Source organism: Rhamphochromis sp. 'chilingali', assembly GCF_963969265.1.
Source record: "Rhamphochromis sp. 'chilingali' genome assembly, chromosome: 17".
Taxonomy (NCBI): Eukaryota; Metazoa; Chordata; class Actinopteri; order Cichliformes; family Cichlidae; genus Rhamphochromis; species Rhamphochromis sp. 'chilingali'.
The window spans coordinates 16,697,782-16,803,200 of record NC_137944.1 but is presented as its reverse complement, the minus strand read 5'-3'; the positions used below and the strand labels follow the sequence as shown (position 1 = coordinate 16,803,200).

The 105,419-nt window shown below is 40.9% G+C and overlaps 7 protein-coding genes across 7 annotated transcripts; 4 read left to right on the top strand and 3 right to left on the bottom strand.

Annotated features, from left to right (window-relative positions):
- Positions 1–15,802: 15,802 nt before the first annotated feature.
- Positions 15,803–35,466, bottom strand: LOC308385120 (lactose-binding lectin l-2-like; the record flags this gene model as incomplete). Its single annotated transcript, XM_080863892.1, has 2 exons — positions 15,803–16,236; positions 35,379–35,466. 2 exons carry the CDS (start codon positions 35,464–35,466, stop codon positions 15,803–15,805), a joined length of 522 nt encoding a protein of 173 aa, XP_080720018.1.
- Positions 20,306–21,186, top strand: LOC308385119 (galactose-specific lectin nattectin-like; the record flags this gene model as incomplete). The annotated part of the gene is made up of 2 exons (XM_080863891.1): positions 20,306–20,411; positions 20,753–21,186. The coding sequence occupies exons 1-2, from the start codon at positions 20,324–20,326 to the stop codon at positions 21,184–21,186; spliced, it is 522 nt and encodes a 173-aa protein (XP_080720017.1). The 5' UTR covers positions 20,306–20,323.
- A 1,906-nt stretch (positions 35,467–37,372) lies between the features above and the next one.
- LOC308385075 (galactose-specific lectin nattectin-like) lies at positions 37,373–56,623 on the bottom strand (the record flags this gene model as incomplete). The annotated part of the gene is made up of 2 exons (XM_080863810.1): positions 37,373–37,806; positions 56,536–56,623. The coding sequence occupies 2 exons, from the start codon at positions 56,621–56,623 to the stop codon at positions 37,373–37,375; spliced, it is 522 nt and encodes a 173-aa protein (XP_080719936.1).
- On the top strand, positions 41,441–42,335 carry LOC308385074 (lactose-binding lectin l-2-like; the record flags this gene model as incomplete). The annotated part of the gene is made up of 2 exons (XM_080863809.1): positions 41,441–41,560; positions 41,902–42,335. Exons 1-2 carry the CDS (start codon positions 41,473–41,475, stop codon positions 42,333–42,335), a joined length of 522 nt encoding a protein of 173 aa, XP_080719935.1. The 5' UTR covers positions 41,441–41,472.
- Positions 56,624–58,542: 1,919 nt separating the features above from the next.
- Positions 58,543–77,812, bottom strand: LOC308384941 (lactose-binding lectin l-2-like; the record flags this gene model as incomplete). The annotated part of the gene is made up of 2 exons (XM_080863617.1): positions 58,543–58,976; positions 77,725–77,812. The coding sequence occupies 2 exons, from the start codon at positions 77,810–77,812 to the stop codon at positions 58,543–58,545; spliced, it is 522 nt and encodes a 173-aa protein (XP_080719743.1).
- Positions 62,618–63,538, top strand: LOC308384940 (lactose-binding lectin l-2-like). Its single transcript, XM_080863616.1, has 2 exons — positions 62,618–62,737; positions 63,079–63,538. The coding sequence occupies exons 1-2, from the start codon at positions 62,650–62,652 to the stop codon at positions 63,510–63,512; spliced, it is 522 nt and encodes a 173-aa protein (XP_080719742.1). The 5' UTR covers positions 62,618–62,649; the 3' UTR covers positions 63,513–63,538.
- A 5,983-nt stretch (positions 77,813–83,795) lies between the features above and the next one.
- LOC308384552 (lactose-binding lectin l-2-like) lies at positions 83,796–84,700 on the top strand. The gene is made up of 2 exons (XM_080863079.1): positions 83,796–83,915; positions 84,258–84,700. The coding sequence occupies exons 1-2, from the start codon at positions 83,828–83,830 to the stop codon at positions 84,689–84,691; spliced, it is 522 nt and encodes a 173-aa protein (XP_080719205.1). The 5' UTR covers positions 83,796–83,827; the 3' UTR covers positions 84,692–84,700.
- Positions 84,701–105,419: the final 20,719 nt, after the last annotated feature.

Genomic DNA, 105,419 nt, shown 5'->3' with positions numbered 1-105,419 from the left:
GTAATACCTGTGTCTCAATCTAACGGTCCACGTCACCCCTATTTGCAGCCCATATAATGACGTGAAGAAGTGTTTTAAAAAATTATTCAAAAAATTATTTAATAAGAAGGCAACAGGCAGAGTGTTACAGGCATCGCCCTAAAGAATGTAGCCTCACGGGCAGTGTAGTTCGTGCTGCAGGGAGAATGGACTGCCATACCTGTTATGTGTCTGTGAGCGCCAGGAGGGAGAAAAAGGAGAGTTGAAAAGTATGAGTTGTCACCGACCAGAAACGGGAGCTGGAAGCATGTAAATATAATAATAACCACTGCAGCCAAAAACAGTGCCTGATGAGCCCAGTTGTAAGTAAGCTATTAAGACTGTACACTGTGTTCGTGTTTTTCTCCCAAACAATAAGTTCTGTTGGAGCAGCCTTTCAACGGCTCTCTCTGTCTCTCGCTAGAAAAGTTGACCCAGACAACAAAGTAAAGCTAGTTTTCAGCTACCAGTGTTGGGACTAGAGATGGCACGATACCACTTTTTTATGTCCGATACCGATACCGATATCATAAATTTGGATATCTGCCGATACCGATATGAATCCGATATAGTGTTTTTTAATCAACAAAACTGTTTTTTAAATATTTTGCTGCATTTTGTATAAGTTCATACTCAAGTTTAAAACAACAACTACACTAAAGCTATTCTGTTATACCTGTATGCAAAAAAAAAAAATTTCATAGTACAGCAATACTGATCAATCTAATAAACTTAAACCTACACCATCCTCCCTATTCTGGTATTTTAAAGAGTACTTAGCATAAATATTAAGCAACCTAACTAATAGGGTTCCAACTCCCAGCAACAACAAAAATAAATAAATAAAAAATAGGGAACCACCCCTCACGCTCCACCTCATGATGCTTAATCGACGTAATCAACCTTAATTTGATGCAGTGTGAAAAAAAAATGCACAGAAATCAATTATTTTTCAAGAAATATTAAATAGATTCAACATCTTTCTTCAACAAAATTGCAGACTGCACAGATGGTACCTTCCCAAAGGAAAAAGTACTATAGCTTACTAGGGTATATATATTAGACTTAATAGTTACTATATACAGTAATGGACTTCTATACATTTTACATCAAATTAAAACTTTGGGTGTCAGATAATTATTTATTAAAAGCTAGACATTTTAAATGAGAATAAGAAAGAAAAGTATGTCTTTGTGCCCCATTTTCCCCGTTCATGCCTTATCGGCCCCCCTGGCTAAACTTTGCTAGATCCGCCCCTGCACAGTTACCAGCGTCAGCTACGTAGAAAAAGATCCTCGAGTAGAAAGTAATATTAAATAAATTCTAACAACAGCTGATCAAGCTTAAACGTGCTGCTGTTGTTTAGCCGCTGGTTTCCTCTTTCTGGTGCAACGTGGGCCAAAAGCAAACAAGAGACACGGACTCGCGACAGAAAAGCCGATCAGCTGATCATTAAGCAGTTTCATGATTGAAGTAGCAGCAAGAAGAGGCAGTCGCTTGTTAAGCTTAACGCAGGAATGCTTTACAAACATTCAGAGATGGACTTACACACTTGCTTTACTTCTCTCGGGATAACTTTGTCGGAGATGAAATGCTGGGTTGCTAGTGAAGCTCCACATGCTATCCAGACCACCGACAGGTCCCGCATGCCACAGCCGCTCTATCACGTGATGCATACTGCTCCGACGTGCTAACGTTCTGAGGTGAGTTATGGTGTGTTGCAAGTTTTGTGAGGTGCTTTCGTGATATTTAATGGATCGGATTACATTTTTTATTTTTCTCCGATATCCGATCCAGTAATTTAGGTCAGTATCGGACCAATACCGATACGTAATATCGGATCGGTCCATCTCTAGTTGGGACTAATGCGTTATTAAGTAACGCGTTACAGTAACTACGTTATTATTGTGGTAACGAGCACGGTAACTAGTTATTATGCCAAAACCAGGAACGCGTTACTCGTTACTGGGATTTAGATAGGCTCGTTATTCGTTACTTCGTGTGGTGGCTATCGCGGAGCTTCCACAGATTCAATAACATTAGCAAGTGGTGGAAGCCAGCAGGTGGAGGATGGAAAAGGGAGGCAAGAGGAGAGACCCGAAGCAGCCGCCGGTCTGAGTATCAGGTGAACTGAACTTCAGGTAAGAAGTTATGACCTGCAGTGTATCTGAGTCACATATAAACCAAGTTTAGGTGGAGTTTATTTTCGTTATGCTGACTTTTTCGTACTGAGTACTAGCTAGCATGACGGGGTTTCTATACAGCTGGGTGGGTGCTATGTTACTGATGTTGAACTTTATATTGTTCATAGGTTAATTATTAGAGTTTCCAACCGTCCCGTAAAAAACAGAATCGTCTCGTATTCAGAGAAAATATTACGGGTTTCGTATTGAGGTGAAAAGGAACATTTTGTCCCGGACTTCAGCTACAATGAAAAAGACACAACGCTGGAGTTATTCTGTGTTTACGCTGCACAGCTGCCTCTTCTTCTCTCATTCTCTCCCCCTCCCTCTCCTGTTTCTACTTCAATCATGAAACTGATCAATGATCAGCTGATCGGCTCTCTTGTTTGTTTATCGTCCACTTTGCGCCAGAAAGAGGAAACCAGCGGATGTCGCGCTAAACAACAGCAGCACGTTTAAGCTTAATCAGCTGTTGTTAGAATTTATTTAATATTACTTTCTACTATCAGCTGATGTTTGCTGGAGCCACAGCTGTAAAGCTGCTGGTCATGATATGGTTTGGTTATCTGGTGAGAGGGAAACATGAAGATGAAACCAGGAGATGTCCTTACTGAATCATCAGAGCTGAACAGGTGATGGAGAAACAGGTTTACCTTTTAGGTGACATGAACGAGTTGAAGGGAAGTTATGAACTGTTTCTGAGAGACAAATAACACCAGGATCCTTTTTTTTACTTAGCTGACAGCTGGTAACTGTGCAGGGGCGGGTCTAGCAAAGTGTTGCCAGGGGGCCAGGTAGGACATTAACAGGGAGAGGGGGGCACAAAGAAATACTTTTCTTTCTTATTCTCATTTAAAATGTCTCGCTTTTAAAAAAATAATTATCTGAGTCTTACAACAAACGATTGATAGATTGATGCATATATACCATCAGAACAGTGTACATCACTGTCACAACAGCGTTTGTTTTCATTCAAAGGCTTTATGATTTTTCCTATAATGGTGGGCCAGTTTCTAGTCAAAATGCCCGGGACGATTTTTTTTTTTTGTCCCAGTCCAGCCCTGTAAGCAGCTCATCTGCAGTCTGGTGTTACCTACATCTTCCTATTCGGAAGGCAGAATTTCCGAGTTCTGAGTACAATCGAAAGCACCACGACTGCAGTTTTTGTGTTGGATGTAAAAAGCAGGCTAGAATCATGTGGCGGTCAACGACGGTCCAGGCGTGGGATTTGTCTTATGGAAATGTGCACATTATTTTTTCCTTTCTATTGGTAGGTGGCACAGTGCACTTGTGGCAAGTAAGCAAGCTAGAAGACTGGCAAACTTGCTGGGTATCCAGTTACGGAAGCAACACATTAACAAGAGAATTCTGAGTAAAACCAAAGTTACTTTCCCTAGTAACTAGTTACTCTGAAAGTAATGAGTAACTTGAAGTAACTGAGTTACTTTTGATAGAAGTAACTAGTAATGTAACTAAGTTACTAATTTAAAGTAACTTACCCAACACTGTCAGCTACGAGCGCGACACAGAACCCGACTATTAGCCAGAGGTCCCTTTACTACGGTTCAGTGCCGCAGACATGTTTTATATACGTGCAGAATAGTTTTTTTTACAAGATCGCTGCAAAAAGTGCAGCCTTACCTAATGTCCACCCTACTGTTACTCATTTTATATTAAGATTTAAAAATCTAGTTGGTGTTGGTATGGCGAGTAGCCTTTAGTAATAGTAATAAATCACACAGCAATAGTACATTCATGTAGTTGTAAAAAGCATCCAAAGTATTCAGAATACGTTACTCTCGTTGAGTAACGTGACAAAATACGTTACAAACTACATTTTGGGGCATGTATTCTGTAATCTGTAGTGGAATACATTTTAAAAGTAACCCAACACTGCTCACAACTAACGTTAATATATTTTTAAATGACCTACAGCAGACCAGACGAAGTTTGCATGAACATGCTTTTCAGCATCACCTTTATTAACTGCTTTTCTTCCACACGTGGCTGCAGCTCTGCAGCTGCCAGCCACTCACATCATCATCAACAACAACAGCAGACAGAGCACAGATTTTAAGCCGGCGAAGCGTGATTGCAGATGCCGTGCAGGTGCTTCCATCATCCCTGCAGCGCCACCACAGACCACACCCTGCCACAATATTGAAGCAGGAGTAAAAAACACCCAACATCTATACTGAACTTTTTTTGTTTAATTGTTTTGCTGAAAAAGCCTTTTTAAAATAAAATACAATCAAATAAATTACCAAAGAAACCAGCTCCTGGTACAGCTACAGCGACCGCTGCTATATGCACAATGCCATAGCTATGACCTGGGCTGATGCAGAGCCACACCGTGTGTCAGAGGGAACCAACCTTGTGTCAACCCACAGTCTTGGAGAGGCATAATTTTATCAAAACCTTGAGTAAGACCTGAAAGTGGTTAAAATGTCTTCACCAGGATCGGACTCAGTGACATCATCATCATCATCATTGTTTATTTATATAGCACTTTAGAAACACACAAGGCTGACCAAAGTGCTGAACAATAGAAACATAATAGATACCATAAGAATAATAAATACGATAAAATAATAAACATAGCGAAAACAATAAAATACAAGTCAGTCAACCACTGAGTCAAAAGCCAGTGAATAAAAATGCGTTTTCAATCTGGATTTAAAAACCAGAACTGATGTCGATTGCCTAATGTGAAGAGGAAGATTATTCCAAAGCTTAGGACATTCACAAAGAAGGCAGATGGATGTGGTCTGATGTGGGTCTCAAATCAGCTTTGAATTTTGGGGTTAAGGAGAGCCAAACAACGCTGAAGGAAAGGAGAACTGTGCACGTGGAATGAGCTTGAGTGTTCAAAAACAATTTCCTTTTTATGTGCAACTCGCACTGTTTGTCGTTAGGAATTTAGAAGAAAAGATGTCTGATATAACTTACTAACTATGAACTATATACTATATATAAACTGGTTAAAGCACATTAAGAATGAGATTCATGTTGTTATGATATCATGATCCATGATCAGATATCATTTTTGTTTACATGTGTGGCTCCTTCCATTAGAGCAGGTGTGTGCAGCTCTCTCCTCTCTGCTCCAGCTGAAAGCCACCTCGGCCCTCGCGCTGCCTCCTCTCAAAGTTCTTATTATTAGGAATGTAAGAAATTTCAATTTTTATAGGTAACTGGAAAAATACCTTTGACTTTCCTCTGTGAAGCACAGAAAAAATTTAGATTCGATAGACTTGGAGGAAAGGTCATTTGAAGATTGAAGTGCTAATATTTAACACCCACGAATACTGAGTCTGTTTGATGATATTGTTGTCGTGTCTTGACTTGCAACACCCTTTTGAATATCAGATGCACGATTTACATTGCGTAATATGTTAGATATTGTTCAATATTGTAAATCTTCCTTGACCCATTAAGACATTTCATTCTGATGTCATCTAACTCCTGGGCTTATGTTGTGTTGATTTTATATCAGGTGAAGCACTTTGTGATTTGTATCTTGAAAAACAATAAATAAATTTATTTTACTTGCATATTTGCTTAACATTGCTGTGCTGAGGACTGAGAACAGTGCCTTTATGGTGAAATGCTGTCCGCTATTTCCACAACTTAAAGCTGCATAGTTTAGTCTTTGATTCCAAGCCTCCCCCACCCCATCAAATAGTAAACTGCACTTTGTTCACTGCTGTGATGCAATACAACATATTTACGCAGTAAAACAAACACAGCTTTCTGGAACATGTTGAAATTTAACAAATGTCAAAAGAACAAGGAAAAGTCCTATTGTTAGTTATGTGAGATTTTTGTGGAAATATTGGTGTATGGGTGAGTTCAAAGGGGTTTTGTTGTTTTCTCAACAGCCCCCAGAATGGATATATCTGTATGCCGAACAGTTAGTTTGCTAACTGGTGACTTGTCTGTAGCAGCATTTTAGCTTGTATTTAAATCAATAATTAGCTAAATGTTAAACAGTAAATTAAAATTTCTACATCAAAAGCGTATAGTCTAGGATATTTAAAGCTTTCTTTTAATCTGAATGTTCATTTATGTTCAATTAAAGTAAAGAATACACTGTAAAAAACAATCGATAGATCTAACCAGTAAATTTGTAACAATTTGCATTGATTTTGTTTAGGCAAATTTTATTACATAGTTTTAGTAAATAGTCCCTTATATTAGAGGCTATAAAATACTAAAATAAATAAGGTGAAGTCTACCCAATACTTCTCAGTACATTACATAACTAATTACTGATAGAAACTGAATCATTCTAACTTCCAAGATTCCAAGATGGTGGCGCGTGAACAACGTGAGGCTCAGTGTCTCTCCAGAATCTGCTATTTAGCGTTTTTTTTTATCTACTTTTAACCGGATTATTCGTCCAGAATTGCTGTGCGTTGCTGACCTACAGCAGACAAGACCTTCTGGACATCTGGACTCACAACTCCAACAGTTTTATCGCCGATCTCCGACTCATCCCAGAGATCTCCAGAACACCGGAGGCTGCCCACTCTCCCCGGCCGGGCGGAAGTGCACGCAGACGGCGCCGAGATCGTAAACAAAGGCGAGGTAGGCGCGGAGGGCTACGGGCTAAGCTAAAGCTAACACCACACCGGCTGCCTTTACCCAGTATTTTTCTCGCCAATGTCCGTTCTCTGGCAAACAAAATGGATGAGATACGGCTCTCCATCACTAACAACAGACGGATTATGGACTCAAATGTCATGTTTTTCACCGAAACATGGTTGAACAACAGCTGCCCGGACAATGCTATCGAGTTAGCAGGACGCCACACACACCGAGCCGACAGGCTAGCAGATGACTCCGGCAAGACCAGAGGTGGAGGTTTGTGCATTTATATGAACAATGCTTGGTGCATGAACTCCACTACTACTGAGAGTCACTGCTCACCTAATGCGGAGTTTTTAATGGTCAAATGCAGACCTTATTATCTCCCCAGAGAACTCACTTCGATCATACTCACTGCCGTGTATATACCCCCCGACGTTAATGCTCGGTTGGCCATGAAAGAACTTTCTGCAGCCATTAACAAACACCAGAATAAACACCCCGAGGCTGCTTTTATTGTTGCTGGCGACTTCAACCACACCAACTTAAAGACAGTCCTCCCCAGATTCCACCAACATGTCTCCTGCCACACCAGAGGAGACAAGACTTTAGACCATGTGTATTCCAACCTGGCTGGAGCCTACAAAGCCACACCCCTCCCCCACATTGGACAATCGGACCATCTCTCCCTGTTCCTCACACCTAGGTATTCACCACTCATCCAACGTGTGAAACCTGCTGTGAGGACAATTAAAGTGTGGCCAGAGGGGACAGACGCAGTGCTCCAGGACAGATTTAAAAACACAGACTGGAATATGTTCACCCACACAGACCTGGACCAGTACGCCTCATCTGTACTGGATTACATCTCCGAAACCACAGACAGTGTCACCACCCAGAAACGGATCACCATGTACCCCAACCAGAAGCCTTGGATGAACCGGGATGTTCGTCTCCTCCTGAAGGCCCGCAACACCGCCTTTAGGTCAGGAGATGCACACGCCTACAGTACAGCCAGGGCTAATCTAAAGAAGGGCATCAAAAAAGCCAAACACCATTACAAAAAGAAGGTAGAAGAACACTTCTCCAACTCCAACCCCCGACGCATGTGGCAAGGACTCCAGACCATTACAGACTACAGGACCACCAAACCCTCCCCCGCATCCTCTGATGTCTCCTTCCTCAACGAGCTCAACAACTTTTATGCTCGTTTTGAGCGAGGGAACCCCACAACCAAGATGAATCAAGATGGCGGCGCGCACAGACGCAGCGGCCCGGAGCTCCTACACTTTTGCACTTTTGGTGGTACTGTGTATTATTTCACACAGTCTGGTGTTACTTCAATACAACAGAGATGATCTACTACAACTAAGCCGTGGAGATCTTCAACTAACATCCGAGTATCTCATCCCCCCGGAGATCGTTAAGCAACCCCCGGGGCTACCCGCAACAGCAAGCCGCAGGAGGAGACGTTGCGAGCGGAGGCAGAAGAGAGGCAAGCGGGGAGGCCTGTGGGCACGGCTAAAGACTAGTCCGTTTAAACCACCACTCCCGATCATATTCCTCTCCAACGCCCGTTCAATCCGTTACAAACTGGATGAAATACGACTGCAGATCGCCACTCGACGGACTTTTAATAACTGTTCGTGCATGATTTTCACTGAAACCTGGCTGGACAGCGCCATTCCCGATGCGGCTATCAATCTAGCAGGCCGCACCGCCTATCGAGCCGACAGGTCTGCGGACTCGGGTAAGAAGACTGGCGGGGGGCTGTGCATCTATATTAACAACCTTTGGTGCACGAACGTCACGGTAACGGAAAAACTGTGCAGTACAGAGGTAGAACTGTTGGTGTTAAAGTGCCGTCCATTCTATCTCCCTCGGGAATTTTCTGCCGTTTACATCTGCGCTGTTTACATTCCACCAGATGCTAATGCTAAGCTAGCGTTAGCACAATTGAGCAGCAGCATCAATAACAGCCTGGTAGCACACCCGGACAGTGTCTTTATTGCGGCTGGGGATTTTAACCACGCGGACCTGAAATCTGTACTTCACAATTTCCACCGTAATGTGAAGTGTGCTACCAGAGGAGATAGAACGTTGGACCAGGTGTACACCAACATGGCGAATGCGTACAGAGCTCAGGCTTATCCCCACCTGGGTCTGTCAGACCATCTCTCCCTTCTGCTACACCCAATATACACACAAAAGATCAAGAGCACTGGGATTACAACCAAAACCGTGAGAACATGGCCGCAGGATGCTATTCCGATGCTTCAGGACTGTTTCCACTGCACAGACTGGGATGTATTCAAGGTGCAGGACACTGACAATCGTGTCGCATTGGATAGTTACACCTCCACTGTCTTGGACTACATCTGTTTCTGTGTGGACAATGTAACAACTTGGAAACGATTCCGTGTGTTCCCTAATAATCCACCCTGGATGACACACGGAGTTCAACAACTTATTCGAACAAGGAACAACGCTTTCAAATCCGGGGACCAGGAGGCATACAGTGCTGCCAGGGCCAACCTGAGAAGAGGCATCAAGACTGCCAAGCAGCAGCACAGGAGGCGTATCGAGGCCAGGTTTGAGAACAACACAAACCCAAGGCAGGTCTGGGAGGGCATCAGGGCTATCACGGACTACAAAAGAAGAACACCATCACCCTCAGCCGACAGTTCTACTCTGGCTGAGGATCTAAATCTCTTTTATGCCCGTTTTGACAGGGAGAACACCGACCCTGTCCTGTCCCCTCTCCCCTCAACCGACCCTGCTCCGGTCCTGAGCACTCATGAGCTGAGGCGTGTGTTCCGGAGCATTAACACCAGGAAGGCGGCCGGGCCGGATGGAGTGCTGGGCCGGGTGCTAAAAGACTGTGCTGCGGACCTGGCGGACGTCTTCACCTCTATATATAACACCTCGTTGTCCTGTTCACTGGTACCATCCTGTTTCAAAGCAGCAACCATCGTTCCCATCCCAAAACAGTCAAATGTCACATGTCTGAATGATTTCAGACCTGTGGCACTCACCCCCATTCCCGCCAAATACCTGGAGAGACTGGTCATTAAACACATCAGAGCTGCTTTTCCACCATCCCTGGACTCGCACCAGTTTGCATACAGGGAGAACCGGTCAACCGAGGATGCGATCGCCACAGTGCTGCACACATTACTGAAGCACTTGGAACACAGGAACACCTATGCACGGCTCCTCTTTGTAGACTACAGCTCGGCTTTTAATACCATCCGGCCATACAAACTCCGTCCCAAACTCCACCAACTGGGACTTAACTCCTCTCTGTGCAACTGGATTGTGGACTTCCTCACTAACCGTAGACAGAGTGTCAGAGTGGGTAAGAACACCTCTTCCACCCTTGTGGTCAACACCGGTGCCCCTCAGGGGTGTGTTCTGAGCCCTCTGCTATACACTCTCTTCACCCATGACTGTATTTCCTCCTGCGCGTCCAATCTCATTGTTAAGTTTGCAGATGACACTACAGTGCTCGGACTTATATCCAACAATGATGAGACAAACTATAGGACAGAGGTGCAACAACTAGAGTCATGGTGCCACGACAATAACTTGGTCTTAAACACCAAAAAGACCAAGGAGATCATTGTAGATTTCCGGAAGAGGGGTCATAACAACCATCTGCCTCTCTTCATTGGCAGTGAGGCGGTGGAGAGGGTGAGCAGTTTTAAATTCTTGGGGGTAACTGTGACCGAGGACCTGTCCTGGGGCAACCATATCACCTCAGTTGTACGGAAGGCCCAACAGCGCCTCTACTACCTGAGGAGACTGCGGAGCGCACACATTCCCAGATCTCTGATGTTGAACTTCTACAACTGTGCCATCAGCAGCGTTCTGACGTATGGATTTCTAGTGTGGTTCCCCAGCTGCACCAAGGCCGATCAGCAAGCACTCCAGCGGGTGGTGAAAGAAGCTGGCAGAATTATTGGAACAAGTCTGCCAGAGATCAGTAATATCTTCCCCACTCGCTGTCTGAGGAGGGTGCACAGTATCCTGCGGGACCAACATCACCCTGCGCGCCACCTTTTCCATCTGCTGCCCTCAGGGAGAAGGTACAGGTCTATACAGGCCAGAACATCCAGACTGGCCAACAGCCTGTATCCACAGGCTGTGAGGCTCCTGAACTCTCTGCCCCCCTCTCACGGACAATAACCATATCCAACTTCTTAATAGCAATGAACTGGTCTGCATTGGTGCATCATATCTTTATTCTCTTCCCCCTCCTGCCCCCCCCTCTTTCTTAAATAGATAACTATCATATCTGATATCATATCTCACAGTACAATAATATTGAATGGGTTGCATTGTTGTATTTTGTCATGTTTCTCAGGTCTTTGTCTGAATTTCTACGAACATTATTGCTAAGGATTGTCTTATTGCATTGGAGTCACACTGGGTTAAATATGTACACTTGGGTTTTAAGGGGTATTTATTATTTTCTTCTTTTTTTTGGGTTGTATGGAAGCCCCAAACGCAATTTCATTGTTCTTGACAATGACAATAAATAAATAAATACTAAATACTAAACCACAACCAAAGCAGACGTGACGCCAGACCACCAACCTCTGCCTCTCTCCCCCACCGATGTAGGAGCGGTGCTGAGCAGGATCAATGTCCACAAGGCTGCAGGCCCTGATGGCATCCCCGGGCGTGTTCTCAGAGCGTGTTCTGGGGAGCTTGCAGGAGTGCTCACAGACATATTCAATCTGTCCTTGGCCCACGCTGTGGTACCGGCCTGCTTCAAATCCACCTCCATCGTCCCGATACCCAAAAACTCCAACCCATCTTGCCTCAGTAATTACCGCCCAGTAGCACTCACCCCCATCATCACTAAGTGCTTAGAGCAGCTGGTCCTAGCACACTTCAAATCCTGTCTCCCCCCCACCCTGGACCCCCACCAATTCGCATACCGCCAGAACAGGAGCACAGAGGATGCAGTCTCCATCGCACTGCACTCTGTCCTCTCACACCTGGACAACAACAACACCTACGCCAGAATGCTGTTTATAGACTTCAGTTCAGCATTCAATACAATCCACCCCTCACAACTCATCAGGAAACTGACAGACCTGGGCATCAGTTCCCTCATCTGCAAATGGTTACTGGACTTCCTGACCAACCGCCCCCAACATGTCCGGCTGGATAACCGCTGCTCATCTACAATCACGATGAACACTGGTGTACCACAAGGCTGTGTGATGAGCCCTTTCCTCTACTCCCTCTTCACCCACGACTGCAGACCTGCTGATGGTTCCAACACCATCATTAAGTTTGCAGATGACACCACGGTGATTGGCCTCATCAGTGACAACGATGAGGCCGCCTACAGGGAGGAGGTGGATCGTCTGGCTGAGTGGTGCGACAGAAACAACCTGCTGCTTAACACCGAGAAGACCAAGGAGCTCATCGTGGACTACAGGAGGAATGCTGACCCACATCCACCCATCCACATTAAGGGGATGGCTGTGGAGCGAGTGAGCAGCTTCAAGTTCCTGGGAATCCACATCTCCGAGGATCTCACCTGGACGACCAACTGCTCCAAGCTGGTCAAGAAGGCTCACCAGCGCCTCTTCTTCTTGAGGACTCTGAGGAAGAACCACCTGTCCTCAGACATCCTGGTGAACTTCTATCGTTGCACCATCGAGAGCATCCTGACCAACTGTAAAACAGTCTGGTACGGGAACTGCTCTGCCTCGGACCGGAAGGCGTTGCAGAGGGTCGTGAAAACTGCCCAGCGCATCGCGGAGCACCACTTCCTGCCATAAAAGACATCTACAGGAAGCGGTGTCTGAAAAGGGCTGGGAAAATCATCAAAGACCCCAGTCACCCATCACATGGACTCTTCACCCTCCTGCCCTCTGGGAGGCGCCACAGGAGCCTCCGGACTAAGACCACCAGGTACCGGAACAGCTACTTCCCCCCAGCTGTCAGACTCCTGAACTCTGCCTCCTGACATCTGACCCACGTTAACACATGGACTGAACATACACACACCCACAATGGACAACTGTACCCTCAAACACACAATAATAACATGGACTGAACCACCACTCACAACCACTAGCACTTTATATAGCCTCTGTAGAAACTATCTACACCCTCACTTATCTTAACTGCACTACTGTATAGCTCTGTGTAAATAATCATTCTATACATTTGATAATCTTTAATCCTACAACTGTTTACAACTTGCATAGTTCCCATTTCTGTATAGCTGTATATCTCAGATTCTGTAAAGTTATTTATTTCATATTCTGTATAGTTTTTCATATTTATATCCTGTTCATAGCCTGTACACAGCTTGTACTCACTACAGCCTGTACATACTTATAGTTATAGAATATTCACAACATACTTCATACCATGTACATTATAACATACCATAATAGACCCATTTCTGTAATATACTCACATATCTATATTATTGCTAATATATATTGTAATATATCTATATCACTAAAGCACTTCTGGATGGATGCAAACTGCATTTCGTTGCCCTGTACCTGTGCATGTGCAATGACAATAAAGTTGAATTCTATTCTATTCTATTATGTTTGTGAGTAGATAATTGTTAATCTACTTAATAATACTGACTGATTTAATTCGTTAACCCTCACTTATTCAGGGAAGTTTAGTTTTATCCCAGAACATAGTTTCAGAAACAAGAGGTGATGATTATGTCAATACTTTTAATCAATAATCCATGAGAAGCAAAACTACTTAGTTTTTCTAAGTTAAGAAAACTCAAATAAATTGAGTTTATCAGCGTTTTTGCATAAAAAGTACTGGTAACTTATTTAAATCTAGTTCTAATAACAAATTGATAAAAAAATTGCCTATCAGCCTATTTAACATTTTTAATTAAACACAATATTAGATTTTACAGTGCACTAGAGTAAAAAGTACTCATAGCCATCTCATAGACATTTATTTATTATTATATTATATTATATTATTTAGACTCTTTTCTTCAGTTACAAAGTTGTTGCTTCGCTTCATTGTCATCAGCTGGAGACTCGAGAGGAACACCCAGAGACGGGCCGAATAAAAAGAGGAGCAAGATCATGTTGAAGTTTTTTGAAGCCAGACTGACCAACATGGGCACCACATGGATTTACTACAAGAAAGACCACGACTCATTGCCCCGCACATGGATCCTGGAATGCCTAGAACTATACAAGATCAACAGGACCCTAAGAGCCTTCATCAGGAATCTGATATTCAGTTTCAAGTAAATAATAAATATAGCAATTTCCTTATGTGTTAACAGTATTTGAAAATTAGTCTACAAGCCTTAACACACACACAACTGTAACAATGGCTACTGCTGAAACTGGCTTGTGTTGATTTTCTCCATTACAGAATTGGAGTTTAGGTTGATCCTCATCACGTCAACTGGCTAAAAAACATGGCTACATCTTAATTGTGCGTATGTGTGTTTTAATGTCTGTGTCATGCACGAGTTGATATTTAAAATCACAACTGATATGTACACAGCCTTGTCTCGTCTTGGTGAACCAGCTAATGTTAGCCGTCTTTAGTTAAATATATCTGTATGCCGAACAGTCAGTTTGCTAACTGGTGACTTGTCTGTAGCAGCATTTTAGCTTGGATTGAAATCAATAATTAGCTAAATGTTAAACAGTAAATTAAAATTACATCAAAAGCATGTAGTCTCTGAGGAGACCCTGAGGAGTAATTACAATTTATATCCTGTTAATCTGATCATCCTGTGCTCTAAACACATTCTTACTTCAAACTGGGAAGTATAAATGACAACAAAGAGTAAGTGTGTTTTTAGAAGTGAGTGATTTCATGCACAGATGATAACTGTGTGCTCCTTTTTATTTTTATGTGCAGCTCTTTATCATAACTCTACAGCAGATCTAACAGAACTCAGCTGGAACATCTGAAAAAGTGCATTTTAATGCAAACGTTAGAAACATGTGCACTTGGAGTGTTTAGACTTCAAACATCAACATTAATACAAATCCATTATTTATAAAAAGGCTTCAGCATGTAACAAAAACACAACTGCTCTGCTTTGAACAGAGTGAGCAGAGACATGTGCTTCGCTGGTGTTTCCATCTTGTACACGTAACACCTATAATTATACCTTCAGTTACACTCAATACATCTTTTTCCTATGACTGTCTCACTCAGGTGAAAATTAAAGTAAACAAATTGTGAAAACGTGAGATAGAAAATAACATGGAATCAAATCTGCTCTGGTTCTGAGTGAATTATGTACTTTAAATGCATTTATTGTGTGTGTAATACAGCTCCTACTTTACATGTAAAACACAAAAGGGAAATTCAGTAATTGGCCTCCAATTAGTTATTAATTATTATTACATTAGTTATTAATTTAATTGATAACATTTTGGAAAGAGTAATAAGAGTAATATAATATTACAACTAAGTAGCAGCCGCCATTGTTCGAAACTGGAATTGGCTGGGCTGCGCTCTGAATTCTGGGATATGGTGGGCCATGAAGGACACACCTGACCTATCCTTCAAATTTGGGGAAATAAAGGCCGCATTTATTGGCCGCATTTGGAGCAGCCTTTAAATTGGGACAACCGTGACAGAAGCCACATCTCTTATTTAGACTGGCTGAAGTCTTTGGTGCTTTCTGGTTAGAGTCACTGCATAAATACTTTATTGTTAGTTTGATTGTATTTTATTTTAAAACAACTTTATCACCAAAACAATGACAAAGAAAATTTAGCACCGATGTTCAATGTTTCTTTCCTCCTTCCTCATTATATTAACATTAGCTGTGAGATTAAAACAATGAGTAAATATTCCCTGTGATCCACCATCAGAGCTACCAGTGGATGATTCTGTATTCATGAAAATCAAGGTGAGTGAAATTTAATGACTTTTGCACAGACACACAAAAGACAGGTTACAGTGTGCATTCACATCTTTATTGTAGCATTGTACTAGCAGGAACAGAAGGTTCAGTGCTTCTAAGGACAGGTAATGCGTGTTGCACAAACATAAGGTAAATTGGTAGCACACGTGTAGTCATTCCATTTCTTATCTGATACTACATTGGTGTGAACACAGTGTTCATTTCCTCCCTGATTATTAGGTTGTGTTGGACTCCAGTAGACAAAACGCAGTGGACAACCATCGGACCACATCCAGGTGCCTTCTTTATGTTTGTCACTGAGTCCAATCCAGGTGAGTCCCTCTGCGTGGTCAAAGTTCTGGATCAGGTTTTTCACAAAACTCTGTTCCTCTGTATTGTGGATGGACACCAGGTTGGCTCCCTGTGACAAACAGTAGACCTCTGCATCAGCCCAGGCCATGCGGGTGGCGACATATTTGTAGCAGCGGTCATTGAAGCTCCACCAGAACATGGGACAGGCTCCACGTTGCAGTTTAAATTTCCGTTCACCTGAAAGGAAAACAGAGTTCAGGGCTGGATGAAACTGTTAAAAAGTTGAAGAGATTTTTTTTCTCAGAGTCACAGAAACAGAGGTGAAAATGCTCTGCACATTTGAAATAATGCCACTGGTCAAATGCATTCGGCAAAAGCTTTTCCCTCATTCACAGTTCCAAAGAAGAGGAGCATAAGTCTTTGTGACTCTTTATTTTATGTAGTTATATATTTATTGCATGGTAAAAAGCCTTATCAAGGTCATGAGTAATTAAACAGGACAGGTCAGAGCTACGAAAGGAAAAGTAAAACAGATGAGTTAATCTAACATAAAGAGAACAACTTTCCTCCACACAAAAGGATCATCTCTTTCATGTTGGCAGGACAAATAAGTAAATAAACTATTAGGACATTAAAACGTGTTTGTTTTTTGTTGGCTTGCATATTTTTCATTATTTTATGTTCATAGTTTGAGCACCCTAGATTATTACGATTTATTTCTTTTCTTTTAAAATGAACTTCTTTGTAACTCAACTGAGGAAAATTTGTTCTCTTTTCTGCTTGCTGTCCTCGGTTTTAGGGCTTCTCCACTACTAATTATTTCATTGTCAAACTCAGTTTTGTCCTTATCATGTGATCCGGTCATTTATCTTATCCATTTTTTCTCACTGTGCTTTAAATATCAGCATTATTCTGTCATTATGCTTTTCAGTCTCTGTGAAGAATTACAACATGAGGACCCAAATGCAGACACCGAGCAAGAATGAGCAACAAAACAAGAGGCCTTATTATGGCTGATTTATAAAAACATACAAAACTCAGCAGACAGAAAGCACCAGAATCCAAAGTAGGCTGGTAATACACACACACACACACACACACACACACACACACACACACACACACACACACACACACACACACACACACACACACACACACAGCAAAATCTCCAGTGTTAAATTAACACTTTTGACAGTGTTATATGTTTAAAAGTAACCTAGTCAGTTTTGAAGATTAACAATGGCTAACACTGAGCAGTGCTGATTTTCTAACACTGGAATATTTCTAACATTTTGAGTTATTTTCCAGTGTTAGAAAATCAGCACTGCTCAGTGTTAGTCTTTGTTAATCTTCAAAACTGACTAGGTTACTTTTAAACATATAACACTGTCAAAAGTGTTAATTTAACACTCAACAGTGTTGTATTTAACACTCAGAGGTGTGGACCCATATAGACACTCTCCAGTGTTAATTTAACACTAGATATTTTGCTGCACACACACACACACACACACACACACACACACACACACACACACACACACACACACACACACACACACACACACACACACACACACAGCTGAGAAAACAGGTAAAACTGATCAGTGAGATAGAAGAACATAAAACCAATAAAATATAATTGCACAAGTTAAAACTTGCTGAACTCTGGCACTTTCACATTTTAGTGTTTTCTTTGTCTGAGCAATTGCCACTTTATCATGTCATTAAAACATCTTATCAACAAGAAGATAATAAAAATTATACCAGGAAATCAAACTCTGTGTTTCTGTAAACAACGATTAAAAAACTCCTCTAAAGTCTACACTCACTGTTATAAAAAAAACATTTATGTTGGGATTTTCAGATTCTTTTATGTTGTATCATTTGGGATATTTACAGTGTATTTCCCTTCCTGCCCTAAAATATAACAGTTTTTTAATTGCATTTCTGACAGTGAGAAAGGATATTTAGAAGTGCATTTTTGTCCTTTAATAACCTCCCAGTGGTTTGGATAGACAGAGGTCTTTAGTGACTCTAAGAAGACCTTCTATTATTGATTGATTCATTCACTAAATACCCCAAAATATTTGCTTGTCTTACACATATGACATCCCATTCTTAAGCTAAAGGGTTTAATATAATAAAAGCCCGACTTACAGTCTCTGCTCTAATTCATCCCAAAGTTATTCTGTCTGATTGAGGTCAGGAGTTTGTGCAGGCCAAATAAATTCTTCAACAAATTTGCTCATCAGTGCCTTTACAGAGCGTTCTCACTCCCGAGGCGTAACATGTGGACGTTTTGTCACGTCCCGCGGCGTTCCTGAGGAACGCGAAAGGAGACCTTCGGCGTTCTTATGGTACGCGGCGGGTTATGGCTGGAATCCAGTGCAATGACGCTCCCGCGGTAGTAGACGTTCCAGACCTGTATTCCAGCCCTAAACCTAACCTTATCCCTAGCCCTGACCATAACCTTATTCCTGACCTTAACCAGGACTTTAATGATGTTAAATAGCGTGTTTCTAAGCGATTTGAAGAAAAAGAGCGAACATGTGTAGGTTCAGTCCAGACGGTTCTCATATTTCCTCTTTTTCCGAGGTCGTCATTTAGGAACGTGGTGGGTAGCCGAAAACGTAATATGGTGACGATTTGTCACCTAGCGTAAAATGTTACGCTTTGGGAGTGAGAACGGGTTGGCCTTTATGGGCCTTTCTTTGTGCAGCGGTACAAAGTCATATTGGAAATGATTTCCTGGTATCATTTTGATTATCATAATGTTGATAAGATGTTTTAATGACATGATAAAGGGACAATTGCTCCGACAAAGAAAAATAAAGAAGAAGAAAATCCCAACATAAAGTCTATAAATTTTACACCTGTGAATATAGTCTTGGATTTTAATGACCCCAAACAGGCCTGCCACAGTTCATTGTGTTTTGTGTTCACTGTTATAAAAAAACAGTTGAAAGGTTTTTTTTTTTATCTTTGTTTACAGAAACGCTCACAAAGTTTGATTTCCTGGTACCATTTTCATTATCATCTTGTTGATAATATGTTTTAATGACATGATAAAGCAAAAATTGCTCAGACAAAGAAAGCGCTAACATGTGAAAGTGCCAGAGTTTAACAAGTTTTAAGTTCTGGGATTATTTTTTATTATTGCCACGTGACCAAGTGAGACTGTCACAGCCAGTGTGCCCATGTGCGCTATATGAAAGCATTTGTTTAGTATCTCTTGTAACTGAAACTAGCAACCACCCTTTAGAACCCCTGAGACATATATTTTAGTTTTATTTAGTTTTATGTTCTTCTGTCTTACTGATCAGTTTTACCTGTTTTCTCAGCTGTGTGTGTGTGTGTGTGTGTGTGTGTGTGTGTGTGTGTGTGTGTGTGTGTGTATTACCAGCCTACTTTGGATTCTGGTGCTTTCTGTCTGCTGAGTTTTGTATGTTTTTATAAATCAGCCATAATAAGGCCTCTTGTTTTGTCGCTCATTCTTGCTCGGTGTCTGCATTTGGGTCCTCATGTTGTAATTCTTCACAGAGACTGAAAAGCATAATGACAGAATAATGCTGATATTTAATTAAAGCACAGTGAGAAAAAATGGATAAGATAAATGACCGGATCACATGATAAGGAAGAAAAACTAAGTTTGGCAATGTAATAATTAGTAGTGGAGAAGCCCTAAAACCGAGGACAGCAAGCGGAAAAGAGAACAAATTTTCCTCAGTTGAGTTACAAAGAAGTTAATTTTAAAAGAAAAGAAATAAATCGTAATAATCTAGGGTGCTCAAACTATGAACATAAAAGAATGAAAAATATGCAAGCCAACAAAAAACAAACACATTTACGAATAAACAAGTTTTAATGTCTTAATAGTTTATTTACTTATTTGTCCTGCCAAAATGAAAGAGATGATCCTTCTGTGTGGAAGGACTTTGTTCTCTTTATGTTAGATTAACTCATCTGTTTTACTTTTCCTTTCGTAGCTCTGACCTGTCCTGTTTAATTGTTCATGACCTTGATAAGGCTTTTTACCATGCAATAAATATATAACTACATAAAATAAAGAGTCACATTCTCCTGAATGTGCCAAGAGGAAATGACTGTTCAACAGTTAAACAATCATGAATTTCTTTGGAATTTGATTTTTTCAGGCTTATATTTAATGTTATTGTTTATGGTGGAGAGTTTTGGTCTATTTGACCAATGATATCACACCAGCAGTAAAAACACCCACTCAGGCAGCTATAAAAGAAACCATCCTGTACAAAGAAGCTGCAGCAGCTCCTCATCATACTGTGAGACTTAAAGCTTCAACATGATCTTGCTCCTCTTCTTATTTGGTCTGGCTCTGGGTGCTCCTTCTGAGTCTCCCTCTGATGACAATGAAGTGAAGCAACAACCTGGTAACCGTCTCATTTTCTAGCTCTTATTTTCCCTTATTTACTTTTACCTTTATTTGTGGTTATTATGTTAGCAAAAGATCATTTTATGTGGATATTTGTTATCTCATGCTCCTCTTCTTTGGAACTGTGAATGAGGGAAAAGCTTTTGCTGAATGCATTTGACCAGTGGCATTATTTCAACTGTGCAGCCATGATTCTCTGCAGCGCTTAAATTAAAGCAGTTACTTGTTTCAATACCAGCAGAGCATTTTCACCTCTGTTTCTGTGACTCTGAGAAAAAAATCTCTTTTTCTCAACTTTTTAACAGTTTCATCCAGCCCTGAATTCTGTTTTCCTTTCAGGTGAACGGAAATTTAAACTGCAACGTGGAGCCTGTCCCATGTTCTGGTGGAGCTTCAATGACCGCTGCTACAAATATGTCGCCACCCGCATGACCTGGGCTGATGCAGAGGTCTACTGTTTGTCACAGGGAGCCAACCTGGTGTCCATCCACAATACAGAGGAACAGAGTTTTGTGAAAAACCTGATCCAGAACTTTGACCACGCAGAGGGACTCACCTGGATTGGACTCAGTGACAAGCATAAAGAAGGCACCTGGATGTGGTCCAATGGTTGTCCACTGCGTTTTGTCTACTGGAGTCCAGCACAACCAGATAATGAGGGAGGAAATGAACACTGTGTTCACACCAATGTAGTATCAGATAAGAAATGGAATGACTACACGTGTGCTACCAATTTACCTTATGTTTGTGCAACACGCATTACCTGTCCTTAGAAGCACCGAACCTTCTGTTCCTGCTAGTACAATGCTACAATAAAGATGTGAATGCACACTGTAACCTGTCTTTTGTGTGTCTGTGCAAAAGTCATTAAATTTCACTCACCTTGATTTTCATGAATACAGAATCATCCACTGGTAGCGCTGATGGTGGATCACAGGGAATATTTACTCATTGTTTTAATCTCACAGCCAGTGTTGGGGACTAACGGAATACATGTACCGCCGTTACACATTTAAAATACAAAATATGAGTAACTGTATTCCGCTACAGTTACCGTTTATATGGGTTGGTACTTTACTTTGTTGAAATAAATGGATTACATAGCGGTCTTTTCCTGTTTCATATGTTAGGCTATGCCCTCTCTATTTTTGGTAATTCCACGCTGGTGTAAAACCAGACAAAACACACATTAAGAGGTAGTAATACCTGTGTCTCAATCTAACGGTCCACATCACCCCTATTTGCAGCCCATATAATGACGCGAAGAAGTGTTTTAAAAAATTATTCAAAAAATTATTTAATAAGAAGGCAACAGGCAGAGTGTTACAGGCATCGCCCTAAAGAATGTAGCCTCACGGGCAGTGTAGTTCGTGCTGCAGGGAGAATGGACTGCCATACCTGTTATGTGTCTGTGAGCGCCAGGAGGGAGAAAAAGGAGAGTTGAAAAGTATGAGTTGTCACCGACCAGAAACGGGAGCTGGAAGCATGTAAATATAATAATAACCACTGCAGCCAAAAACAGTGCCTGATGAGCCCAGTTGTAAGTAAGCTATTAAGACTGTACACTGTGTTCGTGTTTTTCTCCCAAACAATAAGTTCTGTTGGAGCAGCCTTTCAACGGCTCTCTCTGTCTCTCGCTAGAAAAGTTGACCCAGACAACAAAGTAAAGCTAGTTTTCAGCTACCAGTGTTGGGACTAGAGATGGCACGATACCACTTTTTTATGTCCGATACCGATACCGATATCATAAATTTGGATATCTGCCGATACCGATATGAATCCGATATAGTGTTTTTTAATCAACAAAACTGTTTTTTAAATATTTTGCTGCATTTTGTATAAGTTCATACTCAAGTTTAAAACAACAACTACACTAAAGCTATTCTGTTATACCTGTATGCAAAAAAAAATATTTCATAGTACAGCAATACTGATCAATCTAATAAACTTAAACCTACACCATCCTCCCTATTCTGGTATTTTAAAGAGTACTTAGCATAAATATTAAGCAACCTAACTAATAGGGTTCCAACTCCCAGCAACAACAAAAATAAATAAATAAAAAATAGGGAACCACCCCTCACGCTCCACCTCATGATGCTTAATCGACGTAATCAACCTTAATTTGATGCAGTGTGAAAAAAAAATGCACAGAAATCAATTATTTTTCAAGAAATATTAAATAGATTCAACATCTTTCTTCAACAAAATTGCAGACTGCACAGATGGTACCTTCCCAAAGGAAAAAGTACTATAGCTTACTAGGGTATATATATTAGACTTAATAGTTACTATATACAGTAATGGACTTCTATACATTTTACATCAAATTAAAACTTTGGGTGTCAGATAATTATTTATTAAAAGCTAGACATTTTAAATGAGAATAAGAAAGAAAAGTATGTCTTTGTGCCCCATTTTCCCCGTTCATGCCTTATCGGCCCCCCTGGCTAAACTTTGCTAGATCCGCCCCTGCACAGTTACCAGCGTCAGCTACGTAGAAAAAGATCCTCGAGTAGAAAGTAATATTAAATAAATTCTAACAACAGCTGATCAAGCTTAAACGTGCTGCTGTTGTTTAGCCGCTGGTTTCCTCTTTCTGGTGCAACGTGGGCCAAAAGCAAACAAGAGACACGGACTCGCGACAGAAAAGCCGATCAGCTGATCATTAAGCAGTTTCATGATTGAAGTAGCAGCAAGAAGAGGCAGTCGCTTGTTAAGCTTAACGCAGGAATGCTTTACAAACATTCAGAGATGGACTTACACACTTGCTTTACTTCTCTCGGGATAACTTTGTCGGAGATGAAATGCTGGGTTGCTAGTGAAGCTCCACATGCTATCCAGACCACCGACAGGTCCCGCATGCCACAGCCGCTCTATCACGTGATGCATACTGCTCCGACGTGCTAACGTTCTGAGGTGAGTTATGGTGTGTTGCAAGTTTTGTGAGATGCTTTCGTGATATTTAATGGATCGGATTACATTTTTTATTTTTCTCCGATATCCGATCCAGTAATTTAGGTCAGTATCGGACCGATACCGATACGTAATATCGGATCGGTCCATCTCTAGTTGGGACTAACGCGTTATTAAGTAACGCGTTACAGTAACTACGTTATTATTGTGGTAACGAGCACGGTAACTAGTTATTATGCCAAAACCAGGAACGCGTTACTCGTTACTGGGATTTAGATAGGCTCGTTATTCGTTACTTCGTGTGGTGGCTATCGCGGAGCTTCCACAGATTCAATAACATTAGCAAGTGGTGGAAGCCAGCAGGTGGAGGATGGAAAAGGGAGGCAAGAGGAGAGACCCGAAGCAGCCGCCGGTCTGAGTATCAGGTGAACTGAACTTCAGGTAAGAAGTTATGACCTGCAGTGTATCTGAGTCACATATAAACCAAGTTTAGGTGGAGTTTATTTTCGTTATGCTGACTTTTTCGTACTGAGTACTAGCTAGCATGACGGGGTTTCTATACAGCTGGGTGGGTGCTATGTTACTGATGTTGAACTTTATATTGTTCATAGGTTAATTATTAGAGTTTCCAACCGTCCCGTAAAAAACAGAATCGTCTCGTATTCAGAGAAAATATTACGGGTTTCGTATTGAGGTGAAAAGGAACATTTTGTCCCGGACTTCAGCTACAATGAAAAAGACACAACGCTGGAGTTATTCTGTGTTTACGCTGCACAGCTGCCTCTTCTTCTCTCATTCTCTCCCCCTCCCTCTCCTGTTTCTACTTCAATCATGAAACTGATCAATGATCAGCTGATCGGCTCTCTTGTTTGTTTATCGTCCACTTTGCGCCAGAAAGAGGAAACCAGCGGATGTCGCGCTAAACAACAGCAGCACATTTAAGCTTGATCAGCTGTTGTTAGAATTTATTTAATATTACTTTCTACTATCAGCTGATGTTTGCTGGAGCCACAGCTGTAAAGCTGCTGGTCATGATATGGTTTGGTTATCTGGTGAGAGGGAAACATGAAGATGAAACCAGGAGATGTCCTTACTGGATCATCAGAGCTGAACAGGTGATGGAGAAACAGGTTTACCTTTTAGGTGACATGAACGAGTTGAAGGGAAGTTATGAACTGTTTCTGAGAGACAAATAACACCAGGATCCTTTTTTTTACTTAGCTGACAGCTGGTAACTGTGCAGGGGCGGGTCTAGCAAAGTGTTGCCAGGGGGCCAGGTAGGACATTAACAGGGAAAGGGGGGCACAAAGAAATACTTTTCTTTCTTATTCTCATTTAAAATGTCTCGCTTTTAAAAAAATAATTATCTGAGTCTTACAACAAACGATTGATAGATTGATGCATATATACCATCAGAACAGTGTACATCACTGTCACAACAGCGTTTGTTTTCATTCAAAGGCTTTATGATTTTTCCTATAATGGTGGGCCAGTTTCTAGTCAAAATGCCCGGGACGATTTTTTTTTTTTGTCCCAGTCCAGCCCTGTAAGCAGCTCATCTGCAGTCTGGTGTTACCTACATCTTCCTATTCGGAAGGCAGAATTTCCGAGTTCTGAGTACAATCGAAAGCACCACAACTGCAGTTTTTGTGTTGGATGTAAAAAGCAGGCTAGAATCATGTGGCGGTCAACGACGGTCCAGGCGTGGGATTTGTCTTGTGGAAATGTGCACATTATTTTTTCCTTTCTATTGGTAGGTGGCACAGTGCACTTGTGGCAAGTAAGCAAGCTAGAAGACTTGCAAACTTGCTGGGTATCCAGTTACGGAAGCAACACATTAACAAGAGAATTCTGAGTAAAACCAAAGTTACTTTCCCTAGTAACTAGTTACTCTGAAAGTAATGAGTAACTTGAAGTAACTGAGTTACTTTTGATAGAAGTAACTAGTAATGTAACTAAGTTACTAATTTAAAGTAACTTACCCAACACTGTCAGCTACGAGCGCGACACAGAACCCGACTATTAGCCAGAGGTCCCTTTACTACGGTTCAGTGCCGCAGACATGTTTTATATACGTGCAGAATAGTTTTTTTTACAAGATCGCTGCAAAAAGTGCAGCCTTACCTAATGTCCACCCTACTGTTACTCATTTTATATTAAGATTTAAAAATCTAGTTGGTGTTGGTATGGCGAGTAGCCTTTAGTAATAGTAATAAATCACACAGCAATAGTACATTCATGTAGTTGTAAAAAGCATCCAAAGTATTCAGAATACGTTACTCTCGTTGAGTAACGTGACAAAATACGTTACAAACTACATTTTGGGGCATGTATTCTGTAATCTGTAGTGGAATACATTTTAAAAGTAACCCAACACTGCTCACAACTAACGTTAATATATTTTTAAATGACCTACAGCAGACCAGACGAAGTTTGCATGAACATGCTTTTCAGCATCACCTTTATTAACTGCTTTTCTTCCACACGTGGCTGCAGCTCTGCAGCTGCCAGCCACTCACATCATCATCAACAACAACAGCAGACAGAGCACAGATTTTAAGCCGGCGAAGCGTGATTGCAGATGCCGTGCAGGTGCTTCCATCATCCCTGCAGCGCCACCACAGACCACACCCTGCCACAATATTGAAGCAGGAGTAAAAAACACCCAACATCTATACTGAACTTTTTTTGTTTAATTGTTTTGCTGAAAAAGCCTTTTTAAAATAAAATACAATCAAATAAATTACCAAAGAAACCAGCTCCTGGTACAGCTACAGCGACCGCTGCTATATGCACAATGCCATAGCTATGACCTGGGCTGATGCAGAGCCACACCGTGTGTCAGAGGGAACCAACCTTGTGTCAACCCACAGTCTTGGAGAGGCATAATTTTATCAAAACCTTGAGTAAGACCTGAAAGTGGTTAAAATGTCTTCACCAGGATCGGACTCAGTGACATCATCATCATCATCATTGTTTATTTATATAGCACTTTAGAAACACACAAGGCTGACCAAAGTGCTGAACAATAGAAACATAATAGATACCATAAGAATAATAAATACGATAAAATAATAAACATAGCGAAAACAATAAAATACAAGTCAGTCAACCACTGAGTCAAAAGCCAGTGAATAAAAATGCGTTTTCAATCTGGATTTAAAAACCAGAACTGATGTCGATTGCCTAATGTGAAGAGGAAGATTATTCCAAAGCTTAGGACATTCACAAAGAAGGCAGATGGATGTGGTCTGATGTGGGTCTCAAATCAGCTTTGAATTTTGGGGTTAAGGAGAGCCAAACAACGCTGAAGGAAAGGAGAACTGTGCACGTGGAATGAGCTTGAGTGTTCAAAAACAATTTCCTTTTTATGTGCAACTCGCACTGTTTGTCGTTAGGAATTTAGAAGAAAAGATGTCTGATATAACTTACTAACTATGAACTATATACTATATATAAACTGGTTAAAGCACATTAAGAATGAGATTCATGTTGTTATGATATCATGATCCATGATCAGATATCATTTTTGTTTACATGTGTGGCTCCTTCCATTAGAGCAGGTGTGTGCAGCTCTCTCCTCTCTGCTCCAGCTGAAAGCCACCTCGGCCCTCGCGCTGCCTCCTCTCAAAGTTCTTATTATTAGGAATGTAAGAAATTTCAATTTTTATAGGTAACTGGAAAAATACCTTTGACTTTCCTCTGTGAAGCACAGAAAAAATTTAGATTCGATAGACTTGGAGGAAAGGTCATTTGAAGATTGAAGTGCTAATATTTAACACCCACGAATACTGAGTCTGTTTGATGATATTGTTGTCGTGTCTTGACTTGCAACACCCTTTTGAATATCAGATGCACGATTTACATTGCGTAATATGTTAGATATTGTTCAATATTGTAAATCTTCCTTGACCCATTAAGACATTTCATTCTGATGTCATCTAACTCCTGGGCTTATGTTGTGTTGATTTTATATCAGGTGAAGCACTTTGTGATTTGTATCTTGAAAAACAATAAATACATTTATTTTACTTGCATATTTGCTTAACATTGCTGTGCTGAGGACTGAGAACAGTGCCTTTATGGTGAAATGCTGTCCGCTATTTCCACAACTTAAAGCTGCATAGTTTAGTCTTTGATTCCAAGCCTCCCCCACCCCATCAAATAGTAAACTGCACTTTGTTCACTGCTGTGATGCAATACAACATATTTACGCAGTAAAACAAACACAGCTTTCTGGAACATGTTGAAATTTAACAAATGTCAAAAGAACAAGGAAAAGTCCTATTGTTAGTTATGTGAGATTTTTGTGGAAATATTGGTGTATGGGTGAGTTCAAAGGGGTTTTGTTGTTTTCTCAACAGCCCCCAGAATGGATATATCTGTATGCCGAACAGTTAGTTTGCTAACTGGTGACTTGTCTGTAGCAGCATTTTAGCTTGTATTTAAATCAATAATTAGCTAAATGTTAAACAGTAAATTAAAATTTCTACATCAAAAGCGTATAGTCTAGGATATTTAAAGCTTTCTTTTAATCTGAATGTTCATTTATGTTCAATTAAAGTAAAGAATACACTGTAAAAAACAATCGATAGATCTAACCAGTAAATTTGTAACAATTTGCATTGATTTTGTTTAGGCAAATTTTATTACATAGTTTTAGTAAATAGTCCCTTATATTAGAGGCTATAAAATACTAAAATAAATAAGGTGAAGTCTACCCAATACTTCTCAGTACATTACATAACTAATTACTGATAGAAACTGAATCATTCTAACTTCCAAGATTCCAAGATGGTGGCGCGTGAACAACGTGAGGCTCAGTGTCTCTCCAGAATCTGCTATTTAGCGTTTTTTTTTATCTACTTTTAACCGGATTATTCGTCCAGAATTGCTGTGCGTTGCTGACCTACAGCAGACAAGACCTTCTGGACATCTGGACTCACAACTCCAACAGTTTTATCGCCGATCTCCGACTCATCCCAGAGATCTCCAGAACACCGGAGGCTGCCCACTCTCCCCAGCCGGGCGGAAGTGCACGCAGACGGCGCCGAGATCGTAAACAAAGGCGAGGTAGGCGCGGAGGGCTACGGGCTAAGCTAAAGCTAACACCACACCGGCTGCCTTTACCCAGTATTTTTCTCGCCAATGTCCGCTCTCTGGCAAACAAAATGGATGAGATACGGCTCTCCATCACTAACAACAGACGGATTATGGACTCAAATGTCATGTTTTTCACCGAAACATGGTTGAACAACAGCTGCCCGGACAATGCTATCGAGTTAGCAGGACGCCACACACACCGAGCCGACAGGCTAGCAGATGACTCCGGCAAGACCAGAGGTGGAGGTTTGTGCATTTATATGAACAATGCTTGGTGCATGAACTCCACTACTACTGAGAGTCACTGCTCACCTAATGCGGAGTTTTTAATGGTCAAATGCAGACCTTATTATCTCCCCAGAGAACTCACTTCGATCATACTCACTGCCGTGTATATACCCCCCGACGTTAATGCTCGGTTGGCCATGAAAGAACTTTCTGCAGCCATTAACAAACACCAGAATAAACACCCCGAGGCTGCTTTTATTGTTGCTGGCGACTTCAACCACACCAACTTAAAGACAGTCCTCCCCAGATTCCACCAACATGTCTCCTGCCACACCAGAGGAGACAAGACTTTAGACCATGTGTATTCCAACCTGGCTGGAGCCTACAAAGCCACACCCCTCCCCCACATTGGACAATCGGACCATCTCTCCCTGTTCCTCACACCTAGGTATTCACCACTCATCCAACGTGTGAAACCTGCTGTGAGGACAATTAAAGTGTGGCCAGAGGGGACAGACGCAGTGCTCCAGGACAGATTTAAAAACACAGACTGGAATATGTTCACCCACACAGACCTGGACCAGTACGCCTCATCTGTACTGGATTACATCTCCGAAACCACAGACAGTGTCACCACCCAGAAACGGATCACCATGTACCCCAACCAGAAGCCTTGGATGAACCGGGATGTTCGTCTCCTCCTGAAGGCCCGCAACACCGCCTTTAGGTCAGGAGATGCACACGCCTACAGTACAGCCAGGGCTAATCTAAAGAAGGGCATCAAAAAAGCCAAACACCATTACAAAAAGAAGGTAGAAGAACACTTCTCCAACTCCAACCCCCGACGCATGTGGCAAGGACTCCAGACCATTACAGACTACAGGACCACCAAACCCTCCCCCGCATCCTCTGATGTCTCCTTCCTCAACGAGCTCAACAACTTTTATGCTCGTTTTGAGCGAGGGAACCCCACAACCAAGATGAATCAAGATGGCGGCGCGCACAGACGCAGCGGCCCGGAGCTCCTACACTTTTGCACTTTTGGTGGTACTGTGTATTATTTCACACAGTCTGGTGTTACTTCAATACAACAGAGATGATCTACTACAACTAAGCCGTGGAGATCTTCAACTAACATCCGAGTATCTCATCCCCCCGGAGATCGTTAAGCAACCCCCGGGGCTACCCGCAACAGCAAGCCGCAGGAGGAGACGTTGCGAGCGGAGGCAGAAGAGAGGCAAGCGGGGAGGCCTGTGGGCACGGCTAAAGACTAGTCCGTTTAAACCACCACTCCCGATCATATTCCTCTCCAACGCCCGTTCAATCCGTTACAAACTGGATGAAATACGACTGCAGATCGCCACTCGACGGACTTTTAATAACTGTTCGTGCATGATTTTCACTGAAACCTGGCTGGACAGCGCCATTCCCGATGCGGCTATCAATCTAGCAGGCCGCACCGCCTATCGAGCCGACAGGTCTGCGGACTCGGGTAAGAAGACTGGCGGGGGGCTGTGCATCTATATTAACAACCTTTGGTGCACGAACGTCACGGTAACGGAAAAACTGTGCAGTACAGAGGTAGAACTGTTGGTGTTAAAGTGCCGTCCATTCTATCTCCCTCGGGAATTTTCTGCCGTTTACATCTGCGCTGTTTACATTCCACCAGATGCTAATGCTAAGCTAGCGTTAGCACAATTGAGCAGCAGCATCAATAACAGCCTGGTAGCACACCCGGACAGTGTCTTTATTGCGGCTGGGGATTTTAACCACGCGGACCTGAAATCTGTACTTCACAATTTCCACCGTAATGTGAAGTGTGCTACCAGAGGAGATAGAACGTTGGACCAGGTGTACACCAACATGGCGAATGCGTACAGAGCTCAGGCTTATCCCCACCTGGGTCTGTCAGACCATCTCTCCCTTCTGCTACACCCAATATACACACAAAAGATCAAGAGCACTGGGATTACAACCAAAACCGTGAGAACATGGCCGCAGGATGCTATTCCGATGCTTCAGGACTGTTTCCACTGCACAGACTGGGATGTATTCAAGGTGCAGGACACTGACAATCGTGTCGCATTGGATAGTTACACCTCCACTGTCTTGGACTACATCTGTTTCTGTGTGGACAATGTAACAACTTGGAAACGATTCCGTGTGTTCCCTAATAATCCACCCTGGATGACACACGGAGTTCAACAACTTATTCGAACAAGGAACAACGCTTTCAAATCCGGGGACCAGGAGGCATACAGTGCTGCCAGGGCCAACCTGAGAAGAGGCATCAAGACTGCCAAGCAGCAGCACAGGAGGCGTATCGAGGCCAGGTTTGAGAACAACACAAACCCAAGGCAGGTCTGGGAGGGCATCAGGGCTATCACGGACTACAAAAGAAGAACACCATCACCCTCAGCCGACAGTTCTACTCTGGCTGAGGATCTAAATCTCTTTTATGCCCGTTTTGACAGGGAGAACACCGACCCTGTCCTGTCCCCTCTCCCCTCAACCGACCCTGCTCCGGTCCTGAGCACTCATGAGCTGAGGCGTGTGTTCCGGAGCATTAACACCAGGAAGGCGGCCGGGCCGGATGGAGTGCTGGGCCGGGTGCTAAAAGACTGTGCTGCGGACCTGGCGGACGTCTTCACCTCTATATATAACACCTCGTTGTCCTGTTCACTGGTACCATCCTGTTTCAAAGCAGCAACCATCGTTCCCATCCCAAAACAGTCAAATGTCACATGTCTGAACGATTTCAGACCTGTGGCACTCACCCCCATTCCCGCCAAATACCTGGAGAGACTGGTCATTAAACACATCAGAGCTGCTTTTCCACCATCCCTGGACTCGCACCAGTTTGCATACAGGGAGAACCGGTCAACCGAGGATGCGATCGCCACAGTGCTGCACACATTACTGAAGCACTTGGAACACAGGAACACCTATGCACGGCTCCTCTTTGTAGACTACAGCTCGGCTTTTAATACCATCCGGCCATACAAACTCCGTCCCAAACTCCACCAACTGGGACTTAACTCCTCTCTGTGCAACTGGATTGTGGACTTCCTCACTAACCGTAGACAGAGTGTCAGAGTGGGTAAGAACACCTCTTCCACCCTTGTGGTCAACACCGGTGCCCCTCAGGGGTGTGTTCTGAGCCCTCTGCTATACACTCTCTTCACCCATGACTGTATTTCCTCCTGCGCGTCCAATCTCATTGTTAAGTTTGCAGATGACACTACAGTGCTCGGACTTATATCCAACAATGATGAGACAAACTATAGGACAGAGGTGCAACAACTAGAGTCATGGTGCCACGACAATAACTTGGTCTTAAACACCAAAAAGACCAAGGAGATCATTGTAGATTTCCGGAAGAGGGGTCATAACAACCATCTGCCTCTCTTCATTGGCAGTGAGGCGGTGGAGAGGGTGAGCAGTTTTAAATTCTTGGGGGTAACTGTGACCGAGGACCTGTCCTGGGGCAACCATATCACCTCAGTTGTACGGAAGGCCCAACAGCGCCTCTACTACCTGAGGAGACTGCGGAGCGCACACATTCCCAGATCTCTGATGTTGAACTTCTACAACTGTGCCATCAGCAGCGTTCTGACGTATGGATTTCTAGTGTGGTTCCCCAGCTGCACCAAGGCCGATCAGCAAGCACTCCAGCGGGTGGTGAAAGAAGCTGGCAGAATTATTGGAACAAGTCTGCCAGAGATCAGTAATATCTTCCCCACTCGCTGTCTGAGGAGGGTGCACAGTATCCTGCGGGACCAACATCACCCTGCGCGCCACCTTTTCCATCTGCTGCCCTCAGGGAGAAGGTACAGGTCTATACAGGCCAGAACATCCAGACTGGCCAACAGCCTGTATCCACAGGCTGTGAGGCTCCTGAACTCTCTGCCCCCCTCTCACGGACAATAACCATATCCAACTTCTTAATAGCAATGAACTGGTCTGCATTGGTGCATCATATCTTTATTCTCTTCCCCCTCCTGCCCCCCCCTCTTTCTTAAATAGATAACTATCATATCTGATATCATATCTCACAGTACAATAATATTGAATGGGTTGCATTGTTGTATTTTGTCATGTTTCTCAGGTCTTTGTCTGAATTTCTACGAACATTATTGCTAAGGATTGTCTTATTGCATTGGAGTCACACTGGGTTAAATATGTACACTTGGGTTTTAAGGGGTATTTATTATTTTCTTCTTTTTTTTGGGTTGTATGGAAGCCCCAAACGCAATTTCATTGTTCTTGACAATGACAATAAATAAATAAATACTAAATACTAAACCACAACCAAAGCAGACGTGACGCCAGACCACCAACCTCTGCCTCTCTCCCCCACCGATGTAGGAGCGGTGCTGAGCAGGATCAATGTCCACAAGGCTGCAGGCCCTGATGGCATCCCCGGGCGTGTTCTCAGAGCGTGTTCTGGGGAGCTTGCAGGAGTGCTCACAGACATATTCAATCTGTACTTGGCCCACGCTGTGGTACCGGCCTGCTTCAAATCCACCTCCATCGTCCCGATACCCAAAAACTCCAACCCATCTTGCCTCAGTAATTACCGCCCAGTAGCACTCACCCCCATCATCACTAAGTGCTTAGAGCAGCTGGTCCTAGCACACTTCAAATCCTGTCTCCCCCCCACCCTGGACCCCCACCAATTCGCATACCGCCAGAACAGGAGCACAGAGGATGCAGTCTCCATCGCACTGCACTCTGTCCTCTCACACCTGGACAACAACAACACCTACGCCAGAATGCTGTTTATAGACTTCAGTTCAGCATTCAATACAATCCACCCCTCACAACTCATCAGGAAACTGACAGACCTGGGCATCAGTTCCCTCATCTGCAAATGGTTACTGGACTTCCTGACCAACCGCCCCCAACATGTCCGGCTGGATAACCGCTGCTCATCTACAATCACGATGAACACTGGTGTACCACAAGGCTGTGTGATGAGCCCTTTCCTCTACTCCCTCTTCACCCACGACTGCAGACCTGCTGATGGTTCCAACACCATCATTAAGTTTGCAGATGACACCACGGTGATTGGCCTCATCAGTGACAACGATGAGGCCGCCTACAGGGAGGAGGTGGATCGTCTGGCTGAGTGGTGCGACAGAAACAACCTGCTGCTTAACACCGAGAAGACCAAGGAGCTCATCGTGGACTACAGGAGGAATGCTGACCCACATCCACCCATCCACATTAAGGGGATGGCTGTGGAGCGAGTGAGCAGCTTCAAGTTCCTGGGAATCCACATCTCCGAGGATCTCACCTGGACGACCAACTGCTCCAAGCTGGTCAAGAAGGCTCACCAGCGCCTCTTCTTCTTGAGGACACTGAGGAAGAACCACCTGTCCTCAGACATCCTGGTGAACTTCTATCGTTGCACCATCGAGAGCATCCTGACCAACTGTAAAACAGTCTGGTACGGGAACTGCTCTGCCTCGGACCGGAAGGCGTTGCAGAGGGTCGTGAAAACTGCCCAGCGCATCGCGGAGCACCACTTCCTGCCATAAAAGACATCTACAGGAAGCGGTGTCTGAAAAGGGCTGGGAAAATCATCAAAGACCCCAGTCACCCATCACATGGACTCTTCACCCTCCTGCCCTCTGGGAGGCGCCACAGGAGCCTCCGGACTAAGACCACCAGGTACCGGAACAGCTACTTCCCCCCAGCTGTCAGACTCCTGAACTCTGCCTCCTGACATCTGACCCACGTTAACACATGGACTGAACATACACACACCCACAATGGACAACTGTACCCTCAAACACACAATAATAACATGGACTGAACCACCACTCACAACCACTAGCACTTTATATAGCCTCTGTAGAAACTATCTACACCCTCACTTATCTTAACTGCACTACTGTATAGCTCTGTGTAAATAATCATTCTGTACATTTGATAATCTTTAATCCTACAACTGTTTACAACTTGCATAGTTCCCATTTCTGTATAGCTGTATATCTCAGATTCTGTAAAGTTATTTATTTCATATTCTGTATAGTTTTTCATATTTATATCCTGTTCATAGCCTGTACACAGCTTGTACTCACTACAGCCTGTACATACTTATAGTTATAGAATATTCACAACATACTTCATACCATGTACATTATAACATACCATAATAGACCCATTTCTGTAATATACTCACATATCTATATCACTAAAGCACTTCTGGATGGATGCAAACTGCATTTCGTTGCCCTGTACCTGTGCATGTGCAATGACAATAAAGTTGAATTCTATTCTATTCTATTATGTTTGTGAGTAGATAATTGTTAATCTACTTAATAATACTGACTGATTTAATTCGTTAACCCTCACTTATTCAGGGAAGTTTAGTTTTATCCCAGAACATAGTTTCAGAAACAAGAGGTGATGATTATGTCAATACTTTTAATCAATAATCCATGAGAAGCAAAACTACTTAGTTTTTCTAAGTTAAGAAAACTCAAATAAATTGAGTTTATCAGCGTTTTTGCATAAAAAGTACTGGTAACTTATTTAAATCTAGTTCTAATAACAAATTGATAAAAAATTGCCTATCAGCCTATTTAACATTTTTAATTAAACACAATATTAGATTTTACAGTGCACTAGAGTAAAAAGTACTCATAGCCATCTCATAGACATTTATTTATTATTATATTATATTATTTAGACTCTTTTCTTCAGTTACAAAGTTGTTGCTTCGCTTCATTGTCATCAGCTGGAGACTCGAGAGGAACACCCAGAGACGGGCCGAATAAAAAGAGGAGCAAGATCATGTTGAAGTTTTTTGAAGCCAGACTGACCAACATGGGCACCACATGGATTTACTACAAGAAAGACCACGACTCATTGCCCCGCACATGGATCCTGGAATGCCTAGAACTATACAAGATCAACAGGACCCTAAGAGCCTTCATCAGGAATCTGATATTCAGTTTCAAGTAAATAATAAATATAGCAATTTCCTTATGTGTTAACAGTATTTGAAAATTAGTCTACAAGCCTTAACACACACACAACTGTAACAATGGCTACTGAAACTGGCTTGTGTTGATTTTCTCCATTACAGAATTGGAGTTTAGGTTGATCCTCATCACGTCAACTGGCTAAAAAACATGGCTACATCTTAATTGTGCGTATGTGTGTTTTAATGTCTGTGTCATGCACGAGTTGATATTTAAAATCACAACTGATATGTACACAGCCTTGTCTCGTCTTGGTGAACCAGCTAATGTTAGCCGTCTTTAGTTAAATATATCTGTATGCCGAACAGTCAGTTTGCTAACTGGTGACTTGTCTGTAGCAGCATTTTAGCTTGGATTGAAATCAATAATTAGCTAAATGTTAAACAGTAAATTAAAATTACATCAAAAGCATGTAGTCTCTGAGGAGACCCTGAGGAGTAATTACAATTTATATCCTGTTAATCTGATCATCCTGTGCTCTAAACACATTCTTACTTCAAACTGGGAAGTATAAATGACAACAAAGAGTAAGTGTGTTTTTAGAAGTGAGTGATTTCATGCACAGATGATAACTGTGTGCTCCTTTTTATTTTTATGTGCAGCTCTTTATCATAACTCTACAGCAGATCTAACAGAACTCAGCTGGAACATCTGAAAAAGTGCATTTTAATGCAAACGTTAGAAACATGTGCACTTGGAGTGTTTAGACTTCAAACATCAACATTAATACAAATCCATTATTTATAAAAAGGCTTCAGCATGTAACAAAAACACAACTGCTCTGCTTTGAACAGAGTGAGCAGAGACATGTGCTTCGCTGGTGTTTCCATCTTGTACACGTAACACCTATAATTATACCTTCAGTTACACTCAATACATCTTTTTCCTATGACTGTCTCACTCAGGTGAAAATTAAAGTAAACAAATTGTGAAAACGTGAGATAGAAAATAACATGGAATCAAATCTGCTCTGGTTCTGAGTGAATTATGTACTTTAAATGCATTTATTGTGTGTGTAATACAGCTCCTACTTTACATGTAAAACACAAAAGGGAAATTCAGTAATTGGCCTCCAATTAGTTATTAATTATTATTACATTAGTTATTAATTTAATTGATAACATTTTGGAAAGAGTAATAAGAGTAATATAATATTACAACTAAGTAGCAGCCGCCATTGTTCGAAACTGGAATTGGCTGGGCTGCGCTCTGAATTCTGGGATATGGTGGGCCATGAAGGACACACCTGACCTATCCTTCAAATTTGGGGAAATAAAGGCCGCATTTATTGGCCGCATTTGGAGCAGCCTTTAAATTGGGACAACCGTGACAGAAGCCACATCTCTTATTTAGACTGGCTGAAGTCTTTGGTGCTTTCTGGTTAGAGTCACTGCATAAATACTTTATTGTTAGTTTGATTGTATTTTATTTTAAAACAACTTTATCACCAAAACAATGACAAAGAAAATTTAGCACCGATGTTCAATGTTTCTTTCCTCCTTCCTCATTATATTAACATTAGCTGTGAGATTAAAACAATGAGTAAATATTCCCTGTGATCCACCATCAGAGCTACCAGTGGATGATTCTGTATTCATGAAAATCAAGGTGAGTGAAATTTAATGACTTTTGCACAGACACACAAAAGACAGGTTACAGTGTGCATTCACATCTTTATTGTAGCACTGTACTAGCAGGAACAGAAGGTTCAGTGCTTCTAAGGACAGGTAATGCGTGTTGCACAAACATAAGGTAAATTGGTAGCACACGTGTAGTCATTCCATTTCTTATCTGATACTACATTGGTGTGAACACAGTGTTCATTTCCTCCCTCATTATCTGGTTGTGCTGGACTCCAGTAGACAAAACGCAGTGGACAACCATCGGACCACATCCAGGTGCCTTCTTTATGTTTGTCACTGAGTCCAATCCAGGTGAGTCCCTCTGCGTGGTCAAAGTTCTGGATCAGGTTTTTCACAAAACTCTGTTCCTCTGTATTGTGGATGGACACCAGGTTGGCTCCCTGTGACAAACAGTAGACCTCTGCATCAGCCCAGGCCATGCGGGTGGCGACATATTTGTAGCAGCGGTCATTGAAGCTCCACCAGAACATGGGACAGGCTCCACGTTGCAGTTTAAATTTCCGTTCACCTGAAAGGAAAACAGAGTTCAGGGCTGGATGAAACTGTTAAAAAGTTGAAGAGATTTTTTTTCTCAGAGTCACAGAAACAGAGGTGAAAATGCTCTGCACATTTGAAATAATGCCACTGGTCAAATGCATTCGGCAAAAGCTTTTCCCTCATTCACAGTTCCAAAGAAGAGGAGCATAAGTCTTTGTGACTCTTTATTTTATGTAGTTATATATTTATTGCATGGTAAAAAGCCTTATCAAGGTCATGAGTAATTAAACAGGACAGGTCAGAGCTACGAAAGGAAAAGTAAAACAGATGAGTTAATCTAACATAAAGAGAACAACTTTCCTCCACACAAAAGGATCATCTCTTTCATGTTGGCAGGACAAATAAGTAAATAAACTATTAGGACATTAAAACGTGTTTGTTTTTTGTTGGCTTGCATATTTTTCATTATTTTATGTTCATAGTTTGAGCACCCTAGATTATTACGATTTATTTCTTTTCTTTTAAAATGAACTTCTTTGTAACTCAACTGAGGAAAATTTGTTCTCTTTTCTGCTTGCTGTCCTCGGTTTTAGGGCTTCTCCACTACTAATTATTTCATTGTCAAACTCAGTTTTGTCCTTATCATGTGATCCGGTCATTTATCTTATCCATTTTTTCTCACTGTGCTTTAAATATCAGCATTATTCTGTCATTATGCTTTTCAGTCTCTGTGAAGAATTACAACATGAGGACCCAAATGCAGACACCGAGCAAGAATGAGCAACAAAACAAGAGGCCTTATTATGGCTGATTTATAAAAACATACAAAACTCAGCAGACAGAAAGCACCAGAATCCAAAGTAGGCTGGTAATACACACACACACACACACACACACACACACACACACACACACACACACACACACACACACACACACACACACACACACACACAGCAAAATCTCCAGTGTTAAATTAACACTTTTGACAGTGTTATATGTTTAAAAGTAACCTAGTCAGTTTTGAAGATTAACAATGGCTAACACTGAGCAGTGCTGATTTTCTAACACTGGAATATTTCTAACATTTTGAGTTATTTTCCAGTGTTAGAAAATCAGCACTGCTCAGTGTTAGTCTTTGTTAATCTTCAAAACTGACTAGGTTACTTTTAAACATATAACACTGTCAAAAGTGTTAATTTAACACTCAACAGTGTTGTATTTAACACTCAGAGGTGTGGACCCATATAGACACTCTCCAGTGTTAATTTAACACTAGATATTTTGCTGCACACACACACACACACACACACACACACACACACACACACACACACACACACACACACACACACACACACACACACACACACACACACAGCTGAGAAAACAGGTAAAACTGATCAGTGAGATAGAAGAACATAAAACCAATAAAATATAATTGCACAAGTTAAAACTTGCTGAACTCTGGCACTTTCACATTTTAGTGTTTTCTTTGTCTGAGCAATTGCCACTTTATCATGTCATTAAAACATCTTATCAACAAGAAGATAATAAAAATTATACCAGGAAATCAAACTCTGTGTTTCTGTAAACAACGATTAAAAAACTCCTCTAAAGTCTACACTCACTGTTATAAAAAAAACATTTATGTTGGGATTTTCAGATTCTTTTATGTTGTATCATTTGGGATATTTACAGTGTATTTCCCTTCCTGCCCTAAAATATAACAGTTTTTTAATTGCATTTCTGACAGTGAGAAAGGATATTTAGAAGTGCATTTTTGTCCTTTAATAACCTCCCAGTGGTTTGGATAGACAGAGGTCTTTAGTGACTCTAAGAAGACCTTCTATTATTGATTGATTCATTCACTAAATACCCCAAAATATTTGCTTGTCTTACACATATGACATCCCATTCTTAAGCTAAAGGGTTTAATATAATAAAAGCCCGACTTACAGTCTCTGCTCTAATTCATCCCAAAGGTATTCTGTCTGATTGAGGTCAGGAGTTTGTGCAGGCCAAATAAATTCTTCAACAAATTTGCTCATCAGTGCCTTTATGGGCCTTTCTTTGTGCAGCGGTACAAAGTCATATTGGAAATGATTTCCTGGTATCATTTTGATTATCATAATGTTGATAAGATGTTTTAATGACATGATAAAGGGACAATTGCTCCGACAAAGAAAAATAAAGAAGAAGAAAATCCCAACATAAAGTCTATAAATTTTACACCTGTGAATATAGTCTTGGATTTTAATGACCCCAAACAGGCCTGCCACAGTTCATTGTGTTTTGTGTTCACTGTTATAAAAAAACAGTTGAAAGGTTTTTTTTTTTATCTTTGTTTACAGAAACGCTCACAAAGTTTGATTTCCTGGTACCATTTTCATTATCATCTTGTTGATAATATGTTTTAATGACATGATAAAGCAAAAATTGCTCAGACAAAGAAAGCGCTAACATGTGAAAGTGCCAGAGTTTAACAAGTTTTAAGTTCTGGGATTATTTTTTATTATTGCCACGTGACCAAGTGAGACTGTCACAGCCAGTGTGCCCATGTGCGCTATATGAAAGCATTTGTTTAGTATCTCTTGTAAATGAAACTAGCAACCACCCTTTAGAACCCCTGAGACATATATTTTAGTTTTATTTAGTTTTATGTTCTTCTGTCTTACTGATCAGTTTTACCTGTTTTCTCAGCTGTGTGTGTGTGTGTGTGTGTGTGTGTGTGTGTGTGTGTGTGTGTGTGTGTGTGTGTGTGTGTGTGTGTATTACCCGCCTACTTTGGATTCTGGTGCTTTCTGTCTGCTGAGTTTTGTATGTTTTTATAAATCAGCCATAATAAGGCCTCTTGTTTTGTCGCTCATTCTTGCTCGGTGTCTGCATTTGGGTCCTCATGTTGTAATTCTTCACAGAGACTGAAAAGCATAATGACAGAATAATGCTGATATTTAATTAAAGCACAGTGAGAAAAAATGGATAAGATAAATGACCGGATCACATGATAAGGAAGAAAAACTAAGTTTGGCAATGTAATAATTAGTAGTGGAGAAGCCCTAAAACCGAGGACAGCAAGCAGAAAAGAGAACAAATTTTCCTCAGTTGAGTTACAAAGAAGTTAATTTTAAAAGAAAAGAAATAAATCGTAATAATCTAGGGTGCTCAAACTATGAACATAAAAGAATGAAAAATATGCAAGCCAACAAAAAACAAACACATTTACTAATAAACAAGTTTTAATGTCTTAATAGTTTATTTACTTATTTGTCCTGCCAAAATGAAAGAGATGATCCTTCTGTGTGGAAGGACTTTGTTCTCTTTATGTTAGATTAACTCATCTGTTTTACTGTTTCCTTTCGTAGCTCTGACCTGTCCTGTTTAATTGTTCATGACCTTGATAAGGCTTTTTACCATGCAATAAATATATAACTACATAAAATAAAGAGTCACATTCTCCTGAATGTGCCAAGAGGAAATGACTGTTCAACAGTTAAACAATCATGAATTTCTTTGGAATTTGATTTTTTCAGGCTTATATTTAATGTTATTGTTTATGGTGGAGAGTTTTGGTCTATTTGACCAATGATATCACACCAGCAGTAAAAACACCCACTCAGGCAGCTATAAAAGAAACCATCCTGTACAAAGAAGCTGCAGCAGCTCCTCATCATACTGTGAGACTTAAAGCTTCAACATGATCTTGCTCCTCTTCTTGTTTGGTCTGGCTCTGGGTGCTCCTTCTGAGTCTCCCTCTGATGACAATGAAGTGAAGCAACAACCTGGTAACCGTCTCATTTTCTAGCTCTTATTTTCCCTTATTTACTTTTACCTTTATTTGTGGTTATTATGTTAGCAAAAGATCATTTTATGTGGATATTTGTTATCTCATGCTCCTCTTCTTTGGAACTGTGAATGAGGGAAAAGCTTTTGCTGAATGCATTTGACCAGTGGCATTATTTCAACTGTGCAGCCATGATTCTCTGCAGCGCTTAAATTAAAGCAGTTACTTGTTTCAATACCAGCAGAGCATTTTCACCTCTGTTTCTGTGACTCTGAGAAAAAAATCTCTTTTTCTCAACTTTTTAACAGTTTCATCCAGCCCTGAATTCTGTTTTCCTTTCAGGTGAACGGAAATTTAAACTGCAACGTGGAGCCTGTCCCATGTTCTGGTGGAGCTTCAATGACCGCTGCTACAAATATGTCGCCACCCGCATGACCTGGGCTGATGCAGAGGTCTACTGTTTGTCACAGGGAGCCAACCTGGTGTCCATCCGCAATACAGAGGAACAGAGTTTTGTGAAAAACCTGATCCAGAACTTTGACCACGCAGAGGGACTCACCTGGATTGGACTCAGTGACAAGCATAAAGAAGGCACCTGGATGTGGTCCGATGGTTGTCCACTGCGTTTTGTCTACTGGAGTCCAGCACAACCAGATAATGAGGGAGGAAATGAACACTGTGTTCACACCAATGTAGTATCAGATAAGAAATGGAATGACTACACGTGTGCTACCAATTTACCTTATGTTTGTGCAACACGCATTACCTGTCCTTAGAAGCACTGAACCTTCTGTTCCTGCTAGTACAGTGCTACAATAAAGATGTGAATGCACACTGTAACCTGTCTTTTGTGTGTCTGTGCAAAAGTCATTAAATTTCACTCACCTTGATTTTCATGAATACAGAATCATCCACTGGTAGCGCTGATGGTGGATCACAGGGAATATTTACTCATTGTTTTAATCTCACAGCCAGTGTTGGGGACTAACGGAATACATGTACCGCCGTTACACATTTAAAATACAAAATATGAGTAACTGTATTCCGCTACAGTTACCGTTTATATGGGTTGGTACTTTACTTTGTTGAAATAAATGGATTACATAGCGGTCTTTTCCTGTTTCATATGTTAGGCTATGCCCTCTCTATTTTTGGTAATTCCACGCTGGTGTAAAACCAGACAAAACACACATTAAGAGGTAGTAATACCTGTGTCTCAATCTAACGGTCCACATCACCCCTATTTGCAGCCCATATAATGACGCGAAGAAGTGTTTTAAAAAATTATTCAAAAAATTATTTAATAAGAAGGCAACAGGCAGAGTGTTACAGGCATCGCCCTAAAGAATGTAGCCTCACGGGCAGTGTAGTTCGTGCTGCAGGGAGAATGGACTGCTATACCTGTTATGTGTCTGTGAGCGCCAGGAGGGAGAAAAAGGAGAGTTGAAAAGTATGAGTTGTCACCGACCAGAAACGGGAGCTGGAAGCATGTAAATATAATAATAACCACTGCAGCCAAAAACAGTGCCTGATGAGCCCAGTTGTAAGTAAGCTATTAAGACTGTACACTGTGTTCGTGTTTTTCTCCCAAACAATAAGTTCTGTTGGAGCAGCCTTTCAACGGCTCTCTCTGTCTCTCGCTAGAAAAGTTGACCCAGACAACAAAGTAAAGCTAGTTTTCAGCTACCAGTGTTGGGACTAGAGATGGCACGATACCACTTTTTTATGTCCGATACCGATACCGATATCATAAATTTGGATATCTGCCGATACCGATATGAATCCGATATAGTGTTTTTTAATCAACAAAACTGTTTTTTAAATATTTTGCTGCATTTTGTATAAGTTCATACTCAAGTTTAAAACAACAACTACACTAAAGCTATTCTGTTATACCTGTATGCAAAAAAAAATATTTCATAGTACAGCAATACTGATCAATCTAATAAACTTAAACCTACACCATCCTCCCTATTCTGGTATTTTAAAGAGTACTTAGCATAAATATTAAGCAACCTAACTAATAGGGTTCCAACTCCCAGCAACAACAAAAATAAATAAATAAAAAATAGGGAACCACCCCTCACGCTCCACCTCATGATGCTTAATCGACGTAATCAACCTTAATTTGATGCAGTGTGAAAAAAAAATGCACAGAAATCAATTATTTTTCAAGAAATATTAAATAGATTCAACATCTTTCTTCAACAAAATTGCAGACTGCACAGATGGTACCTTCCCAAAGGAAAAAGTACTATAGCTTACTAGGGTATATATATTAGACTTAATAGTCACTATATACATTAATTGACTTCTATTCATTTTACATCAAATTAAAACTTTGGGTGTCAGATAATTATTTATTAAAAGCTAGACATTTTAAATGAGAATAAGAAAGAAAAGTATGTCTTTGTGCCCCATTTTCCCCGTTCATGCCTTATCGGCCCCCCTGGCTAAACTTTGCTAGATCCGCCCCTGCACAGTTACCAGCGTCAGCTACATAGAAAAAGATCCTCGAGTAGAAAGTAATAATAAATAAATTCTAACAACAGCTGATCAAGCTTAAACGTGCTGCTGTTGTTTAGCCGCTGGTTTCCTCTTTCTGGTGCAACGTGGGCCAAAAGCAAACAAGAGACACGGACTCACGACAGAAAAGCCGATCAGCTGATCATTAAGCAGTTTCATGATTGAAGTAGCAGCAAGAAGAGGCAGTCGCTTGTTAAGCTTAACGCAGGAATGCTTTACAAACATTCAGAGATGGACTTACACACTTGCTTTACTTCTCTCGGGATAACTTTGTCGGAGATGAAATGCTGGGTTGCTAGTGAAGCTCCACATGCTATCCAGACCACCGACAGGTCCCGCATGCCACAGCCGCTCTATCACGTGATGCATACTGCTCCGACGTGCTAACGTTCTGAGGTGAGTTATGGTGTGTTGCAAGTTTTGTGAGGTGCTTTCGTGATATTTAATGGATCGGATTACATTTTTTATTTTTCTCCGATATCCGATCCAGTAATTTAGGTCAGTATCGGACCGATACCGATACGTAATATCGGATCGGTCCATCTCTAGTTGGGACTAACGCGTTATTAAGTAACGCGTTACAGTAACTACGTTATTATTGTGGTAACGAGCACGGTAACTAGTTATTATGCCAAAACCAGGAACGCGTTACTCGTTACTGGGATTTAGATAGGCTCGTTATTCGTTACTTCGTGTGGTGGCTATCGCGGAGCTTCCACAGATTCAATAACATTAGCAAGTGGTGGAAGCCAGCAGGTGGAGGATGGAAAAGGGAGGCAAGAGGAGAGACCCGAAGCAGCCGCCGGTCTGAGTATCAGGTGAACTGAACTTCAGGTAAGAAGTTATGACCTGCAGTGTATCTGAGTCACATATAAACCAAGTTTAGGTGGAGTTTATTTTCGTTATGCTGACTTTTTCGTACTGAGTACTAGCTAGCATGACGGGGTTTCTATACAGCTGGGTGGGTGCTATGTTACTGATGTTGAACTTTATATTGTTCATAGGTTAATTATTAGAGTTTCCAACCGTCCCGTAAAAAACAGAATCGTCTCGTATTCAGAGAAAATATTACGGGTTTCGTATTGAGGTGAAAAGGAACATTTTGTCCCGGACTTCAGCTACAATGAAAAAGACACAACGCTGGAGTTATTCTGTGTTTACGCTGCACAGCTGCCTCTTCTTCATTCATTCTCCCCCCTCCCTCTCCTGTTTCTACTTCAATCATGAAACTGATCAATGATCAGCTGATCGGCTCTCTTGTTTGTTTATCATCCACTTTGCGCCAGAAAGAGGAAACCAGCGGATGTCGCGCTAAACAACAGCAGCACGTTTAAGCTTAATCAGCTGTTGTTAGAATTTATTTAATATTACTTTCTACTATCAGCTGATGTTTGCTGGAGCCACAGCTGTAAAGCTGCTGGTCATGATATGGTTTGGTTATCTGGTGAGAGGGAAACATGAAGATGAAACCAGGAGATGTCCTTACTGAATCATCAGAGCTGAACAGGTGATGGAGAAACAGGTTTACCTTTTAGGTGACATGAACGAGTTGAAGGGAAGTTATGAACTGTTTCTGAGAGACAAATAACACCAGGATCCTTTTTTTTACTTAGCTGACAGCTGGTAACTGTGCAGGGGCGGGTCTAGCAAAGTGTTGCCAGGGGGCCAGGTAGGACATTAACAGGGAGAGGGGGGCACAAAGAAATACTTTTCTTTCTTATTCTCATTTAAAATGTCTCGCTTTTAAAAAAATAATTATCTGAGTCTTACAACAAACGATTGATAGATTGATGCATATATACCATCAGAACAGTGTACATCACTGTCACAACAGCGTTTGTTTTCATTCAAAGGCTTTATGATTTTTCCTATAATGGTGGGCCAGTTTCTAGTCAAAATGCCCGGGACGATTTTTTTTTTTTGTCCCAGTCCAGCCCTGTAAGCAGCTCATCTGCAGTCTGGTGTTACCTACATCTTCCTATTCGGAAGGCAGAATTTCCGAGTTCTGAGTACAATCGAAAGCACCACGACTGCAGTTTTTGTGTTGGATGTAAAAAGCAGGCTAGAATCATGTGGCGGTCAACGACGGTCCAGGCGTGGGATTTGTCTTGTGGAAATGTGCACATTATTTTTTTCCTTTCTATTGGTAGGTGGCACAGTGCACTTGTGGCAAGTAAGCAAGCTAGAAGACTTGCAAACTTGCTGGGTATCCAGTTACGGAAGCAACACATTAACAAGAGAATTCTGAGTAAAACCAAAGTTACTTTCCCTAGTAACTAGTTACTCTGAAAGTAATGAGTAACTTGAAGTAACTGAGTTACTTTTGATAGAAGTAACTAGTAATGTAACTAAGTTACTAATTTAAAGTAACTTACCCAACACTGTCAGCTACGAGCGCGACACAGAACCCGACTATTAGCCAGAGGTCCCTTTACTACGGTTCAGTGCCGCAGACTTGTTTTATATACGTGCAGAATAGTTTTTTTTACAAGATCGCTGCAAAAAGTGCAGCCTTACCTAATGTCCACCCTACTGTTACTCATTTTATATTAAGATTTAAAAATCTAGTTGGTGTTGGTATGGCGAGTAGCCTTTAGTAATAGTAATAAATCACACAGCAATAGTACATTCATGTAGTTGTAAAAAGCATCCAAAGTATTCAGAATACGTTACTCTCGTTGAGTAACGTGACAAAATACGTTACAAACTACATTTTGGGGCATGTATTCTGTAATCTGTAGTGGAATACATTTTAAAAGTAACCCAACACTGCTCACAACTAACGTTAATATATTTTTAAATGACCTACAGCAGACCAGACGAAGTTTGCATGAACATGCTTTTCAGCATCACCTTTATTAACTGCTTTTCTTCCACACGTGGCTGCAGCTCTGCAGCTGCCAGCCACTCACATCATCATCAACAACAACAGCAGACAGAGCACAGATTTTAAGCCGGCAAAGCGTGATTGCAGATGCCGTGCAGGTGCTTCCATCATCCCTGCAGCGCCACCACAGACCACACCCTGCCACAATATTGAAGCAGGAGTAAAAAACACCCAACATCTATACTGAACTTTTTTTGTTTAATTGTTTTGCTGAAAAAGCCTTTTTAAAATAAAATACAATCAAATAAATTACCAAAGAAACCAGCTCCTGGTACAGCTACAGCGACCGCTGCTATATGCACAATGCCATAGCTATGACCTGGGCTGATGCAGAGCCACACCGTGTGTCAGAGGGAACCAACCTTGTGTCAACCCACAGTCTTGGAGAGGCATAATTTTATCAAAACCTTGAGTAAGACCTGAAAGTGGTTAAAATGTCTTCACCAGGATCGGACTCAGTGACATCATCATCATCATCATTGTTTATTTATATAGCACTTTAGAAACACACAAGGCTGACCAAAGTGCTGAACAATAGAAACATAATAGATACCATAAGAATAATAAATACGATAAAATAATAAACATAGCGAAAACAATAAAATACAAGTCAGTCAACCACTGAGTCAAAAGCCAGTGAATAAAAATGCGTTTTCAATCTGGATTTAAAAACCAGAACTGATGTCGATTGCCTAATGTGAAGAGGAAGATTATTCCAAAGCTTAGGACATTCACAAAGAAGGCAGATGGATGTGGTCTGATGTGGGTCTCAAATCAGCTTTGAATTTTGGGGTTAAGGAGAGCCAAACAACGCTGAAGGAAAGGAGAACTGTGCACGTGGAATGAGCTTGAGTGTTCAAAAACAATTTCCTTTTTATGTGCAACTCGCACTGTTTGTCGTTAGGAATTTAGAAGAAAAGATGTCTGATATAACTTACTAACTATGAACTATATACTATATATAAACTGGTTAAAGCACATTAAGAATGAGATTCATGTTGTTATGATATCATGATCCATGATCAGATGTCATTTTTGTTTACATGTGTGGCTCCTTCCATTAGAGCAGGTGTGTGCAGCTCTCTCCTCTCTGCTCCAGCTGAAAGCCACCTCGGCCCTCGCGCTGCCTCCTCTCAAAGTTCTTATTATTAGGAATGTAAGAAATTTCAATTTTTATAGGTAACTGGAAAAATACCTTTGACTTTCCTCTGTGAAGCACAGAAAAAATTTAGATTCGATAGACTTGGAGGAAAGGTCATTTGAAGATTGAAGTGCTAATATTTAACACCCACGAATACTGAGTCTGTTTGATGATATTGTTGTCGTGTCTTGACTTGCAACACCCTTTTGAATATCAGATGCACGATTTACATTGCGTAATATGTTAGATATTGTTCAATATTGTAAATCTTCCTTGACCCATTAAGACATTTCATTCTGATGTCATCTAACTCCTGGGCTTATGTTGTGTTGATTTTATATCAGGTGAAGCACTTTGTGATTTGTATCTTGAAAAACAATAAATACATTTATTTTACTTGCATATTTGCTTAACATTGCTGTGCTGAGGACTGAGAACAGTGCCTTTATGGTGAAATGCTGTCCGCTATTTCCACAACTTAAAGCTGCATAGTTTAGTCTTTGATTCCAAGCCTCCCCCACCCCATCAAATAGTAAACTGCACTTTGTTCACTGCTGTGATGCAATACAACATATTTACGCAGTAAAACAAACACAGCTTTCTGGAACATGTTGAAATTTAACAAATGTCAAAAGAACAAGGAAAAGTCCTATTGTTAGTTATGTGAGATTTTTGTGGAAATATTGGTGTATGGGTGAGTTCAAAGGGGTTTTGTTGTTTTCTCAACAGCCCCCAGAATGGATATATCTGTATGCCGAACAGTTAGTTTGCTAACTGGTGACTTGTCTGTAGCAGCATTTTAGCTTGTATTTAAATCAATAATTAGCTAAATGTTAAACAGTAAATTAAAATTTCTACATCAAAAGCGTATAGTCTAGGATATTTAAAGCTTTCTTTTAATCTGAATGTTCATTTATGTTCAATTAAAGTAAAGAATACACTGTAAAAAACAATCGATAGATCTAACCAGTAAATTTGTAACAATTTGCATTGATTTTGTTTAGGCAAATTTTATTACATAGTTTTAGTAAATAGTCCCTTATATTAGAGGCTATAAAATACTAAAATAAATAAGGTGAAGTCTACCCAATACTTCTCAGTACATTACATAACTAATTACTGATAGAAACTGAATCATTCTAACTTCCAAGATTCCAAGATGGTGGCGCGTGAACAACGTGAGGCTCAGTGTCTCTCCAGAATCTGCTATTTAGCGTTTTTTTTTATCTACTTTTAACCGGATTATTCGTCCAGAATTGCTGTGCGTTGCTGACCTACAGCAGACAAGACCTTCTGGACATCTGGACTCACAACTCCAACAGTTTTATCGCCGATCTCCGACTCATCCCAGAGATCTCCAGAACACCGGAGGCTGCCCACTCTCCCCGGCCGGGCGGAAGTGCACGCAGACGGCGCCGAGATCGTAAACAAAGGCGAGGTAGGCGCGGAGGGCTACGGGCTAAGCTAAAGCTAACACCACACCGGCTGCCTTTACCCAGTATTTTTCTCGCCAATGTCCGTTCTCTGGCAAACAAAATGGATGAGATACGGCTCTCCATCACTAACAACAGACGGATTATGGACTCAAATGTCATGTTTTTCACCGAAACATGGTTGAACAACAGCTGCCCGGACAATGCTATCGAGTTAGCAGGACGCCACACACACCGAGCCGACAGGCTAGCAGATGACTCCGGCAAGACCAGAGGTGGAGGTTTGTGCATTTATATGAACAATGCTTGGTGCATGAACTCCACTACTACTGAGAGTCACTGCTCACCTAATGCGGAGTTTTTAATGGTCAAATGCAGACCTTATTATCTCCCCAGAGAACTCACTTCGATCATACTCACTGCCGTGTATATACCCCCCGACGTTAATGCTCGGTTGGCCATGAAAGAACTTTCTGCAGCCATTAACAAACACCAGAATAAACACCCCGAGGCTGCTTTTATTGTTGCTGGCGACTTCAACCACACCAACTTAAAGACAGTCCTCCCCAGATTCCACCAACATGTCTCCTGCCACACCAGAGGAGACAAGACTTTAGACCATGTGTATTCCAACCTGGCTGGAGCCTACAAAGCCACACCCCTCCCCCACATTGGACAATCGGACCATCTCTCCCTGTTCCTCACACCTAGGTATTCACCACTCATCCAACGTGTGAAACCTGCTGTGAGGACAATTAAAGTGTGGCCAGAGGGGACAGACGCAGTGCTCCAGGACAGATTTAAAAACACAGACTGGAATATGTTCACCCACACAGACCTGGACCAGTACGCCTCATCTGTACTGGATTACATCTCCGAAACCACAGACAGTGTCACCACCCAGAAACGGATCACCATGTACCCCAACCAGAAGCCTTGGATGAACCGGGATGTTCGTCTCCTCCTGAAGGCCCGCAACACCGCCTTTAGGTCAGGAGATGCACACGCCTACAGTACAGCCAGGGCTAATCTAAAGAAGGGCATCAAAAAAGCCAAACACCATTACAAAAAGAAGGTAGAAGAACACTTCTCCAACTCCAACCCCCGACGCATGTGGCAAGGACTCCAGACCATTACAGACTACAGGACCACCAAACCCTCCCCCGCATCCTCTGATGTCTCCTTCCTCAACGAGCTCAACAACTTTTATGCTCGTTTTGAGCGAGGGAACCCCACAACCAAGATGAATCAAGATGGCGGCGCGCACAGACGCAGCGGCGCAGCTCCTACACTTTTGCACTTTTGGTGGTACTGTGTATTATTTCACACAGTCTGGTGTTACTTCAATACAACAGAGATGATCTACTACAACTAAGCCGTGGAGATCTTCAACTAACATCCGAGTATCTCATCCCCCCGGAGATCGTTAAGCAACCCCCGGGGCTACCCGCAACAGCAAGCCGCAGGAGGAGACGTTGCGAGCGGAGGCAGAAGAGAGGCAAGCGGGGAGGCCTGTGGGCACGGCTAAAGACTAGTCCGTTTAAACCACCACTCCCGATCATATTCCTCTCCAACGCCCGTTCAATCCGTTACAAACTGGATGAAATACGACTGCAGATCGCCACTCGACGGACTTTTAATAACTGTTCGTGCATGATTTTCACTGAAACCTGGCTGGACAGCGCCATTCCCGATGCGGCTATCGATCTAGCAGGCCGCACCGCCTATCGAGCCGACAGGTCTGCGGACTCGGGTAAGAAGACTGGCGGGGGGCTGTGCATCTATATTAACAACCTTTGGTGCACGAACGTCACGGTAACGGAAAAACTGTGCAGTACAGAGGTAGAACTGTTGGTGTTAAAGTGCCGTCCATTCTATCTCCCTCGGGAATTTTCTGCCGTTTACATCTGCGCTGTTTACATTCCACCAGATGCTAATGCTAAGCTAGCGTTAGCACAATTGAGCAGCAGCATCAATAACAGCCTGGTAGCACACCCGGACAGTGTCTTTATTGCGGCTGGGGATTTTAACCACGCGGACCTGAAATCTGTACTTCACAATTTCCACCGTAATGTGAAGTGTGCTACCAGAGGAGATAGAACGTTGGACCAGGTGTACACCAACATGGCGAATGCGTACAGAGCCCAGGCTTATCCCCACCTGGGTCTGTCAGACCATCTCTCCCTTCTGCTACACCCAATATACACACAAAAGATCAAGAGCACTGGGATTACAACCAAAACCGTGAGAACATGGCCGCAGGATGCTATTCCGATGCTTCAGGACTGTTTCCACTGCACAGACTGGGATGTATTCAAGGTGCAGGACACTGACAATCGTGTCGCATTGGATAGTTACACCTCCACTGTCTTGGACTACATCTGTTTCTGTGTGGACAATGTAACAACTTGGAAACGATTCCATGTGTTCCCTAATAATCCACCCTGGATGACACACGGAGTTCAACAACTTATTCGAACAAGGAACAACGCTTTCAAATCCGGGGACCAGGAGGCATACAGTGCTGCCAGGGCCAACCTGAGAAGAGGCATCAAGACTGCCAAGCAGCAGCACAGGAGGCGTATCGAGGCCAGGTTTGAGAACAACACAAACCCAAGGCAGGTCTGGGAGGGCATCAGGGCTATCACGGACTACAAAAGAAGAACACCATCACCCTCAGCCGACAGTTCTACTCTGGCTGAGGATCTAAATCTCTTTTATGCCCGTTTTGACAGGGAGAACACCGACCCTGTCCTGTCCCCTCTCCCCTCAACCGACCCTGCTCCGGTCCTGAGCACTCATGAGCTGAGGCGTGTGTTCCGGAGCATTAACACCAGGAAGGCGGCCGGGCCGGATGGAGTGCTGGGCCGGGTGCTAAAAGACTGTGCTGCGGACCTGGCGGACGTCTTCACCTCTATATATAACACCTCGTTGTCCTGTTCACTGGTACCATCCTGTTTCAAAGCAGCAACCATCGTTCCCATCCCAAAACAGTCAAATGTCACATGTCTGAACGATTTCAGACCTGTGGCACTCACCCCCATTCCCGCCAAATGCCTGGAGAGACTGGTCATTAAACACATCAGAGCTGCTTTTCCACCATCCCTGGACTCGCACCAGTTTGCATACAGGGAGAACCGGTCAACCGAGGATGCGATCGCCACAGTGCTGCACACATTACTGAAGCACTTGGAACACAGGAACACCTATGCACGGCTCCTCTTTGTAGACTACAGCTCGGCTTTTAATACCATCCGGCCATACAAACTCCGTCCCAAACTCCACCAACTGGGACTTAACTCCTCTCTGTGCAACTGGATTGTGGACTTCCTCACTAACCGTAGACAGAGTGTCAGAGTGGGTAAGAACACCTCTTCCACCCTTGTGGTCAACACCGGTGCCCCTCAGGGGTGTGTTCTGAGCCCTCTGCTATACACTCTCTTCACCCATGACTGTATTTCCTCCTGCGCGTCCAATCTCATTGTTAAGTTTGCAGATGACACTACAGTGCTCGGACTTATATCCAACAATGATGAGACAAACTATAGGACAGAGGTGCAACAACTAGAGTCATGGTGCCACGACAATAACTTGGTCTTAAACACCAAAAAGACCAAGGAGATCATTGTAGATTTCCGGAAGAGGGGTCATAACAACCATCTGCCTCTCTTCATTGGCAGTGAGGCGGTGGAGAGGGTGAGCAGTTTTAAATTCTTGGGGGTAACTGTGACCGAGGACCTGTCCTGGGGCAACCATATCACCTCAGTTGTACGGAAGGCCCAACAGCGCCTCTACTACCTGAGGAGACTGCGGAGCGCACACATTCCCAGATCTCTGATGTTGAACTTCTACAACTGTGCCATCAGCAGCATTCTGACGTATGGATTTCTAGTGTGGTTCCCCAGCTGCACCAAGGCCGATCAGCAAGCACTCCAGCGGGTGGTGAAAGAAGCTGGCAGAATTATTGGAACAAGTCTGCCAGAGATCAGTAATATCTTCCCCACTCGCTGTCTGAGGAGGGTGCACAGTATCCTGCGGGACCAACATCACCCTGCGCGCCACCTTTTCCATCTGCTGCCCTCAGGGAGAAGGTACAGGTCTATACAGGCCAGAACATCCAGACTGGCCAACAGCCTGTATCCACAGGCTGTGAGGCTCCTGAACTCTCTGCCCCCCTCTCACGGACAATAACCATATCCAACTTCTTAATAGCAATGAACTGGTCTGCATTGGTGCATCATATCTTTATTCTCTTCCCCCTCCTGCCCCCCCCCCCCCTCTTTCTTAAATAGATAACTATCATATCTGATATCATATCTCACAGTACAATAATATTGAATGGGTTGCATTGTTGTATTTTGTCATGTTTCTCAGGTCTTTGTCTGAATTTCTACGAACATTATTGCTAAGGATTGTCTTATTGCATTGGAGTCACACTGGGTTAAATATGTACACTTGGGTTTTAAGGGGTATTTATTATTTTCTTCTTTTTTTTGGGTTGTATGGAAGCCCCAAACGCAATTTCATTGTTCTTGACAATGACAATAAATAAATAAATACTAAATACTAAACCACAACCAAAGCAGACGTGACGCCAGACCACCAACCTCTGCCTCTCTCCCCCACCGATGTAGGAGCGGTGCTGAGCAGGATCAATGTCCACAAGGCTGCAGGCCCTGATGGCATCCCCGGGCGTGTTCTCAGAGCGTGTTCTGGGGAGCTTGCAGGAGTGCTCACAGACATATTCAATCTGTCCTTGGCCCACGCTGTGGTACCGGCCTGCTTCAAATCCACCTCCATCGTCCCGATACCCAAAAACTCCAACCCATCTTGCCTCAGTAATTACCGCCCAGTAGCACTCACCCCCATCATCACTAAGTGCTTAGAGCAGCTGGTCCTAGCACACTTCAAATCCTGTCTCCCCCCCACCCTGGACCCCCACCAATTCGCATACCGCCAGAACAGGAGCACAGAGGATGCAGTCTCCATCGCACTGCACTCTGTCCTCTCACACCTGGACAACAACAACACCTACGCCAGAATGCTGTTTATAGACTTCAGTTCAGCATTCAATACAATCCACCCCTCACAACTCATCAGGAAACTGACAGACCTGGGCATCAGTTCCCTCATCTGCAAATGGTTACTGGACTTCCTGACCAACCGCCCCCAACATGTCCGGCTGGATAACCGCTGCTCATCTACAATCACGATGAACACTGGTGTACCACAAGGCTGTGTGATGAGCCCTTTCCTCTACTCCCTCTTCACCCACGACTGCAGACCTGCTGATGGTTCCAACACCATCATTAAGTTTGCAGATGACACCACGGTGATTGGCCTCATCAGTGACAACGATGAGGCCGCCTACAGGGAGGAGGTGGATCGTCTGGCTGAGTGGTGCGACAGAAACAACCTGCTGCTTAACACCGAGAAGACCAAGGAGCTCATCGTGGACTACAGGAGGAATGCTGACCCACATCCACCCATCCACATTAAGGGGATGGCTGTGGAGCGAGTGAGCAGCTTCAAGTTCCTGGGAATCCACATCTCCGAGGATCTCACCTGGACGACCAACTGCTCCAAGCTGGTCAAGAAGGCTCACCAGCGCCTCTTCTTCTTGAGGACTCTGAGGAAGAACCACCTGTCCTCAGACATCCTGGTGAACTTCTATCGTTGCACCATCGAGAGCATCCTGACCAACTGTAAAACAGTCTGGTACGGGAACTGCTCTGCCTCGGACCGGAAGGCGTTGCAGAGGGTCGTGAAAACTGCCCAGCGCATCGCGGAGCACCACTTCCTGCCATAAAAGACATCTACAGGAAGCGGTGTCTGAAAAGGGCTGGGAAAATCATCAAAGACCCCAGTCACCCATCACATGGACTCTTCACCCTCCTGCCCTCTGGGAGGCGCCACAGGAGCCTCCGGACTAAGACCACCAGGTACCGGAACAGCTACTTCCCCCCAGCTGTCAGACTCCTGAACTCTGCCTCCTGACATCTGACCCACGTTAACACATGGACTGAACATACACACACCCACAATGGACAACTGTACCCTCAAACACACAATAATAACATGGACTGAACCACCACTCACAACCACTAGCACTTTATATAGCCTCTGTAGAAACTATCTACACCCTCACTTATCTTAACTGCACTACTGTATAGCTCTGTGTAAATAATCATTCTGTACATTTGATAATCTTTAATCCTACAACTGTTTACAACTTGCATAGTTCCCATTTCTGTATAGCTGTATATCTCAGATTCTGTAAAGTTATTTATTTCATATTCTGTATAGTTTTTCATATTTATATCCTGTTCATAGCCTGTACACAGCTTGTACTCACTACAGCCTGTACATACTTATAGTTATAGAATATTCACAACATACTTCATACCATGTACATTATAACATACCATAATAGACCCATTTCTGTAATATACTCACATATCTATATCACTAAAGCACTTCTGGATGGATGCAAACTGCATTTCGTTGCCCTGTACCTGTGCATGTGCAATGACAATAAAGTTGAATTCTATTCTATTCTATTATGTTTGTGAGTAGATAATTGTTAATCTACTTAATAATACTGACTGATTTAATTCGTTAACCCTCACTTATTCAGGGAAGTTTAGTTTTATCCCAGAACATAGTTTCAGAAACAAGAGGTGATGATTATGTCAATACTTTTAATCAATAATCCATGAGAAGCAAAACTACTTAGTTTTTCTAAGTTAAGAAAACTCAAATAAATTGAGTTTATCAGCGTTTTTGCATAAAAAGTACTGGTAACTTATTTAAATCTAGTTCTAATAACAAATTGATAAAAAATTGCCTATCAGCCTATTTAACATTTTTAATTAAACACAATATTAGATTTTACAGTGCACTAGAGTAAAAAGTACTCATAGCCATCTCATAGACATTTATTTATTATTATATTATATTATATTATTTAGACTCTTTTCTTCAGTTACAAAGTTGTTGCTTCGCTTCATTGTCATCAGCTGGAGACTCGAGAGGAACACCCAGAGACGGGCCGAATAAAAAGAGGAGCAAGATCATGTTGAAGTTTTTTGAAGCCAGACTGACCAACATGGGCACCACATGGATTTACTACAAGAAAGACCACGACTCATTGCCCCGCACATGGATCCTGGAATGCCTAGAACTATACAAGATCAACAGGACCCTAAGAGCCTTCATCAGGAATCTGATATTCAGTTTCAAGTAAATAATAAATATAGCAATTTCCTTATGTGTTAACAGTATTTGAAAATTAGTCTACAAGCCTTAACACACACACAACTGTAACAATGGCTACTGAAAGTAGCTGCTGAAACTGGCTTGTGTTGATTTTCTCCATTACAGAATTGGAGTTTAGGTTGATCCTCATCACGTCAACTGGCTAAAAAACATGGCTACATCTTAATTGTGCGTATGCGTGTTTTAATGTCTGTGTCATGCACGAGTTGATATTTAAAATCACAACTGATATGTACACAGCCTTGTCTCGTCTTGGTGAACCAGCTAATGTTAGCCGTCTTTAGTTAAATATATCTGTATGCCGAACAGTCAGTTTCCTAACTGGTGACTTGTCTGTAGCAGCATTTTAGCTTGGATTGAAATCAATAATTAGCTAAATGTTAAACAGTAAATTAAAATTACATCAAAAGCATGTAGTCTCTGAGGAGACCCTGAGGAGTAATTACAATTTATATCCTGTTAATCTGATCATCCTGTGCTCTAAACACATTCTTACTTCAAACTGGGAAGTATAAATGACAACAAAGAGTAAGTGTGTTTTTAGAAGTGAGTGATTTCATGCACAGATGATAACTGTGTGCTCCTTTTTATTTTTATGTGCAGCTCTTTATCATAACTCTACAGCAGATCTAACAGAACTCAGCTGGAACATCTGAAAAAGTGCATTTTAATGCAAACGTTAGAAACATGTGCACTTGGAGTGTTTAGACTTCAAACATCAACATTAATACAAATCCATTATTTATAAAAAGGCTTCAGCATGTAACAAAAACACAACTGCTCTGCTTTGAACAGAGTGAGCAGAGACATGTGCTTCGCTGGTGTTTCCATCTTGTACACGTAACACCTATAATTATACCTTCAGTTACACTCAATACATCTTTTTCCTATGACTGTCTCACTCAGGTGAAAATTAAAGTAAACAAATTGTGAAAACGTGAGATAGAAAATAACATGGAATCAAATCTGCTCTGGTTCTGAGTGAATTATGTACTTTAAATGCATTTATTGTGTGTGTAATACAGCTCCTACTTTACATGTAAAACACAAAAGGGAAATTCAGTAATTGGCCTCCAATTAGTTATTAATTATTATTACATTAGTTATTAATTTAATTGATAACATTTTGGAAAGAGTAATAAGAGTAATATAATATTACAACTAAGTAGCAGCCGCCATTGTTCGAAACTGGAATTGGCTGGGCTGCGCTCTGAATTCTGGGATATGGTGGGCCATGAAGGACACACCTGACCTATCCTTCAAATTTGGGGAAATAAAGGCCGCATTTATTGGCCGCATTTGGAGCAGCCTTTAAATTGGGACAACCGTGACAGAAGCCACATCTCTTATTTAGACTGGCTGAAGTCTTTGGTGCTTTCTGGTTAGAGTCACTGCATAAATACTTTATTGTTAGTTTGATTGTATTTTATTTTAAAACAACTTTATCACCAAAACAATGACAAAGAAAATTTAGCACCGATGTTCAATGTTTCTTTCCTCCTTCCTCATTATATTAACATTAGCTGTGAGATTAAAACAATGAGTAAATATTCCCTGTGATCCACCATCAGAGCTACCAGTGGATGATTCTGTATTCATGAAAATCAAGGTGAGTGAAATTTAATGACTTTTGCACAGACACACAAAAGACAGGTTACAGTGTGCATTCACATCTTTATTGTAGCATTGTACTAGCAGGAACAGAAGGTTCAGTGCTTCTAAGGACAGGTAATGCGTGTTGCACAAACATAAGGTAAATTGGTAGCACACGTGTAGTCATTCCATTTCTTATCTGATACTACATTGGTGTGAACACAGTGTTCATTTCCTCCCTGATTATTAGGTTGTGTTGGACTCCAGTAGACAAAACGCAGTGGACAACCATCGGACCACATCCAGGTGCCTTCTTTATGTTTGTCACTGAGTCCAATCCAGGTGAGTCCCTCTGCGTGGTCAAAGTTCTGGATCAGGTTTTTCACAAAACTCTGTTCCTCTGTATTGTGGATGGACACCAGGTTGGCTCCCTGTGACAAACAGTAGACCTCTGCATCAGCCCAGGCCATGCGGGTGGCGACATATTTGTAGCAGCGGTCATTGAAGCTCCACCAGAACATGGGACAGGCTCCACGTTGCAGTTTAAATTTCCGTTCACCTGAAAGGAAAACAGAGTTCAGGGCTGGATGAAACTGTTAAAAAGTTGAAGAGATTTTTTTTCTCAGAGTCACAGAAACAGAGGTGAAAATGCTCTGCACATTTGAAATAATGCCACTGGTCAAATGCATTCGGCAAAAGCTTTTCCCTCATTCACAGTTCCAAAGAAGAGGAGCATAAGTCTTTGTGACTCTTTATTTTATGTAGTTATATATTTATTGCATGGTAAAAAGCCTTATCAAGGTCATGAGTAATTAAACAGGACAGGTCAGAGCTACGAAAGGAAAAGTAAAACAGATGAGTTAATCTAACATAAAGAGAACAACTTTCCTCCACACAAAAGGATCATCTCTTTCATGTTGGCAGGACAAATAAGTAAATAAACTATTAGGACATTAAAACGTGTTTGTTTTTTGTTGGCTTGCATATTTTTCATTATTTTATGTTCATAGTTTGAGCACCCTAGATTATTACGATTTATTTCTTTTCTTTTAAAATGAACTTCTTTGTAACTCAACTGAGGAAAATTTGTTCTCTTTTCTGCTTGCTGTCCTCGGTTTTAGGGCTTCTCCACTACTAATTATTTCATTGTCAAACTCAGTTTTGTCCTTATCATGTGATCCGGTCATTTATCTTATCCATTTTTTCTCACTGTGCTTTAAATATCAGCATTATTCTGTCATTATGCTTTTCAGTCTCTGTGAAGAATTACAACATGAGGACCCAAATGCAGACACCGAGCAAGAATGAGCAACAAAACAAGAGGCCTTATTATGGCTGATTTATAAAAACATACAAAACTCAGCAGACAGAAAGCACCAGAATCCAAAGTAGGCTGGTAATACACACACACACACACACACACACACACACACACACACACACACACACACACACACACACACACACACACACACACACACACACACACACACACACACACACACAGCAAAATCTCCAGTGTTAAATTAACACTTTTGACAGTGTTATATGTTTAAAAGTAACCTAGTCAGTTTTGAAGATTAACAATGGCTAACACTGAGCAGTGCTGATTTTCTAACACTGGAATATTTCTAACATTTTGAGTTATTTTCCAGTGTTAGAAAATCAGCACTGCTCAGTGTTAGTCTTTGTTAATCTTCAAAACTGACTAGGTTACTTTTAAACATATAACACTGTCAAAAGTGTTAATTTAACACTCAACAGTGTTGTATTTAACACTCAGAGGTGTGGACCCATATAGACACTCTCCAGTGTTAATTTAACACTAGATATTTTGCTGCACACACACACACACACACACACACACACACACACACACACACACACACACACACACACACACACACACACACACACAGCTGAGAAAACAGGTAAAACTGATCAGTGAGATAGAAGAACATAAAACCAATAAAATATAATTGCACAAGTTAAAACTTGCTGAACTCTGGCACTTTCACATTTTAGTGTTTTCTTTGTCTGAGCAATTGCCACTTTATCATGTCATTAAAACATCTTATCAACAAGAAGATAATAAAAATTATACCAGGAAATCAAACTCTGTGTTTCTGTAAACAACGATTAAAAAACTCCTCTAAAGTCTACACTCACTGTTATAAAAAAAACATTTATGTTGGGATTTTCAGATTCTTTTATGTTGTATCATTTGGGATATTTACAGTGTATTTCCCTTCCTGCCCTAAAATATAACAGTTTTTTAATTGCATTTCTGACAGTGAGAAAGGATATTTAGAAGTGCATTTTTGTCCTTTAATAACCTCCCAGTGGTTTGGATAGACAGAGGTCTTTAGTGACTCTAAGAAGACCTTCTATTATTGATTGATTCATTCACTAAATACCCCAAAATATTTGCTTGTCTTACACATATGACATCCCATTCTTAAGCTAAAGGGTTTAATATAATAAAAGCCCGACTTACAGTCTCTGCTCTAATTCATCCCAAAGTTATTCTGTCTGATTGAGGTCAGGAGTTTGTGCAGGCCAAATAAATTCTTCAACAAATTTGCTCATCAGTGCCTTTATGGGCCTTTCTTTGTGCAGCGGTACAAAGTCATATTGGAAATGATTTCCTGGTATCATTTTGATTATCATAATGTTGATAAGATGTTTTAATGACATGATAAAGGGACAATTGCTCCGACAAAGAAAAATAAAGAAGAAGAAAATCCCAACATAAAGTCTATAAATTTTACACCTGTGAATATAGTCTTGGATTTTAATGACCCCAAACAGGCCTGCCACAGTTCATTGTGTTTTGTGTTCACTGTTATAAAAAAACAGTTGAAAGGTTTTTTTTTTTTATCTTTGTTTACAGAAACGCTCACAAAGTTTGATTTCCTGGTACCATTTTCATTATCATCTTGTTGATAATATGTTTTAATGACATGATAAAGCAAAAATTGCTCAGACAAAGAAAGCGCTAACATGTGAAAGTGCCAGAGTTTAACAAGTTTTAAGTTCTGGGATTATTTTTTATTATTGCCACGTGACCAAGTGAGACTGTCACAGCCAGTGTGCCCATGTGCGCTATATGAAAGCATTTGTTTAGTATCTCTTGTAAATGAAACTAGCAACCACCCTTTAGAACCCCTGAGACATATATTTTAGTTTTATTTAGTTTTATGTTCTTCTGTCTTACTGATCAGTTTTACCTGTTTTCTCAGCTGTGTGTGTGTGTGTGTGTGTGTGTGTGTGTGTGTGTGTGTGTGTGTGTGTGTGTGTGTGTGTGTATTACCCGCCTACTTTGGATTCTGGTGCTTTCTGTCTGCTGAGTTTTGTATGTTTTTATAAATCAGCCATAATAAGGCCTCTTGTTTTGTCGCTCATTCTTGCTCGGTGTCTGCATTTGGGTCCTCATGTTGTAATTCTTCACAGAGACTGAAAAGCATAATGACAGAATAATGCTGATATTTAATTAAAGCACAGTGAGAAAAAATGGATAAGATAAATGACCGGATCACATGATAAGGAAGAAAAACTAAGTTTGGCAATGTAATAATTAGTAGTGGAGAAGCCCTAAAACCGAGGACAGCAAGCAGAAAAGAGAACAAATTTTCCTCAGTTGAGTTACAAAGAAGTTAATTTTAAAAGAAAAGAAATAAATCGTAATAATCTAGGGTGCTCAAACTATGAACATAAAAGAATGAAAAATATGCAAGCCAACAAAAAACAAACACATTTACTAATAAACAAGTTTTAATGTCTTAATAGTTTATTTACTTATTTGTCCTGCCAAAATGAAAGAGATGATCCTTCTGTGTGGAAGGACTTTGTTCTCTTTATGTTAGATTAACTCATCTGTTTTACTGTTTCCTTTCGTAGCTCTGACCTGTCCTGTTTAATTGTTCATGACCTTGATAAGGCTTTTTACCATGCAATAAATATATAACTACATAAAATAAAGAGTCACATTCTCCTGAATGTGCCAAGAGGAAATGACTGTTCAACAGTTAAACAATCATGAATTTCTTTGGAATTTGATTTTTTCAGGCTTATATTTAATGTTATTGTTTATGGTGGAGAGTTTTGGTCTATTTGACCAATGATATCACACCAGCAGTAAAAACACCCACTCAGGCAGCTATAAAAGAAACCATCCTGTACAAAGAAGCTGCAGCAGCTCCTCATCATACTGTGAGACTTAAAGCTTCAACATGATCTTGCTCCTCTTCTTGTTTGGTCTGGCTCTGGGTGCTCCTTCTGAGTCTCCCTCTGATGACAATGAAGTGAAGCAACAACCTGGTAACCGTCTCATTTTCTAGCTCTTATTTTCCCTTATTTACTTTTACCTTTATTTGTGGTTATTATGTTAGCAAAAGATCATTTTATGTGGATATTTGTTATCTCATGCTCCTCTTCTTTGGAACTGTGAATGAGGGAAAAGCTTTTGCTGAATGCATTTGACCAGTGGCATTATTTCAACTGTGCAGCCATGATTCTCTGCAGCGCTTAAATTAAAGCAGTTACTTGTTTCAATACCAGCAGAGCATTTTCACCTCTGTTTCTGTGACTCTGAGAAAAAAATCTCTTTTTCTCAACTTTTTAACAGTTTCATCCAGCCCTGAATTCTGTTTTCCTTTCAGGTGAACGGAAATTTAAACTGCAACGTGGAGCCTGTCCCATGTTCTGGTGGAGCTTCAATGACCGCTGCTACAAATATGTCGCCACCCGCATGACCTGGGCTGATGCAGAGGTCTACTGTTTGTCACAGGGAGCCAACCTGGTGTCCATCCGCAATACAGAGGAACAGAGTTTTGTGAAAAACCTGATCCAGAACTTTGACCACGCAGAGGGACTCACCTGGATTGGACTCAGTGACAAGCATAAAGAAGGCACCTGGATGTGGTCCGATGGTTGTCCACTGCGTTTTGTCTACTGGAGTCCAGCACAACCAGATAATGAGGGAGGAAATGAACACTGTGTTCACACCAATGTAGTATCAGATAAGAAATGGAATGACTACACGTGTGCTACCAATTTACCTTATGTTTGTGCAACACGCATTACCTGTCCTTAGAAGCACCGAACCTTCTGTTCCTGCTAGTACAGTGCTACAATAAAGATGTGAATGCACACTGTAACCTGTCTTTTGTGTGTCTGTGCAAAAGTCATTAAATTTCACTCACCTTGATTTTCATGAATACAGAATCATCCACTGGTAGCGCTGATGGTGGATCACAGGGAATATTTACTCATTGTTTTAATCTCACAGCCAGTGTTGGGGACTAACGGAATACATGTACCGCCGTTACACATTTAAAATACAAAATATGAGTAACTGTATTCCGCTACAGTTACCGTTTATATGGGTTGGTACTTTACTTTGTTGAAATAAATGGATTACATAGCGGTCTTTTCCTGTTTCATATGTTAGGCTATGCCCTCTCTATTTTTGGTAATTCCACGCTGGTGTAAAACCAGACAAAACACACATTAAGAGGTAGTAATACCTGTGTCTCAATCTAACGGTCCACGTCACCCCTATTTGCAGCCCATATAATGACGCGAAGAAGTGTTTTAAAAAATTATTCAAAAAATTATTTAATAAGAAGGCAACAGGCAGAGTGTTACAGGCATCGCCCTAAAGAATGTAGCCTCACGGGCAGTGTAGTTCGTGCTGCAGGGAGAATGGACTGCCATACCTGTTATGTGTCTGTGAGCGCCAGGAGGGAGAAAAAGGAGAGTTGAAAAGTATGAGTTGTCACCGACCAGAAACGGGAGCTGGAAGCATGTAAATATAATAATAACCACTGCAGCCAAAAACAGTGCCTGATGAGCCCAGTTGTAAGTAAGCTATTAAGACTGTACACTGTGTTCGTGTTTTTCTCCCAAACAATAAGTTCTGTTGGAGCAGCCTTTCAACGGCTCTCTCTGTCTCTCGCTAGAAAAGTTGACCCAGACAACAAAGTAAAGCTAGTTTTCAGCTACCAGTGTTGGGACTAGAGATGGCACGATACCACTTTTTTATGTCCGATACCGATACCGATATCATAAATTTGGATATCTGCCGATACCGATATGAATCCGATATAGTGTTTTTTAATCAACAAAACTGTTTTTTAAATATTTTGCTGCATTTTGTATAAGTTCATACTCAAGTTTAAAACAACAACTACACTAAAGCTATTCTGTTATACCTGTATGCAAAAAAAAATATTTCATAGTACAGCAATACTGATCAATCTAATAAACTTAAACCTACACCATCCTCCCTATTCTGGTATTTTAAAGAGTACTTAGCATAAATATTAAGCAACCTAACTAATAGGGTTCCAACTCCCAGCAACAACAAAAATAAATAAATAAAAAATAGGGAACCACCCCTCACGCTCCACCTCATGATGCTTAATCGACGTAATCAACCTTAATTTGATGCAGTGTGAAAAAAAAATGCACAGAAATCAATTATTTTTCAAGAAATATTAAATAGATTCAACATCTTTCTTCAACAAAATTGCAGACTGCACAGATGGTACCTTCCCAAAGGAAAAAGTACTATAGCTTACTAGGGTATATATATTAGACTTAATAGTTACTATATACAGTAATGGACTTCTATACATTTTACATCAAATTAAAACTTTGGGTGTCAGATAATTATTTATTAAAAGCTTGACATTTTAAATGAGAATAAGAAAGAAAAGTATGTCTTTGTGCCCCATTTTCCCCGTTCATGCCTTATCGGCCCCCCTGGCTAAACTTTGCTAGATCCGCCCCTGCACAGTTACCAGCGTCAGCTACGTAGAAAAAGATCCTCGAGTAGAAAGTAATAATAAATAAATTCTAACAACAGCTGATCAAGCTTAAACGTGCTGCTGTTGTTTAGCCGCTGGTTTCCTCTTTCTGGTGCAACGTGGGCCAAAAGCAAACAAGAGACACGGACTCGCGACAGAAAAGCCGATCAGCTGATCATTAAGCAGTTTCATGATTGAAGTAGCAGCAAGAAGAGGCAGTCGCTTGTTAAGCTTAACGCAGGAATGCTTTACAAACATTCAGAGATGGACTTACACACTTGCTTTACTTCTCTCGGGATAACTTTGTCGGAGATGAAATGCTGGGTTGCTAGTGAAGCTCCACATGCTATCCAGACCACCGACAGGTCCCGCATGCCACAGCCGCTCTATCACGTGATGCATACTGCTCCGACGTGCTAACGTTCTGAGGTGAGTTATGGTGTGTTGCAAGTTTTGTGAGATGCTTTCGTGATATTTAATGGATCGGATTACATTTTTTATTTTTCTCCGATATCCGATCCAGTAATTTAGGTCAGTATCGGACCGATACCGATACGTAATATCGGATCGGTCCATCTCTAGTTGGGACTAACGCGTTATTAAGTAACGCGTTACAGTAACTACGTTATTATTGTGGTAACGAGCACGGTAACTAGTTATTATGCCAAAACCAGGAACGCGTTACTCGTTACTGGGATTTAGATAGGCTCGTTATTCGTTACTTCGTGTGGTGGCTATCGCGGAGCTTCCACAGATTCAATAACATTAGCAAGTGGTGGAAGCCAGCAGGTGGAGGATGGAAAAGGGAGGCAAGAGGAGAGACCCGAAGCAGCCGCCGGTCTGAGTATCAGGTGAACTGAACTTCAGGTAAGAAGTTATGACCTGCAGTGTATCTGAGTCACATATAAACCAAGTTTAGGTGGAGTTTATTTTCGTTATGCTGACTTTTTCGTACTGAGTACTAGCTAGCATGACGGGGTTTCTATACAGCTGGGTGGGTGCTATGTTACTGATGTTGAACTTTATATTGTTCATAGGTTAATTATTAGAGTTTCCAACCGTCCCGTAAAAAACAGAATCGTCTCGTATTCAGAGAAAATATTACGGGTTTCGTATTGAGGTGAAAAGGAACATTTTGTCCCGGACTTCAGCTACAATGAAAAAGACACAACGCTGGAGTTATTCTGTGTTTACGCTGCACAGCTGCCTCTTCTTCTCTCATTCTCTCCCCCTCCCTCTCCTGTTTCTACTTCAATCATGAAACTGATCAATGATCAGCTGATCGGCTCTCTTGTTTGTTTATCGTCCACTTTGCGCCAGAAAGAGGAAACCAGCGGATGTCGCGCTAAACAACAGCAGCACATTTAAGCTTGATCAGCTGTTGTTAGAATTTATTTAATATTACTTTCTACTATCAGCTGATGTTTGCTGGAGCCACAGCTGTAAAGCTGCTGGTCATGATATGGTTTGGTTATCTGGTGAGAGGGAAACATGAAGATGAAACCAGGAGATGTCCTTACTGAATCATCAGAGCTGAACAGGTGATGGAGAAACAGGTTTACCTTTTAGGTGACATGAACGAGTTGAAGGGAAGTTATGAACTGTTTCTGAGAGACAAATAACACCAGGATCCTTTTTTTTACTTAGCTGACAGCTGGTAACTGTGCAGGGGCGGGTCTAGCAAAGTGTTGCCAGGGGGCCAGGTAGGACATTAACAGGGAAAGGGGGGCACAAAGAAATACTTTTCTTTCTTATTCTCATTTAAAATGTCTCGCTTTTAAAAAAATAATTATCTGAGTCTTACAACAAACGTTTGATAGATTGATGCATATATACCATCAGAACAGTGTACATCACTGTCACAACAGCGTTTGTTTTCATTCAAAGGCTTTATGATTTTTCCTATAATGGTGGGCCAGTTTCTAGTCAAAATGCCCGGGACGATTTTTTTTTTTTGTCCCAGTCCAGCCCTGTAAGCAGCTCATCTGCAGTCTGGTGTTACCTACATCTTCCTATTCGGAAGGCAGAATTTCCGAGTTCTGAGTACAATCGAAAGCACCACGACTGCAGTTTTTGTGTTGGATGTAAAAAGCAGGCTAGAATCATGTGGCGGTCAACGACGGTCCAGGCGTGGGATTTGTCTTGTGGAAATGTGCACATTTTTTTTTTCCTTTCTATTGGTAGGTGGCACAGTGCACTTGTGGCAAGTAAGCAAGCTAGAAGACTGGCAAACTTGCTGGGTATCCAGTTACGGAAGCAACACATTAACAAGAGAATTCAGAGTAAAACCAAAGTTACTTTCCCTAGTAACTAGTTACTCTGAAAGTAATGAGTAACTTGAAGTAACTGAGTTACTTTTGATAGAAGTAACTAGTAATGTAACTAAGTTACTAATTTAAAGTAACTTACCCAACACTGTCAGCTACGAGCGCGACACAGAACCCGACTATTAGCCAGAGGTCCCTTTACTACGGTTCAGTGCCGCAGACTTGTTTTATATACGTGCAGAATAGTTTTTTTTACAAGATCGCTGCAAAAAGTGCAGCCTTACCTAATGTCCACCCTACTGTTACTCATTTTATATTAAGATTTAAAAATCTAGTTGGTGTTGGTATGGCGAGTAGCCTTTAGTAATAGTAATAAATCACACAGCAATAGTACATTCATGTAGTTGTAAAAAGCATCCAAAGTATTCAGAATACGTTACTCTCGTTGAGTAACGTGACAAAATACGTTACAAACTACATTTTGGGGCATGTATTCTGTAATCTGTAGTGGAATACATTTTAAAAGTAACCCAACACTGCTCACAACTAACGTTAATATATTTTTAAATGACCTACAGCAGACCAGACGAAGTTTGCATGAACATGCTTTTCAGCATCACCTTTATTAACTGCTTTTCTTCCACACGTGGCTGCAGCTCTGCAGCTGCCAGCCACTCACATCATCATCAACAACAACAGCAGACAGAGCACAGATTTTAAGCCGGCGAAGCGTGATTGCAGATGCCGTGCAGGTGCTTCCATCATCCCTGCAGCGCCACCACAGACCACACCCTGCCACAATATTGAAGCAGGAGTAAAAAACACCCAACATCTATACTGAACTTTTTTTGTTTAATTGTTTTGCTGAAAAAGCCTTTTTAAAATAAAATACAATCAAATAAATTACCAAAGAAACCAGCTCCTGGTACAGCTACAGCGACCGCTGCTATATGCACAATGCCATAGCTATGACCTGGGCTGATGCAGAGCCACACCTTGTGTCAACCCACAGTCTTGGAGAGGCATAATTTTATCAAAACCTTGAGTAAGACCTGAAAGTGGTTAAAATGTCTTCACCAGGATCGGACTCAGTGACATCATCATCATCATCATTGTTTATTTATATAGCACTTTAGAAACACACAAGGCTGACCAAAGTGCTGAACAATAGAAACATAATAGATACCATAAGAATAATAAATACGATAAAATAATAAACATAGCGAAAACAATAAAATACAAGTCAGTCAACCACTGAGTCAAAAGCCAGTGAATAAAAATGCGTTTTCAATCTGGATTTAAAAACCAGAACTGATGTCGATTGCCTAATGTGAAGAGGAAGATTATTCCAAAGCTTAGGACATTCACAAAGAAGGCAGATGGATGTGGTCTGATGTGGGTCTCAAATCAGCTTTGAATTTTGGGGTTAAGGAGAGCCAAACAACGCTGAAGGAAAGGAGAACTGTGCACGTGGAATGAGCTTGAGTGTTCAAAAACAATTTCCTTTTTATGTGCAACTCGCACTGTTTGTCGTTAGGAATTTAGAAGAAAAGATGTCTGATATAACTTACTAACTATGAACTATATACTATATATAAACTGGTTAAAGCACATTAAGAATGAGATTCATGTTGTTATGATATCATGATCCATGATCAGATATCATTTTTGTTTACATGTGTGGCTCCTTCCATTAGAGCAGGTGTGTGCAGCTCTCTCCTCTCTGCTCCAGCTGAAAGCCACCTTGGCCCTCGCGCTGCCTCCTCTCAAAGTTCTTATTATTAGGAATGTAAGAAATTTCAATTTTTATAGGTAACTGGAAAAATACCTTTGACTTTCCTCTGTGAAGCACAGAAAAAATTTAGATTCGATAGACTTGGAGGAAAGGTCATTTGAAGATTGAAGTGCTAATATTTAACACCCACGAATACTGAGTCTGTTTGATGATATTGTTGTCGTGTCTTGACTTGCAACACCCTTTTGAATATCAGATGCACGATTTACATTGCGTAATATGTTAGATATTGTTCAATATTGTAAATCTTCCTTGACCCATTAAGACATTTCATTCTGATGTCATCTAACTCCTGGGCTTATGTTGTGTTGATTTTATATCAGGTGAAGCACTTTGTGATTTGTATCTTGAAAAACAATAAATAAATTTATTTTACTTGCATATTTGCTTAACATTGCTGTGCTGAGGACTGAGAACAGTGCCTTTATGGTGAAATGCTGTCCGCTATTTCCACAACTTAAAGCTGCATAGTTTAGTCTTTGATTCCAAGCCTCCCCCACCCCATCAAATAGTAAACTGCACTTTGTTCACTGCTGTGATGCAATACAACATATTTACGCAGTAAAACAAACACAGCTTTCTGGAACATGTTGAAATTTAACAAATGTCAAAAGAACAAGGAAAAGTCCTATTGTTAGTTATGTGAGATTTTTGTGGAAATATTGGTGTATGGGTGAGTTCAAAGGGGTTTTGTTGTTTTCTCAACAGCCCCCAGAATGGATATATCTGTATGCCGAACAGTTAGTTTGCTAACTGGTGACTTGTCTGTAGCAGCATTTTAGCTTGTATTTAAATCAATAATTAGCTAAATGTTAAACAGTAAATTAAAATTTCTACATCAAAAGCGTATAGTCTAGGATATTTAAAGCTTTCTTTTAATCTGAATGTTCATTTATGTTCAATTAAAGTAAAGAATACACTGTAAAAAACAATCGATAGATCTAACCAGTAAATTTGTAACAATTTGCATTGATTTTGTTTAGGCAAATTTTATTACATAGTTTTAGTAAATAGTCCCTTATATTAGAGGCTATAAAATACTAAAATAAATAAGGTGAAGTCTACCCAATACTTCTCAGTACATTACATAACTAATTACTGATAGAAACTGAATCATTCTAACTTCCAAGATTCCAAGATGGTGGCGCGTGAACAACGTGAGGCTCAGTGTCTCTCCAGAATCTGCTATTTAGCGTTTTTTTTTATCTACTTTTAACCGGATTATTCGTCCAGAATTGCTGTGCGTTGCTGACCTACAGCAGACAAGACCTTCTGGACATCTGGACTCACAACTCCAACAGTTTTATCGCCGATCTCCGACTCATCCCAGAGATCTCCAGAACACCGGAGGCTGCCCACTCTCCCCGGCCGGGCGGAAGTGCACGCAGACGGCGCCGAGATCGTAAACAAAGGCGAGGTAGGCGCGGAGGGCTACGGGCTAAGCTAAAGCTAACACCACACCGGCTGCCTTTACCCAGTATTTTTCTCGCCAATGTCCGTTCTCTGGCAAACAAAATGGATGAGATACGGCTCTCCATCACTAACAACAGACGGATTATGGACTCAAATGTCATGTTTTTCACCGAAACATGGTTGAACAACAGCTGCCCGGACAATGCTATCGAGTTAGCAGGACGCCACACACACCGAGCCGACAGGCTAGCAGATGACTCCGGCAAGACCAGAGGTGGAGGTTTGTGCATTTATATGAACAATGCTTGGTGCATGAACTCCACTACTACTGAGAGTCACTGCTCACCTAATGCGGAGTTTTTAATGGTCAAATGCAGACCTTATTATCTCCCCAGAGAACTCACTTCGATCATACTCACTGCCGTGTATATACCCCCCGACGTTAATGCTCGGTTGGCCATGAAAGAACTTTCTGCAGCCATTAACAAACACCAGAATAAACACCCCGAGGCTGCTTTTATTGTTGCTGGCGACTTCAACCACACCAACTTAAAGACAGTCCTCCCCAGATTCCACCAACATGTCTCCTGCCACACCAGAGGAGACAAGACTTTAGACCATGTGTATTCCAACCTGGCTGGAGCCTACAAAGCCACACCCCTCCCCCACATTGGACAATCGGACCATCTCTCCCTGTTCCTCACACCTAGGTATTCACCACTCATCCAACGTGTGAAACCTGCTGTGAGGACAATTAAAGTGTGGCCAGAGGGGACAGACGCAGTGCTCCAGGACAGATTTAAAAACACAGACTGGAATATGTTCACCCACACAGACCTGGACCAGTACGCCTCATCTGTACTGGATTACATCTCCGAAACCACAGACAGTGTCACCACCCAGAAACGGATCACCATGTACCCCAACCAGAAGCCTTGGATGAACCGGGATGTTCGTCTCCTCCTGAAGGCCCGCAACACCGCCTTTAGGTCAGGAGATGCACACGCCTACAGTACAGCCAGGGCTAATCTAAAGAAGGGCATCAAAAAAGCCAAACACCATTACAAAAAGAAGGTAGAAGAACACTTCTCCAACTCCAACCCCCGACGCATGTGGCAAGGACTCCAGACCATTACAGACTACAGGACCACCAAACCCTCCCCCGCATCCTCTGATGTCTCCTTCCTCAACGAGCTCAACAACTTTTATGCTCGTTTTGAGCGAGGGAACCCCACAACCAAGATGAATCAAGATGGCGGCGCGCACAGACGCAGCGGCCCGGAGCTCCTACACTTTTGCACTTTTGGTGGTACTGTGTATTATTTCACACAGTCTGGTGTTACTTCAATACAACAGAGATGATCTACTACAACTAAGCCGTGGAGATCTTCAACTAACATCCGAGTATCTCATCCCCCCGGAGATCGTTAAGCAACCCCCGGGGCTACCCGCAACAGCAAGCCGCAGGAGGAGACGTTGCGAGCGGAGGCAGAAGAGAGGCAAGCGGGGAGGCCTGTGGGCACGGCTAAAGACTAGTCCGTTTAAACCACCACTCCCGATCATATTCCTCTCCAACGCCCGTTCAATCCGTTACAAACTGGATGAAATACGACTGCAGATCGCCACTCGACGGACTTTTAATAACTGTTCGTGCATGATTTTCACTGAAACCTGGCTGGACAGCGCCATTCCCGATGCGGCTATCGATCTAGCAGGCCGCACCGCCTATCGAGCCGACAGGTCTGCGGACTCGGGTAAGAAGACTGGCGGGGGGCTGTGCATCTATATTAACAACCTTTGGTGCACGAACGTCACGGTAACGGAAAAACTGTGCAGTACAGAGGTAGAACTGTTGGTGTTAAAGTGCCGTCCATTCTATCTCCCTCGGGAATTTTCTGCCGTTTACATCTGCGCTGTTTACATTCCACCAGATGCTAATGCTAAGCTAGCGTTAGCACAATTGAGCAGCAGCATCAATAACAGCCTGGTAGCACACCCGGACAGTGTCTTTATTGCGGCTGGGGATTTTAACCACGCGGACCTGAAATCTGTACTTCACAATTTCCACCGTAATGTGAAGTGTGCTACCAGAGGAGATAGAACGTTGGACCAGGTGTACACCAACATGGCGAATGCGTACAGAGCCCAGGCTTATCCCCACCTGGGTCTGTCAGACCATCTCTCCCTTCTGCTACACCCAATATACACACAAAAGATCAAGAGCACTGGGATTACAACCAAAACCGTGAGAACATGGCCGCAGGATGCTATTCCGATGCTTCAGGACTGTTTCCACTGCACAGACTGGGATGTATTCAAGGTGCAGGACACTGACAATCGTGTCGCATTGGATAGTTACACCTCCACTGTCTTGGACTACATCTGTTTCTGTGTGGACAATGTAACAACTTGGAAACGATTCCATGTGTTCCCTAATAATCCACCCTGGATGACACACGGAGTTCAACAACTTATTCGAACAAGGAACAACGCTTTCAAATCCGGGGACCAGGAGGCATACAGTGCTGCCAGGGCCAACCTGAGAAGAGGCATCAAGACTGCCAAGCAGCAGCACAGGAGGCGTATCGAGGCCAGGTTTGAGAACAACACAAACCCAAGGCAGGTCTGGGAGGGCATCAGGGCTATCACGGACTACAAAAGAAGAACACCATCACCCTCAGCCGACAGTTCTACTCTGGCTGAGGATCTAAATCTCTTTTATGCCCGTTTTGACAGGGAGAACACCGACCCTGTCCTGTCCCCTCTCCCCTCAACCGACCCTGCTCCGGTCCTGAGCACTCATGAGCTGAGGCGTGTGTTCCGGAGCATTAACACCAGGAAGGCGGCCGGGCCGGATGGAGTGCTGGGCCGGGTGCTAAAAGACTGTGCTGCGGACCTGGCGGACGTCTTCACCTCTATATATAACACCTCGTTGTCCTGTTCACTGGTACCATCCTGTTTCAAAGCAGCAACCATCGTTCCCATCCCAAAACAGTCAAATGTCACATGTCTGAACGATTTCAGACCTGTGGCACTCACCCCCATTCCCGCCAAATGCCTGGAGAGACTGGTCATTAAACACATCAGAGCTGCTTTTCCACCATCCCTGGACTCGCACCAGTTTGCATACAGGGAGAACCGGTCAACCGAGGATGCGATCGCCACAGTGCTGCACACATTACTGAAGCACTTGGAACACAGGAACACCTATGCACGGCTCCTCTTTGTAGACTACAGCTCGGCTTTTAATACCATCCGGCCATACAAACTCCGTCCCAAACTCCACCAACTGGGACTTAACTCCTCTCTGTGCAACTGGATTGTGGACTTCCTCACTAACCGTAGACAGAGTGTCAGAGTGGGTAAGAACACCTCTTCCACCCTTGTGGTCAACACCGGTGCCCCTCAGGGGTGTGTTCTGAGCCCTCTGCTATACACTCTCTTCACCCATGACTGTATTTCCTCCTGCGCGTCCAATCTCATTGTTAAGTTTGCAGATGACACTACAGTGCTCGGACTTATATCCAACAATGATGAGACAAACTATAGGACAGAGGTGCAACAACTAGAGTCATGGTGCCACGACAATAACTTGGTCTTAAACACCAAAAAGACCAAGGAGATCATTGTAGATTTCCGGAAGAGGGGTCATAACAACCATCTGCCTCTCTTCATTGGCAGTGAGGCGGTGGAGAGGGTGAGCAGTTTTAAATTCTTGGGGGTAACTGTGACCGAGGACCTGTCCTGGGGCAACCATATCACCTCAGTTGTACGGAAGGCCCAACAGCGCCTCTACTACCTGAGGAGACTGCGGAGCGCACACATTCCCAGATCTCTGATGTTGAACTTCTACAACTGTGCCATCAGCAGCGTTCTGACGTATGGATTTCTAGTGTGGTTCCCCAGCTGCACCAAGGCCGATCAGCAAGCACTCCAGCGGGTGGTGAAAGAAGCTGGCAGAATTATTGGAACAAGTCTGCCAGAGATCAGTAATATCTTCCCCACTCGCTGTCTGAGGAGGGTGCACAGTATCCTGCGGGACCAACATCACCCTGCGCGCCACCTTTTCCATCTGCTGCCCTCAGGGAGAAGGTACAGGTCTATACAGGCCAGAACATCCAGACTGGCCAACAGCCTGTATCCACAGGCTGTGAGGCTCCTGAACTCTCTGCCCCCCTCTCACGGACAATAACCATATCCAACTTCTTAATAGCAATGAACTGGTCTGCATTGGTGCATCATATCTTTATTCTCTTCCCCCTCCTGCCCCCCCCCCCCCTTTCTTAAATAGATAACTATCATATCTGATATCATATCTCACAGTACAATAATATTGAATGGGTTGCATTGTTGTATTTTGTCATGTTTCTCAGGTCTTTGTCTGAATTTCTACGAACATTATTGCTAAGGATTGTCTTATTGCATTGGAGTCACACTGGGTTAAATATGTACACTTGGGTTTTAAGGGGTATTTATTATTTTCTTCTTTTTTTTGGGTTGTATGGAAGCCCCAAACGCAATTTCATTGTTCTTGACAATGACAATAAATAAATAAATACTAAATACTAAACCACAACCAAAGCAGACGTGACGCCAGACCACCAACCTCTGCCTCTCTCCCCCACCGATGTAGGAGCGGTGCTGAGCAGGATCAATGTCCACAAGGCTGCAGGCCCTGATGGCATCCCCGGGCGTGTTCTCAGAGCGTGTTCTGGGGAGCTTGCAGGAGTGCTCACAGACATATTCAATCTGTCCTTGGCCCACGCTGTGGTACCGGCCTGCTTCAAATCCACCTCCATCGTCCCGATACCCAAAAACTCCAACCCATCTTGCCTCAGTAATTACCGCCCAGTAGCACTCACCCCCATCATCACTAAGTGCTTAGAGCAGCTGGTCCTAGCACACTTCAAATCCTGTCTCCCCCCCACCCTGGACCCCCACCAATTCGCATACCGCCAGAACAGGAGCACAGAGGATGCAGTCTCCATCGCACTGCACTCTGTCCTCTCACACCTGGACAACAACAACACCTACGCCAGAATGCTGTTTATAGACTTCAGTTCAGCATTCAATACAATCCACCCCTCACAACTCATCAGGAAACTGACAGACCTGGGCATCAGTTCCCTCATCTGCAAATGGTTACTGGACTTCCTGACCAACCGCCCCCAACATGTCCGGCTGGATAACCGCTGCTCATCTACAATCACGATGAACACTGGTGTACCACAAGGCTGTGTGATGAGCCCTTTCCTCTACTCCCTCTTCACCCACGACTGCAGACCTGCTGATGGTTCCAACACCATCATTAAGTTTGCAGATGACACCACGGTGATTGGCCTCGTCAGTGACAACGATGAGGCCGCCTACAGGGAGGAGGTGGATCGTCTGGCTGAGTGGTGCGACAGAAACAACCTGCTGCTTAACACCGAGAAGACCAAGGAGCTCATCGTGGACTACAGGAGGAATGCTGACCCACATCCACCCATCCACATTAAGGGGATGGCTGTGGAGCGAGTGAGCAGCTTCAAGTTCCTGGGAATCCACATCTCCGAGGATCTCACCTGGACGACCAACTGCTCCAAGCTGGTCAAGAAGGCTCACCAGCGCCTCTTCTTCTTGAGGACTCTGAGGAAGAACCACCTGTCCTCAGACATCCTGGTGAACTTCTATCGTTGCACCATCGAGAGCATCCTGACCAACTGTAAAACAGTCTGGTACGGGAACTGCTCTGCCTCGGACCGGAAGGCGTTGCAGAGGGTCGTGAAAACTGCCCAGCGCATCGCGGAGCACCACTTCCTGCCATAAAAGACATCTACAGGAAGCGGTGTCTGAAAAGGGCTGGGAAAATCATCAAAGACCCCAGTCACCCATCACATGGACTCTTCACCCTCCTGCCCTCTGGGAGGCGCCACAGGAGCCTCCGGACTAAGACCACCAGGTACCGGAACAGCTACTTCCCCCCAGCTGTCAGACTCCTGAACTCTGCCTCCTGACATCTGACCCACGTTAACACATGGACTGAACATACACACACCCACAATGGACAACTGTACCCTCAAACACACAATAATAACATGGACTGAACCACCACTCACAACCACTAGCACTTTATATAGCCTCTGTAGAAACTATCTACACCCTCACTTATCTTAACTGCACTACTGTATAGCTCTGTGTAAATAATCATTCTATACATTTGATAATCTTTAATCCTACAACTGTTTACAACTTGCATAGTTCCCATTTCTGTATAGCTGTATATCTCAGATTCTGTAAAGTTATTTATTTCATATTCTGTATAGTTTTTCATATTTATATCCTGTTCATAGCCTGTACACAGCTTGTACTCACTACAGCCTGTACATACTTATAGTTATAGAATATTCACAACATACTTCATACCATGTACATTATAACATACCATAATAGACCCATTTCTGTAATATACTCACATATCTATATTATTGCTAATATATATTGTAATATATCTATATCACTAAAGCACTTCTGGATGGATGCAAACTGCATTTCGTTGCCCTGTACCTGTGCATGTGCAATGACAATAAAGTTGAATTCTATTCTATTCTATTATGTTTGTGAGTAGATAATTGTTAATCTACTTAATAATACTGACTGATTTAATTCGTTAACCCTCACTTATTCAGGGAAGTTTAGTTTTATCCCAGAACATAGTTTCAGAAACAAGAGGTGATGATTATGTCAATACTTTTAATCAATAATCCATGAGAAGCAAAACTACTTAGTTTTTCTAAGTTAAGAAAACTCAAATAAATTGAGTTTATCAGCGTTTTTGCATAAAAAGTACTGGTAACTTATTTAAATCTAGTTCTAATAACAAATTGATAAAAAATTGCCTATCAGCCTATTTAACATTTTTAATTAAACACAATATTAGATTTTACAGTGCACTAGAGTAAAAAGTACTCATAGCCATCTCATAGACATTTATTTATTATTATATTATATTATATTATTTAGACTCTTTTCTTCAGTTACAAAGTTGTTGCTTCGCTTCATTGTCATCAGCTGGAGACTCGAGAGGAACACCCAGAGACGGGCCGAATAAAAAGAGGAGCAAGATCATGTTGAAGTTTTTTGAAGCCAGACTGACCAACATGGGCACCACATGGATTTACTACAAGAAAGACCACGACTCATTGCCCCGCACATGGATCCTGGAATGCCTAGAACTATACAAGATCAACAGGACCCTAAGAGCCTTCATCAGGAATCTGATATTCAGTTTCAAGTAAATAATAAATATAGCAATTTCCTTATGTGTTAACAGTATTTGAAAATTAGTCTACAAGCCTTAACACACACACAACTGTAACAATGGCTACTGAAACTGGCTTGTGTTGATTTTCTCCATTACAGAATTGGAGTTTAGGTTGATCCTCATCACGTCAACTGGCTAAAAAACATGGCTACATCTTAATTGTGCGTATGTGTGTTTTAATGTCTGTGTCATGCACGAGTTGATATTTAAAATCACAACTGATATGTACACAGCCTTGTCTCGTCTTGGTGAACCAGCTAATGTTAGCCGTCTTTAGTTAAATATATCTGTATGCCGAACAGTCAGTTTGCTAACTGGTGACTTGTCTGTAGCAGCATTTTAGCTTGGATTGAAATCAATAATTAGCTAAATGTTAAACAGTAAATTAAAATTACATCAAAAGCATGTAGTCTCTGAGGAGACCCTGAGGAGTAATTACAATTTATATCCTGTTAATCTGATCATCCTGTGCTCTAAACACATTCTTACTTCAAACTGGGAAGTATAAATGACAACAAAGAGTAAGTGTGTTTTTAGAAGTGAGTGATTTCATGCACAGATGATAACTGTGTGCTCCTTTTTATTTTTATGTGCAGCTCTTTATCATAACTCTACAGCAGATCTAACAGAACTCAGCTGGAACATCTGAAAAAGTGCATTTTAATGCAAACGTTAGAAACATGTGCACTTGGAGTGTTTAGACTTCAAACATCAACATTAATACAAATCCATTATTTATAAAAAGGCTTCAGCATGTAACAAAAACACAACTGCTCTGCTTTGAACAGAGTGAGCAGAGACATGTGCTTCGCTGGTGTTTCCATCTTGTACACGTAACACCTATAATTATACCTTCAGTTACACTCAATACATCTTTTTCCTATGACTGTCTCACTCAGGTGAAAATTAAAGTAAACAAATTGTGAAAACGTGAGATAGAAAATAACATGGAATCAAATCTGCTCTGGTTCTGAGTGAATTATGTACTTTAAATGCATTTATTGTGTGTGTAATACAGCTCCTACTTTACATGTAAAACACAAAAGGGAAATTCAGTAATTGGCCTCCAATTAGTTATTAATTATTATTACATTAGTTATTAATTTAATTGATAACATTTTGGAAAGAGTAATAAGAGTAATATAATATTACAACTAAGTAGCAGCCGCCATTGTTCGAAACTGGAATTGGCTGGGCTGCGCTCTGAATTCTGGGATATGGTGGGCCATGAAGGACACACCTGACCTATCCTTCAAATTTGGGGAAATAAAGGCCGCATTTATTGGCCGCATTTGGAGCAGCCTTTAAATTGGGACAACCGTGACAGAAGCCACATCTCTTATTTAGACTGGCTGAAGTCTTTGGTGCTTTCTGGTTAGAGTCACTGCATAAATACTTTATTGTTAGTTTGATTGTATTTTATTTTAAAACAACTTTATCACCAAAACAATGACAAAGAAAATTTAGCACCGATGTTCAATGTTTCTTTCCTCCTTCCTCATTATATTAACATTAGCTGTGAGATTAAAACAATGAGTAAATATTCCCTGTGATCCACCATCAGAGCTACCAGTGGATGATTCTGTATTCATGAAAATCAAGGTGAGTGAAATTTAATGACTTTTGCACAGACACACAAAAGACAGGTTACAGTGTGCATTCACATCTTTATTGTAGCATTGTACTAGCAGGAACAGAAGGTTCAGTGCTTCTAAGGACAGGTAATGCGTGTTGCACAAACATAAGGTAAATTGGTAGCACACGTGTAGTCATTCCATTTCTTATCTGATACTACATTGGTGTGAACACAGTGTTCATTTCCTCCCTCATTATCTGGTTGTGCTGGACTCCAGTAGACAAAACGCAGTGGACAACCATCGGACCACATCCAGGTGCCTTCTTTATGTTTGTCACTGAGTCCAATCCAGGTGAGTCCCTCTGCGTGGTCAAAGTTCTGGATCAGGTTTTTCACAAAACTCTGTTCCTCTGTATTGTGGATGGACACCAGGTTGGCTCCCTGTGACAAACAGTAGACCTCTGCATCAGCCCAGGCCATGCCGGTGGCGACATATTTGTAGCAGCGGTCATTGAAGCTCCACCAGAACATGGGACAGGCTCCACGTTGCAGTTTAAATTTCCATTCACCTGAAAGGAAAACAGAGTTCAGGGCTGGATGAAACTGTTAAAAAGTTGAAGAGATTTTTTTTCTCAGAGTCACAGAAACAGAGGTGAAAATGCTCTGCACATTTGAAATAATGCCACTGGTCAAATGCATTCGGCAAAAGCTTTTCCCTCATTCACAGTTCCAAAGAAGAGGAGCATAAGTCTTTGTGACTCTTTATTTTATGTAGTTATATATTTATTGCATGGTAAAAAGCCTTATCAAGGTCATGAGTAATTAAACAGGACAGGTCAGAGCTACGAAAGGAAAAGTAAAACAGATGAGTTAATCTAACATAAAGAGAACAACTTTCCTCCACACAAAAGGATCATCTCTTTCATGTTGGCAGGACAAATAAGTAAATAAACTATTAGGACATTAAAACGTGTTTGTTTTTTGTTGGCTTGCATATTTTTCATTCTTTTATGTTCATAGTTTGAGCACCCTAGATTATTACGATTTATTTCTTTTCTTTTAAAATGAACTTCTTTGTAACTCAACTGAGGAAAATTTGTTCTCTTTTCTGCTTGCTGTCCTCGGTTTTAGGGCTTCTCCACTACTAATTATTTCATTGTCAAACTCAGTTTTGTCCTTATCATGTGATCCGGTCATTTATCTTATCCATTTTTTCTCACTGTGCTTTAAATATCAGCATTATTCTGTCATTATGCTTTTCAGTCTCTGTGAAGAATTACAACATGAGGACCCAAATGCAGACACCAAGCAAAAATGAGCAACAAAACAAGAGGCCTTATTATGGCTGATTTATAAAAACATACAAAACTCAGCAGACAGAAAGCACCAGAATCCAAAGTAGGCTGGTAATACACACACACACACACACACACACACACACACACACACACACACACACACACACACACACACACACACACACACACACACAGCAAAATCTCCAGTGTTAAATTAACACTTTTGACAGTGTTATATGTTTAAAAGTAACCTAGTCAGTTTTGAAGATTAACAATGGCTAACACTGAGCAGTGCTGATTTTCTAACACTGGAATATTTCTAACATTTTGAGTTATTTTCCAGTGTTAGAAAATCAGCACTGCTCAGTGTTAGTCTTTGTTAATCTTCAAAACTGACTAGGTTACTTTTAAACATATAACACTGTCAAAAGTGTTAATTTAACACTCAACAGTGTTGTATTTAACACTCAGAGGTGTGGACCCATATAGACACTCTCCAGTGTTAATTTAACACTAGATATTTTGCTGCACACACACACACACACACACACACACACACACACACACACACACACACACACACACACACACACACACACACACACACACACACACACACACAGCTGAGAAAACAGGTAAAACTGATCAGTGAGATAGAAGAACATAAAACCAATAAAATATAATTGCACAAGTTAAAACTTGCTGAACTCTGGCACTTTCACATTTTAGTGTTTTCTTTGTCTGAGCAATTGCCACTTTATCATGTCATTAAAACATCTTATCAACAAGAAGATAATAAAAATTATACCAGGAAATCAAACTCTGTGTTTCTGTAAACAACGATTAAAAAACTCCTCTAAAGTCTACACTCACTGTTATAAAAAAAACATTTATGTTGGGATTTTCAGATTCTTTTATGTTGTATCATTTGGGATATTTACAGTGTATTTCCCTTCCTGCCCTAAAATATAACAGTTTTTTAATTGCATTTCTGACAGTGAGAAAGGATATTTAGAAGTGCATTTTTGTCCTTTAATAACCTCCCAGTGGTTTGGATAGACAGAGGTCTTTAGTGACTCTAAGAAGACCTTCTATTATTGATTGATTCATTCACTAAATACCCCAAAATATTTGCTTGTCTTACACATATGACATCCCATTCTTAAGCTAAAGGGTTTAATATAATAAAAGCCCGACTTACAGTCTCTGCTCTAATTCATCCCAAAGTTATTCTGTCTGATTGAGGTCAGGAGTTTGTGCAGGCCAAATAAATTCTTCAACAAATTTGCTCATCAGTGCCTTTATGGGCCTTTCTTTGTGCAGCGGTACAAAGTCATATTGGAAATGATTTCCTGGTATCATTTTGATTATCATAATGTTGATAAGATGTTTTAATGACATGATAAAGGGACAATTGCTCCGACAAAGAAAAATAAAGAAGAAGAAAATCCCAACATAAAGTCTATAAATTTTACACCTGTGAATATAGTCTTGGATTTTAATGACCCCAAACAGGCCTGCCACAGTTCATTGTGTTTTGTGTTCACTGTTATAAAAAAACAGTTGAAAGGTTTTTTTTTTTATCTTTGTTTACAGAAACGCTCACAAAGTTTGATTTCCTGGTACCATTTTCATTATCATCTTGTTGATAATATGTTTTAATGACATGATAAAGCAAAAATTGCTCAGACAAAGAAAGCGCTAACATGTGAAAGTGCCAGAGTTTAACAAGTTTTAAGTTCTGGGATTATTTTTTATTATTGCCACGTGACCAAGTGAGACTGTCACAGCCAGTGTGCCCATGTGCGCTATATGAAAGCATTTGTTTAGTATCTCTTGTAAATGAAACTAGCAACCACCCTTTAGAACCCCTGAGACATATATTTTAGTTTTATTTAGTTTTATGTTCTTCTGTCTTACTGATCAGTTTTACCTGTTTTCTCAGCTGTGTGTGTGTGTGTGTGTGTGTGTGTGTGTGTGTGTGTGTGTGTGTGTGTGTGTGTGTGTGTGTGTGTGTATTACCCGCCTACTTTGGATTCTGGTGCTTTCTGTCTGCTGAGTTTTGTATGTTTTTATAAATCAGCCATAATAAGGCCTCTTGTTTTGTCGCTCATTCTTGCTCGGTGTCTGCATTTGGGTCCTCATGTTGTAATTCTTCACAGAGACTGAAAAGCATAATGACAGAATAATGCTGATATTTAATTAAAGCACAGTGAGAAAAAATGGATAAGATAAATGACCGGATCACATGATAAGGAAGAAAAACTAAGTTTGGCAATGTAATAATTAGTAGTGGAGAAGCCCTAAAACCGAGGACAGCAAGCAGAAAAGAGAACAAATTTTCCTCAGTTGAGTTACAAAGAAGTTAATTTTAAAAGAAAAGAAATAAATCGTAATAATCTAGGGTGCTCAAACTATGAACATAAAAGAATGAAAAATATGCAAGCCAACAAAAAACAAACACATTTACTAATAAACAAGTTTTAATGTCTTAATAGTTTATTTACTTATTTGTCCTGCCAAAATGAAAGAGATGATCCTTCTGTGTGGAAGGACTTTGTTCTCTTTATGTTAGATTAACTCATCTGTTTTACTTTACTGTTTCCTTTCGTAGCTCTCACCTGTCCTGTTTAATTGTTCATGACCTTGATAAGGCTTTTTACCATGCAATAAATATATAACTACATAAAATAAAGAGTCACATTCTCCTGAATGTGCCAAGAGGAAATGACTGTTCAACAGTTAAACAATCATGAATTTCTTTGGAATTTGATTTTTTCAGGCTTATATTTAATGTTATTGTTTATGGTGGAGAGTTTTGGTCTATTTGACCAATGATATCACACCAGCAGTAAAAACACCCACTCAGGCAGCTATAAAAGAAACCATCCTGTACAAAGAAGCTGCAGCAGCTCCTCATCATACTGTGAGACTTAAAGCTTCAACATGATCTTGCTCCTCTTCTTGTTTGGTCTGGCTCTGGGTGCTCCTTCTGAGTCTCCCTCTGATGACAATGAAGTGAAGCAACAACCTGGTAACCGTCTCATTTTCTAGCTCTTATTTTCCCTTATTTACTTTTACCTTTATTTGTGGTTATTATGTTAGCAAAAGATCATTTTATGTGGATATTTGTTATCTCATGCTCCTCTTCTTTGGAACTGTGAATGCGGGAAAAGCTTTTGCTGAATGCATTTGACCAGTGGCATTATTTCAACTGTGCAGCCATGATTCTCTGCAGCGCTTAAATTAAAGCAGTTACTTGTTTCAATACCAGCAGAGCATTTTCACCTCTGTTTCTGTGACTCTGAGAAAAAAAATCTCTTTTTCTCAACTTTTTAACAGTTTCATCCAGCCCTGAATTCTGTTTTCCTTTCAGGTGAACGGAAATTTAAACTGCAACGTGGAGCCTGTCCCATGTTCTGGTGGAGCTTCAATGACCGCTGCTACAAATATGTCGCCACCCGCATGACCTGGGCTGATGCAGAGGTCTACTGTTTGTCACAGGGAGCCAACCTGGTGTCCATCCGCAATACAGAGGAACAGAGTTTTGTGAAAAACCTGATCCAGAACTTTGACCACGCAGAGGGACTCACCTGGATTGGACTCAGTGACAAGCATAAAGAAGGCACCTGGATGTGGTCCAATGGTTGTCCACTGCGTTTTGTCTACTGGAGTCCAGCACAACCAGATAATGAGGGAGGAAATGAACACTGTGTTCACACCAATGTAGTATCAGATAAGAAATGGAATGACTACACGTGTGCTACCAATTTACCTTATGTTTGTGCAACACGCATTACCTGTCCTTAGAAGCACCGAACCTTCTGTTCCTGCTAGTACAGTGCTACAATAAAGATGTGAATGCACACTGTAACCTGTCTTTTGTGTGTCTGTGCAAAAGTCATTAAATTTCACTCACCTTGATTTTCATGAATACAGAATCATCCACTGGTAGCTCTGATGGTGGATCACAGGGAATATTTACTCATTGTTTTAATCTCACAGCTAATGTTAATATAATGAGGAAGGAGGAAAGAAACACCCAATATCTATATTAAACTTTTTTTTAAATTGTTTTGCTGATAAAGCCTTATTAAAATAAAATACAGTCAAACTAACAATAAATTACTTATACAGTGACTCTAACCAGAAAACACCAAAGAAAGAGTTCAGCCAGTCTAAATAAGAGATGTTGCTTTTGTCACAGTCCTGGGTCAGTGGCCCAATGTTACTACTATTATCATTAAGTGTCATCTTGGTTTATTACTACCAGTGTTTTGGCTTCAGTTTTGTATTTTGAGCTCTCCAGTTCTTCTTGGGTTGTGACTTATAGGTCTTAGGTTTTGGTTCACATGCTTCCTCTGTTCCTTGTCTAGTCTGTGGCTGTGTCTCAGTTCAGGGGCTGCATTCTTCGGAGGCCGCATTTGAAGGCTGATTACATCACAGTGACGTGACAGAGGTTGTCCAAATTCGAAGGCTGCTCCAAATGCGGCCAACAAATGCATCCCCCTTTTCCCCAGATTTGAAGGATAGGTCAGGTGTATCCTTCATGGCCCAACCTATCCCAGAATTCATAGCACAGCCCAGCCAATTCCAGTTTCCAACAATGGAAGCAACAACTTAGTTGTCTTATTACTTGTATTACTCTTTTCAATACTTAATGAAATTAAGTAATTAAATTAAAATAAATTATTATTATTATTATTATTATTATTATTATTATTATTATTGGAGTTTAAAATATTACTCTTTCTGGGTCACAAAATAACATTTTAACATGTTTTCAGGAAAAATGTAGCCTATCTGCTCGGTTTATCCAGACATCACATATTTGCAAAAGTGGTCTGACGTTTGGCTTTTTTCAGTGTTTTACATAGATGGTTTTGGTATACTCTCATCTTTTCCCTTTCACCTGTCCTTCCTTTCCCTCCTTTCCCTTCATTTCCATCTTGCCCTTTTTCCTTACCACAATGGCTGACTGTTTTGTGACCCAGTTGTTCATGGTAGCACATTGGATTATTGATTAAAAGTATTGACATAATCATCACCTCTTGTTTCTGAAACGAAGTTCTGGGATAAAACTAAACTTCCCTGAATAAGTGAGGGTTAACAAATTAAATCAATCAGTATTATTAAGTAGATTAACAATTATCTACTCACAAACACAAGTTAGAATGATTCAGTTTCTATCAGTAATTAGTTATGTAATGTACTGAGAAGTATTGGGTAGACTTCACCTTATTTGTTTTAGTATTTCATAGCTTTTAATATAAGGAACTATTTACTAAAACTATGTAATAAAATTTGCCTAAACAAAATCTATGCAAATTGTTAAAAATTTACTGGTTAGATTCTATCGATTGTTTTTCACAGTGTATTCTTTACTTTAATTGAACATAAATGAACATTCAGATTAGAAGAAAGCTTTAAATATCCTAACTTTAAAAAAAGTGACAAAAGGAAGAAAAAAACATTACAACTTCATATGTATTAATCTTACAACTATGATGACAGCCTTGATTTTTATTGTCTCTAAACAGGTCTGCCACAATCAGGGCATTCATATTCTCATGTTCTTTGTTACATAACACATTGTTTCACATTGTTGCACATTGTTTCATATTGTTTCACGTTGTTGCACATTGTTTCGTATTCATTTACTGGAAAGGATTGTAAACTTCTATATCATCTTCCTGACATTTGATGATGTGTGTGTTTTTTTTTTTTTTTTATAATATAATCAAACCATTTCTGATAAACCATGAAGTTCTGCTGAAACGGCCAGAGCTCAACAAGTATCAGTAAACAGCAAAATAATTTTGCTTTGCGATGTCTTTGAGTTGTTTATGGTCTTTAATAAAAAAATCATGTGTCCTGAATGGATTTTGTATAAAAGACTTTAAACGCAAACGTGATTTGGTCCCTTTATTTTATGTTTATTCAATTCAGTGCTTCTCTGTCTGTTTTCCACTCACTCGTGTTTAGTTATGATTTTCAGTCTGTGTCATCCATGCTGTGTTTTTCTGGTTTTACTCTTTAGCTTGAGCTCTGTCTCTCTGTGTTAATCCTTTAAAAGACCGGCAAGGTACCCAGCGTCTCTCTCTCTCTCTCTTTGTTCTACCCCCAATGCGAGGGAGTAACAGCTCAAGCTGACTTAATTTAGGTGATTCATGGCCAAGGTCACAACAAATAGACCTTGGGGGACATGAGTGCCTAGGTTGGCTGAGCATTTGACCTTGACCTTCATTGTTAACACCTATGCTTCCAAAAGTTGACCTTGAAGGAAATGTCAAGATGTTAGACTAAAATTCAAATTCAAATTCAAATTTTTATTTGTCACGTACACAGTCATACAGAGTACGATATGTAGTGAAATGCTTGGACAACTGCTCGTGACCTAAAGAAAACAAAAAAGGAAAAGGCTATGAATAAGATAGGAAATAAATATGAAAAATTAAAAAGGGTAAATTTAACTAGGAAGGAATAAAATATAAATTAAGGTTAAAAATGAAATAACTGTACAACACAAATTAGAATGAAGGGTCAATTTAACTGGGAAGAATAAGATAAAATATATAAATTAAAGTTGAAAATAAAATAACTGTACAACAAAATACACAATATAGAACTATATAAGAATGTATGAAGAAATCTAAATATAAATAAATATATACACAATAACAGCAGCTGTACAAGTATTAACTGGAAATGAAGAATATAGTGACCAGTGTTGTGCAAAACCAAAGTCCAGAAAGTCCAGTGTGTGTGTAAGAACTGTATGTGTGGGTCAGTACTGTGTGGTGGTGTGATTGAGAGACCGTATCGCCTGCGGGAAGAAGCTCCTCCTCAGTCTCTCTATGTTGGTCTTCAGGGAGCGGAATCGCTTTCCTGACCTCAGCAGAGAGAACAGTCTGTTGTTGGGATGGCTGAGGTCCTTCACGATCTTCCTGGCCTTGGTCCAGCACCGCCTGCTGTAGATTGAGTGCAGGTCAGGGAGCTCGGAGCGGATGGTGCGCTCAGCTGACCGCACAACCCTCTCTAGAGCTCGTCTGTCCTGCATGGTGCTGTTCCCGAACCAGGTTAAGATGTTTCCCGCCAGGATGCTCTCTATGGTGCACGAGTAAAAGTTCCTGAGCACCTTGGAGGGCAGTTGGAAGTCTCTCAAGCGTCTGAGGTGGTAGAGACGCTGTCGGGCCTTTTTCACCACAGTGTTGATGTGACAGGACCATGACAGGTCCTGCGTGATGTGAACTCCGAGGTATTTGAAGCTGTCCACTCTCTCCACTGGGCACTCGTTGATGACGGGGGTCTGGTAGTTCCTCTCCTGCTTAGTGCTGAAGTCCACTATCAGCTCCTTTGTCTTACTGACGTTTAGAAGGAGGTTGTTCCTCTGGCACCAGTTCTCCAGATTCCTAATCTCCTTCAGGTAGGCCGTCTCGTTGTTATCAGAGATCAGGCCCACCACGACGGTGTCATCAGCAAACTTGAAGATGGTGGTGGAGCTGGTAGTGACTAATGTCACTCTCCAGTGACATGCGGCGAGTGCTACGCTGTGGGCTCTTGCTGAATGAAGCTAGGACAGCCACTGATGTTTCTTCATTAGTAACATGTCTGTGAAGGTTTTCAGTCATCCAGGTCATCGTAGTCAAAGGAGCTTGCAAAGAAAAGCGTCTGGACTTCTTTAAGTTGCTTGAAGACGTTTCACCTCTCATCCGAGAAGCTTCTTCAGTTCTAAGGTCAAATGGTGGAGAGTCCCAGATATAACCTAGTGGGAGTGTCCCCTCACAGAGGGACAAAAGGACCCCCTGATGATCCTCTAATCGCCTGAGCCAAGGTGTGAAACTGGGTGTGGGTCCCAATCAGCCAGGGTTTCGGGTGTGTTCATTGTGAAACCTGGCCCCACCTTATCATGCGAATTCCTGAGATCAGATGGCCCAGGATGTGAGTGGGCGTTAAGGCGTCTGGGAAGGGATCTCAAAACTGGATTATAGATGGCAGAGAGTTGGTGTCGTAAACCCCCGCCTCTGTTCAAAGATGGTCGCTCACAGTGGACATAGATGGCTTCTTTCACTCCTCTTTCAAACCATCTGTCCTCTCTGTCCAAAATGTGAACAGTGGCATCCTCGAAAGATCCTTCACTGCACACATTAACGCTGTGGATAAAAACATCAAGTTCACCAGGGAAGACACAAAGGACAACTGTTTGCCTTTCCTGGACTGAGCTGTGCACATTGAAGAGAACGGCAAACTCAACATCGAAGTTTACCGGAAGCCCACACACACGGACCAGTACCTCCTCTTTGACTCCCATCACCCTTTGGAACACAAACTTGGAGTAATTAGGACCCTACACCACCGGGCAGAACATGTTCCCTCTAAGCCTGAAGGAAAAAAGAAGGAACACACACATGTAAAGGAAGCACTCAAAACGTGCGGCTATCCTAAATGGGCGTTCTTAAAGTCAGCAAAGAGGCACAGAAAAGAAGACCAGACACCAGCGAGGGAGGATAAGAAGGACAGACGCAACAACATTGTCATCCCCTATGTAGCCGGTGTATCAGAAAAACTCAGGAGAGTTTTCTCCAAGCATGACATCCCGGTGCATTTCAGACCCAGCAACACGCTCAGACAAAAACTGGTTCACCCGAAAGACAAAACGCCAAAACACAAACTTAACAACGTGGTGTATGCTGTACAGTGCAGCGAGGAATGCTCAGACCTCTACATTGGAGAGACCAAACAGCCACTTCACAAGCGCATGGCACAACACAGAAGAGCCACCTCCACAGGACAAGACTCAGCAGTCCATCTGCATCTTAAGGATAAAGGACACTCTTTCGAGGATGCCAATGTTCACATTTTGGACAGAGAGGACAGATGGTTTGAAAGAGGAGTGAAAGAAGCCATCTATGTCCACTGTGAGCGACCATCTTTGAACAGAGGCGGGGGTTTACGACACCAACTCTCTGCCATCTATAATCCAGTTTTGAGATCCCTTCCCAGACGCCTTAACGCCCACTCACATCCTGGGCCATCTGACCTCAGGAATTCGCATGATAAGGTGGGGCCAGGTTTCACAATGAACTCACCCGAAACTCTGGCTGATTGGGACCCACACCCAGTTTCACACCTTGGCTCAGGCGATTAGAGGATCATCAGGGGGTCCTTTTGTCCCTCTGTGGGGGGTTACTGCCACTAGGTTATATCTGGGACTCTCCACCATTTGACCTTAGAACTGAAGAAGCTTCTCGGATGAGAGGTGAAACGTCTTCATTAGTAACAGTTTTCTTGCGTCCACATTTTGGCAAATCCAACACTGAACCAGTTTCACGAAACTTAGCAAGCAGTTTGCTGACTGTAGCATGGGAGATGGGTGGTCTCGTAGGGTGTCTTGCATTGAAATCTGCTGCAATGACCCGGTTACTGCGTTCACCAGATATCAACATGTTATGGGGAAATGTTTTTATGCTTTGCTTCATAATAATAGTGTTCATATTTTACACTGTGCAGCCCAGCTTCTAAACAGTAAACTGTAAGCCATATAAGCCATATGATAAGACCACATGAGATTAACACACAAAGCTGAGTTTTGCAGAAGTTGACTCACAAACAGCACCCACACACGAACATGAAAAACAGGAACTGCTATGCTTGTTAAATAAAGGAAACGCCTGCGACTCGGTGTGAGTCTCTCTGAGTCTTCACCCGTGCACGTTAACTGTCAAAGTGTCTGAGTGTCATTTCTTCACCTGAGCGTTTGATAATTGTTTAATCCCGAACACAACACAAATTCGATCCGCTCCTCACGTGTTAACCTCTTCGACATGTCAATGGCTGTGAACAAAGAGAAACTTGTAAATAACTCATGAAATAATAAAGTTACGTTGAAACCAAGCACACCATTGTTTTTCTTGTGACATTACCAATAAGTTTGATGTGTCACATGGCCCTCTTCCTATTGAAAAAACAAAAGTTGTATCCAAGATGGCCGACTTCTAAATGGCCACCATGGTCACCACCCATCTTGAGGAGTTTGCCCCCTCACATATACTAATGTGCCACAAACAGGACTTTAATATCACCAACCATTCCCATTTTATTACGGTGTATCCATATAAATGGCCCACCCATGTATTTTAATACCCAATATTATGAGCATGCTTTTTGAACATGAATTTCACAATTCATCAAAGGACATTATGATTTTTGTAATTCTAATATTTTTGAAGGTGCCTATTAACATTTAGTTTGTTCTGGATTTAAAAAAAAATCATAATCCTGTTCCTCGTCTTCTTTCTGTGTTTCCTTCAGCTGACCATGGAGCTAAACTACTACGTGGAAACTGTCCCACATTCTGGTACAGCTTCAATGGCCGCTGCTACAAATATGTTTCTGCAAGCATGGCCTGGGCTGATGCAGAGCTCCACTGTGTGTCACAGGGAGCCAACCTGGCATCTATCCACAGTTTGGAGGAACATCAGTTTGTGAAAGTCCTGATCAGCAACTTTGACCCCACTGAAGGATACACCTGGATTGGACTCACAGATCTCCATAAAGAAGGAGGCTGGATGTGGTCTGATGGTACTCCAGTGGATTTCACCTATTGGACTTCAAATCAGCCAGAGAACATGGGAGGAAATGAACACTGTGTTCATAAAAACTTTGGTATGAAGTGGATTGACAGTCGATGTTCTGAAAGTTTTCCCTTTGTCTGTGCAACTCGCTGTTCTCAGTAACTGAGATTCTTACATATTAAAGAACTAGTAACAGATCATGATCAATTAGAATGGTTACACATTTTGTGATTACTTACATATTCAGTAACTAGGTGTGTTGAAATTAATGAAATTAACAGTAACTCTGGGTGTACATAGCCTGTCATGTAACATGCAAACAAATTTGTATGTGTAAAAAATTACACCTGTTCTAACCTACATCTGTACTAGAGATGGACCGATCCGATATTACGTATCGGTATCGGTCCGATACTGACCTAAATTACTGGATCGGATATCGGAGAAAAATAAAAAATGTAATCCGATCCATTAAATATCACGAAAGCACCTCACAAAACTTGCAACACTCCGTAACTCACCTCAGAACGTTAGCACGTCGGAGCAGTATGCATCACGTGATAGAGCGGCTGTGGCATGCGGGACCTGTCGGTGGTCTGGATAGCATGTGGAGCTTCGCTAGCAACCCGGCATTTCATCTCCGACAAAGTTATCCCCGAGAGAAGTAAAGCAAGTGTGTAAGTCCATCTCTGAATGTTTGTAAAGCATTCCTGCGTTAAGCTTAACAAGCGACTGCCTCTCGCTCTCCGACTGCTACTTCAATCGTGAAACTGCTTAATGATCAGCTGATCGGCTTTTCTGTCGCGAGTCCGTCTCTCTTGTTTGTTTTTGGTCCACTTTGCACCAGAAAGAGGAAACCAGCGGTTGAACAACACCAGCATGTTTAAGTTTGATAAGCTGTTGTTAGAATTTATTTAATATTACTTTCTATACCAGGATCTTTTTCTATCTAGCTGATGGCTGGTAACTGTGCAGGGGCGGATCTAGCAAAGTTTAGCCAGGGGGGGCCGATAGGGCATTAACTGGAAAAGGGGGCACAAAGACATACTTTTCTTTCTTATTCTCATTTAAAATGTCTAGCTTTTAATAAATAATTATCTGACACCCAAAGTTTTAATTTGATGTAAAATGAATAGAAGTCAATTACTGTATATAGTGACTATTAAGCCTAATATATATACCCTAGTAAGCTATAGTACTTTTTCCTTTGGGAAGGTACCATCTGTGCAGTCTGCAATTTTGTTGAAGAAAGATGTTGAATCTATTTAATATTTCTTGAAAAATAATTGATTTCTGTGCATTTTTTTTCACACTGCATCAAATTAAGGTTGATTACGTCGATTAAGCATCATGAGGTGGAGCGTGAGGGGTGGGTCCCTATTTTTTATTTATTTATTTTTGTTGTTGCTGGGAGTTGGAACCCTATTAGTTAGGTTGCTTAATATTTATGCTAAGTACTCTTTAAAATACCAGAATAGGGAGGATGGTGTAGGTTTAAGTTTATTAGATTGATCAGTATTGCTGAACTATGAAATATTTTTTTTGTATACAGGTATAACAGAATAGCTTTAGTGTAGTTGTTGTTTTAAACTTGAGTATGAACTTGCAGACTTGCAAAATGCAGCAAGATATTTTAAAAAACAGTTTTGTTGATTAAAAAACACTATATCGGATTCATATCGGTATCGGCAGATATCCAAATTTATGATATCGGTATCGGTATCGGACATAAAAAAGTGGTATCGTGCCATCTCTAATCTGTACAAAGATGACCAAGGCTGCTCTTGGTTAACTTAAAAAGGAAGAGTATGAAGATATTTCAGTTGAGCTGATTCCAATAAAATGAACTCTGTTAACAAGTGGATCTTTGTGTGTTTGTGTAAGGGAGTGATCAGTGGTTGTTTTGACAGGGGTGCAGCAATATGATATCCTGATAAGTGCTATTAATAACTACTGATCAGTACTACTACAATTTGTAGTCATGATAATTAATCCTTTAAAATAGCAGAGAACTTTTATTGTCTCACTTCCAGGGATGTTAAACACGCAGAAAGGGTAAACAGTCAAAATCAACATTTTAAGCCATACGATAATGATAATGCTATTGAGAAAACTCTACTTATTGGCAGCTCTAGAGGTCACTTATTATTATCCACATTATAAAAAAATCTGAGCTATAAACTCTAGTTTAGTTGTCTAGTTGTGGCTGCGTTGTGGTCACTAAGGACAGGGCTGAGCTTGATGAACCTGCTTCTAGGAAAAGGAACCAAAAAAGATGTGATGACGCCCATCTCCTCTTTTTGATGTCAAATTCTGTAATGGAGAGGAAACTAAAAGGAGCCTAGAAGCCTACATGGTTGCAACAGTGTTTTGTCACTGTTATAAAAGTATTGTTCTTAAAGCAACATAGTTAAAAACCTGTATATAAAAAGTTTACAGTGTAAGATGATGATTATGATTCTTATTACTTCCCATTCTGATGCTGGGTTTAAATTCACCAAGTTATCTTGACAATGTCTACATGGCTAAATATACACAGGTGCCGCCATATGATTGGCTGATTATTTGTCTTAATGAGAAGTTGAACAGTTGACCCTAATACAATCCAATACAATCTAAAATGTCAAAAAAGAGCAATAACTTCCCCCTCCCATCCAATCAGATTTTACTTTGTCACTTCTTGATTCAAAAGGAACATTTTATTCTGTCAAAATATTACAGAAAATAAATTTGCTTATAGTTTTATCACATGTCACAGGAAGCTTATATTTCTGATACTGAATGCAGGTGGTAGATTCAGGGACACAACAAGTGCATTTGGCCAATGATATCACAGCAGCAATGCAAGCAGCCTTTCTGAAAGCTATAGAGCCTACACTGAAAAAAAGGCCATGTTGGATTTACTTGATTCAATAATGGACATTTGTTGCACACAAATGTTTTGCTTTGGCAGAAAATTAAACAACCGAGTTAAATCAACACAACTTTTTCATATTCAATAATCCTGTGCATTTTGTGTTTCTAAAACGCGATTGAAACATGTTCAGATGAAGTAAGTTGAGCTCTTGGAATGTTTTAATCCTTCACAATTTTGTCATTTTATTTCAACACTATTTAATAACTTTTAACCCAATAATACTTGGTCACTTAAATACTACATGTTGTCTTCATATTACATAATGTTCAACAAAGTCTAGATCCTGGTTACCATAAAAGTTGAATGGATTTACAATGACTACCATCCTCCGGGTTGCAGGAGGGCTGGGAAATAACCCTGAAATGATAGGTTACGAGGCAGGGTACACCCTGGACACCTCACCAGTCTATCACATAGAAACAAACAACCATTTACACTTACATTCACGGGTAATTTAGAATCAGTTAACCCTAACTCTAATAACTGCATGATGTTTAACTGTGGGAGGAAACCAGAATACCCAGAGAGAAGCCACTGCAAACTAGCCAGAATGTGGATTTGAACCCAGGACCTTCTTACTGTGAAGCAACAGCACTAACCACCATGCCAACAATCTAGGAAACACAGGAAAGCTATGATTTCCTGTGTTTGATGCAGAATTTTTTTGTTTTTGTCCTTAACAGGTTAATCCACAATAAATAGCAATAGCATGCACGTGGTGTGTGTGTAGTTCTCTGCTTTTATAACTCCACTGATTTTCCTGCAGTTTGAAATCTTGTGCGATCTTGTGAATTTCATGAGTTCAGCAACTAACCACTCTTACTAGATTGTATCAGGTCGTCTCAACAAGAACAAATTAAGTTTTTGAATTCCATGCAAATCCTACATGATTTAATTACGTTCATAGAAACATGAAATTATTGTGTTCAAATTACAAGTTAGACTTTTTTAATGTAACAACCACCCAATTTACTTTTTTTGGTATACCAAAAAAAGTAGAGGTGGCTGCTCGACTTGACTGAGATGGATGCCTTCCTGAAACCACGATCTAAAGAGCGCGAGTCTGAAACCCGTGCAGTGTCACGGGATTTAACATTGCTATATTATTGACTTACTTCACTTGAACATGATATGAGCAATTTAATCTAGCCTCTCTGCATATCATGTAGTTTCTACACTATATAGTTACACTTAACTTTAAAGCATGAGGCAATTGTGTTAAATACACGCAAGATGCTTATGTAAATCCAAGAGCTGGCCAATCCCTTTTTTTCAGTGTAAAGAACTCAAATATAATCTTCTTTCAGTGTTTGGTTTGGCTTCTTGAGATGAACTTGAACTTTCCCTGTTTCTTCAAATGCACTTAAGAAACAAGCTGAGTCAATGAAAGAGAGTCAAATAAGGCAGAGTAAATAATTTGTTTATTTATTTATTTATTCCTCAATAACTCAATCATGATGTCATGAGTCACTTGGACATTGTGGACATCCACGGTGACCACTTCATGCATAATGCACCTTATATGTGCATGTATATGTGTATACTGTATATATGTATTTTTAGTAAGTATAGTGTATGTGTGTTTGTACATCTGTGTGTGCATGTACATGTATATACTTGTTGATACTTATAGATAGCTATTTCTCATATAGTAATAGTAGTAGTAGAATAGTTTTATTTATTACTTGCATATTTCCACAAACCTATATCCATAACTCACTCTGGGGTTATGTGTGTACATAGAATCTCAGCTACTGTTGAATACATTATATTGTCTTATTTATTTTGTATTTCTTGACCTTATATTCTGGTATACTCTTTGTATTCTTCTGTTATCTGTACCTGAGCGCTGGCAAAGCACAAATTTATGATCAATAAAGTTTTCTTTTCTTATCTTATCTTATTTAATGTCTTAATTGCTTATACAATAGGAACTGACATAATAAATAAAACAATGTGTGGGGCAACAGGAAGAGACCTACATTATCTTATTTGAAAATATTAACGAAGAAAAATTTTACACTCTGTTTTCTTTTCGTGAATCATTATAGGATATTACAAAAAAATAATCTAATTCTATTCCTTTAGCATTTTAGGTGTAAATTATTATAATATTTAATACAATTATTATTAAAGAATTATATTATACATGTATTCAATGTGCTTAAAGCATACAATCTGCAAAGACCAAAGGCATAACGTCCTGCAGGCCCACAGGTTAAGGTGGTTCCATCAATTATGGCAGGTTGTTCAGCAAAGCAGGCCCAGACTACCAACACCATGTTGGACTGTGGGTATAATGTTCTTTCTATGAAATGCTGGGTTAGTTTTATCCCAGTTTTATTTGCTTTTTCTGGAGGCTCAGTGGTTTATAAAACAAAATCCTCCCTTCTAGTTTCTCTTCATTGTTTCGAGTTGATCAGTCCCTTTAAAACATTACAAAAATTGTGATGTACTTTTTAGAAGTGCTGGATTTTAATGTATATGGTGCAAGTTCCATTACAGAGGCTACATGCATGTCTTACACACACCCTTCAGCATACACCACTGGATATATTCGCTATCTGAGTTTGCAGTAACAAAATCTTTTTTGTTGAAGCTTCTTGAAGTCTCACAGGAGATCGTAGAGAGGTGTTTGTAAAAGGTTTTGTAAGCACGACCTGAGACAATTCTATGTAATCAGGACAAGTGTCATAATTTCTGGCTATAATAAAAACTACAGTTGTTCTTGAACTGATATTCAGATGCAGACACAAAGGTCACACTCGTGAAACTTCAGTCATTGCACACAATAACTCATTTTTATATAGCATTTCCCACACAAAGGCAATTCAAAGCATTTTACAGAATACAATAAAACAATTAAAGGTAACATCAAAGGAGCCCTTTTAAGTCAATCTGTAATTTGACAGAACGTAATTGTAAAAAACACATTATGTTGTGACTTCCATCCACACATAAAGCCGCTGCCAGTTGAGTTGTTTTTTGTTTGTTTGAAAATTTTGCAAAAGAAACCCATTCACCCAACCTCCCTGTCATATACGCCAGTGTCAGGTAAATAACATGTGACCACACCCCCATGCAACCACCTGAGGTGCAGGAAAATCTGAACACCTGTGTCACCATAACAAATACAAAAAACATACATATTCACTTTGGCTCTTACATAGTACAAGCTGTTTTTTTTTTTTAATAATAATGATAATAATAATAATGATAAATGTTATTTATAAAGTGCCTTTCAGGACACCGAAGGACACTTTACAATAGGATAAAACACATGACAAACACATTGAGGGCGATTGTGGCTCAAGAGTTGGGAGTTTGTCTTGTAACTCGGGAGGTTGCCGGTTTGAGCCCCGGCTTGGACACTCTCGGTCGTTGTGTCCTTGGGCAAGACACTTCACCTACTGGTGATGGCCAGGGCTGATGGCTAAATATGGCAGCCTTGCTTCTTGCACAGGGCAGCTGTGGCTACAACTGTAGCTTGTCTCCAGTGTGTGAATTTGAGAGTGAATGAATAGTGGAGTTGTAAAGCGCTTTATAAATGCAATCCATTATTATTATAGAAAAATGACAAAACGAAGAACAATTAAACAAAAGAACAAGATAAAATGAGTGTTTCTAAGTTTTTCTAAATGTAGTTGTTTTAGTCTCTTTGCACTGGCTCCCAGTCTGTTTTACAAGAGCTTTATTGGCATTTCTCCATTTGGGATCTGCCCAAAGAAACACAATCACCATACTCAGTAACTACTTTCAAGATGTAATTTTATGGGAGAACCTTTCCTCAGTTTCCCTTTGAATGTCCTCATCACTTTTTTGTACACTCATTTGTTTTTATCTGTTTTTATTGCCTTTGACAACATTTTATCTGTCTTCCTTTAAACTTGATGATTTTATGACATGATTAACGGTTGGGTTTGCTGCCCTTGTGAATTACTTTTTAGCACTGACCTGGAAAAGTGCTTAATAAACATTATTTAGACTATTTTATGTTCACTTACAAAAACACACAGTGGCCAGCTTTTGTATGTCTATCTATAAAACATGCCTGTTTTATTAGAAATAGCATAGGACTACAGAGGAGTCGAAAGTTTCTACTAATATTTGAAAGGAATTTATATTTATGGATCGTGAAGCTGACAGTGTGTCTCAAAATCTCAAGTGTACATGTGATGTGATCTGTTTAGCAGTTGATATGTACACTGCGATTAATGATCTGAGAACAAATAGGCCTTGAAGTTTCTCAAAATTTTCAGGTTCAGGAACTGTGGAATTGAACTTCAAAACTTGTGTGTAACTCCACAGTTTTTGATATAGACACTCATACAGAGGCCATGTTGTCTTTTTTATTGTTAACCATGAAATTAGTTTACTAATTGTCATCACTAAAGAAATACTTCCTCCTTTTAATTGCCAGTTGCCGTTTATTTTTATCCAAACACACATAATGCACCTTTCTGATTAACTACGATGTGTTTATACAAACAGATAAAAACATATTATTACACTTTAACATGTACAAGCCAGAAGGCTTAAATATTTGTTGCTGAAGGCAGAAAAGCAGCAGGTTGGGGAGATGATGGTCACAAGTTTTATTTGCTGTTAAATTCTGAAATGAAGGGAAACCATTCGGATGCTCTATTGAGCGTCTCATAGGCCTTTATTGCCTAAGTCTATTTAAATGGTGAAACACAAAAGTCACAATTCATGTTTGATATTTTATTTATCAGTTGTTCCATAGAAAGTGTTTTTCTCTTTCACTAAAATTGAATTTTGACAGATTCTTACTGCAGCACAAACCTCTTATAGCATGTTTAAAAACAACAAATTAAACAAAATGAATATATTTGAAATACAATATTACTACCTTAAAGTAAATCCTGCCCATAGAGTGAGATGCCTTGATGGGGGTTTGCTATCTCAGAGTTTGCACTTGGTGACCTCCAAGTCAACCATCAACAGTCATCTCTGCTACGTTTCTTTTCAGTTTTTTTTTTAATTGACACTAAGCTGGCCTGCTATAATCAGTTTATTTCTGTGCTGTTATAAAAACGAAAACAGTGTAGAGAGTTTTTTGCCTCATGTACTGGAAAAGCTCAGATACTTTTATTTCCCCTTACTGGTATACATGTTCGATGTTTTTCTGATAAGAAATTATATTTTTTATAATATAATAAAAATATAATTGTCTGACTTTTATTGAGCATCAAGCAAATTTATTTGGCCTCCTATGATGTTCTCTGACCTTTATCTAGACAATGACCAATGATATCTCAGTGATCAGTGAAAACAACCTCTCAGGCAGCTATAAAAGAAACCAGCCCCAAATCTCTGCAGAGACCTGAACATCCTGTAGGAAGAAGCTTCAGCAGTGTAGTTTAGCACTAAGCTCTGTGAGCCCTTAATTTAGTAAGGCCTATATATATAAATGAACTGTCATATAAAAGCAATACAATAGTCATTTTTAGTGACACAGACATGTAAACACAAATCTGAATTATTCAGAGTTGTAACTAACTATTTAGTTTTTGTCAGAAGGGCTGGTCAGTTTGAATTGTGCTAGTGGAAAAAGGGGTAAAAGTGAAAGTTTTTGACAAACGCATTTGACTGATTCCATCATGTTCACTGTTCAGAAACACTTTCAGAGGCATAGAAAAGAAGGAAACCTGCCATCTGGTCTCAAATTTAGGATCTCGGCAGTACAGATCAGTTTAGTTTCTATCACTGATAAAATTCATGATCTTGTTCCTGTCTTCTTCAGAAAACCAGCGATTCAAGTAACTGTCCCCCATTCTGGTGGTACTTCAACAACTGTTGCTATAAGTATGTAGCTACACCAATGAGCTGGGCTAATGCAGAGTTCCACTGTTTGTCACAGGGAGCCAACCTGGTGTCCATCCACACCAGTGATGAAGAGAGTTTTGTCAGATCCCTGATCGGGAACTCTGACCCTACTCAGGCACCCACCTGGATTGGACTCAGTGACGTCCACATGGAGGGCAGATGGATGTGGTCTGATGGCTCTGTGGTGCATTATTCTAACTGGCTTGCAGGCGAGCCAAACAACCTGGGAAAAAACAAACACTGTGTGCAAAACAACTTTGGTCCTGTTAAGAAGTGGAATGACGAACCATGCTCTCGTGGTTATCCCTCTGTTTGTGTAAAACGCAATGCTTGTGCTTAGAAACTAAGACACTAATTCAACATTAGACAGTTAACCTGATGTTATGTTGGCATGTAGCGTCCCTCCACAATAAAATTTAGCAATGTTAATATTGATATATCCTAATGAATATGTTTGTTAATTAAACATATTAAAAGTACAGAAGTGCAAGGCTGGAGTAATGAAATTTAAAGACTCTGTAATACTATATTAAACAGGTGTTTTCATAATGCATTTGTTTGTTTGTTTGTTTTTCTGGATAACTTTAAATCAATAAAATGAAAGTGTTGCACAGCAATAGCCAGTTACCATCTCTTTTATTTCATGATTATTATCTTGGTTTCTTTCTTATTTAAATGCAAGAAGAATTCTTTCAAATAAGGAGCTCTAGGACTTCCTGGTGTTTTAAGGGGCCAGAGTAAAACAGAACAGCAAATCAGTGCAAAGAGGATATAAGAGCCAGTGTCTCTAACACACCCTGCTGTCAAAATATGATCAAAGTAACCAGTGCATGACAGAGTGGTCAGAATCCAAACACACATCTTTGTCTGCACAATCAGCTCAATGAGACTTTAATGGACTGGACTGGTACTTTTTTAACACCTTTCTACTCAGTTGAGCTCTCAAAGTACTTTCTACTCCAAAGCTTCAAATACAGCAGCAACTTTGTAATGTGATTTATTTTTGCTGTGACAGCAGAATACTACTACAAGTGTGCTGCGTACATTTTTAGGGTTCAGCCACGTAGAAGAGCACTCCTGAGAGGAAAAGATGTTTGTGGTTTGAATTTTCACAGCTGGAATGTAAGTACCTGTTATTTACTTTGTGGCCACTTGAGGGCAGCAGAAAAAAAGTCAGTGTGATGCTGCTGATGTCAGATGATTGATTAACAGGTGACTTATCAATACTTTAAGATGCATTATGATGAGTTGTTTTAAGCATGTGTGCATGACAAATAACACGTTAGATACTCTGTACTAGTCATATATCTGCTAAATAGTAGTTACATATTATCTTGGAATAATTTATATGTTGAAATTTTAAAAAAAAAATCTACCTTCACATGTTACAATTTATGTGATACTCATGGGTGATTGAAAGGCTGTGTGTTCATCTTTAAGATCCTGATCCCACCTGGGCAGTGCAGATCAGTCCTGTCAGTGACAGAAAGCATGATCTTGTTCATCTTCTGTTTAGTCTGGCTCTAGCTGCTTTGTCTATGTGAGAGACAGGAAGTGAGATACAGCTTGGTGAAGGTTCTGGTTCTGATACAGCTTCAGTGTCTGCTCGGCACTCTGGTGCTTGTCTAACCACAGCCATGACCAGGGCTAATTCAGATGTTGTTAAGGATAACAATATTGAGAAGAAATGAAATGAAGCCATGTGTTCTGATGTTTCCTTTTATTTGTGGACCCAACATAGTGCTAGAAACAAAGATACCTGCATATGCAATAATCTGTTCACCTGTGACATGCTCACATCCATGGTCCTCCACATTAGATCCCAGTGTACATTTTTATGTTTCTGTGAACTGTTTCTGTTACTTCCTATTTACACCACCAAGTCTGTGTCCTCTTTCCTCCGTCCATAAGATACACCTAACACCTTTTTGACATTTTTTCTTTCCACTGAAGTCTCTCCAATAGGGGGCACACAATCGCTGCATTCAACTAAATAATGATTCTAGACATCTGAGATTTATGTAACCAGATGTAAACTTGAATGTTTGATTTTTAAAATATTAAACAATTTGATAATATATGTTTAAATCTGTTTGTGTTTAGGTGTAAAATGCGTGTATAGTAATTGTGCATTCCTCATACAATAGTGTCTGTAGAGGTCCTGGATGGCTGGCATTTCAAATATTTACTCCTTATACTTTTGAAGTAGAATTTTTAATTTATTATTCAAAATTATGTAAACAGTGATTTAAATTTGAGCTAAAGTGCAGCTACACACAGGTCACAAGTTAGCAAAACTAACTGTTTGCAAATATCATATCAATTGTCATACAAAGGCCCTGTATTAGTCATTTTAAATATTAACTTGTACATGACCGAGACATAAAAAACACACACCTCAGTGAATTTTTCAGGGATTTAACAATTAAGGCGTAACCATGTTTTGTAGCCAGTTGAGGGCAGCAGTAGATTAAGTGAGTGTGACGATGATCAACCTGCTCTTAAACGCTGTAATGGAGGAAATCAACACAAGCATATTTTGCTTTACGAGCCATTGTTAAACTTTTGGATTTTTTTTAACAAAACACACAGCGTGTGTGTGTGTGTGTGTTTTTTGTAGACTATTCTTCTAACTCTTAACAGACTGCTAACATGTATTCAAAAGGCTATATTTGTTATTTATTTGTAGTAAACTGAAATTGTTACATCCCCCAGGAGGATGTCTCTTCTCCCTATTAACCCTTTGTTTTGTCCAGGCTCCACCTCCTCTGTCCTGATTGGATGTTGCGCAGAGTCCGGCTAATTGGTAATTAGCAGAGCACTATTTAAGGCCTGTGGAGCTGTGCTTCTGGGCCCTCTGGCCATTTTGGTTGCCATACTTGTGCAGGCCTTTTTATTTTGTGTGAGCATTGTTGTTTCATGTTCAGACTGCTTGTAGGGGAGAGCTGCCTTTTGTTTTGACACCCTGTTTTCTCCTGTTTATGTGTTGTTAGGTAGGTTATGGTTATAGGTTGTATATTTTGTTTCTTTGGAGTTAGGTAAGTTTCTTTTATTTCAACATCAGGGATGTTTTGTTTGTTATGTTGGCCTTGGCTCTCCCTGACGTTATACCTCAGTCTGATCCCAGCACCAGTATTAAATAAAACTTCTAAAATTACCATCTTGGCTCCTCCTTCTCCATCCACCTTTATGTTTGTCCTTTCAACCCCCTAGACTAGCCAGGGGACGTAACAGAAATAAAAGCACATTACTAAAAAAATCTATTCTAAGATTCACGTGACACATGACTGTTAAGTTAGGTAGAACTTCAAGGGACATGAAGTTCTTTGCTGACCTGTTCATCATCTTTGTAGCTGTGCAAAAGCAAAAGCTTTATTCAATTTCATATTATAACAACTACGACAACCACTCTGAAGTTTATAAACAAAAACAAGACACTGGGTGTCCATTTAGGGATCTACAGTTCTCAGCTAACACTCTTTGACTCTGAAAGTGAGTCAAAGGAGTGAGTCTGACTCATGAAGTTCAAGTACACTTCTAGTTTAACATTTGAGAACAGCAGCGGAGCACTGACCTGCTCTTCTGCTGACTGTGTCAATATGACTCATAAACTGAGACAAATTATCTCCAGGAACAGCTGAACAATAGAAGACAACAATAGAAGACAATAAATAATCACTACAAGCACATCTGTTCAGCTGTTTGCAGACACCAGAGAGTGACTTGTATTAGCATGTGTACATCATGAAATCTGTTGCTTTAGTACTTATAGTTAGTCAGCTTGTTTGGCCAACCAGTTAATGTTAGGTAGCTATATCTGAGTTTATGATTCCACTGGCTGTAGCTCAGGCGGTAGAGCAGGTCATCCAGTGATTGGAAGGTTGGTGGTTTGATCCCTGGCTCCTCCAGTATGCCAAGTATCCTTAGGTAAGACACTAACCCCGAGTTGCTCTCTGATGCATTCATCAGAATGTGAATGTAGTTAGAAAGCACTATGTGCATGTTGTATAGAGTGCTTTGAGTACTCCGGTAGAGTAGAAAGGCACTATATAAGAATCAGTCTATTCACTACTACTACTTTCACACTTCCAAACTAATGACTGGCTACATGCTTGAACATTATCGGTCTTTAATGTGGCTGCTATTTTATCAAATTAAGTAAACTGGCCTGTCTGAGCTACCATAGGGTGAGATGCAGGGTACACCCTGGACAGATTGCCAGTCTGACAAAGGACATGTTATTAGCAGTACAAGAATAAAGATTTTACTATTAATAGAAAATTTAACATTAGCTGCACTAGGTAGTTAGTTATAGGTGCAAAAACTCTATGTGCTGAGAAGTAGGAGGGAATTAACATGTTATTAACATTCAGCCTGGTCTTATTGAGCAACAATGCAAACAGCTCTCCCAGTCCCCACAGACTATGAAGTTTTTAAAGTGTGGAAGCAAGAGATTATTAACAACCAGGTCAAATTTATGGGAAACTGCATGAGCTGGCAGGGACCATCTGAATGCCCTCCCCGCCTTTCTTAAGACTGACAATGAATAAATGAATAAACAATAAATAATAAACAAACGATTTGTGAAATTTGTTACGTATATTTCTTACCAGGAATTTTACTAATAACATATGGATTGCAAAATTTTAAAATGCAGTAAATTATCTGCTGTGAACCACTTGTTGTTGTGGATTAAACAAACAAACAAAAAACCCCAATATAAATACTGGACATTTCTTGTAAATCACTGCAGTAATTTTAAGACCAAAAGGAACTTTTACACACAGGTAAGAGAGTCCAGAGCATCACAGCAGATTCTTTCAATCCATTCAAACAGCTCCAACTCCCCACAGAAAGCCATCCACTTCCACACCTCGGCCCAAATATCACTATCTGTGCCCTGCTATGATTTAAACTCTTTTGGAAGAAATTGACAGAAGGTATTTACATGACACTGTTATGAAAAAAAATCTTCTTTGTACTTTAGAACAACATTACATTTTTTCAGTGCTTTATCATTTTAGTGCTTGTTGTTCAGCTAACGCCATCATTTCCATTACATTTAAACTATCATCACAGCTAGTGACAAAATAAAGACCCTCTACATTTAGGAAGCAACTGCGATCTCTACCTGTCTGTGAAACTTTCTCAGTAAATGGCATTGGTGTGTTTTGTCCTTTAATAAAATTAATAAAAGAAG

Excerpts from the sequence above, each read along its gene's own strand:
- LOC308384940 (XM_080863616.1), top strand. The coding sequence starts at position 62,650 with ATGATCTTGCTCCTCTTCTTGTTTGGTCTGGCTCTGGGTGCTCCTTCT. Across the intron at positions 62,738-63,078 it reads TGAAGTGAAGCAACAACCTG|GTGAACGGAAATTTAAACTG; the intron begins GTAACCGTCTCA and ends TTTTCCTTTCAG.
- LOC308384552 (XM_080863079.1), top strand. The coding sequence starts at position 83,828 with ATGATCTTGCTCCTCTTCTTGTTTGGTCTGGCTCTGGGTGCTCCTTCT. Across the intron at positions 83,916-84,257 it reads TGAAGTGAAGCAACAACCTG|GTGAACGGAAATTTAAACTG; the intron begins GTAACCGTCTCA and ends TTTTCCTTTCAG.